The sequence below is a fragment of the Trichomycterus rosablanca genome, chromosome 13 (genome assembly GCF_030014385.1).
Source record: "Trichomycterus rosablanca isolate fTriRos1 chromosome 13, fTriRos1.hap1, whole genome shotgun sequence".
Classification (NCBI taxonomy): Eukaryota; Metazoa; Chordata; class Actinopteri; order Siluriformes; family Trichomycteridae; genus Trichomycterus; species Trichomycterus rosablanca.
Genome location: NC_086000.1, coordinates 7673062 through 7813671, shown reverse-complemented (window position 1 = coordinate 7813671; position 140610 = coordinate 7673062). Strand labels below are relative to the sequence as shown.

Sequence of the window (140610 nt, the reverse complement as noted above, 5' to 3'; positions counted from 1 at the left end):
AGTTCTTGCAACAGATACTAAACTATTTTAACTGTCAAATCTTTAAGCTCAGGAAGAATGAAATAAACTAGAATGCTATGTGATCTAAAGTAAACTGTAACCCGGGACTATTGGCCAATGATTATATATGAAATAAGGCAGTGTGGAAAAAAGATAGGAACACAGGAAATTTCTTCAAATATGCAGACATGACCAGCTTCTTTACTGGAACACAGTGAAACTTGTGGAATGTTGTATATTTTTGGCTCACTCTCTTCTTTTTCTCACATAAATGGACAGTGAAATTCCGGTTTATGGAGTCAGGAATCTCCTCACTTTCTCCATATGTCTACCTTCTCGATTGGCTATTTGCCTGAAGACTATTTTGGGAGTCTGTGCAAATTATAAATTGCTGGTACAATATGTACAGTATGTGCAGGCTGACTACACCTACCCACTATAACTTTCTATTCTTTCCTGTTGATCCATTCTTGGAAGCTTGGATAGATGTGTTTGAAGCATACACTGATCAGCCATAATATTACTCCTCACTGTCTATTTTATCAGCTCCACTTACCATATAGAAGCACTTTGTAGTTCTACAATTACTAACTGTAGTCCATCTGTTTCTCTGCATGCTTTTTTTAGCCTGCTTTCACCCTGTTCTTCAATGGTCAGGACCACCACAGGGTAGGTATTACTTAGGTGGTAGATCATTCTCTGACATGGTGGTGTGTTAGTGTGTGTTGTGCTGGTATGAGTGGATCAGACACAGCAGTGCTACTGGAGTTTTTAAATACCGTGTCCATTCACTGTCCACTCTGTTAGACACTCCTACCTAGTTGGTTCACCTAGTAGATGTAAAGTCAGAGGCTTGAGTTGGTCATCTTCTAGACCTTTATCTGTGGTCACAGAGCACTGTTGGCTGGATATTTTTGGTTGGTGGACTATTCTCAGTCCAGCAATGACAGTGAGGTGCTTAACAACTCCATCTTATCCACACATGTCTTATCCACTTATACCAGCACAACACACACTAACACACCACCACCATGTCAGTATCACTGCAGTGCTGAGAATTGATCACCACCCAAATAATACCTGCTCTGTAGTGGCTCTGTGGGGGTCCTAACCATTGAAGAACAAAACGGGCATGAAAGGGGGCTAACAAAGCATGCAGAGAAACAGATGGACTACAGTCAGTAATTGTAGAAATACAAGTGAGTGCAGAAACAAGGAGGTGGTTTTAATGTTATGACTGATCGGTGTATATTGGACAGTTAGAACAGTGTATTCAGTATTAAGTCATGAGCATAACTAAATGATCTTTAGTAAGTTTACCTACTATGGTTTAAATTTTAATATGAATATATTAATAGTAATAACGACCTTGTGTACAGTAGTGATCTCAGTCTGCACACTTTCTGTTTCCTTAGTTACACTGCTTCTGCTTTGCTTAAACAATTTCATAATGTTAAAAATAGTTGTCTGCTGAAGGATTTCCCAGAGCTGACTTCAATTACACTTGTTATTCCTAGTAAAAACACACTGTGTGATTTGTTTATCCGGCAGTTTGTCTCGTTTGAACTACAGACCAAACAAACCACTCCAAAACCACTTGAATCAAGTGCACTACTTTCATCAGGACTCTTACTTTATTAGCTGACTAACTTTGGTATGAAATCATAGTTATGGTTTTGGTTGTTTGTCTAATAATTTGTTATTTATCACCTTTCTTTTCTTTTTAAGCTTTTTAGCAATTTTACTATTAATATTATTATTATTTTACAACCCCAAATCAGAAAAAGTTGGGACAGTATGGAAAATGCAAATAAAATAAAAACTTTCATATTTCATGTTTTATCTGCTCAACCTTCATTTCATTTGTTAATATACCTTCATTCCTGTATTTCAGGCCTGCAACACATTCCAAAAAAAGGTTAGGACGGGGGCAATTTAGGGCTAGTAATGAGGTGAAAAAACTAAATAATGATGTGATTCCAAACAGGTGATTGTAATCATGGTTTGGTACAAAAGCAGCATCCAGGAAAGGCTGAGTCTTTGATGAGTCAAGATGATCAGAGGATCTCCAGTTTGTCAACAAACGTGTGAGAAAATGATTGGAATGTTTAAAAACAATGTACCTCAAAGAAAGATTGGAAGGGATTTGCATATTTCTCCCTCTACAGTGCATAATATCATTAAACGCTTCAAGGAATCAGGAGGAATTTCAGTGCAAGGCCAAGGGCGCAAGCTTAAGCTGAACACCTGTGATCTTTGATCCCTCAGACGGCACTGCATCAAGAGCCGCCACTCAACAATAGCTGATATAACCACATGGGTGAGGGATTACTTTGGCAAACCTTTGTCAAGCACTACAATACAGAGTTACATGCACAAATGCCACTTAAAACTTTACTGTGCAAAAAAATAAGCCTTATGTTAACCATGTCCAAAAGTGGCGTCAACTTCTCTGGGCTCTGAGGCATCTAGGATGTACCATCACACAGTGGAAACATGTATTGTGGTCAGATGAATCAGCATTCCAGGTCTTTTTTGGAAAAAAATAGATGCCTTGTGCTCTGCACCAAAGACGAAAAGGACCATCCAGACTGTTATCAGCAACAAGACCAAAAGCCAGGGTGTGTCATGGTATGAGGCTGTGTCAGCGCCCTTGGCAAAGGTCATTTACACTTCTGTGATGGCAGCATTAATGCAGAAAAGTACACTGAGATCTTGGAGCAATCTATGCTGCCTACAAGACGTCATCTTATCCAGGGACGTCCATGTATTTTTCAAGAAGACAATGCAAAAACTTTTTTTGGAATGTGTTTCAGACCTGAAATACAGGAATGGATGTTTATTAATAAATGAAATGAAGTTGACCAGATATAACATAAAATACATCAGATGTAAGAAACTCTGTGTTTTTATTATTTGCATTTTCCGTGCTGTCCCGACTTTTTCTGATTTAAGGTTGTACAAAAAGACTGGGATGGGGTCTCCACCAAAGGTAAAAATAGAATTTGAATAATTTACAGCTGAGGTACAGTGGACTCAGATGCCAGTAAATGTGCTTGCTGTTATGCCCAAAGTGTGCAATTTTCCTTTCATCAGACCAGAGAATATTTTCCTCATGTTGCCAAATTTTTTTTTATGTCTTTTAACATACTTTAAGTGAGCTTTCATCTGCCTTTTACTCAACAGTAGATTTCGTATTACCAATCTGCCTTAAAGGCCTGATTTATGGAGTGCTGCCGAGATGGTTGCCTGTCTAACAGGTTCTTCCATCTTTGCACAGGACTTTTGAAGCTCTTTTAGAGTGACCAATTGGTTTTTTAATCTCTTTGACCAAGGACTTTCTTGGCTGGATGCCTAAGAACAGCAAAGAAAAAAATAACAATATACAACCCCAAATTACATTCACTTTGACTTTTATTTGATTGCAGACAGGATGAACCTGAGATATTTCATGTTTTATCTGCTTAACTTCATTTCATTTATTAATAAATATCCATTCTTGCATTTCAGGCCTGCAACACATTCCAAAAAAAGTTGGGACAGTAAAGCATTTACCACTTTGTAATGTTGCCGTTCCTTTTCACCACACTTAAAAGACGTTTTGGCACCAAGGAGACCAAGTGATTTAGTGTTTCAGCTTTTATTTTGTCTCATTCTTCCTGCAAACACGTCTTAAGATGTGCAACACGGGGGGTCGTCGTTGACCCGTTTTTCATTTCAAAATTCCTCTATTGGGGACAGGTCAGGACTGCAGGCGGGCCAGTCCAGTACCCGTACCCTCTTCTTCCTCAGCCATGCCTTTGTAATATGTGCAGCATGTGGTTTTGCATTGTCTTGTTGAAAAATGCATGGACGTCCCTGGAAAAGATGATGTCTTGAAGGCAGCATATGTTGTGTACTTTTCTGCATTAATGCTGCCATCACAGAAGTGTAAATGACCTTAGACAAGGGCACTGACACCACACCATACCATGACAGACCCTGGCTTTTGGTCTTGTTGCTGATAACAGTCTGGATGGTCCTTTTCGTCTTTGGTCCAGAGCACACGGCGTCCATTTTTTCCAAAAAAGACCTGGAATGCTGATTCATCTGACCACAATTCACGTTTCCACTGTGTGATGGTCCATCCTAGATGCCTCCGAGTCCAGAGAAGTCGACGCTGCTTCTGGATATGGTTAACTCAAGACTTCTTTTTTGCACAGTAAATGTGTAAGTGGCATTTGTGCATGTAACTCTGTATTGTAGTGCTTGACAAAGGTTTGCCAAAGTAATCCCTCACCCATGTGGTTATATCAGCTATTGTTGAGCTATTGTTGAGCGATCGAAGATTACAGGCTTTCAGCTTAAGCTTGCGCCCTTGGCCTTTACGCACTGAAATTCCTCCTGATTCCTTGAATCGTTTAATGATATTATGCACTGTAGAGGGAGAAATATGTAAATCTCTTCCAATCTTTCTTTGAGGTTCATTGTTTTAAAACATTTCAATCATTTTATCACACATTTGTTGACAAACTGGAGATCCTCTGATCATCTTTACTCATCAAAGACTCAGCCGTTTCTGGATTCTGCTTTTGTACCAAACCATGATTACAATCATCTGTTGACATCACCTATTTTGAATCGCATCATTATTTAGTTTTTTCACCTCATTACTAGCCATAAATTGCCCTCCTATTTTTGGAATGTGTTGCAGGCCTGAAATGCAGGAATGGATGTTTATTAACAAATGAAATGAAGTTGAGCAACTGTCTTAAACTGTCTGCAATCAAACTGTCTGCAATCAAATAAAAGTCAAAGTAAATGTAAGGAACACTGCATTTTTATTTTATTTGCATTTTCCATACTGTCCCAACTCTTTCTGATTTGGGGTGGTAAATGTTTTATTGTTGTTTACTGATGACTGTCAATACATTCCCTAACCATTTATCTTAGTAAGGAAAAATAAGTTTATATACACTTACACCTATGGCAATCTAGAGCTGTCTACTTGTATTTTGGCCTATAGGTAGGAACTACAGTACACAAAGAAAGAAAAAAAGAAAGGAAAATAAATAGAAGATCCAGTCCTGGAACTGTGCAGCACCATCAGAACTTGCCCTGCCACTGTGCCATCTGATTCATTTGCGACTTCCCAAAATAAAAGCTGAGTTAAAGTCATGCCAGAGTTTTTGACAGACTGACAGCTTGAATAAACACAGCAGAACCAAAGCTAATGACTTATTTATTTGCAGACAGGGCTACTGTGAGTTCTTAGTTTTATTTTATTTTAGATTGAAAGACTGTAGTGGTGGAGGCCAACAGATGAATGACAAGATCAGCATTGGCAGTGATGTTGGCTCTAAAGTAAATCATGTGCCATACTCTGCTCCTTCATATAAACACTCCTCTTATTGCAGTCTTCAGTACACAGGCCACGGGCCTCTCAGCTATGAGCACATTATTGCTGTGTCAGGAAAAATAAAGAAACAGACCCGTGCTGCTTGGCTATGTTTATGTTGCTCTCTCTGGCTGACAGTTGTATCTTGTGACTTAAAGCTTTCCGGACTTTCGTTCCCATCGGGAAAAGTAATATAGCATAGTTCTGAACTTCTGATGTTCGATGCATGCACAGAACGTCATGTGCAGGCTCCTGCAGGGATCTAAGTTTTCCAGGCTTCAGTGTTGCCCTTGAGCCAAGATGAACAAAACCAGAAAAGGCAGATGAATATATTTGATTACATTACCACTGACTAAACACAGAGGCACATGCACTGACCAGTTTTTGATTTTTATTGCAATTCTTATTAATCAAAATTGAAATGGAAGGAATGGTGTTAAATATACTAAACAAATATCTCAGCAAATGAATAAAATAATTTATTGGTTTTGAGCTAATCTCACGCAAGGAAAGTGAGCCTGCAAAAGTCATTAAGCTTCAGGTCATGTAGGTTGTGCAGACATGTTTAGGAAACACATATGTGTCTGGACGTAGGGAACATTTTGTTCGAGCTTTTTCGACATTAATAATTGGCAGAACCTCCTAGTAAATAATAGCAGCAACTGATTATTCATGGTACATTAACTACAACCCCAAATCAGAAAATGTTGGGACAGTATGGAAAATGCTAATAAAATAAAAACTTACATTTACATTTAATTTGACTTTTATTTGATTGCAGACAGTTTAAACCTGAGATGATTCATGTATTGTCTGCTCAACTTCATTTAATTTGTTAATAAACCTCCATTCCTGCATTTCAGACCTGCAACACATTCCAAAAAAAAAGTTAGCACGGGGGCAATTTAGGGCTAGTAATGAGGTGAAAAAACTAAATAATGATGTGATTCCAAACAGGTGATGTCAACAGATGATTGTGATCATGGTTTGGTAAAAAGCATCCAGGAAAGGCTGAGTCTTCGATGAGCAAAGATGATCAGAGGATCTCCAGTTTGTCAACAAATGTGTGATAAAATGATTAAAATGTTAAAAAAACAATGTACCTCAAAGAAAGATTGGAAGGGATTTGCATATTTCTCCCTCTACAGTGCATAATATCATTAAACCAGTCAAGGAATCAGGAGGAATTTCAGTGCGTAAAGACCAAGGGCGCAAGCTTAAGCTGCGATCCCTCAGACGGCACTGCATCAAGAGCCGCCACTCAACAATAGCTGATATAACCACATGGGTGAGGGATTACTTTGGCAAACCTTTGTCAAGCACTACAATACAGAGTTACATGCACGAATGCCACTTAAAACTTTACTGTGCAAAAAAGAAGCCTTATGTTTACCATGTCCAAAAGCGGCGTCGACTTCTCTGGACTAAGAGGCATCTAGGATGGACCATCACACAGTGGAAACATGTATTGTGGTCAGATGAATCAGCATTCCAGGTCTTTTTTGGAAAAAATGGACGGCGTGTGCGCCGGATCAAAGACGAAAAGGACCATCCAGACCGTTATCAGTAGAGGTCCAAGAAAAATGCGGCAACGACGACCCCGTACTGTTGCACGTTACAAAGTGGTAAATGCTTTACTGTCCCAACTTTTTTTGGAATGTGTTGCAGGCCTGAAATGCAGGAATGGATGTTTATTAATAAATGAAATGAAGTTGAGCAGATAAAACATGAAATATCTCAGGTTCATCCTGTCTGCAATCAAATAAAAGCCAAAGTAAATGTAAGAAACTCTGTTTTTTTATTATTTGCATTTTTTCATGCTGTCCCAACTTTTTCTGATTTGGGGTTGTACTTTAAATGGTCTGTGGGCAAAGCCTTTCTCATTTTTAACACACTTGATAGCCAATCTCAAATAATTTGGGCATTTAAAGTAAATGTTTACCAAAGAACTATATAGTATAGTATAATGCATCAGTAAAACTGCACTACATGTACATAGGTGGAATGTACATGGAATCCTTCTTGACTTAGTACATGGCAGTAAAATTGAATTCATAGAACAACATAAGAACTGTTTGTTGGGAGCAGTATAGATTTTTCATAGATATTTCACATCTCTTATCTCACCATGTGCTGTGACAGGTATTGGACTTAATGGAACAGTGGGATAAGTTACTTTACCATGCTATGGTCTAATGAATTAATCTAGGTCTGGTGAATGTCAGGAGAACACTGCATATGGGTGTATACCCATTCAAGCAATAACGGTCTGACGCTGTTTTACGGCATGGGTTAGGCTTCTAAGTTTTAATAAAAGGAAATCTTATTGCTACAACATACAGTTCTATTCTAAACACTGTGCTTCCAGTGTTTTATTACCAGTTTGGGAAAGGTCCTTTGCAGCATGACAGTGCCTCTAATGGTGTGAAAGGATTTTACTAGCCTGCACATCTGTTTCAAAGATTTGTTTTTCTTTACAAGTTTCTCCATAGCAATATCAAGACGACATCTTTATTAAGAACATTTTAAAAGGTTGTTTACATACCATATTTGGTACATTTACAGTGTTTTTGTATGTGAATCATCAGTAACCTGCACAACAGCTAAAATGTTTTATTTCAAAACAATCTTTTCTTAAAAAAAAGCCCAATCACTTTTATGCTTTTCGAACATTCTGTTTGAAATATCTAATACGATTTAGAATTCACCGTTCCTATCCAGGACATGAGGCAGCAAACACTCCCTCCCTCCAAACTGCCCAATTGTGGACATTTGCAAACTCAATTATACAGAATACGACAGTTTTCCTACAAGCAAGAAGCAAGACTTGGCTAGCAGGAAAACAATAAAAATAAAAATAGTATTTATTAATTAATTACACCTTAACTGCTTTATCTTGTTTCATTAGTGTTACAGGAATGCACCCTGTAAAGGTCACCAATCTATCACAAGGCAACACATACTCATTTGCCGAATTACCTACACCAATTACATATAGCATTTTAGAATCAATAATTTACCTTTAGTGTGTTCCTGTAACATGGGAGGAACATGCTTAACTCCTTACAGTCAGTAACCCAAGGGGAGAATTCAACCCAGCTTCCAGGGCCAATGGTGCTGTGTGTTACCCATTTTACCAGTTGGGCCACTGGGCCGCCCTGTAAAATACATTATCTGTATTTTTCTAAGAAACTGTTTACATTGACCCTTGCTGAGTATATACTATTTGACAATAAATCTCATCCTATGTCAGCCTGCTAATTCCACTGAAGTTTGTCTAGAATCAGAAGACCATAAATCAGGGCTAATCATACACAAAAGAGTAATACCATGTAGTCCATTAAGTCATTAATGCCAAAAACAAGATCTAAATACTTTACCCTGATTTGGAAAGTTGGAAAGCTTTATAAAATATAAAAACTATAACCGGTTCCTATAACTGGTCCATTTACTTTGCAGTAAGCTACGACCTGCTTTTATTTACCTTATCTCTACAGTCACATATGTAACAAGTGCATAACTCATTGATTTTAAGTAAGCAACTGATTTTAGGTTTAACATTACATTCAGTGTTGTTTTCAAACCCTTGGTTCCATAGCACTGTGGAGATGGAGAACAGTTGGTAGGACTTGACCCGTGTGATTGTGTCAAGCATCAGAGGCATGTCTCTTTGCACGAGCAGAGCCGCAGGCAAGCAGTTACCTTCTGCTGAATCACTTAATGTCGCTGGGGGCCCCCCTGAGTTTTGTTTTGGAATAAGAGCAAAAGAGCTTCAGGAAGGAGGACTGAAACCACAAATACACTGTTTTCCTAAAGGACATGCTTAACTCCCAGAATTCTGATGGAAAACTTTTCCCCCTTTTCTGTTCATCATAACATTTCAGCAACAAGTAACATGATGCTTTGGCTACAAATGTGTTGTGTGTGATTCAGTTGCATCGGTAATCTGCATTGTTTCTCTAGAACATGAGGGACAAGATTTTAAATTTTCATCTAATAACAAATATGATATCATTACCATTACTGCGCTTTAAAATGTGTTCCAAAACGCTTATCATTTACAGTTTTTCCTTTTTTTAAACTCTTTTTTCCTTTACTTAAATGTCTGGTAATTAATTAATTCAAGTTGTCAAAAGCTTAGAGGGAAATTCTTTAGAAATTGAACATTGCAGGGCCAAAGTCATCATTCAGATTTCCAAAGAGGTGCTTGAAAGCATTTTATCAGCTACAAAAGCATAGCTAAAGATGTTAACAAGGTCTGGTTTGCAGTCTGCATAGCAATTCCTCTCAGAAGTATTTTACAGGCCCGGAACACACCATAAAAATGATTTTTTCCACTACCAACCTTAAGGATAGCACTATTGTGACATTCTACAGAATTGTACTCATTCCAGAGTTAAGCATCAGACCTCCAGATGGGACACCTGAGGAACTATCCATAATTCTGGAGAACATGTTTCCAGTAAGTCCAGTCCGGCAGGGTGATTTATACCAGGGTTCTATTTTGGACTACAATCTAAGAGACATTCTGCACTGCATTTTCAAGCTTTTCCCACTCCCAACACACTTAATGTACAACCCCAAATCAGAAAAAGTTGGGACAGTATGGAAAATGCAAATAGTAATAAAAATGCAGTTCCTTACATTTACTTCGATTTGTATTTGATTGCAGACAGGATGAACCTGAGATATTTCATGTTTTGTCTGCTAAACTTCATTTCATTTATTAATAAACATCCATTCCTGCATTTCAGGCCTGCAACACATTCCAAAAAAAGTTGGGACGGGGGCAATTTAGGGCTAGTAACGAGGTGAAAAAACTAAATAATGATGTGATTCTGAACAGCTGATGTCAACAGGTGATTGTAATCATGGTTTGGTACAAAAGCAGCATCCAGGAAAGGTTGAGTCTTTGATGAGCAAAGATGATCAGAGGATCTCCAGTTTGTCAACAAATGTGTATGAAAATGATTGAAATGTTTAAAAACAATGTACCTCAAAGAAATATTGGAAGGGATTTGAAACAGAGGAAATGTATATTGTGGTCAGATGAATCAGAATGACATTGTAGGTTTATTGGATACTTCATGCTCTTGGGCTGAACCTGGCCATGTTGGCAGATGTTTAAAATGTTCTCCACTTGTAAATGATTTTCCGGACAGTGGAATGGCTGATTTCTAATTGTTTTAAGATCTTTTTAAATCCCCTCCCAGCCTTGTATGCATCTACAACGTTCTTTCTGAAGGCCTCAGAGAGCTCTTTAGATCTCACCATGGTGATAACACTCACTTCAACAATCAAGAGCAAACCAAACTAATGTCTGAGGTTTAATAAAACTCCAAAGTCCTCTAACGATGGTCTAATCATTGCAAATGATGTGGTGCACTGGATTCAAATTTTAGACATTTTAAGTAGTAATAAATGTGGGGTTGTCCTAACCATAATCCCCCCTCCACCAAACTTTACACTTGACACAATGCAGTCAGACAAGTACCGTTCTCCTGGCAACTGCCAAACCCAGACTCGTCCATCGGATTGCCAGACAGAGAAGCGTGATTCCTCACTCCAGAGAACACGTCTGTACTGCTCTAGAGTCCAGTGGTGGCGTGCTTTACACCACCACATCCGACGCGTTGCATTGCGCTCGGTGATGTAAGGCTTGGATGCAACTGCTCGGCCATGGAAACCCATTCCATGAAGCTCTCTACGCACTGTTCTTGAGCTAATCTGAAGGCCACATGAAGTTTGGAGGTCTGTAGTGATTGACTCTGCAGAAAGTTGGCGACCTCTGCTCACTATGCGCCTCAGCATCCGCTGACCCCGCTCTGTCATTTTACGTGGCTACCACTCCGTGGCTGAGTTGCTGTCATTCTCAATCGCTTCCACTTTGTTATAATACCACTGACAGTTGACTGTGGAATATTTAGTAGTGAGGAAATTTCACGACTGGACTTGTTGCACAGGTGGCATCCTGTCACAGTACCACGCTGGAATTCACTGAGCTCCTGAGAGCGACCCATTCTTTCACAAATGTTTGTAGAAGCAGTCTGCATGCCTAGGTGCTTGGTTTTATACACCTGTGGCCATGGAAGTGATTGGAACACCTGAATTCAATGATCTGGATGGGTGAGTGAATACTACCTTTTTCACATGACTGTATGTGGACGTTCCTCTGTATAATTGAACTTAGGTGTTTCAGTGACACCCATGTTTAACAGTTACTGTTTGGAGTAAGCTCTTTTCTGCCACAGTTCACTGTCTGTTCCATAAAGACAAAGTTTGAGAAGTTTGTTGTGAAGATGACCTGACAACCCTATTTTCATTCAGCTTGTGCCTCTCTTGTGTCTTTGAAAATAAGTGATAAATGGATATTAGCAATGAATATTCATATTTCCATCCTGAAACCACATCCAGCCATACTACAAAGCATATTAATTTAAACCTTCACATTCTTTTGTGGTTTGAGTAGTTTGACTCACATAATATTTTGGATAGCAGTCTGGTTCTTAATGCAACTTCTGTTTTTGTGAAGGTTTGTCCTTCAGGCAGGTCTTGGCTCAGACTGCTGCCATTTCCATCATTCAGCTTCCATATAAAAACAGAAGCTGGATGTACGGAAATTACATTTGGATTTGTTCACTGTTTAACTATGCGGTTGTCTGTCAGAAAGTGCAAAAGATTCTAAGAAAGAAATATTATTTTTCAAAACCATATTTCAGTTATGAAAAGTAATCTTGCTGTGAAGTTTTAAAGAAGGTCAAAGCTGCTAAAAATATGCAATGTGCAGCTGGTCAAGAACTGTTTAGTAATGACTTGATCAGCTGTGCCTCTCAGGAGTGGGCTAGCCAATATGGTTCGCACCTCAGGTCACCCTAGTAATCAAATAATGTCAGCAGTCACAGGATGAGAAACATAGAACAGCAGGATTTTCAAAACTCTTGTCTTACAAATCATCAAGAAAACAAATCACCAGCTCAATATACACCGATCACCTTCTTAATATTGTGTTGGTCCCCCTTTTGCTGCCAAAACAGCCCAGCAACTGTGATGCACTGTGTATTCTGACACCTTTCTATCAGAACCAGCATTAACTTCTTCAGCAGTTTGAGCTACAGTAGCTCGTCTGTTGGATCGGACCACACGGGCCAGCCTTCGCTCCCCACGTGCATCAGTGAGCCTTGGCCGCCCATGACCCTGTCGCCGGTTTACCACTGTTCCTTCCTTGGAGCACCACTGCTGACCGGGAACACCCCACAAGAGCTGCAGTTTCGGAGATGCTCTGACCTAGTCGTCTAGCCATCACAATTTGGCCCTTGCCATACTCGCTCAAACCCTTACGCTTTCCCATTTTTCCTGCTTCTAACATCAACTTTGAGGTTTAATGTTTACTTGCTGCCTAATAAATCCCACCCACTAATTTTTTATCATAATACAGGTCTTAAAAAATATCCCAAAACTGTATCGTCCTAGACGATACAATCAAAATTATGTAACCCTTATTGCAAATAAGCTAAATTATTAGCAATCAACAATTCAAATAGCTCAACATAAGTGATATAACAAGTGATTTCAAAGTCCAACAAGGCTTGGTTTCAGTAGAAATCCTGGAAGATTCTGGAGTGGCCATCACAGTCGCCTGACTTGAACCCTGTAGATAATGTTTGGTGTAATTTGAAAAAGATGGTTTCATTAGAAGTCCTGGAAGATTCTGGAGTGGCTGTGTCACAGTCGCCTGACTTGAACCCTGCAGATAATGTTTGAAGAAGGTGGTTGCAGCACTTAAACCTTAGAATATTAGTAAACTGGGGGCCATTCCGCATGAAGAATGTGCTAAGATTCCTCAGGAACACTGCCAGAAGCTGGTGTCTGTTTATGCATCATATCTAAGCTCTATTTAACTTAGCCCTACGTAGCTCGGCCTAACTAATCTCTACTCTATTCTACATAACTGAGTTCTATTCAGCGCTAATTAAGTCTAACTTATCTCAGCTCTTCTTAACTTTACCTTACTTATCTCAGTTCTACTTAGCCTTACCTAACTCATCTAAGCTTTAAGTCAAGTCAAATTTATTTGTGAAGTGCTTTTTACAATGGACACAATCCAGGAAAGACCTAAAACCCCTGTTGAGCAATCCAAAGGCGACAGTGGCAAGAAAAAACTCCCTTAAAAATACATGAAGTAACCTTGAGAGGAACCAGACTCAGCAGGGACCCATAGGTGGCCTGGAGAATCATTTGAACTTACACAGATCATACATACACAAAATTAAACTTAACTAAAAGTTAGAACTAGCAAAAACAAATGTAAACAGTTGGAGTTCTTTATTATTCAGTCCAGTCTGTAATAAAGTCCATAGTAAGTTCTTGACATTTTTGGTGCAAAAACGCCAGGTATCCGTCACATCTAACAGGAGCAGCATTGTTGACACAGCAGTATCGACTTGCAGGCTTCAAAATCAGGTCAGAAATCAGGCGCAGCCAGAAGCCAACACGCAGCTATCCATCCATCCATCATATGGGTTAATAAAACATGATTATTTATGGTACACCAAAGGACACGTGGCTGAAACAGAAGCCTGGCAAGAGCTTTCTCTCAGTCTGTCTGGTAGGATATTTAATGGCGCCCAACTTTATCACCTAAATGTCCTTGGCAATGCTTGCTGTCCTATTGCACTCGTAATGAAACTTTTTTTTATTTTTTATAGGAAACTCTATAATAAATGCTGTAATGGCAGTTACATAATAATGATGTTTCCTGTCAGCTTTTAGTGCAGGTCCAGACACTACCACATAGGTATAAATTGTTTTAGAAGTATTTATTATGGGCATTATCTCTTTGAATAATTATTGTTTATGTGAATATTCCATGCCAATTTAGGATAAAGATTGTGTTACCCTTTGGGCAAAGCAAAACTCTGCTTACTGGATTTCCAGGACTTTAAATCTATACTGCTTCAAGCCTACCTCATGCTGAGAGACACAAACACTGTTACGTAATACACATATTATATATATATATACAGTGTATCACAAAAGTGAGTACACCCCTCACATTTCTGCAAATATTTCATTATATCTTTTCATGGGACAACACTATAGACATAAAACTTGGATATAACTTAGAGTAGTCAGTGTACAGCTTGTATAGCAGTGTAGATTTACTGTCTTCTGAAAATAACTCAACACACAGCCATTAATGTCTAAATAGCTGGCAACATAAGTGAGTACACCCCACAGTGAACATGTCCAAATTGTGCCCAAATGTGTCGTTGTCCCTCCCTGGTGTCATGTGTCAAGGTCCCAGGTGTAAATGGGGAGCAGGGCTGTTAAATTTGGTGTTTTGGGTACAATTCTCTCATACTGGCCACTGGATATTCAACATGGCACCTCATGGCAAAGAACTCTCTGAGGATGTGAGAAATAGAATTGTTGCTCTCCACAAAGATGGCCTGGGCTATAAGAAGATTGCTAACACCCTGAAACTGAGCTACAGCATGGTGGCCAAGGTCATACAGCGGTTTTCCAGGACAGGTTCCACTCGGAACAGGCTTCGCCAGGGTCGACCAAAGAAGTTGAGTCCATGTGTTCGGCGTCATATCCAGAGGTTGGCTTTAAAAAATAGACACATGAGTGCTGCCAGCATTGCTGCAGAGGTTGAAGATGTGGGAGGTCAGCCTGTCAGTGCTCAGACCATACACCGCACACTGCATCAACTCGGTCTGCATGGTCGTCATCCCAGAAGGAAGCTGACGCACAAGAAAGCCCGCAAACAGTTTGCTGAAGACAAGCAGTCCAAGAACATGGATTACTGGAATGCCCTGTGGTCTGACGAGACCAAGATAAACTTGTTTGGCTCAGATGGTGTCCAGCATGTGTGGCGGCGCCCTGGTGAGAAGTACCAAGACAACTGTATCTTGCCTACAGTCAAGCATGGTGGTGGTAGCATCATGGTCTTGGGCTGCATGAGTGTTGCTGGCACTGGGGAGCTGCAGTTCATTGAGGGAAACATGAATTCCAACATGTACTGTGACATTCTGAAACAGAGCACGATCCCCTCCCTTCGAAAACTGGGCCTCATGGCAGTTTTCCAACAGGATAACGACCCCAAACACAACCTCCATGATGACAACTGCCTTGCTGAGGAAGCTGAAGGTAAAGGTGATGGACTAAACCCAATTGAGCACCTGTGGCGCATCCTCAAGTGGAAGGTGGAGGAGTTCAAGGTGTCTAACATCCACCAGCTCCGTGATGTCATCATGGAGGAGTGGAAGAGGATTCCAGTAGCAACCTGTGCAGCTCTGGTGAATTCCATGCCCAGGAGGGTTAAGGCAGTGCTGGATAATAATGGTGGTCACACAAAATATTGACACTTTGGGCACAATTTGGACATGTTCACTGTGGGGTGTACTCACTTATGTTGCCAGCTATTTAGACATTAATGGCTGTGTGTTGAGTTATTTTCAGAAGACAGTAAATCTACACTGCTATACAAGTTGTACACTGACTACTCTAAGTTATATCCAAGTTTTATTTCTATAGTGTTGTCCCATGAAAAGATATAATAAAATATTTGCAGAAATGTGAGGGGTGTACTCACTTTTGTGATACACTGTATATGTGTGTGTGTGTGTGTGTGTGTGTGTGTGATGTATATGAGAGAGTAAAAAAGAGAGAGGATTTTATTTTTGTTAAGCATACACATTATTTTAACAGAAAGAGCATATGTTTGAATTTGAATATTTAAAATGTTAATTAGATTACACATAAGGGCATCATAAGACAGATAAATTGCAACTAAACCTTTTACATATAAACTACATGTAATTTAATTAAATGATTCATTGATCACTGGCAGAAGTTACGTTTTTCCTTTTTAAACAGGGACTTACCAAATACTAAAAAACCGTGTAGCATTCTCTGCTCCTCACCTGGCATTACACCTATACCACTTCTCCACCGATGTGGATCCGGCTCCGTTCTGGTTCGCGAACTTGATTTTAAACCGGTTCAGCGTGCTAATGTGGCACCACAGAATACTAGGTTTTTCAGTACTAAGCGTGACGTCACCTGTTAGCACGTTACAGTGTAGAAGTTTGAGTGCTTTCATATGAGAAGCTGCTAAAACGCTTTGGCGCTAAACTTTCATCTTTTAAAGTTCACCTGATTACATTTTGAGCCAGTTTGCCGCTGATATTTTCAAAGAGATGAACTGTGTGATATGACGTGGTAAAAGTGACCCGGACAGTATGAACAACGCCTAACGTGAAAAATAAAGCATAACGTGGCTAGTTGTGCTAAAACAATGACCGATGAATTTGGGCAGTACAGAGCACTTATAACCAGTGATAACAGAGAGAAATTTAGAGTTGCTATGTCGTACTTTTAGTACATTAAGCTACGTTACGCTTTTTTACATGAAGCTTTTTCGACTCTCCCGAGAAGCGAATTCAGAACCCCGAGCTTCAAAACCACCACACATGAAGTTAATATGGCTAAACACAGATACATGTGGAGCTTTTAGACTGGATTTGATGGTTATTTCACACAAATGGATGTTCGTGTCGTGGAACTTTAGTGATGTTTTTTTCACTCAGGCCGAGCGCTGAGCAAATCGGCTATTTGCGCTGAGGGTCGCAGCGAGAGCGTAGTGCAAAATGCTTCTCATATCAATGAACTAAATAAAACTGCGACCAACACGTCTACGTCTTCTTATCACCGATAGTTGAGCGATGCTTTTTGCATAAAAACCAACATCTGTAAAAACAGCACAAATGCTCACACATAACCTACACGCTCCGCCATCACATCAGTATTCTTTACTTTTAGGTTTGAAGAAACCTGAACAGAAGCAGTTCAAGAACCAGAGTTCTTTTGCTGGAAAAGTGCTACTAGAGAGACTCAGTCTCATACAGTGCGGCCAAAAAGTATTTAGTCAGCCAAGGTGCAAGTTCTCCTACTTAGAAAGATGAGAGAGGTCTGTAATTTTCATCATAGGTACACTTCAACTATGAGAGACACATTGTAGTATTTTTTAAGAATTTATTTGTAAATTATGGTGAAAAATAAGTATTTGGTCAACAACAAAAGTTCAACTTAATACTTTGTAACATAACCTTTGTTGGCAATGACAGAGGTCAAACGTTTCCTGTAAGTCTTCACCAGGTTTGCACACACTGTAGCTGGTATTTTGGCCCATTCCACCATGCAGATCTCCTCTAGAGCAGTGATGTTTTGAGCTGTCGCTGGGCAACACGGACTCCACAAATTTTCTATGGGGTTAGGGTCTGGAGACTGGCTAGGCCACTCCAGGACCTTGAAATGCTTTTTACGGAGCCACTCCTTCGTTGCCCGAGCGGTGTGTTTGGGATCATTGTCATGCTGAAAGACCCAGCCACGTTCCATCTTCAATGCTCTCACTGATGGAAGGAGGTTTTGGCTTAAAATCTCACGATACATGGCCCCGTTCATTCTTCCCTTAATACGGATCAGTCGTCCTGTCCCCTTTGCAGAAAAACAGCCCCAAAGCATGATGTTTCCACCCCCATGCTTCACAGTAGGTACGGTGTTCTTGGGTTTTTCTTCTTCCTCCAAACACGACAAGTTGAGTTTTTACCAAAAAGTTCCATTTTGGTTTCATCTGACCACATGATATTCTCCCAATCCTCTTCTGGATCATCCATATGCTCTCTGACACACTTCAGACGGGCCTGGACATGTACTGGCTTAAGCAGGGGGACACGCCTGGCACTGCAGGATTTGAGTCCCTCTCGGCGTAGTGTGTTACTGATGGTAGCCTTTGTTACTTTGGTCCCAGCTCTCTGCAGGTCATTCATCAGGTCCCTCTGTGTAGTTCTGGGATTATTGCTCACCGTTCTCATGATCATTTTGACCCCACAGGATGAGACCCCAAGGGAGATTATCAATGGTCTTGTATGTCTTCCATTTTCTTACAATTGCTCCCACAGTTGATTTATTCACACCAACCTGCTTGCCTATTGTAGATTCACTCTTCCCAGCCTGGTGCAGGTCTACAATTTTCTTCCTGGTGTCCTTCGACAGCTCTTTGGTCTTGGCCATGGTTAAGTTTTGAGTCTGACTGTTTGAGACTGTGGACAGGTGTCTTTTATACAGATAACGAGGTCAAACAGGTGCCATTAATACAGGTAATGAGTGGAGGACAGAAGAGCTTCTTAAAGAAGAAGTTACAGGTCTGTGAGAGCCAGAAATCTTGCTTGTTTGTTATTGACCAAATACTTATTTTCCACCATAATTTACAAATAAATTCTTTAAAAATCCTACAATGTGATTTCCTGGATTTTTTTTTCTCATTTTGTCTCTCATAGTTGAAGTGTACCTATGATGAAAATTACAGACCTCTCTCATCTTTCTAAGTAGGAGAACTTGCACAATCAGTGGCTGACTAAATACTTTTTGACCCCACTGTAAGTCAGCAAATTGCAAAGTTCTTGATTTTGGTTTACATGCATATTTACATTTACATTCTCTGCATTTAGCAGACGCTTTTATCCAAAGCGACTTACTGTTGTGACAGCAGGGGCGTAACTACCGGGGGGGCGGTGCACTGGGGCCCATGGCTGGGGAGGGGCCCTCCACGACATGAACTCAACCCCCACCGCACTGCCCCCCATTGGCTGCACTCGCCAGGTCGTTATTATTATATTACAATACTGTAGCGGCGATATGTGAGTGACATTCAGCTTAGCCAATCAGAATGCAGTTAGTTTTGTATATGAGACTCGCAGTATGGCCTCAGCATTGAAGTTCGGGTGCTGGAGCTAGGCAGTCTAAAGTGTTGTAACGCTCACTGAAGTCCTGACTAAATAGTTAAAGTGAACTCTACCTTGTCATGTGTCTTAATTCCCACACCTCCACCAACACACGGAGCAAAAAACCCGTAGCATCCCCGCTGGACGAGCAGCACTTGCAGCGGCTAGATGAGCTGACCCTCTATAGTAGCAAGTGGCTAATGATAGCGGTAAAGTGCACCGATAACAAAAGTAAAAACACGACAATCTTTTTGTTAAGTAAAATAACTAAAAGACAATGAAAAAATCAGTTACCTAGTTATGCCACTGTGTGACAGTATACAATCTAAGCAATTGAGGGCTAAGAACCTTGCTCAACAGTGGCAACCTGGCAGTGGTGGGGTTTGAGTGGTGTTCACCCTGTTCTGCAACCTTCTGATTACTGATCCAGTACCATAACCACTGCCAACAAACAACTGGTTGATATGCTGGGTTGATATGATTGGTTTGGCTTTTCCCTCTTGTCTTTTACTAGCGTTTGTTTGTTCTGGTTTCTGGGAAATTAACAGATGGTCATAACAGCTCTCTTGTACACTTTGCCAGCATTCCTGTGTGCAGCTGTTACTGGATGCAAGTGATGTCTAGTGGTGGCATGACAGCTTTCTTGTGTTTTTAATGGCAGGTTTATTAAGCTGGTGGATCAAAGTTGGATTGAGTGACTGGTGTGGTTCTTCTTCAGTCTAAATTTAGTTTTCCATGTTTTCAAGCAATTGCTCCAATAAATTGTTTGCCTGTCTTTTCTATTCCCGGGTCCTGTTTTGTTTGGATGTTTAAGGTTTAGATTCGTAGTCTCTTGTTTATCTATTATTTTTCTTCTTTTGTTCTGCCTTGGTTAAGTATCTGGCAACTGTGCTTAACTGTTTAACATCACAGGTTCAAGGTTACAACTGGCACCTCTGTCATTAGGCACTCAACACCCTGTAACAATCTCAAATTAAAAATCCCACTTCTGTGTACGTTTGTGTACAATTGCAAGTACATTTATTGTAGCAATTAGCTTTTTATGCTGCTTCCAGAGTATTTTAAATAGTAAACACAAATTAAGATTTATTTAACTAATTTTGTTCAAAATCCAATGCAAGCTAAGCTAATTTGCCACCAGCAAAGGCCTTTGTTAATGTTACTTTAATAAAATCATGGTAAATTTGACATGAATAAATGTTTTTTCAAATACACCGATCAGCCATAACATTAAAACCACCTCCTTGTTTCTACACTCACTGTCCATTTCATCAGCTCAACTTACCACATAGGAGCACTTTGTAGTTCTACAATTACTGACTGTAGTCCATCTGTTTCTCTACATACCTTTTTAGCCTGCTTTCACCCTGTTCTACAATGGTCAGGACCCCCATAGGACCACCACCTATATAATACCTGCTCTGTAGTGGTCCTGTGGGTGAAAGCAGGCTAAAAAAGTATTCAAAGAAACAGATGGACTACAGTCAGTAATTGTAGAACTACAAAGTGCTCCTATATAAGTAAGTGGAGCTGATTAAATGGACAGTGAGTGTAAAAACAAAGTGGTGGTTTTAAGGTATTTGCTAATCAGTGTATACAGTGCTGCTAACAAATAAGTTTGTTGCTCGTTGCCAGTTTTACAAAAGCTGCCAATAATTTTGAATGTGACTAGGTACACTACAAATATTTGGACACCTGAACATGAGCTTACTGGACATCTCATTTCAAAAACAAATTTGGGCTCATTCAGTTAAAAGAGGATTTGTATGGCTGGGCACCAATGTTGGTAAAGAAAGCATCAGTTTATGTAAGGCTGAGGTCAAGGTTCTGTGAAGGCCACTGGAGTTTCTTTAAGCCAAGCTTTTCTTCATGTTTCTATAGACCTTGATTTTGTAAACAGGGGCACAGTCACATGAAAGGGCCTTCCCTAAATCGTTGCTCATAACTGTTGTTATTTATTATTTATTATAGCTGTTAGCAATTGCTGTGGCTGAAACACATGAATTTAATAAGAAGAGGTTGTAACAGCGTTTTGTACACATAGTGTATGTACAAATAACTGAAAGTGACTAAAAGGGTTTGTACTCAAAAACAAAACACAAAATACAGGAGTACATCTGTACTGGCAGCACATTGATTCTACCTTGTGTCATACAAAAACGATTTATTCCTATATTTGTTTTTAAAGACATTACTATATATCAAGATGTCTAAGTACAATCCCTATAGCAATGTTAAGAATGATTAAATGCAGGACTACGTTGTGTTCTAGAGCAAACAAAAGCGGTAGCCTGGCTGATTTAAGCACATACACTCCAAAGCTACAACTCTTCTACTAGACATTGCCATGAATCTCCCTCTAAATCTTGTGTTCATCCCGGGGTGCTGAGAATGTTCGGCACAAGGAGAAGAAAACTGCTGATTTATAAAAGGACAACATAATGTGATATAAATGTACACCCATCTGTAACATGCCTGAACTTCCAGAACATCCAGTTGTACATGCTAAACAGCCAGTAGTTAAGTACACCACAAGGTCAAAAACACTTGCAAACTAGTGAGCTTATAGCCATGCGTAAATATTTATTTTTGGCTACTATACACCGACCAGGCAAAAGTGGTACAAGGATCATGGGCCATGGGTTCAGGGTCATGGGCGGCCAAGGCTCATTGATGCACGTGGGGAGCGAAGGCTGGCCCATGTGGTCCGATCCAACAGACGAGCTACTGTAGCTCAAATTGCTGAAGAGGTTAATGCTGGTTCTGATAGAAAGGTGTCAGAATACACAGTGCATCACAGTTTGTTGTGTATGAGGTTGCATAGCCGCAGACCAGTCAGGGTGCCCATGCTGACCCCTGTCGCAACTTACAGGAGTTAAAGGATCTGCTGCTTACATTTTGGTGCCAGATACCACAGCACACCTTTATGGGTCTAGTGGAGTCCATGCCTTGACGGGTCAGGGCTGTTTTGGCAGCAAAAGGGGGACCAATACATTATTAGGAAGGTGGTCATAATGTTATGCCTTATCTGTGTATATACCTTATTGCAAATTAAATAAGTAGTTCTACAATTACTGACTGTAGTCCATCTATTTATTTACATACTTTTTAACCTGCTTTTACTCTGTTCTTCAATGGTCAGGGCCCCCACAGGACCACCACAGAGTAGGTATTATTTGGGTGGTGGGTCATTCTCAGCACTGCAGTGCACTCCAGCAGCGCTGCTGTGTCTGATCCACTCATACCAGCACAACACACACTAACACACCAACACCATGTCAGTGTCACTGCAGTGCTGAGAATGATCCACCACCTAAATAATACCTGCTCTGTGGTGGTCCTGTGGGGGTCCTGGTTATTGAGGAACAGGGTGAAAGCAGGCTAAAAAGGTATGTAGATAAATAGATGGACTACAGTCAGTAATTGTAGAACTTCAAAGTGCTTCTATATGGTAAGTGGAGCTGATAAAATGGACAGTGTGTGTAGAAACCAGGAGGTGGTCATAATGTTATGGCTGATCAGTGTAGTTAGCTTACACATTTACAGTAGATTCAGAAAGTATTCAGACTTCTTGTGGTTTTAATTTTGAATTAATATTATTGCCATTTTACTGATCAATGCATATTTTTCAGATATTAATTAATATTAAAACCCTTTTGACTCTTTTCTGTGGTATTCCAAATTGTGAACTAAAAAAAAAAAAAAAACAAGCCATGAAGTTCAAGAAACTGTCTGTGGATCTCAGTGAGAGTGTGGAAAGGCATAGATCAGGGTAAGGATATAAAACTATGTAAGACTTTGAGTGCTCCAAACACCACAGTGACCTCAATACTTTTGAAATGGCTTGGCACAACCCTGAATCCAGCCCAATTAAGCAAAAAATCTGGGCAAAAAGGCCTCGTCATTGAGGTAAACAAGAACCCAACAGTCACTCAAAAAAAAGACTCAAAAGTCATTTGCAGAGATGCAGAGATTGGAGAAGTGTTTTAATGGACGAACCTTCTTTTCAGTCATCATTAAATCAGGACTTTATGGCAAGAGTGGCCACTGCCTAGAAAAAGGCAGATGACAGCCGATTTGAGTTTGCTGAATGCCATGTAATATATTCAACATGAGGAAATTGATTCTCTGGTCTGACAAGATAAAACATTTAAATTCTAATTGATCTCTGGGAAGAAACACTATGTCTGGCACTGCACATCATCTGGCTAATACCATACCTTCAGGTCATGTCATTGCCATACCAGGATCATTCTACGGGGGTGCTTCTCAGAATACTAGAAATAATGAATGGGTGGATAATTGTAGCCAAATAAAGGAGCATTTTGTCAACTAGGTACAGTCAAGCAGGAAAGTTTGCACACCCATTTCACCTTCTCCACGTTTTACTATGTTACAGACTTATTCTATAATAGATTGAGTTCATTTTTTTGCCTCAAACATATCTCTACACACCCTTAGCCTAATACTTGTTTGATGCACCTTTGGCAGCAATTACAGCTTCAAGGCGTCTTGGGCACACTTGTTTCTGGACATTTTTGCCCATTCCTCTTGGCATATCCTTGCAAGCTCCATCAGGGTGGATGCGGAGTGTCGTTACACAGCCATTTTCAGCTCCTTCCACAGATGTTCGACTGGATTCAGGTCTGGGCTCTGGCTGCGCCATTCAAGGACATTCACAGACTTTCTCTGAAGCCACTCCTTTGTTCTCTTGGCTGTGTGTTTCTCATGGTTTGAGAGTCCTCTAGGTGCCTTTTGGCAAACTCCAAGTGGGCTGTCATGTGCCTTTTACTAAGGAGTGGCTTCCATCTGGCCACTCTACCATAAAGCCGTGATTTGTGGAGTGCTGCCTGGATAGTTGATCTTCTGATCTTCTGGTTCTCCCATCTCCACAAGGATACACTGGAGCTCCGTCAGAGTGACCCTCGGGTTCCTGCTTACCTACCTGGCCAAGGCCCGTCCTCCCCGATCGCTCAGTTTGGCCAGGTGACCAGGTCTAGGAAGATTTTTGGTGGTTCCAAACCTCTTCCATTTATGAATGATGGTGGCCACTGTGCTCTTTGGGACCTGTAAAGCTGCAGCAATTTTTCTGTACCCTTCTCCAGATCTATGCCTTGACACAATCCTGTTTCTGAGGTCTGCAGATAATTCCTGTGACCCCATGGCTTGGAGTTTGCTCTGATATGCACTGTCAACTGTGGGACCTTACAGTATATAGGCAGGTGTTGGCAATCCCCAATCATGTCCAATCAATTGAATTTACCACAGGTGGACTCCAATTAAATTGTAGAAACATCTCAAGCAGTATCTGTGAAAACAAAATGCACCTCAGCTCACTTTTGGGTGTCATATCAAGGGGTGTGCACATAAAGGATGTTTAATAAATTAGCACACATGTCTAAAAACCTGCTTTCACTTTGTCATTGTGGACTATTTTGTGTAGAATTTTGTGACATAAAATGAACTCAATCTATTATACAGTAGAATGAGTCTGTTGTGTAATAAAATGTGGAGACGGTGAAATGGGTGTGCAGACTTTCCGGCTTGACTGTACATTTATTTCAGGTTTCCCTTATGTACGTGACATTTTCTGAAATTTTCTTCCATTGCCATTAATATAACACATTTACCCATATTGTATTTTAAATATATAACAACATTAAAAAAAAGCAAAACTTTGAAACATAATTACTGTGTTAGAGAATCAGGATCAGTATGAGCCAAATCAATAAAAAGAAAAGGAATTTGTGATTCCAGTAAATGGTTTAATGAGTATTATTCTACGATGAGTCACATGACAATGTATGATTCCAATTTAACATTTGTCAAACAGATGCTCATGACCATTTAGCATTTTAGACACATTACCTGCATTTTTAACATACCCAGTCTACAAACTGAAAGCCGTCATGTCATGGCTTACAGTCAATGCCAGCACATGCCCAGCATGCTGTTTGCTTAGTATGGAAAATATTAAAATGGCCAAAACACACACACACAAAAAAAACATTTATCAACCATGAATCATTGTTTTTTTAAGATTTAAATCATTATTTTCTTTACTCAAGATATTTCATATAATTTTCCTGGTCATGGTCATGTTCATGGTAAGTCTGCCAATCCATTGTGCCAATGCCCCCAACCTCCCGACATGGATATCCCCATCCCCATCTCCACAAGGATACACTGGAGCTCTGTCAGAGTGACCCTTGTTTCTCCATGTTCAAATGATGGTGGCCACTGTGCTCTTTGGGACCTGTAAAGCTGCAGCAATTTTTGTACCCTTCTCCAGATCTATGCCTTGACACAATCCTATTTCTGAGGTCTGCAGATAATTCCTTTGACCCCATGGCTTGCAGTTTGCTCTGATATGCACTGTCAACTGTGGGACCTTACAGTACATAGGCAGGTGTTGGCAATCTCTAATCATGTCCAATCAATTGAATTTACCACAGGTGGACTCCAATTAAATTGTAGAAACATCTCAAGCAGTATCAGTGAAAACAAAATGCAGCTCAGATCACTTTTGGGTGTCATATCAAAGCATGTGCACACTTGATTTTTTTTTAGCACAAATGTCTAAAAACCTCATTTCACTTTGTCATTGTGAGCTATTTTGTGTAGAATTTTGTGACAAAAAATGAACTCAATCTATTATAGAATGAGTCTGTAATGTAATAAAACGTGGAGAAGGTGAAATGGGGGTAGGTTTTTTTTTTTGAATGAAGAATATGCTTGGAGCTTGTTTTGTCCACTTGTATCACAAATTCTGTGTGGAATTTAATAGGCAGCTCAATGAACATGAGACCTACCACAGACTGTAGACTGAACGTTTCTTCTTCAAGCATGACCATATATGCCAACCCTTGTTTTTTCCTGTAACCATGGAAATTGTGTTGCAACATTTATTTTCATACTCTCTCACCAAATACATTTTGTATAGATTCCTTTTGCCTAACTCATCTGTCAGTGTGTCTGGTCATTTTCTCAGCAATACAGCCTTTTATTTTTTCCTCTTTTATTTACTATAAATGGCTATTGATCAAAAAGACCCCTGAGTATATCACCACACAGAACCAGTGCTAACTGAGTCAGTGCAATGAAATGCCAAATTACTGGCACTCAGTACATGTTGAGATTAACACTGTATCTGTTTACAGGTCAAGCAGGAATGTGAACAAAAGCTGAACTCCTTTGAGACTATGACACATTGACTCAGCAGCTGGGTCCTTTCAGGCTTCTAAACTCCCACAATTCCACAGAGAAATAAATACTCCCAGTTATACATGACGAAACAGTGACTTCCGCCCCTTCCTTGTATAGGCATGTGCTCAGAGCGGAAGGGAAGTTTATCTATTTGAGTGAGATTTCTAAACACTAGCCTGTTTGATCAATGTTGTGAGGTTAACACGGTCAAGTGAATGTACACTATATGGCTTGGCTAAAAGTATGTGGATGTCTGACCATAAGTTCGATGGACGTATAATTCAAAAACAATGACCACTAAAACAGGTTTACCCACCCAATATTTCCACTAGATTGTGCCAGTGGGAATGTGTGTCAGTTAGGGTGGCCACATTCATAGTCACAAAAAGGAGGACATTACACCCCAAAAGGAGGACGTCATACCAGGAACAGGGGGACATGATACTGCAACACACAAAATGAAACCATAACCCAAATAACAGTTTTTTTGACCAATTTAAGCAAGAATTCTATAACAAATTACCGTTTTACTCACCAAATGTTGTGTCTACTTGTGATATTTAAGTCTGTTCCTCGTTGCCTCCAAAAAGTTTACCATTGGCCAGGAATTTGTGGTACTAATTGACTCAAGTTGAGGTGTATGCAGAACAGAGTGAGCAGGCGAAATTCAACCACCCAATCACAGACTAGCATTTAAAGGGCGGACCTTCTGCGATTGGCCAGTGGTGGGCTAGACACGATAGGTAGCACTATAAGCAGTCAAATGAGGCTGTTAAACCAATGAAATACAAAGCATTTGTTTTGACATGTACAGTGTATCACAAAAGTGAGTACACCCCTCACATTTCTGCAAATATTTCATTATATCTTTTCATGGGACAACACTATAGACATGAAACTTGGATATAACTTAGAATAGTCAGTGTACAACTTGTATAGCGATGTAGATTTACTGTCTTCTGAAAATAACTCAACACACAGCCATTAATGTCTAAATGGCTGGCAACATAAGTGAGTACACCCCACAGTGAACATGTCCAAATTGTGCCCAAAGTGTCAATATTTTGTGTGACCACCATTATTATCCAGCACTGCCTTAACCCTCCTGGGCATGGAATTCACCAGAGCTGCACAGGTTGCTACTGGAATCCTCTTCCACTCCTCCATGATGACATCACGGAGCTGGTGGATGTTAGACACCTTGAACTCCTCCACCTTCCACTTGAGGATGCGCCACAGGTGCTCAATTGGGTTTAGTCCATCACCTTTACCTTCAGCTTCCTCAGCAAGGCAGTTGTCATCTTGGAGGTTGTGTTTGGGGTCGTTATCCTGTTGGAAAACTGCCATGAGGCCCAGTTTTCGAAGGGAGGGGATCATGCTCTGTTTCAGAATGTCACAGTACATGTTGGAATTCATGTTTCCCTCAATGAACTGCAGCTCCCCAGTGCCAGCAACACTCATGCAGCCCAAGACCATGATGCTACCACCACCATGCTTGACTGTAGGCAAGATACAGTTGTCTTGGTACTTCTCACCAGGGCGCCGCCACACATGCTGGACACCATCTGAGCCAAACAAGTTTATCTTGGTCTCGTCAGACCACAGGGCATTCCAGTAATCCATGTTCTTGGACTGCTTGTCTTCAGCAAACTGTTTGCGGGTTTTCTTGTGCATCAGCTTCCTTCTGGGATGACGACCATGCAGACCGAGTTGATGCAGTGTGCAGCGTATGGTCTAAGCACTGACAGGCTGACCTCCCACGTCTTCAACCTCTGCAGCAATGCTAACAGCACTCATGTGTCTATTTTTTAAAGCCAACCTCTGGATTTGACGCCGAACACGTAGACTCAACTTCTTTGGTCGACCCTGGCGAAGCCTGTTCCGAGTGGAACCTGTCCTGGAAAACCGCTGTATGACCTTGGCCACCATGCTGTAGCTCAGTTTCAGGGTGTTAGCAATCTTCTTATAGCCCAGGCCATCTTTGTGGAGAGCAACAATTCTATTTCTCACATCCTCAGAGAGTTCTTTGCCATGAGGTGCCATGTTGAATATCCAGTGGCCAGTATGAGAGAATTGTACCCAAAACACCAAATTTAACAGCCCTGCTCCCCATTTACACCTGGGACCTTGACACATGACACCAGGGAGGGACAACGACACATTTGGGCACAATTTGGACATGTTCACTGTGGAGTGTACTCACTTATGTTGCCAGCCATTTAGACATTAATGGCTGTGTGTTGAGTTATTTTCAGAAGACAGTAAATCTACATCGCTATACAAGCTGTACACTGACTACTCTAAGTTATATCCAAGTTTCATGTCTATAGTGTTGTCCCATGAAAAGATATAATGAAATATTTGCAGAAATGTGAGGGGTGTACTCACTTTTGTGATACACTGTACCTGAGCCAATGACAGATAATATTGATCAAAAATGTAACCAGTTTACTCCAAAAGGAGGATTTTTAAGTGTCCGTCCTAGTGTTGCATGGGCGGAGGACTGGCAGCTGAAAAACCGGACTGTCCGACCTAAAACCGGACGGCTGGCCACCCTAGTGTCAATAGAGTCAAAAGAACATTTCTTAGGCCAGGCAGTAATGTTAGTCAGGGGGTCTAGCTAACAGTAAATTTTTCCAATTCACCACAAAGGTGTTGAATATAGGTTAAGGTCAAGGCTTTTTGCAAACCACTGGAGATTTTCTACACCTACTGTAGCTCATCACTTGTCATGTTTTTAAACACTTCATTTAATGTACAGAGACACAGTCATTCTGGAATAAGGAAGGGCCTTTCTACAACCATTGCCACAAAGTTGTAAGTACTGTATATAATTACAGTGGTACCTTGACGTCCCCTAAACTTGAAATCTTTGAAACTCTACGGGACAGTCAGGGGAAAAAAAGCGGTTTTGTCACTTCTTACTGAGTTTGCTAAGGAATATGATATTCCAAGATTAAGCATCTCCATGATTAAGAAGTGTAAGTAAGTGTAATTTTTATATTGATTTTTAACTGTTTTTCAATTGTATTTCAGTGTTTTTATATTATATTTGTGTTATTTTTAGAGTATAAGTGTCAAAAACAACCCTGTTAATTTACATTAGCCTAAAATACACTGATCAGCCATAACATTAAAACCACCTCCTTGTTTCTACACTCACTGTCCATTTTATCAGCTCCACTTACCATATAGAAGCACTTTGTAGTTCTACAATTACTGACTGTAGTCCAACTGTTTCTCCACATACCTTTTTGGCCTGCTTCACCTTGTTCTTCAATGGTCAAGACCCCCACAGGACCACCACAGAGCAGGTATTATTTGGGTGGTGGATCATTCTCAGCACTGCAGCGACAATGACATGGTGGTGGTGTGTTAGTGTGTGTTGTGCTGGTATGAGTGAATCACAGCAGCGCTGCTGGAGTTTTTAAAATACCGTGTCCACTCACTGTCCACTCTAGAAACAAGGAGGTGTTTTTAATGTTATGGCAGTTTAATGGTATATGCAGTTCCACGGGACCACTGAACACATTAACAGGTTTCACATACATCCTTATGAAAAAAAAATACCTTGAAACCTAACACGTTTAAAACTTGACGCCACTCCCAGAACCAATTGACGTTTAGTTTCAAGGTACCAATGTATCTTCTTTGTATCCTCTAGCATTAACAATAGTCTTCTTTGAAACTAGAAGTACCAACTTTGCACTATGCATTTTTATGCATCATTTGTCCATCAGACTACAACACATTTTCACTGCTTTACACTATTACTGACGATACTTGGTAATGATGTGAATCTACATGTGCAGTGTGTTCTGTGTCACCGGCTGCTACACAAACCCAAACCATAGATCCACCTTCATGCTTAACAGTTGGCAAAGTATTCAAAATGCATTACACCTTGAAACTGTCACTAAAGGGCAATTTCTAATTAACATTTTTTGACCTGCCTAGCAAGACTGAAAAGACAAAACTGATGACAAACAGTAAGCCTTCCATTAGAACTAAGATCATTGTCCAGGGGCAACAGTTGGAAACCGTGCAACAATTCAAGTAGCTTAGTGCCATTATCAGTGACGAAGGTTCAAAGATGGAAATTCTGGCTAGAGCTGCACAAACTGCAACACCACTGGCCATACTGAAACCCATTTGGAGAGACAGGAACATCAGCCTCAGAACAGTTGAACCTACTAGTTCTATACTCTACAGAAGAATCCAAGCAATGGAAATGCGATGCTTCAGAAGAATCCTGGGTGTCTCTTATGAAGAGACGTATACCAATCAAAGTGATCAGAGAGACCATTTTAACAGCACTTTGGGCAATACGAAGAGCTCCTCACCACAGTGAAGAAGAGGAAACTGAGATGGTATGGCCATGTGACAAGATCTGCAGGGATCTCGAAGACTATTCTTCAAGGAATGGTGCCAGGCAAAAGGAGATGAGGCAGAGAAAGAAAGACATGGGCCGACAATATAGGTGAACGGATTTGGTAGTACGTTCATCAGTACTGCACCCCCACGACCAATCCAGTTTATGGGACCAGTGACAGCATGACCTTAAATATAAAGTAACTACATTTATTTTTATAGTTCATGGCAAAGGTCATTTACTTCTGTTCACATTTGCATCCAGCTTGTTGATTAATAGGGAACCTTTAGGTGTGGCTGTTTCCAAAAGTGACATCTGCATATAAGATTTAGTGCACGTCTTCTGTTTAAAAGGTTCTCCCATCTCCACAAGGATAGGCTGGAGCTCTGTCAGAGTGACCCTCGGGTTCCTGCTCACCTCACTAGCCAAGGCCCGTCTTCACCGATCGCTCAGTTTGGTCTGGCAGCCAGGTATAGGAAGATTTTTGGTGGTTCCAAACTATGTATATTATTATAATTTGGATATTTGATGCAGCTACATTTTTTGGAACCACTTGAACAAGAAAATGACAAGCTGTAGCACAAGGAAGAAGCACATTGCTGTGAAACTAGTCAGTAAAAGGGGAGGCTATTTGTAGATGAGTAATCAGGTGTGGGATGAGCCTCAGGTGTCAATACTTGTGAATTAATCAATGCAGTAACAAGCAAAACTGAGCATGTGTGGACTTGGAATTTGTTACAGAAGCCCCCCTTAAAGCATGACACCTGAGACGGGTGGAGAGTGTTAAATAATACAACAATTGAATGACAGTTTCTCATTTAATGCTATCTGAGGGCTCAAAGGTCACACACACTCATCAGTGTTACTTGGCGTAGTCCTAAACTGACACTTTTTTTTCGTATTCACTGAATCACAATGTTAAGAACACAAGATGATAAAATACCTACAACCTCAAATCAGAAAAAGTTGGGACAGTATGGAAAAGGAAAATAAAATAAAAACACAGAGTTTATTACATTTTCTTTGACTTTTATTTGATTGCAGACAGTTTGAACCCAAGATATTTCATGTTTTATCTGCTCAACATCGTTTCATTTATTAATAAACATCCATTCCTGCATTTCAGGCCTGCAACACATTCCAAAAAAAGTTGGGACAGGGGCTATTTAGGTCTAGTAATGAGATAAAATTATGGTTTGGTTCAAAAGCAGCATCCAGGAAAGGCTGAGCCTTTGATTAGCAAAGATGATCAGAGGATCTCCAGTTTGTCAACGAATGTGTGAGAAAATGATTGCAATGTTTAATAACTTCAAAAAAAGATTGGAAGGGATTTGCACATTTCTCCCTCTACAGTGCATAATATCATTAAACCATTCAAGGAATCAGGAGGAATTTCAGTGTGTAAAGGCCAAGGGTGCAAGCTTACGCTGAACACCCGTGATCTTTGATCCCTCAGACGGCACTGCATCAAGAACCGTCACTCAACAATAGCTGATATAATCACATGGGTGAGGGATTACTCTGGCAAACCTTTGTCAAGCACCACAATACAGAGTTACATGCACAAATGCCACTTAAAACTTTACTGTGCAAAAAAGAAGCCTTATGTTAACCATGGACAGAAGCGGCGTCGACTTCTCTGAGCTCAGAGGCATCTAGGATTGACCATCACACAGTGTAAACATTTCAGGTCTTTTTTGGAAAAAATGGACGCTGTGTGCTCCGGACCAAAGACGAAAAGGACCATCCAGACTGTTATCAGCAACAAGTCCAAAAGCAAGGGTGTGTCATGGTATGGTGCTGTGTCAGTGCCCTTGGCAAAGGTCATTTACATTTCTGTAATGGCAGCATTAATGCAGAAAAGTACACTGAGATCTTAGAGCAACATATGCTGCCTTCAAGACATCATGTTTTCCAGGGACGTCCATGCATTTTTCAACAAGACGATGCAAAACCACATGCTGCACACATTACAAAGGCATGGCTGTGGAAGAAGAGGGTACGAGTACTGGACTGGACTGAGAATTTTGAAACGAAAAATGTGACAACGACGACCCCGTACTGTTGCACATCCTAAGACGTGTTTGCAGGAAGAATGGGACAAAATAAAAGCTGAAACACTAAATCACTTGGTATCCTCGGTGCCAAACCTGGTAACATTACAAAGTGGTAAATGCTTTACTGTCCCAATTTTTTTTGGAATGTTTTTTGAAAAGTTTGCTTATGAGGTTTGACACAAGGTAGTGAGCCACAACCCATATTCGCTTGTAAAGACTGAGCTTTAGAGGATCCTCATTATCTACCAAATTATGATTCCCTTACCAACTTGTTTATTGTTGTAAAAAGACTCTAAAATACTCTAAAAGACTAAATAACAGAAGAACACATTTTCTTGTTAAGTGGCAGTCATGTCATGCTAAATGATTGATGTATGCTTCACCAGTGAATGACTGTAAAGAGTAGACAATACAGAGTGTTGAAAATGCAAATTCCACCTAATCTGCTGTGTACACAGACCTGGTAAATTAGTTTGTAATGCCTTCATGTTTAAGCACAGCTGGGATTTTTCTGGCAAGAGTAACCCTGTAATTGTCTGAGGTTTTGTATGAAAGATGTTCGAATTATTCTTAGTAACATATTAACATTTTTAAATGTTGTTTTAAGCTGTTCTTGTTTTGCCAAACCCTCCCTTATTTGCTAAATACTCGTGTGATTAAGAAACCACAACTCACACGTAATGTAAATTACACGTAATCCTAAAAGGGTCTGTCTATGCATGTTCTGTACTCTTTATTCTCTGATTCAGGACACACTTTGCTTTAACCCTAGGTTAATTGGAGACACTAAATTGCCCTATAGGTGAATGCAAGTGTGTGTCTGCCCTGCGACTGACTTAATGACACTTGGTGCTGTTAAGTATTTTGACTTAATAAATACATGAGTTGTTTTCACAGATCAGGTTCTGTATAATGGAATGTACAGTATATGTTAATATAAAGGTTTGAATCATTATGGTTTTATTTTTTTTTACATGTAACCTCATCATGTGTATCTCAATTTTGAAACTAAAAATGCGACAACGACGAACCCCGTACTGTTGCACATCTTAAGACGTGTTTGCAGGAAGAATGAGACAAAATAAAAGCTGAAACACTAAATCACTTGGTCTCCTCGGTGTAAAAACAACTTTTAAAAGGAATGGCAACATTACAAAGTGGTAAATGCTTTACTGTCCCAACTTTTTTTGGACTGTGTTGCAGGCCTGAAATGCAGGAATGGATGTTTGTTAATAAATGAAATGAAGTTGAGCAGATAAAACATGAAATCTCAGGTTCATCCTGTCTGCAATCAAATAAAAATCAAAGTAAATGTAAGAAACTCTGTGTTTTTTTATTATTTGCCTTTTCCATGCTGTCCCAACTTTTTCTGATTTGGGGTTGTAAATAAATAAAAAAACTGGATGGGTCAGACATGATCATTTTTATAGTTAATTGTTAATTTTTGCTAATAAGTAAACAGAAAAAATAGATTGGGAGAATTTTTCGCATGCCTAGAAGGTAATTAAAGCCAGATATGGTCAATCAGTGTTTGCTTTAGTGGCTTTTGTTAAAAGAATTGGGCCTGAATGACTAGCAGTCTGATCTCAACCTCCTTCCTCCTTATTTTGGCAAATTCTTCTCCCTGCAGACACAGACAGTGCTATCTCAGTTGGCAAATAAAGTTCCATACTTCATTGTTTCAGTAGACTAACATTTATGATCAACATCTGGTCCACATAAACTCTGCTTTTTGGTCCAGTACTTTGTGTGTTGTGGGAGTCTGAAGACTCTGACGTTTCCCATATAGACAGGAAGGCTTCTATGAGCCAGGCCTGATGTCCAGCATGACTTGGCTGGAGGGTAATGTGAGACAAACCTTTGCAAGCCTAGCAGAAAAGCCCATCTGTTTTCTCAGACCAGGATCTGTTTAACTCTGTCATGCTATGGCATAAGTCTGGTATGAAAGAGACAAACAGACATGGTACACATCCAAGTCAATTTCCTTCACCCAGAGTCTGGAGAATCAAGTGAGCGTGTAATGCATTTGGATCAGGTTTAGTACTGCCTTCATAAGCAAAGGAGTCAACAAAAGTTGACTCGCTCCAAATGTGTAATTTGGTAGGGATTTAAAAACAAGGTCAAGGAATGGGTTCAAAATAGCTGTCTCTGAAAAAAGATGTTTAAACAAAGTACTCACTGCTGCTTTGATCTTAATCACAAATGTACTTGGCAAATCTTGGCAGGTGAACTGCAGAAGACTTCTGGAAAATAACAATGATAGGGAACATTAAATCCATACCTCCGTCAAGGCATGTCTTGTTACGGGACATAGCCTGAGGAAGCGAATGTAACCTTTTAACCACCAATTAACCATTAAGGCTAAATCTCATCCAGCTTTTTTTTATGCTGGGAGTGTAAGAAAAAGAAAAAATGCAAACACTTACAGTCAAGCTGGAAAGTCTGCACACTCCTTTCACCTTCTCCACGTTCTATTACATTACAGACTCATTCTATAATAGATTGAGTTCTTTTTTTGCCTCAAACATCTACACAAAATCATCAATAATTACGAAGTGAAAATACTCAATTTTTGACAATTACTGACAAAAATGGTTCATGTAGGGGTTACATATCTGTACACAACCTTTAGCCTAATACTTGGTTGATGCGCCTTTGGCAGCAATTACAGCTTCAAGGCGTCTTGGGAAAGAAGCTACAAGCTTGGCACACTTGTTTCTGGACATTTTTGCCCATTCCTCCTGGCATATCCCTGCAAGCTTTGTCAGGTTGGATGGGGAGCGTCGGTACACAGCCATTTTCAGCTCATTCCACAGATGTTTCATTGGATTCAGGTCTGGCTGGGCCACTCAAGGACATTCACAGACTTTCTCTGAAGCCACTCCTTTGTTCTTTTGGCTGTGCGCTTCGATTCGTTGTCATGTTAGAAGGTAAACCTTCGCACCAGTCTGAGGTCCAGAGCCCTCTTTAGCAGGTTTTCCTCAAGGAGCTCAATGTACTTAGCTGCATTCATCTTTCCCTCTATCAGGACTAGTCGTCCCGGTCCCACTGCTGAAAAACATCCCCACATCATGATGCTGCCACCGCCATGTTATCTATACATATAGATATATTATACAGTATAATATTATATTATTGGTTGGAGCACTATTTTCCTCCCATTATAAACACTGAGGTGACTGAAATTCCAACAACACTGCTGCACCTAACTCACTCTACCAGCTAAATTTCACCTAAATTATTGTGTGTGCAATTTGTAATGGGCCATTCTTCTGGAAAAAGGGTGACATGGTAAATTAGCGAGTAATGTACGCACGTGTAAAGATGCACAGCTGGGACAATACTGACATCCTGTAATTGCTTGCGTTTTGACTGGATTTTTTGTCAAGGGTTACAAAATGTAAAGGGCAACAAATGGGATAGAGTCTGTAACTGTGAACCCACAAAGTTTAATTTTATTGTAGATGTATAAAATAATTACTGCATTTGAGAGTAATAGGATGATTATAATAAAGATATTTGGCTTATTTTACCTGAACGACCTGTAGCAAGCTGAACATGTGAATTAGTAAATGATGGTAAAGTTTAAGTGTTTTCTGTCAGCTTAAATCTAGCATATTTAGAGCTGGACTAATCTGAAAGCAGTGTACCAAATAAATCGCAGAACATTTTTAAACTGTCATGACTTGTCAGTAAAGCTCTAGGCTTAGAAAAAGGACAGAAAATAGAACTACACCCACACTTCCTTAAACTTCCTAAACTACATTTACAAATTTAACTCATTACTCATTAGATTGATTACTCTGTTATCACTGTGATCAACTGTCAGTAAGAAAGGTCAGCGATGATAGCTTAAGGGATTACCAATATCAAAGGTTGCTTAATGAAACAAAGACATTGCTGAATGATGAACAAGGAAGAATCCCTTACTATTTGTTTTGTTATATAAGCTCCATCTCTCAATAATGTTCAAATGAAGCTGAAATGTTCATATGTTTAAATATGTTCAAAAAGACAAAGGTTTTCAGGGGTGTCCTAACTTTTTCACATGACTGTAAGTTTAAAAATATTCAAGATTAAGGGCCGCTCAGGTGGCGCAGCGGTAAAAACACACACTGCAACCAGAGCTGGATCTCGAATACATCGTATCGAATCCAGCTCTGCCTTTGCCGGCTGAAGGCTGAGTGGCCACATAAACAACGATTGGCAGGTTGTTCAGCAGGTACTTGCGCTCGTCAAGTGTAGATGATAAGATGTTCGATTGCTGTGCACGTCTCGGAGGGGGCGTGGAGCAGCCTCGTCCTTCCCAATCGGGAGCAGGTAAAATGGGTAAAATAAAAAAAAATAAAAAAAAAAATATTCAAGATTAAAAATAAACAGTGGATGTAAAATTGAAATGGATATGTGCTTTGTAAATTATATTACATTATTAATATATACTTGATATATACTACAAAATTGGTTAAGTACTTGTTTCCCCTCACTATTGTCAGAGTTCTCAAACATTCGGAAACCTCAAAGGGTTTTCTGTCATCATACGCTTCCAACTACATCAAAGATTTGCCTTAGAGAAATCAGCAGCCGGGAAAGTACAACCAGAAGTGACTCCTGAAATTGCAAAGTCACACTTTTCATCTCTGTGTTTCTTCTTATTTAAAGTAACATATTTTCCGAAGGCCTGGAGCTGTTGCTTTTGGCACTTATTCTGTTCACTCCCTTTGGCATCATTGAAAACAAAGCACCATATCCAGGGTAGCATTGACCCTTGTGTTCACTGCTGCCTCAGACTGTACCAGACATTGAAGAACATTTAGGATGTTCATAAATTAGGTATTTGGCTGCACTGTTGCAGTCTAAGCTATATTTATGAGCAACAGATTTCAGCCTGAACTTAAAACAGATTGCTTTTCATTTGTATTTGTTAAGATATTGGACTAGTAATAAGAAGTCTTTGGTACTAGCCCCATCAGTTTGTCACTTTTGGGTTTGTTCACTTGCTGCCGAATATATTGTTTATTTAGGGGTTACATACAGTATATGTACACACCCTTAGGCTAATACTTGGTTGATGCACCTTTGGTAGCATTTACAGCTTCAGGGCGTCTTGGGAAAGAAGCTACGAGCTTGGCACACTTGTTTCTGGACATTTTTGCCCATTCCTCTTGGCATATCCTTGCAAGTTCTGTTAGGTTGGATGGGGAGCGTCATTTTCAGCTCCTTCCACAGATGTTCGATTGAATTCAGGTCTGGGCTCTGGCTGGGTCACTCAAGGACATTCACAGACTTTCTCCGAAGCCACTCCTTTGTTCTCTTGGCCGTGTGCTTCGGATCGTTGTCATGTTGAAAGGAAAACCTTCGTCCCAGTCTGAGGTCCAGAGCGCTCTGGAGCAGGTTTTCTTCAAGGATCTCGGTGTACTTAGCTGCATTCTTCTTTCCCTCTATCAGGACTAGTCGCCCCGGTCCCACTGCTGAAAAACATCCCCACATCATGATGCTGCCACCACCATGCTTCACTGTAGGGATTGCATTAGCCAGGTGATGAGCAGTGCCTGGTTTTCACCCAGATGTGATGCTTGGTATTCAGGTCAAAAAAGTTTAATTTTGGTTTCATCAGACCAGAGAATCTTGTTTCTCATGGTTTGAGAGTCCTCTAGGTGCCTTTTACTATGGAGTGGCTTCCGTCTGGCCACTCTACCATAAAGGCATAATTTGTGGAGCGCTGCCTGGATGGTTGATCTTCTGATAGGTTCTCCCATCTCCTCAAGGATAGCTATTAGTTTTAAACCAATAAGCATGCCCTCAGTAGAAGTTAAATTTGAGCTACAGTAGCTTAAGCCTTCGCTCCCCACGTGCATATATAAGCCTTGGCCACCCATGACCCTGTCACCGGTTTACCACTGTTCCTTCCTTGGACCACTTTTGATAGATACTGACCACTGCAGACCAGGAACACCCCACAAGAGCTGCAGTTTTGGAGATGCTCTGACCCAGTCGTCTAGCCATCACAATTTGGCCCTCGTCGAAATTGCTCAAATTCTTACACTTGTCCATTTTTCCTGCTTCTAACACATCACATTAGCTCTGAGGATAAAATGTTCACTTGCTGCCTAATATATCCCACACACTAACAGGTGCCGGAATGAAGAGATAATCAGTGTTATTCAATTCACCAGTCAGTGGTCATAATGTTATGCCTAGTCGGTGTATAAGCTAAAGTGGTATACAAAAGTATTTAATGTGGCCTCTAACTATTGTAACAGCTCATCATTTTTTTTCAGGATGGTTTCATCATGCTGTAACCCAACTTTAGGTTATACAGACTAGCATTTTGCAGCGTCACTTACCTAATCAAGATGTAATTTAGAAACATATACTTGAGGTTCTATATTTAAAGATACACATGAATACTTTCCTGCTTTTGTTTCCGGACAACCTGCAAGCAATTAATCAGTACAATCTAAAGCAGAACATTTAGTTATTTAAGTAAAATACAACACAAATGTCCCAAAAGAGAATCAGATTTTTCCTGTTCTCTTATGATCATCTAGATATTATTAATTCGAGGAGACTTAATGTGAGAAACACAATTATTTTCTTCATTGTCCAATACTGCATGTTCTTTTCCGTTTTTGAAGTTTATTGGAGATGCATATTAAACATTCGTTTTATCTATTAAACAGATGGTCTGAAAACATGAAATGAAATTAAACCTGCAAACAATAAACTAGATTGAAAAGGCATTCCCAACACAGCTGTTAATATTTCTGATCAAGTAAAGAGCCTTCATGACAGCTGCTGCTTATCACACATCGCCATCGTACACATTAATATTTAGACACAACACGTAAATCAAATGTGTGCTGTGCAAAAGGACTGCCAAAGGTTCTTCTTTAAAAATATAATTAAAAAAGATAAATAAATAAAATAAAGCCTTGATATCATACTAAATTACACTACCGCATTTTCGTTTAGATAAATAAAACAACCGTCAACGGCAAACATCTGATTATCATAAAGACGTCCTAATAGCAAAATCTGTCCCAAAATCTTTGCAGCATTGCTTTTAATGATACAAGTTAAAAAAAGGTCCAAAGAGAAACTACAATACAAGTTTCAGTAAATCTGGTTTCATTTATTATTGAAGATAAAATTATTAAACATCCTGTTATGAAACATCAGTTCTGAGAATGAGAGTTTGCTCCTAATGTGCAGTTCTGAGGAACTCAGTAGTAGTAATGTTTATAAAACTAAGAATCTTGCTGTCAACCATTTAACAAGCAACAAAATCAATTTGCACATAACATACAACATAACATAACATCCAGGGTATTTTCCTCCTTTTTACGTTTAGGCCACCTCAACTTTTTGCACTCTTTATTGTGTTGTGGGTTTGATTTTAAATGGATATATACGTAACTGTCATTTTTTCCCCCATCAATCTACAATTAATCACTTTAAAATAGTTTGAGAACTTGTAATTTTTTTAAGTACTTTAATTACAAATATATTTAGAGCCTTTGCTATGACACTCCAAAGTGTGGTCAGTGGCCTCCTGGTTGCTTTAATTGTCTTAAAGGTATGTCTACAACTCAATTGGAGTCGGTCTGTTGCAATTTAAGGCGGGTCAGCCATAGACATAAGAAGTAGGCCCAGGATCCAGTCTAGAAACCCTTTGGACAGGGCAGGATTACACCCTGTACAGGATGCCAGTCTTGTCCTTCACAAACAAAGCATCACAGTAGCAAATAATTATTATCTTCTATCTTACTGCCTTTAAACCTTGATAAGTTTTATTGGTTTTAATGGTCACTGGGCCCATTGGGTCTTTTGTTGCTTGTACCCAGTGTTTTTTTAGGACAGACTTTGGACCCATCATAACAGACCAGAGTGCTTACTGAAAACTAATGAATATTACAGTGTTGTTTAATACACTGTATTGCAGTGGTGGTTCAGTGGTTGAGGGGCTGGACTAGCAATCAGAGTTGCTGTTTAAGCCCCATCACCACCAAGTTGCCACTGTTAGGCCCCTGAGCAAGGCAATTAGGTCTAAATTGCTTGAATTGTATTCAGTTATAATTGTAAGTCACTCTGGATAATAGTGTCTGCTTAATGCCACAAATATAAATGCAAATAGAAACGACTCCAAAATGCTCAGACCTAAATATAGCAAAGAATGTTATGTATGTGCATTCCTGCATTATATAACCTATGGGCATATAATTATGAAAAAATAACATGTTTTATTAAAATTTCTTAAAAGAGATTTTTTGTCCACATGAAAAGAGACACAGTTGGGATCCATGTACAGTGCCTTGCAAAAGTATTCAGCCCCCTTGAACTTTTCAACCTTTTGCCACATTTCAGGCTTCAAACATAACGATATGAAATTGTAATTTTTTGTGAAGAATCAACAACAAGTGGGACACAATCGTGAAGTAGAACGAAATTTATTGGATATTTAAAACTTTTTTTAGAAATAAAAAACTAAAAAGTGGGGCGTGCAATATTATTCAGCCCCTTTACTTTCAGTGCAGCAAACTCACTCCAGAAGTTCAGTGAGGATCTCTGAATGATCCAAAGTTGACCTAAATGACTGATGGTGATAAATAGAATCCACCTGTGTGTAATCAAGTCTCCGTATAAATGCACCTGCTCTGTGATAGTCTCAGAGTTCTGTTTAAAGCGCAGAGTGCATCATGAAGACCAAGGAACACACCAGGCAGGTCCGAGATACTGTTGTGGAGAAGTTTAAAGCCGGATTTGGATACAAAAAGATTTCCCAAGCTTTAAACATCTCAAGGAGCACTGTGCAAGCGATCATATTGAAATGGAAGGAGTATCAGACCACTGCAAATCTACCAAGACCCGGCCGTCCCTCTAAACTTTCAGCTCAAACAAGGAGAAGACTGATCAGAGATGCAGCCAAGAGGCCCATGATCACTCTGAATGAACTGCAGAGATCTACAGCTGAGGTGGGAGAATCTGTCCATAGGATAACAATCAGTCGTACACTGCACAAATCTGGCCTTTATGGAAGAGTGGCAAGAAGAAAGCCATTTCTCAAAGATATCTATAAAAAGTCACCTGGGAGACACACCAAACATGTGGAAGAAGGTGCTCTGGTCAGATGAAACCAAAATCGAACTTTTTGGCCACAATGCAAAACGTTATGTTTGGCGTAAAAGCAACACAGCTCATCACCCTGAACACACCATCCCCACTGTCAAACATGGTGGTGGCAGCATCATGGTTTGGGCCTGCTTTTCTTCAGCAGGGACAGGGAAGATGGTTAAAATTGATGGGAAGATGGATGGAGCCAAATACAGGACCATTCTGGAAGAGAACCTGTTGCAGTCTGCAAAAGACCTGAGACTGGAATGGAGATTTATCTTCCAACAAGACAATGATCCAAAACATAAAGCAAAATCTACAATGGAATGGTTCACAAATAAACGTATCCAGGTGTTAGAATGGCCAAGTCAAAGTCCAGACCTGAATCCCATCGAGAATCTGTGGAAAGAGCTGAAAACTGCTGTTCACAAACGCTCTCCATCCAACCTCACTGAGCTCGAGCTGTTTTGCAAGGAAGAATGGGCAAAAATTTCAGTCTCTCGATGTGCAAAACTGATAGAGACATACCCCAAGCGACTTGCAGCTGTAATCGCAGCAAAAGGTGGCGCTACAAAGTATTAACGCAAGGGGGTTGAATAATATTGCACGCCCCACTTTTCAGTTTTTTATTTCTAAAAAAAGTTTAAAATATCCAATAAATTTCGTTCCACTTCACGATTGTGTCCCACTTGTTGATTCTTCACAAAAAATTACAATTTCATATCGTTATGTTTGAAGCCTGAAATGTGGCAAAAGGTTGAAAAGTTCAAGGGGGCTGAATACTTTTGCAAGGCACTGTATATCTAAAACCCATACATCTCACTCCTGCAGAGTTTTAGAAGCGTTCTCATAAAGGCACCTTTGTTCTGGTGATCTCTGAAACCCACATGGAGACAACAGTGTTATTGGAATCTAGGAATTCTACATTCTAAAAACAATATCACAGATACACAAAAGAATCTGTTCCTGAACTTGTGTGTCCATCCAGAAATAAAAACCATATGATCCTTTTTAGATAGCAAAAACTTCAGCAATCCAGCCCTTATGGACACCAGAAGCCTGTGGCTGTGCCCACCAAATTCCATTACTTCCTGTGATGGGTGACGAGTTAATCCAGCAGACTATTTTCTCTGCACATGATGTACCGAACTCTGAACCTTCACTATAAATTTTAAACACATGGCCTTTCCATGATTCGCCGTTCCAGTTCATGATTCAACATAGTTTTATAAATCCTAAATCAGCAAATAGGCGTGTAAGTGAATGCAGCAGCAGATATGTCTGTTTGTGTGTGAACCCTGTCTAATCAGTCATAAGCTCACAGTGGCATACACTACAAACAGCATCATTCAGCACAACACACACTAACACACCACCACCATGTCAGTGTCACTGCAGTGCTTAGAATGATCCACCACCCAATTAATACCTGCTCTGTGGTGGTCCTGGGAGAGTCCTGACCTTTGAAGAACAGCATAAAAGGGGGCTAACAAAGCATGCAGAGAAACAGATGGACTACAGTCAGTAATTGTGGAACTACAAAGTGCTTCTATATGGTAAGTGGAGCTGATAAAATGGACAGTGTTAATGTTGGCTGATCGGTGTATATTTTCAGCAATATTTCATTCTTGTTTTTTGGCTTTAAATGGGCCGCTACTCTACAGTGGCTTCTGTCTATTCCAAAATGTTTTCACTCTATCATTAAGTGTAGACTGATGGGCACAAATGTAAATTATATCCATTTAGTGGACAGTAGTAACCTAATGGGTAAGGCTTTGGGCTTTCAACTGAAAGTTTGAGAGTTTGAATCCCAGCTCTGCCATGCAGCCATTGTTGAGCCCTTGAGCACGGCCCTTAACCCTCTCTGCTCCAGCGGCGCCGTACAATGACCCTGCGCTCTGACCCCAGCTTCCAAACAAGCTGGAATATGCAAAGAAATAAGTACTACACACGTGTATATGTAAATATGACAAATAAAGGCATTCTATTATATCCTATTTAAAATAAAATTCACAACAAAAACTCAAGAGGTCTGAATACTTTCTGAATTCACTGTATACAAGTCAATTAGTATTCAGTAAACAGCACGTAAGCATATTACATCACATTTTCAAGGCACATTTACTTTTGTACAATCTGAATATGTCGACAGCCTCTCATTTTTCAAATCAAGATGCATACAAACTGTGATTCTGCACATGAACCGGTGAAAGTGAGAACTTTAGCCAGGCCACAGTCTGCACCATTTGTTTCACAAACAGATCTCCAAATAAAATACAGATGAGGTGCAAATTAAACAAAAAACACTTCAGATGTCTTTATGTGGTGTTGGGCCACCAGTACAGACTTCACTGTCTCTTGGCAAGTCTCTAGAACTGTACTGGAGGAATGAAATATCATTCTTCCAAACCAATAACAATTTCACTTCATTACAATGCAAAGTTATTCTGAGTAATCACTTGAATATGATGTAACGTTAGCCTGATGATTTTATTGCAGCTCAGTAGCAATTTGAATGTGTCGCTTTTGGTTCTGAATAATGTGTATCGTTCACACATACCTTAAAATCTGGACAAACATCTGGCTGGAGATTGAAGGTTTTAAGTCAAAGCAATGACTTTTAATGTCTGCTGCTTTAAATAGACATCTTGTTAAAATACTGCCCTCTAGTTGCAAAATTAATAATTATAATAATAATAATAAATAATAATATAGTAATAATCATAATAATAGTAATAATAATAACAATAAAAATGATAAAATTAATAACAACAATATTTAAAAAATAATAATGATAATAATAATAACAATAATATTAATAACAATAATAATAATAATAACAATAAAAATGATAATAATAAATAATAATAATAATAATGATAAATAAACAATGATGAAATAATAACAGTAATAATAATAATTATTATAATATAATTAATAATAACAGTAATTATAATAATGACAATAATAATATAAGAATATTAATGATAATAATAATTATGATAATAATAATAATAATAACAATAACAATAACAATGACACACACACACCCGGCCATCCACGTGATGTAAAAGAAAACCTGATTCATCAGACCAGGCCACCTTCTTCCATTGCTCCGTGGTCCAGTTCTGGTTTGCGGCTATGCAGCCCCATACACGACAAACTGTGATGCACTGTGTATTCTGACACCTTTCTATCAGAACCAGCATTAACTTATTCAGCAATTTGAGCTACAGTAGCTCATCTGTTGGATCGGACCACACGGGCCAGCCTTCGCTTGAACTACTTTGATAGATACTGACCACTGTAAGAATCACTCTTTTCTGTTTTTACTTGCATTTTACTCACCATCCTTTCATCTTCAACTTCTAGTACAGTCCACGTTTTGGACAACATGAACCATCAGATGTTGGCCAGGTCTTCTTTTCCAACATCAGTGACAAATACTGAATGATTGAATGGGCACAATATCAGACATACTTTAAAATCTTGTGGAAAGCCTTTCCAAAAATTGGAAGCTATTATTTCCACAAAAGCCTGGGATTGGGGTCCTGCCCATGGTTTTGTAATGAGGTGTCTAAGAAGCAAATAGTTAGGTGTACACATACTTTTGGCCGTCTAGTGTACAATGAATTCCATGTCTGCCACATGCCATTTGGTAAGGGCTTTTTAACAGTTTTTCCAGCATTTAAAAATTCTAAAAACACAGTAGGGTTGCTGTTTTTTTAAAGGCCACATGCTGCATGGCAATGGCTGGTGGCAATCCTGCTCTAAAACTGTGGCAACATGGTTAAAAAACATGCATACCAGCTGCAGCACAAACGGAACTACAACCCCAAATCCCAAATAATAAAAAAAACACACAGTTTCTTACATTTACTTTGACTTTTATTTGATTACAGACAGGATGAACCTGAGATATTTCATGTTTTATCTGCTCAACTTCATTTCATTTATTAATAAACATCCATTCCTGTATTTCAGACCTGCAACACATTCCAAAAAAGGTTGGGACAGTAAAGCATTTACCACTTTGTAATGTTGCCATTCCTTTTCACCACACTTAAAAGACGTTTTGGTACCAAGGAGACCAAGTGATTTAGTGTTTCAGCTTTTATTTTGTCTCATTCTTCCTGCAAACACGTCTTAAGATTTGCAACAGTACGGGGTCGTCGTTGTCACATTTTTCGTTTCAAAATTCTCCACACATTCTCTATTGGGGACAGGTCAGGACTGCAGGCAGGCCAGTCCAGTACCCGTACCCTCTTCTTCCTGCTTCTGGACATGGTTAACATAAGGCTTCCTTTTTGCACAGTAAAGTTGTAAGTGGCATTTGTGCATGTAACTCTGTATTGTAGTGCTTCACAAAGGTTTGCCAAAGTAATCCCTCACCCATGTGGTTATATCAGCTATTGTTGAGTGACGGTTCTTGATGCAGTGCCGTCTGAGGGATTGAAGATCACGGGCGTTCAGCTTAAGTTTGCGCCCTTGGCCTTTACACACTGAAATTCCTCCCAGTTCCTTGAATTGTTTAATGATATTATGCACTGTAGAGGGAGAAATATGCTTTGTTAATAATAATTTGTTTATATTTAACAATCAGTGTCCTTTTGTCTGTTAAATAAAGGTTCAAGTGGATTGACAAATGACAGATGAAAGTTTTTATTTCATTTTTAGTGTCCCAACTTGTTTGGAAATGGGGTTTATACCACAGACCACCTGGCCTTCACCAAGCTGGTTTGGAGAGAAGTTGGAAAAGACACCGTAAAGCACGCTTCAACTTTCATCATATGCTACAGGGAAAAATACTACCCAGTGCTTGTGTTTGGCTGAGGAAACTAGGGAGAGTCAAAATAACCCAAATAACTTGAGGATCCACCGCAGTGCGTCTGAGTGCTGAGCCACAGCATACGCTCTTGACATTTGTTTTGACTGCCTGAAACTTTGGCCTACACTTATAGCACCAGTAATTTGTCATACTGCACTTACAGACTGTGTTGAGTTTATCTGCAGCCTTCAGACAGATACACTTTTTTCTTGATTTTGATAAGCAGTTAACACCACACTAGGAAAAACAAGAACATGGTTCTGTGTTATCAAATGTTGCTTCATTCTTTAATTTAATGCCCAATCTTTTCTCCCTCACATACTGTTTGGGTGAAATTTAAACTACTGTGATATTAGACATCACAGGTCTAATATAAATCATATAAGGTCAATCCTTTTTTTCTAATAGAAATAAGGTCAATAGCTTTTTTGATAATCTGAATGCACTGTAATGTAAAATCTCTATACAGAATTTTAACCATGTTGCCATTACCATACAAGGATACACCGATCGGGCATAACATTATGAACACCTTCCTAATATTGTATTGGTCCCCCTTTTGCTGCCAAAACAGCCCTGACCCGTCGAGGCATGGACTCCACTAGACCCCTAAAGGTGTGTTCTGGTATCTGGCACCAAGATGTCAGCAGAAGATCCTTTAACTCCTGTTGTGAGGTTGGACCTCCATGGATCAGACTTGTTTGTCCAGCACATCCCACAGATGCTCGATTGGATTGAGATCTGGGGAATCTGGAGGCCAAGTCAACACCTCAAACTCGTTGTTGTGCTCCTCAAATCATTCCTGAACCATTTTTGCTTTGTGGCATGGCGCATTATCCTGCTAATAGAGGCCACAGCCATCAGGGAACACCTTCTTCCATTGCTGCATGGTCCAGTTCCGATGCTCACGTGCCCATTGTTGATGCTTTCAACGGTGGACTGGGTGCAACTGTGATGCACTGTGTATTGACACCTTTCTATCAGAACCAGCATTCATTTCTTTAGCAATTTGAGCTACAGTAGCTCGTCTGTTGGATCGGACCATACGGGCCACCCCTCACTCCCCACTTGCATCAATGAGCCTTGGCCGCCCATGACCCTGTCGCCGGTTTACCACTGTTCCTTCCTTGGACCACTTTTGATAGATACTGACCACTGCAGACTGGGAACACCCCACAAGAGCTGCAGTTTTGGAGATGCTCTGACCAGTCGTCTAGCCATCACAATTTGGCCCTTGTTAAACTCACTCAAATCTTTACGCTTGCCCATTTTTCCTGCTTCTAACACATCAAGTTTGAGGATAAAATGTTCACTTGCTGCCTAATATATCCCACCCACTAACAGGTGCCGTGATGAAGAGATAATCAGTGTAATTCACTTCACCTGTCAGTGGTCATAATGTTATTCATCTTATTCTTGATCTTTCTCGTCTTCAGTGTCCTTTCACAAGTTCTGTCATAAGTTCTGTTCTTTAGTGTCGTCATGTGGGTGCCTCATCACATGATGAAAGTAACCTAACTTACGGGGCTTGATGTGGTATACTTGCTTCCAGCCACATGGGCTCATGAGTACATGAAACCATTGTGACTTAACAGAGTCTATCACTGCATCAAGAAATGCAATCTGAAACCTAACTGTTACACAAACAGAAAGATCCTAGGCAGTAGACAGCAAGGCAGCTCACTAGGTTATCGAATAGACCCACTGTATTACACAATGGCATTTTATAATTCACATTCCCAACATCAAACCCAACACCAAAACAAAACCCACCAACCATTTACTCATTTCTTCCTCTTCAGTATTACTTACTTTAACCTGTTCACGGTTGCAAAGGACCTGTTACGGATACATGGGGCAAAAGGCAGAAATATATCCTGGGCATGGTGTCAGTTTACTCACATACAGCTCACTCTTGCTGACTCATACACACTTCCCCACACCCGGGGGCAGTTCAGAGTAGCCAGTCCATCAACCTGCATTTGTGAGAGGGAGTTGAGGGGTGAAATGAGGGGTGAAAGGAAACTGGAGTAGCTGGTGGAACACAACACACTGATAAAACTACTAAAAGTGCACAAAAACATATATATATATATTGTATGCGAGCAAATAAAAACAATACATTTTGTCTTGGTAAAAATTTTTTTTGTTTTTTGTAAGACAAGGTTTTGCCATGCTCAAAGCACAAAGTTTGACATTTTATGTTCTCCACAAAGCCAGTCCTTCACCCGGTGTAGACCACAGAAGATGCATTAGATCAGCAAATATGTCTAAGAGCCATCCTACAAACATAAAAGGGTGCAAAGGGCAAGAATGTGGCAGCACAGAAGTTTTCCAAGTTAAGCTCTTATTACAACAACAACAATGTAGGGCGGAGGGTCTTAACCTCTTCTGAGCAAAAGACCTTTGAGAATCTGGTGAAAGCAATGGACCCCCTCTTATTTGTTACAAGAGGTGATATAAGGTTAATCATGGGTAGTAGAGAACAGGAAAAATACAGCACATTAAACTCAGATTTTATGTTTTTAATTAACATTTTTATGTGACCTTCACGGACCCCCAATGAGTCCATGGACCCTAGGTAAGGATCCCCTGATGTAGGCAGCAGATGCAGGGAACACACTAGGGAAGCACATCTGTATGCTTTCACAATAAAACAACCCAAGAAAATACAGACCCAATGACAAATCATGCCAACTACAGTCTTTTCATTCCAGTACAATACATTTTAAATTACATTATTATGTTTTATCACTGCTTTATCCTGGTCAGGGTGCCAGAGAATCACCGTAAATATCACTGTAAACTGATGTGCAATAACTTTACAAGTCGTGCAATAGTACTGTTATTATAGTGGATAAGACACAGCAATGCTGATTGAGTTTTTAAACACCTCACTGTTACTGCTGGACTGAGAATAGTCCACCAACCAAGAATATATCCAGCCAACAGCGCCCCGTGGGCAGCGTCCTGTGACCACTGATGAAGGTCTAGAAGATGACCAACTCAAACAGCAGCAATAGATGAGCGATCGTCTCTGACTTCACATCTACAAGGTGAACCAACTAGACCTTAAGAGACCCTACTAGACCTTACCTGCATAAAGCTCTGACCTCAACCCAATCATTTTAAAGAATCTGTGGTTGCTAAATGAAGGTGAAACCATGCTGTTATGCTCCGAAATCTAGTTAAAAGTGATCCTAAATATTTAGTGGGTGCAAAGACAAAACAAATCTGTAATATTGCATTTAATGAACCTAAGTGTCCAAACTATTACTGAGCATACATCGTTTCAGTTCTTAAAGAAATGTCAATAATATCAAGAGGCAGCCGTCTGCTAGAGTGATTAACCGTTCATACCTGCCAAAGTATAGAAAAGACACAGGAAGCACGATTTATTTTCACCAACTCAACTAGACCAGAGACGTTTTTTTTTTTTGCATCTTAAGCACATTAATTAAAAATAAATACAGCGACACTGTTCCTCAGCCAGACCCTTCAGCACTTTCAGAAAAATGGAATCTGAAAGCTGACACTGACCACAAATGTGTCTAAATGTGTTACATAAGCTGTTTTTTAGACCTGGCCCCCCACCAAAATCCTAAAATCTCGTGATTTACCTGCAATTTACATTTGGAGTCTTTCAGTGAGATCAGAGATAATTAGGGAGAAGAGATCAGTTACGTTATAACGGCTGACGTTTGCGTCAATGGGCAATGTTTTTTGTGCAAACGAAGCATAATCATACACACTAAAACACATGCTGTAACCACAGCTGGGATCTCGAAAACATCGTATCGAATCTCAGCTCTGCCTGCCGGCTGGGCTGAGCAGCCACGTGAACAACGATTGGCCTGTTGGGTTGGACTAAGCCGGATGGGGTCTCTCTCTCATGACTGGTGCAATTTGATGGCACCTGCACAGAGATGAGAAAAGAGTGCTCTCAGAGTGTGTCTCTCCGTACACAGTGCTAAGCTGCACTGCACTGCACTGCACTCGTCAAAGTGTAGGTGATAAGATGCATACGGCATGCTGCCCACGTGTGGCGTGGGTTAGCTTCGTTCTCCTCAATCAGAGCAGGGATCAGCATTGGTGGAGAGGAAGCACGACGCAATCGGGCAATCGGACGCACTAAAAAGGGAGAAAAAGGGGAGAAAATGCATAAATAAAATATAAAAGAAAAATTTTAAGGTTTTTCTGTTTTTTTTTTTCTTTTGTAGGTTTGCATGTGAGTTTATGAGGATTACTTGAGGATTACTTGTATTTTCACTCTTCGGTATATATGTCATGTATCTGCAGAAGTATTTGTTTTGTTTTACATTGTGAAATGAAGAGAAGAAAATCAATAAAGTATAAATCTTAAAAATAACAAAAAGGACTGTGCTGCTTGCGAGTTAAAAAGGCAGCTTTATTGAGATTCAGTAGCAGGTAAAATTATGCAACATTTTAGCTTCCAGTAACATTATCAAAATGTAGATTTAAATTGCACACAGAACAATTTCCTTTGTTGACATCTGGATATGTTTATAATGAGAAATACAAAGCCAAATTTTATTTAAGAATAAAAAATAAAATAATATGTATATTTCAATTTGCATAAATGATTAATATTTTTGATTGGAAATATTAAAAATGACTGTGATTAAGCAGTGTTTAATTTCCTAATAAGAAGTAAACAATGTAATCCTGGCAAGATATGCTTTTTAAAACAGATCCCTGAATACACACCAGATCTTCATAAAGCATTCACTTCTTCACCCAGCTAAAATGTAGCTCAGCAGTATGAAACAATAAAATAATTCTTGAGTAAAAGTGAGTTTGGTCGGTTTCCCTTAATTTCCAGAGACTGATGAGTCTTCAGAGCCAGGCCTCTGCCCCATGAACTTCCTTTATCAGTGTGAAGCTGTCAATGACTTTTCCAGACTGAGGACAGAAAAATTACTTTAGTCAGATGGCTTTTTTGGAAGTCGTTAACCTCACATGTATTATATACAATGGAACAAGTAAGATACTAAGATCCCAAACAAGAGTCTGATTTACTGAAATTTTGCATGTGTACAAACTTGTTCATGCCAGTAAAAAATTTGCAAGATGATTTATGAACAAACTTAACTTACAGTGATTGTGTCTTTTAAACGAACAAATAAACTCTTTCACATGATTCAAATTTAACCCAATCCACAACAGACAAAAAGAGTCATTTAGCATCAGCTGTGTGTGTGCTTAAGTGTGCCAAAATCATGTTAAAATGAATGTCATAAGAGGTCAGGTACTAATCTTGTGCCGTGAAAGCATACACTGATCAGCCATAACATTAAAACCACCTCCTTGTTTCTACACTCACTGTCCATTTTATCAGCTCCACTTACCATATAGAAGCACTTTGCAATTCTACAATTACTAACTGTAGTCCATCTGTTTCTCTGCATGCTTTGTTAGCCCCCTTTCATGCTGTTCTTTAATGGTCAGGACCCCCACAGGACCACTACAGGTTCTTTCGGTGCATATTTGGTCTTCCTCTCTTCATCCTCCATCTGTTTTTTTTTTAACATATCGAGGAAGCCTCTCTCATCTGTTAACACTGTCATGCTAATGCTACCTGGCTAGCTTGTGAGCTGTATCTAATCTGCACAACACTCCATAGCACTTGTAGCAATATTATATAATATGATATTATATGATTATAACAGATTACAGCTGTTGTATTAACTGTGCTGTGGTATGGCGGTATTTGAAAAATCCATACGGTATGGAATGTACCATTACACTGCCCAGCACTACTGTCATATATGCTGCCAAAAATTTGCAAACTGGATCAAAGTTCAACTCTGTGAGTGCATCGTCAAGCTTTAAAAAACGAGTAGTGCAGCTGCCAGGTAAGCGCCACTGCCTCACACCATAGGGAAACAATGGAACAGCCAAAGCAAAGATGGTTTTGCGGTGTATTATAAGAATGCTGCATAAATCTTAAAGTGTCCAGCTTGATGACAAATCTGCAGCAATTTAAATAACAGAAAATTATTTAAGCAGCTTTAACCTCCTACCTAATTATCTGCAAAGAGCAAGGCTTAGTGCACCAAATTACTGAATTAAAACTGAGCAGATAAAATGCATCCCTTTTTTATTTATTTTTTTTGTGTTCTGAGTGAAATTACTAAATGTGCAATCTATTAAACTGCTTGAAAAAATATTCTGTTTGTTTGGGATCTTAATAAATCAGGTCCTTAAATTACATGCCTTGGTAAAAAAAAAATATAGAGAACATAGTGGCTTTTGTTTCCAGTAAAGTACAAAGATTCTTTAACAATGAATAGTGGGTGATGATTCACATTTTCCATTATGTTTCCACAGTAGTTAAATTAAACAATAAAAAGTATTTTTTTGACTGTATATAAAATGCAACATTTGTGCTCAGTTACTGACTCAGGTAGTAGGACATTTATGTATACAGTAGACTGTTATGAACGGTTTACCATACGAACATTTCAGGTTACAAACGATCTTTTTCAACTTAACGTACGAACCGTCTCTCTCTTTCTCTCTCTCTCTCTCTCTCTCTCTCTCTCTCTCTCTCTCTCTCTCTATATATATATATATATATATATATATATATATATATATATATATATATATATATATATACAGTACAGGCCAAAAGTTTGGACACACCTTCTCATTCCTGTGGTTTCTCTTAATTTTTTTTAAATTTTCTACATTGTATATTAATACTAAAGACATCCAAACTATGAAGGAACACATATGGAATTATGTAGTAAACAAAAAAGTGTTAAACAAACCAGAATATGTTTTATATTTTAGATTCTTCAAAGTAGCCATCTTTTGCTTTAATGACAGATTTGCACACTCTTTGAAATTTTCTCAACCAGCTTTATTAGGTTTCCACCTGGAATGGTTTTCAATGAATGTTTGTGCCTTGTCGAGTGAATTTTTGGAATTTGTTGCTTTTTTAATGTGTTTGAGACCATCAGTTGGGTTGTGCAGAGGTAGAGTTGGTAAAATATAAAACATATTCTGGTTTGTTTAACACTTTTTGGTTCACTACATAATTCTTCATAGTTTGGATGTCTTCAGTATTAATCTACAATGTAGAAAATAAAAATAATCAAGAAAAAACATTGAAGAGAAGGTGTGTCCAAACTTTTGGCTGGTGTGTCCAAACTTTTGGCCTGTACTGTATATATACTGTATATATATATATATACACATACAGACATACACTGCCTGGCCAAAAAAAGGGGACATTGAGTAAGAGAGAAGAAGGGAGTTATTTTTTCGTGAAATTACACCTACGAAGCACAACGCTATTTAAATAAATAAGGAAATAATAGAGAAATATGAGAGTTATTGTTGTTTGGTACAGCACACGTACTGTACTGAAATGTGATGTGTGTTTATGTACAGTACAGTACTACTGTGTATTGTTGTTTATTATTATTTATTACAGTAATGTCTATTCTATAATTTAAGATTAAGGGAAAATATACTTGTATTTATAACAAAAAAGACCTTTTAAGACATTAGAAAGGTTAGGTAAGGGGGTGGTTTGGGAGGTCTGGCACGGATTAATTCTAATATACATGATTTCTTATGGGAAAAATAGGTTTAACTAACGAACATTTTGACTCAAGGACAGCCCTTCGGAACCAATTAAATTCGTAAGTCAAGGGTCTACTGTACAGACAAAAAAAAGGACTTTCATACCTGGTCGTCAGACACCTGTTCCAGGAACATGTGTGTGGAGTTGATAAGGTGCAAACGTGTGTAGCCGTAATCGGCACTGCGGAAGGCACTCCAGTCTCGAGGTTTGGGGATGAAGCCGTCATGCTTTTCTCTACATCCCTGAAAAAGCCAAAGCATTTCCATTACTCCTGGTAGTCCTCTTAATAGATTTTTATATTTGACAGTTTCATTCTACTTGCCTCACAGGCTTGCCTGAGCAGATTTTATAACTGGAAAAATCTCTATTCTCTATTTATTATTAGTTATTCCACTATTCATTTACACTGATCAGTCATAACATTAAAACCACCTCCTTGTTTCTACACTCACTGTCCATTTTATCAGCTCTACTTACCATATAAAAGCACTTTGTAGTTCTACAATTACTGACTGTAGTCCATCTGTTTCTCTACATACTTTTTAGCCTGCCTTCACCCTGTTCTTTAATGGTCAGGACCCCCACAGGACCACCACAGAGCAGGTATTATTTGGGTGGTGGATCATTCTCAGCACTGCAGTGACACTGTCATGGTGGGGGTGTGTTAGTGTGTGTTGTGCTGGTATGAGTGGATCAGACACAGCAGCGCAGTGTCCACTCACTGTCCACTCTATTAGACACTCCTACCTAGTTGGTCCACCTTGTAGATGTAAAGTCAGAGACAATCGCTCATCTATTGCTGCTTTTTGAGTCGGTCATCTTCTAGACCTTCATTAGTGGTCACTAATGCCCACGGGGCGCTGTTGGCTGGATATATTTTTGGTTGGTGGACTATTCAGCATGGACTATTTGGTTGGTGTCCAGCAGTGACAGTGAGGTGTTTAAAAACTCCATCAGTGCTGCTGTGTCTTATCCACTCATACCTGCACAACACACACTAACACAATGCTGTGAATGATCCACCACCCAAATAATACCTGCTTTGTAGTGGTCCTGGGAGAGTCCTGACCCTTGAAGAACAGCATCAAAGGGGGGTAAACAAAGCATGCAGAGAAACATACTTACTATATGGTAAGTGGAGCTGATAAAATGGACAATGTGTGTAGAAACAAGGAGGTGGTTTTAATGTTTTGGCTGATGGGTGTATTTATTTGTGAACATGCAATAATGGCTAAAATGTATGTTCATAATCTGGAAAGTAACTTATATAACTGAACATAAATGTATAAGATTCGCTTCAGTCACACTACATGAACAAAAGTATCAGGACACACCTCTTACTCATTGAATTCAGGTGGTTCATTCAGTCCCATTGCCACAGGTAAAATCAAGCACCTAGCAATGAAGTCTGCCTTTAAATGTAAAACACATGTGGAAGAATGGGTTGTTCCAAAGAGCTCATCAAATTCCAGTGTGGTACAGCAATAAGACGCCACTGTTGCAACAAGTCAGTTCATTAAATATCTTCCCTCCTAGATGTTCCATGATCAATTGTGAGTAGTATTAATAAAAAGTGGAAGCGCCACAAGTTTAAGAGCCAAGGCAACTTAGCCACAAAGCCACAGAGACCATGTGAAGTTGAGCGGGGTAGCTGAGTGCTGACACTCATAGTGCATTAAAGTCACCAACGCTCTGCTGACTCAGTAACTGCAGAGTTTCAAACCTCCTCTGGCATTAACATCAGCACAATAACTGTGTACCAAAAGCTTAATGGGTGTTCATGACTGTTGTAGCCTAGAGGTTAAGGTACAGGACTAGTAATCGAAAGATCACTGGTTCAAGCCCCACCTTGAGCAAGGCCCTTTACCCTCAATTGCTTAGACTGTATACTGTCACAGTACTGTAAGTCACTTTGGATAAATGCTAAAAATGTAAATGACTGAGCAGCTGCATGCAAGGCTTACATCACTAAGAACAATTCCAAGCGTCAGATGGAGTGGTGTAAAGCACGTCGCTAATGAACTCTGGAGCAGTGGAAAAGTGTTCTGTGGAGTGATGAATCACAAATTTTTATCTGACAGTCTGATGGATGAGTCTGGATTTGGGCAATGCCAGAAAAACAGACAGTGCAGTTACCAGACTGACTGCACTGTGCCAACTGTAAGGTTTGGTGGACTAGGGATAATTGTATGGGGTTGTTTTTTCAGAGGTTGGTCTAGGCACCTTAGTCCCAGAAGATGGAAGCTGTTATACGTAGAAGTGAAGGGGGGACCAAGTTTATATAAAAGCCTATGGATTTAGAATAGGATGTCATAAAAGCTACTGTAGGTGTAATATGTTGGTATCCCAGGCATTTTACTGATTTCTTTTAATTTTCATGGTCAGCTGTGGATCCAGTTTCACTGGAAGTCACTGGGTTAGCATACTTTACAGTGGGCTAGCATAATTAACAGCTGCATCTATATTAGATAGGGTGGCCAGCCATCCGGCTTTAGGTCGGACAGTCCGGTTTTTCAGCTGCCAGTTCTCCGCCCATGCAACTCTAGGACGGACACTTAAAAATCATCCTTTTGGAATGAACTGGTTAAAAAACAAATGCTCGCACACCACTGGCCAATCGCAGATGGTCCGCCTTCTAAATGCTAGTCTGTGATTGGGTGGTTGAATTTCACCCGCTCGCTCTGTTCTGCATACACCTCTACTTGAGTCAATTAGTAAACTTTTGAAGGCAGTGAGGAACAGACTTAAATATCAAAAGTTCACACAACATGGTGAGTAAAACAGTAATTTGTTATAGAATTCTTGCTTAAATTGGTCAAAAACTCTGTTATATGGGTTATGGTTTCATTCTGTGTTTTGCAGTATCATGTCCCCCTGTTCCTGGTATGACGTCCTCCTTTTGGGATGTAATGTTCTCCTTTTCGTGACTATGAATGTGGCCACCCTATTATTAGACCAAAGAGAGTAATACTCATTCAGATGTAATAATATTTTCACATTGCCAAGTGCAGTTTGAATCATTAACAATCATACGTACAGCTGAGCCTGTAATGATATGTACAGGTGCCTTGGGGTTCACATATGGCTTCTCCACACTCCCATTAAATACCTGTAACAAACAAAAAAAAAACTTCGTCAAAGTTAGAAAATGAAAACATAAACAATTCATGGTAAAATATGCTGACCTTGTAATTATACACAGGCCAAAGTCTCTCATAGGTATGTTCATGTGCCCAAAGCTCCAGATCCACTCCTGTAACCACACATATCATTATTCCCTAATCAGATTGACTAATAAAAAACAAACAAAACAATAATAAACTGTTAATCTGTAAACTTACAATTGCAAAGTACAGTATGTTATCTGCAATAACACACTTATTGGTCACTTTATTAGGTTTCCCTATATATGTCTGCACATTATGGGTAAATCATTACTGACTGTAGCCCATCTGTTGCCTTGTGTACCTGCTTTGTAGAAAGGGAATCGGACTGAACAGATGTTATCCAGGTGGTGGACCATTTCATGAAACTACGCAATGCAATGACATACCCCGGACATCAAGGGTCCTCCGCCATCCCCCACAGACATAGCCAATTATGTATGTATGTAGACGTCTGAAAGGCACCGCTGGAGTTCTGAAACCAGGCTCTAGGCAGTAGCTGCCCAGTGTAATATACTGTTGTGGCTGATAAGCTACATTTTAATATTAAATACCGCATGATGTGTTTCAAATTGCTTGGACCACTGAGCAATGGAAGAAGGTGGCCTGGTCTGATGAATCATGTTTTTTTTTACATCACGTGGATGGCCGGGTGCGTGTGCACCACTTGCCTGGGGAACACACGGCACCAGGATGCACTATGGGAAGAAGGCAAGCCGGCGGAGGCAGAGTGATGCTTTGGGCAATGTTCTGCTGGGAAACCTTGGGTCCTGCCATCCATGTGGATGTTACTTTGACAAGTACCACCTACCTAAGCATTGTTGCAGACCATGTACACCCTTTTATGGAAATGCCTTGGCCTTCAAATTTTAAATTCCCCAGATCTCAATCCAGTCGGGCATCTGTGGGATGTGCTGGACAAACAAGTCCGATTCATGGAGGCCCCACCTCACAACTTACAGAAGTTAAAGGATCTGCTGATAAAATCTTGGTGCCAGATACCACAGCACACCTTCAGGAGTCTAGTGAAGTCCATGCCTCGATGGGTCAGGGCTGTTTTGGCAGCAGAAGAGTAACCATCGGTGTATTTTGCTAGCGATAGCCCACCACCGTTCACATCCGGGTTTGAACCTTAGCAATGCTATCGGCCAGCTGGGCGTCTACACAGGCATTATCAGCTGTGTCTGAGGGATGGCCGAAGCCCTACATTAAGTGGTGTTCTGTCCAGGTTATTCCTGCCTTAAGCCCAATATTTCCTGAAACCGGACCTCCGCAAACCCGACCTGGATAAAGCATAACAACTGATAAAAACAGATTCATGTCTTTCAATGTTGTTATGGCTAAATACGCTACAAGAGAAGTCTCTGCTTGCATAGAGGCTTCATTTAAATCTAAATAAACACTAGATGAAATCTAGTGCAGGCCTCTAAGAGTAGAGCTTAGACACCGCATACTGTAGCCAAATATAAGGGAGCTATTAGGTAACTGTTCTAGGGATTTAGTTGTAACATTCCACTCCGAACCAGAGGGTTAATTCAGATATCTAATATCATGTCATGGAACCTTAAAGTCTTCTTTAAAGAAAGAACATCTGACATCTAGTTGGCTGAAAAGACTTTCCAAACCTTTTTTTAAGAACGACTTGGCTCTTATTTCAGTGCTGTGGACTGTTTTTCATTATTATTATTATTATTGTTATTATTACATAACAGCAAGCAGTCTGCGGGGACAGCAGTATCTGGCATCATACCATGCTGATAGAACAGGTCCTCCAGGCCAGGGGCTGTCGGCATTGTGTCATTGCGTCCTCGTCGTACCTAAAAAAAAAAAAGAAATCATAATTGTTCAAGATTGCTGACAGCTGTCAAGAGCTTCTGCTAATGATTTGGGGAGAGTTACATGATGTGCTTGACTAAACTTAATGGAAGCCAGTTAAGGAGAAGAACAGTAATTACAATGTACTGCATGTATGTTCCCATAGGTGTGTACCATCAGCTCAGTCCAGGAACGAATTGTACATTTTAGAGGCCAATAAACTTGAATTAATGAATGAACCCAGTGCAAATCTTTATGATGCATTTCCCTTTCGAAAAACAGGAAAGCCTCCTGAGATACCCTCATGTTCATTCATTTTCCCGGGAGCCCAATACACACCAGTTTAGAATTCCATCAGACAAAACTACCGAGACATCGTATAAACTACTATTTTTTATTTTAAAAGGCACAACCAGGTTGGAGCACAGCAGTAAGGATAACAAACATGGATTCATGATGTAATTACACCAGTGTGGGCATTCAGGCAAATTTTGTGTTCTCATAGACCAAGCTCCTACCCTGTAATTCTGTCAACCACTGTGTTGTAAAATACAGTGGACGAAAGAGAGACTGAACTGAATGCTACCCGCAGCCTGATTATAAGAACGCTGGGTACATGAAACTACCACCATGGCAATCAGGACCTGCATCATGCAGAAAAACGTAACAGCCTGGTTTACTGATGCGTACAGTAGAGTAAATATTTTTCATTTATAGGTATATTTTGGCAGAAAAAAACACTTGCCTTTTTGCAGGATAATACATAAGTGACACAAGTCGACTTAAGTCCAAGAAGTCATTCAACAGCTGAGTATTTGGTTATATATAGAGTAATTGACAGCATTTATTTATTAGGATTTTAACATCATGTTTTACACACTTTGGTTACTGTACATTCATGACAGGAACGGTAGTTACACAAGATCAGTTTACAAGTTTTATATCAAACACAGTCATGGACAATTTTGTATCTCTAATTCACCTCACTTGCACGTCTTTGGACTGTGGGAGAAAACCGGAGCTCCCGGAGGGAACCCACACAGACATGGGGAGAACATGCACACTAGGGCTGCCACTAACAATTATTTTTCTATCGATTGATCTATAGACTATTTTATCGATTAGTTGATTAATCTAAACAATCAATTTTAGAATCTCATTTAAACAAGAAGGTCCTGGGTTCGATCCCCAGGTGGGGTGGTCCGGGTCCTTTCTGTGCAGAGTTTGCATGTTCTCCCAGTGTCTGCGTGGGTTTCCTCCGGGAGCTCCGGTTTCCTCCCACAGTCCAAAAACATGCAGTCAGGTTAATTGGAGACACTGAATTGCCCTATAGGTGAATGGGTGTGTGTGTCTGCCCTGCGATGGACTGGCGTCCCGTCCAGGGTGTTACTGTGTGCCTTGCGCCCATAGAAAAGCTGAGATAGGCTCCAGCACTGGCAATCCTTTTTGTATTTTTCATTTCATATTTATGTTTAACTGCTGTTTTACCCTGAGGTCCGATTTTCACAAATTCACTGAGCGTGATGCATTAACACACCCCAGACAGAACACCAATCCAAACCCTACTTTCCCAGACAAAGTCAATCATGTCTGTATGTAAACGCCCGACTGGACTCATGTCTGTATGCAGACATCTGAAAGGCCTATAGCACTATAAAGGAATTTGAACCCTGGATCACACCAGTAACGTGCTGGTATAATTTACTGCTGAGCCACCCGAGCACCAGGTGGAGGCTTCACAAGTAGAAAAGTATCCAGATGTAACTACATACTTCCTATTTTTATTTTAAAACTTTATTGACATTCACAAATTATCAGGCGTTCAAGTAGCACAGCTGTAAAACACGCCGGCACACACACCACAGCTGACATCTCAGACTCGTGAGTTTGAATCTCAGCATTGCTACCGGCAGGCTGGACGCCTACATGAACAATGATTGACGGAGAGGATTCCCCATAACATATGCAATTACAGTCCCTGCTGGCTGATCAATGGCGAGGACTGAAGCGAGGAATGATGGAGATCAGTGCATGTCTCTTTGTGCTCGAGACTGAGCAGGTTAAAAGATGTAATCGGCTACTGCACACTGTGTCGGAGGGGGCACGTGTTAGTCACGGGTCTCCTTGGTCAGGAGTAAAGATCAACAGCAGTAGAGAGAAAACTAAATGCAATCGGGTAATTGGACTTGACTAGATTGGGAGGAAAAAATATAAATAATAATAAAATAGTCTTTTGGCCTAGGGTACCAAGTTACATACAGATACATACTGTACATTTAAGCTGACCTGGCCTTATAAATATTTTCTTCTAAGCTCTAAGTGGCATTACTTTATTGCTGCCTATAATAACCAGTTATGATGAAAAACATTGCTTCTTTTTATTCTTAATAAAATAAGTGTATGTGTTTGTCTTACTTAATCTTTGTGCTATAGCTGAGCTATTAAATGGTTGTGTGCTTTGTTTAAACATTAGCAGGAAAACCAACAGATTCAATCTATTGGACATCATTACATGTACTGATATGTAGACTAATCATTTAAGTTTCACATTAAGCACTCTTCTACCCATTAATCCCAGTCAAAGACGTGACATACATAGCTCTCAAACTTGGTGCAGTCATCGTGATCGTCGTTGGAGCAGTACATGGGTCTGTGTGCCATGGTGATTATCCAAGGTCTTGCTGCCCTGTTCTCTGGTTTATTTGCTATCTGGTGAAAACAGAGTTGGAGCTGTCAAAAATGAAATGCATGACATTTATGTAGAAATTAATACTAGACAGCTGGGAATAATGTGATGCATAACTTGGCCACACTATCGGCCACAAAAACATTTTTTACCCTTGTCAGATTTATTCTTACCACCACCATGTCAGTGTCACTGCAGTGATGAGAATGATCCACCACCTAAAAAATACCTACTCTGAGGGGGGTCCTGACCATTAAAGAACAGGGTGAAAGCAGGCCAAAACAGCATGTAAAAAAATAAATGGACTACAGTCAGTAATTGTAGAACTACAAAGTGCTTCTACACTGCCTGGCCAAAAAAAAGGTCACCACCCGGATTTAACTAAGCAAATAGGTAAGAGCCTCCCATTGGATAATTACTGCATGGGTGATTATGTTTCAGCTGGCAACAAGTTATTTAACCCTAACTGATGCAGTGAGTAGCTTCTCATTTGTTAAACAACCATGTCGAAAGACACATCCTGTGGTCGTGGAAAAGATGTTCATCTGTTTCAGAAGGGTCAAATTATTGGCATGCATCAAGCAGAGAAAACATCTAAGAAGATTGCTGAAAGTACTAAAATCGGGTTAAGAACTGTCCAACACAAGTGGAAGGACAGTGGGGAAACATCATCTTTGAGGAAGCAATGTGGTCGGAAAAAAATCTTGAATGATCGTGATCGGCGATCACTTAAACGTTTGGTGAAATCAAATGGTAGAAAAACTCCAGTAGAACTCAGGGATATGTTTAATAGTGAAAGTAAGAGCATTTCCACACGCACAATGTGAAGGAAACTCAAGGGATTGGGACTAAACAGCTGTGTAGCCTTAAGAAAACCACTTGTCAGTGAGGCTAACCGGCAAAAACGGCTTCAATTTGCTAGGGAGCATAAAGATTGGACTCTGGAGCAATGGCAGAAGGTCATGTAGTCTGATGAGTCCTGATTTACCCTGTTCCAGAGTGATGGGCTCATCAGGGTAAGAAGAGAGGCGGCTGAAGTGATGCACCCATCATGCCTAGTGCCTACCGTACAAGCCTGTGGGGGCAGTGCTATGATCTGGGGTTGCTGCAGTTGGTCAGGTCTAGGTTCAGCAACGTTATGTGCCCAAAGAATGAGGTCAGCTGACTACCTGAATATACTGAACCACCAGGTTATTCCATCAATGGATTTTTTCTTCCCTGATGGCACGGCCATATTCCAAGATGACAATTCCAGGATTAATCGGGCTCAAATTGTGAAAGAGTGGTTCAGGGAGCATGAGACATTATTTTCACACATGGATTGGCCACCACAGAGTCCAGATCTGAACCCCATTGATAATCTTTGGGATGTGCTGGAGAAGACTTTGCACAGTGGTTTAAATCCAGATATTGGGGAAAAATTAATGCAACTCTGGACAGAAATAAATGTTGTGACATTGCAGAAGCTTGTGGAAACGATGCCACAGCGAATGCATGCCGTAATCAAAGCTAAAGGCGGTCCAACCAAATATTAGAGTGTGTGACCTTTTTTTTGGCCAGGCAGTGTATGTGTGTCAAACATGCAAAAATAGAAGAAAAATAGAAGGGGAAATTTTTTTTTTTTTTACAGCACTAAGTCACCCAGGTCCACAGTATATATTTTATTTAATCATTAAATAAATAAAAACACTCATAAATTGAGCACATACCTCCAGATCCTTCTTTAACCACTCATACTGTTTAAAGAGGAGATCTAAGCCATACTCGACATAGAAGTAGACCTCAGTAGAGAATGAGATGATGTGCGCTGACCCAATGTTCCAGCTGCAGGCACAGACAGAGACATATACAAACGTGACTATTTTCTAAATTCAAAAAAGATCTTAAAAACAAACATGATAGTGGTAGCCATCTTCTTTTTTTCACCCATTATTATCCCACTGAGGATCTTTTGGAACACAGCTGGAAATGTCTGCTTCTGTGTCATTAAAGCTAAACCTCAGCAATCTTTCCATTCTCACAGAAGCAAGACTATAAAGCCTTGGGCACCCAAAATGTTCAAATTAAAAAGTTCAGTAGACGAGTACATGATGTGCTTCATGTAACTAAACTAGGCAGGTAGGTCATGGAAAATAGGGATGTTTAGACTACTCAATTGTTACATTTTTAATGAAAAACATGGGTTTCTCACTATGTATTGTCACTGTGGTGACAAAAAAACATGTAATAATGTTTCTGGATTGGAAACATCAACATGCTCGCTGTATCTGTAAAGTCCGCCTAACCCTAGATTTTATTTGATCAGAACCATCTGAAGTTTCCATAATTAAGCTGAAGCCAAACAAAAGAAAAACTGAAAGATAAACGGCAACAAGAGAAAGGTACAAATAGTACTGATACTACAGCATCACAACCTCCAACAGATAAACAAATACAGCCTGTAACCATTCATCTGTTCATCAGAAATAATACCCGATATCTCTTTCTGACACAAAACCTCCCTCAATCGTATTTGCTGTCCTGTGTTCGCCAGCATGATAAATACAACCCCAAATCAGAAAAGGTTAGGACAGTATGAAAAATGCAAATGAAATAAAAATGCAGTGTTCCTTACATTTACTTTGACATTTATTTGATTGCAGACAGTTTGAACCCAAGATATTTCATGTTTTATCTGCTCAACTTCATTTCACTTGTTAATATAGCTCCATTCCTGCATATCAGGCCTGCAACACATTCCAAAAAAAGTTGGAACGGGGGCAATTTAGGGCTAGAAATGAGGTGAAAAAAGTAAATACTGATGTGATTCCAAACAGGTGATGTCAACAGGTGATTGTAATCATGGTTTGGTACAAAAGCAGAATCCAGGAACGGCTGAGTCTTTGATGAGCAAAGATGATCAGAGGATCTCCAGTTTATCAGCAAATGTGTGAGAAATGTTTAAAACAATGTACCTCAAAGAAAGATTGGAAGGGATTTGCATATTTCTCCCTCTACAGTGCATAATATCATTAAACCATTCAAGGAATCAGGAGGAATTTCAGTGCGTAAAGGCCAAGAGCGCAAGCTTAAGCTGAACACCCGTGATCTTCGATCCCTCAGATGGCACTGCATCAAGAACCGTCATTCAACAATAGCTGATATAATCACATGGGTGAGGGATTACTTTGGCAAACCTTTGTCAAGCACTACAATACAGAGTTACATGCACAAATGCCACTTACAACTTTACAGTGCAAAAAAAAAAAACCTTATGTTATCCATGTCCAGAAGCGGCGTCGACTTCTCTGGGCTCGGAGGTATCTAGGATGGACCATCACACAGTGAAAACGTGTATTGTGGTCAGATGAATCAGCATTCCAGGTGTTTTTTTGGAAAAAAAAATGGACGAAAAAGACAAAAAGAACCATCCAGACTGTTATCAGGAACAAGTCCAAAAGCCAGGGTCTGTCATGGTATGGGGGTGTGTCAGTGCCCTCGGCAAAAGTCATTTACACTTCTGTGATGGCAGCATTAATGCAGAAAAGTACATTGAGGTCTCAGAGCAACATGTGCTGCCTTCAAGACGTCATCTTTTCCAGGGTCATCCATGCATTTTTCAACAAGACGATGCAAAACCACATGCTGCACACATTACAAAGGCATGGCTGCGGAAGAAGAAGGTACGGGTACTGGACTGGCCTGCCTGCAGTCCTGACCTGTCCCCAATAGAGAATGTGTGGAGAATTTTGAAACAAAATATGCGACAACGACCCCCCGTACTGTTGCACATCTTAAGACGTGTTTGCAGGAAGAATGAGACAAAATTAAAGCTGAAACACTAAATCACTTGGTCTCCTCTGTGCCAAAACATCTTTTAAGTGTGGTGAAAAGGAATGGCAACTTTACAAAGTGGTAAATGCTTTACTGTCCCAACTTTTTTTGGAATGTGTTGCAGGCCTGAAATGCAGGAATGGATATTTATTAATAAATGAAATGAAGTTGAGCAGACAACATGAAATATCTCAGGTTCATCCTGTCTGCAATCAAATAAAAGTCAAAGTAAATGTAAGAAACTCTGTGTTTTTTATTATTTGCTTTTTCCATGCTTTCCAACTTTTTTTGATTTGGGGTTGTACATTCTGATTTAAAAAAAGTAAGAACTTACATTAAGTATTAATATCTCTTTATTCAGTAGTAGCCAGAGTGTAAATGTAAAATGTAACTTCCTTCCTTTCCTTCAAATCCCTAATCCTACGGTGGCAACCATACCAGACTGTTGTATGTGATGGATGGTATCTTAGAGGCTTACGCTTTCTCTAACCAAAAACAAATGTCAGCAGGCCTGTAGTCCAGCACTGGATCATATTACTGTTTCACAGACGTCTTTCCCTCTGCTCTTCACACCAAGAAGAGAGGGCTACAGTATTAACCATAACATTGAAACCGCCTCCTTGTTTCTACACTCACTGTCCATTTAATCAGCTCCACTTACCATATAGAAGCACTTTGTTGTTCTACAATTACTGACTGTAGTCCATCTGTTTCTCTGCATGCTTTGTTAGCCCCCTTTCATGCTGTTCTTCAGTGGTCAGGACTCTCCCAGGACCACTACAGAGCAGGTATTATTTGGGTGGTGGATCATTCTCAGCACTGCAGTGACACTGACATGGTGGTGGTGTGTTAGTGTGTGTTGTGCTGGTATGAGTGGATTAGACACTGAGAATAGTCCACCAACCAAAAATATCCAGCCAACAGCACCTTGTGGGCAGCGTCCTGTGACCACTGATGACGGTCTAGAAGATGACCAACTCAAACAGCAGCAAGAGATGAGCGATCGTCTCTGACTTTACATCTACAATCTAAAAGGTGCACCATCTAGGTAGGAGTGTCTAATAGAGTGGACAGTGAGTGGACACTTTATTTAAAAACTCCAGCAGCGCTGCTGTGTCTGATCCACTCATACCAGCACAACACACACTAACACACCACCACCATGTCAGTGTCACTGCAGTGTTGAGAATGATCCACCACACAAATAATACCTACTCTGTGGTGGTCCTGTGGGGGTCCTGACCATTGAAGAACAGGGTGAAAGCAGGCTAAAAAAGTATCTAGAGAAATGATGGACTACAGTCAGTATTTGTAGAACATCAAAGTATTTCTATATGGTAAGTGGAGCTGATAAAATGGACAGTGAGTGTAGAAACAAGATCTGATCGATGTATTGTGTCCATTTTTTCTGCAAATCAGTTAGGACTTGATGCTTATCCTTTAGAACTTAACAAAGAGAAAGTAGATCATGGATACTCACCTGTACCACAGGCTCTCAGTCTGGCCTGGCATACTGAAGCGATTCCTGTAGTGTGAGAAGTTGCTGGAAAAAATGAATAAAACAAATGACAAATGTAATTATTTATCTAAGCAGTAAAAATAATGAAAATAAAAAAGTTCCAGTGTCTGATTTTTCAATCAGACAGCGGTATGTACCTGGACTAAACAAACACATGCCAATCATGACATATTGCAGTTGGACACGTTATACCAAAAACAACATCCAAGGAATGCTATTAATAGCAAAGACACTACATTCTTTTCCCAAAATGTCATTGTGGTCATAAACACAATTTTACCTTCGGAAGATGTGTGTGAGAGAGGCTCAGAGATACAGTATGTGCAAGTCATAAAAAAATACTTAGTACAAAGCCAAGGAGCCCATAATTGAATTCAGGAATTCATGGTTTAAAACGACGAGAGTAACCACAGTAACTACCTAAGAACAGAGTCACTGGTCAAAGGTAGATGACAAGAACGATACCTTAGAATTTTCTTAGAATTTGTGAACATGCTTCTAAAGATCATAATTTGTATTTTTTATTTTTTTATTATTTTTTTTCCTGGTTTTCGTCCCAATCTAGTTGTATCCAGTTACCCAGTTGCGTTACACTTCCTCTCTACTCCAGAGATGGGGACTCGAGTCTGAGTCGCATGTAAGTTGCACATACAGCGACTTCAGACTCGACTCGGGTCAAATGACTCGCAAAAAATGACTTATATATACATATACTGTATATATGAAAGGGCACATGAAATAGTAAAATAGTAATAATGACAAACAGTTGGTACATTATAAAAAAGCTATTGTATTTAAAAGGAAGGATGTAAACTTTGGAATTTTATTGTTATTTTAAATATACACATTATTTTAATATCTGTGACAATCTCAACAGTAAAATCTAAACTTAATGTAAACTTAATAAACCTAATGTATTGTCATTAATTATTTACTTAAAAAGTACTTACTGGTGTACTTACTGGTATTTTTATTTTGTTTTAGGGCTAAGCAAATACTTTGACTTAATTCTAGGCTTTCAAAACTGCAAAAGTGAATATGGTGGTACTGACTGTAATCATACTGTGAGTCAAATATTACAAGACACCAACCAAAGCGAGGGTTGTATGGTTTCAATCAAATCCCAGCAGGCTTGGCAGGTCTGAAGGAAATTAAAATTATGCCAGCAGATCATTATCAGGAAGACTTCAAAAACAAAACACTTGAAGATGTTATTTCAGGCTGTTTAAATACATAAAAACGCTATTGCAGCTCAGAGGTAAAAACTACAGGATTTTTAAATTAGTAGTTGACTGCTTAATTAATGCAGTTACTATATATGGTATTATAATTGAGGTAATAGATGTAGAGTCTATCAATCACATATATGCATGTACTAGTCAAAACTATCAGTCTCTACTCATACAAAACACTGTACCAAATTTTGAGGTGTTGCAAAATGAAAACTAACTAAAAACAAACTAAAAATATTTAATTTGTTACAACCCCAAATCAGAAAAAGTTGGGACAGTGTGGAAAATGCACATGAAATAAAAATACAGTGTTCCTTACATTTACTTTGACTTGTATTTGATTGCAGACAGACAGTTTGAAGCCAAAATATTTAATGTTTTATCTGCTCATTTCCTGCATTTCAGACCTGCAACACATTCCAAAAAAGTTGGGACAGGGGCAATTTAGGGCTAGTAATGAGGTGAAAAAACTAAACAATGATGTGATTCCAAACAGGTGATTGTAATCATGGTTTGGTACAAAAGCAGAATCCAGGAAAGGCTGAGTCTTTAATGAGCAAAGATGATCAGAGGATCTCCAGTTTGACAACAAATGTGTGAGAAAATTATTAAAATGTTTAAAACAATGTACCTCAAAGAAAGATCAGAAGGGATTTGCATATTTCTCCCTCTACAGTGCATAATATCATTAAACAATTCAAGGAATTGGGAGGAATTAAAGGCCAAGGGTGCAGGCTTAAACTCAACGCCTGTGATCTTCGATCCCTCAGACAGCACTGCATCAAGAACCGTCACTCAACAATAGCTGATATAACCACATGGGTGAGGGATTACTCTGACAAACCTTTGTCAAGCTCTACAATACAGAGTTACATGCTCAAATGCCACTTACAACTTTACTGTGCAAAAAAAGAAGCCTTATGTTAACCATGTCCAGAAGCGGCGTCAACTTCTCTGGGCTCGAAGTCATCTGGGATGGACCATCACACAGTGGAAACGTGTATTGTGGTCAGATGAATCAGCATTCCAGGTCTTTTTTTGGAAAAAATGGACGCCGTGTGCTCTGGACCAAAGACGAAAAGGACCATCCAGACTGTTATCAGCAACAAGTCCAAAAGCCAGGATGTGTCATGGTATGGGGTGTGTCAGTGCCCTTGGTAAAGGTCATTTACACTTCTGTGATAGCAGCATTAATGCAGAAAAGTACATTGAGATCTTAGAGCAACATATGCTGCCTTCAAGACGTCATCTTTTCCAGGGACGTGCATGTATTTTTCAACAAGACGATGCAAAACCACATGCTGCACACATTACAAAGGCATGGCTGCGGAAGAAGAGGGTACGGGTACTGGACTGACCTGCCTGCCGTCCTGACCTGTCCACAATAGAGAATTTTAAAAGGAATAATGCGACAACGACAACCCCCCGTACTGTTGCACATCTTAAGACGTGTTTGCAGGAAGAATGGAACAAAATAAAAGCTGAAACACTAAATCACTTGGTCTCCTCCGTGCTAAAGCATCTTTTAAGTGTGGTGAAATGAAATGGCAACATTAGAAAGTGGTAAATGCTTTACTGTCCCAACTTTTTTTGGAATGTATTGCAGGCCTGAAATGCAGGAATTGATGTTTGTTAATAAATGAAATGAAATGAAAAGTTGAGCAGATAAAACATGAAATATATCATGTACATACAATACAAACACTGTAACTGATCTGCACCACACATGCATGTGCACATGGCATGAACGCTGCTTGTTTTTCTTCAATATACTGTCGAAGAAACGTATCATTGGTACTGAAGGAACTACGTTAACGATACTTGGCAGCAGTGGTGTATACAGACACTCCACAATTCTCACAAAGTTCCTGTATGATTCTGACTAAACGTTAATGTTTTCTTTCATTGCTATTGAGCATCCGGCTTATTTTTTCCCAGTAAGTTGTTTTTCTTGCAATTACCTCACAGGCATTCTCAACACCAATGCTGTTATCTTGCTTTAATGTTGATTTATTATGTGTTTGCACAGAGATTCAAACATTCTTAATCATCAACAGATGATTATAAAACATACTTTGGCACACTACTAATGGCAAAAAACTGTTGTGGTATAAACAAATATTACAAAAATTCTAGACGGGTCATCCAAATCCTGTTAGCCATCATTTTTTATTGTTGGCAAAAAGAGTAGAAAGAAGGTTTACTTTAGTGTGTTTACATCAAGGAAAAAGTTTGTTAATTCCAGTCATTAAACTTAAAATGACTCATGTTTGAAATCGAAAGCAAAGCAGATCCTTCCAAATACGTTTCCACAGTGGAAACAGGAACCCAGTGTGCTTGCGTTCCAGACAGTACCAGTGGTTTACGAAGGGTGAGAGTTTATACCATTCATACGTTTATGGAACGTGCAATTGAGCTCTGCCAAAAATCTTTTTAATAACAGTCCAACTGGGAGCTGAATGTAAGGAGTGCAATTCGAGTTGAGAATGGAAAATATAGAACAGTGGGGCAGATCTAACACCGAGATTATAGACTGTATAGCAGAGATCACCACACAGCAGACTGTTAACCCAACATGTTCTCCATAGATGAATCAAATAAACAGAGGATCATTTCTTTTGATTTTGCCATCAGATTGCAGTTAGATCGATGAATAAATTTAAATAAATAAATAAATGAAATAAAACATTAAGTATTTAGTCAGTGCAACAATGTCCAATATTTACATTTACATTTTCAGCATTTAGCAGACGCTTTTATCCAAAGCGACTTACAATTATGACTGAAATTTTTTTTTTGAGCAATTGAGGGTTAAGGGCCTTGCTCAGGGGCCCAACAGTGGCAACTTGGCTATGGCCTTCTGATTACTGGTCCAGTACCTTTTGTCATATACACTGATCAGTCATAATGTTAAAACCACCTCGTTTCAGCTCCACTTACCATATAGAAGCACATTGTAGTTCTACAATTACTGACTGTAGTCCATCTGTTTGTCTGCATGCTTTGTTAGCCCCCTGTCATGCTGTTCTTCAATGGTCAGGACTCTCCCAGGACCACTACAGAGCAGGTATTATTTAGGTGGTGGATCATTCTCAGCACTGCAGTGACACTGACATGGTGGTGGTGTGTTAGTGTGTTTTGTGCTGGTATGAGTGGATCAGACACAGCAGCGCTGCTGGAGATTTTAAATACCATTAGACACTCCTACCTAGTTGGTTCACCTTGTAGATGTAAAGTCAAAGACGATTGCTCATCTATTGCTGCTGTTTGAGTCGGTCATCTTCTTCATCAGTGGTCACAGGACGCTGCCTATGGGGCACTGTTGGCTGGATATATTTTTGGTTGGTGGACTATTCTCCGTCCAGCAGTAACAGTGAGGTGTTTAAAAACTCAATCAGCATTGCTGTGTCTTATCCACTCATACCAGCACAACACACACTAACACACCACCACTATGTCAGTGTCACTGCAGTGCTGAGAATGATCCACCACCCAAATAATACCTGCTCTGTAGTGGTCCTGGGAGAGTCCTGACCATTGAAGAACAGCATGAAAGGGGGCTAACAAAGCATTAAAGACTGCACACCCTTTCACCTTCTCCACGTTTTACTACATTACAGACTCATTTAATAATAGATTGAGTTCATTTTTTTAATTCTACACAAAACCTAATTTTAATTCTACACAAAATAGCCCACAATGACAGAGTAAAAGCAGATTTTTAGACATTTTTAGAAATTTGTGCATTTATTATGTAAAATATCATATGTACACAAGTGTGCACACCCTTTGATATGACACCCAAAAGTGAGCTGAGCTACATTTAGTTTTCACTGATACTGCTTGAGATGTTTCTACAATTTAATTGGAGTCCACCTGTGGTAAATTCAATTGATTGGACATGACTGGGGATTGCCAACACCTGCCTATATAAGGTTCCACAGTTGACAGTGTATATCAGAGCAAACTCCAAGCCATGGGGTCACAGGAATTATCTGCAGACCTCAGAAACAGGATTGTGTCAAGGCATAGATCTGGAGAAGGGTACAGAAAAATTGTTGCAGCTTTACAGGTCCCAAAGAGCACAGTGGCCGCCATCATTCATAAATGGAAGAGGTTTGGAACCACCAAAAATCTTCCTAGACCTGGTCACCTGGCCAAACTGAGCGATCGAGGAGGACGGGCCTTGGCCAGAGAGGTGAAAAGGAACCTGAGGGTCACTCTAACAGAGTTCCAGTGTATCCTTGTAGAGTTGGAAGAACCTACTGTATCAGAAGATCAACCATCCAGGCATTACTCCACAAATCATGCCTTTATGGTAAAATGGCCAGAAGGAAGCCACTCCTTAGTAAAAGGCACATGACAGGCTGTTTGGAGTTTGCCTAAAGGCACCTAGAGGACTCTCAAATCATGAGAAACAAGATTCTCTGGTCTGATGAAACCAAAATTGAATTTTTTGGCCTGAATACCAAGCGTCACATCTGGAGGAAACCAGGCACCGCTCATCACCTGGCTAATGCCGTTCCTACAGTGAAGTATGGCGATGGCAGCATCATGATGTGGGGATGTTTTTCAGCAGCAGGACCGGGGCGACTAGTCCTGATAGAGGGAAAGATGAATGCAACTAAGTACACTGAGATCCTTGAAGAAAACCTGCTTCAGAGCGCTCTGGACCTCAGACTGGGGCGAAGGTTTACCTTCCAACATGACAACGATCCAAAGCACACGGCCAAGAGAACAAAGGAGTTGCTTCTGAGAAAGTCAGACCTGAATCAGCCAGACCTGAATCCAATCAAACATCTGTGGAAGGAGCTGAAAATGACTGTGTAGCGACGCCCCCCATCCAACCTGACGGAGCTTGCAGGGATATGCCAGGAGGAATGGGCAAAAATGTCCAGAAACAAGTGTGCCAAGCTCATAGCTTCTTTCCCAAGACGCCTTGAAGCTGTAATTGCCACCAAAGGCGCATCAACCAAGTATTAGGCTAAAGGTTGTGTACAGATATGTAACCCCTACATAAACCATTTATGTTAGTAAAATAATATTGCATATTTTCTAAACCCTGTGTGTAGATGTTTGAGGCAAAAAAGAATTCAATCTACTATAGAATGAGTCTGTAACATAATAAAACGTTAAGAAGGTGAAAGGGGTGTGCAGACTTTATTGTATGACTGTATGATTAGGTCATGCTATGCAGCATCCAACACGCAAGAGGTCTAGCTGTTTAAAATGAATGGGCATCCTTTAATCTTAGCTCTCTTGGGTCGCATCACAGCTTTTGTTGAGACTTGTAATCTGCACTGGACTGATTTTTATTCCTGCACATGCCTATTTTCCCATGCGTGAATTGTATTTATTTCATGTTCTGAGAACAGTGCAGTCTCGTCCCAGTCCCACATTCCAAACACAGGGCGGACGAATAATAAAAATTATTAATTAGCCCTCTGGGCAAGTAAATGTTTTAATGTGCACAATTTCTTATAGTTTGGTTGGCCCAAATGACTATGAGTGATTACAAACTTCCCGCTAATGTAATTTAACTGAAGGCAAAACGTATGCTTTTTGACCGATCTGTTCGACTCTAGCTGTTCACAGAACAAAATGGGGATGGTAAATTGTGTATCATGTGCTTACACAGCAATGATTAACAATACACTATGTACTATACACTGCTGAGCCAAAACTACTCTGACCATCTGCTTAATATGCTGTCAAAACAGCTCTGACCTGGAATGGACATGGACCTCCAGGAGATTTCTGAAGATGTCCCGTGGTATCTGGTGTGAGGACGTTACTCATATCACTCATACCACACACAAAAACAAAAAACACAAAGGATAGGTGGTGTCTTATCCCATGTTTATGGGTAACCTAGACCCTGATTCTAAGGAGCTATTAAGCTGGTTTTAACAATAGCTTCTCTTTTCCTAAAAATAATAATAATAATAATACTTACTAAGCCCATTCATGATTACCAGGGCAGGTCATATAAGGCACGTAGGCAGCAATGGATTCAATCTGTCTCATAAACTCATCCCCAATCTTGCCATTGTCCTGAAACACATAATATAAATGTGACCCTTCAACCAAAACAATAAATACATTCATTATTCTTTCTAATTGGAACCAACCTATGTTAATAAACAATTGCTGCCTGCTATATTACACCGATCAGCCATAACATTAAAACCACCTCCTTTTTCTACACTCACTGTCCATTTTATTACCATATAGAAGCACTTTGTAGTTCTACAATTACTGACTGTAGTCCATCTGTTTCTCTGCATGCTTTGTTAGCCCCCTTTCATGCTGTTCTTCAATGGTCAGGACAGTATTATTTGGGTGGTGGATCATTCTCAGCACCGCACTGACACTGACATGGTGATGGTGTGTTAGTGTGTGTTGTCCTGGTATGAGTGGATCAGACACAGCAGCGCTGTTGGAGTTTTTAAACACCTCACTGTTACTGCTGGACTGAGAATAGTCCACCAACCAAAAATATCCAGCCAACAGCGCCACGTGGGCAGCGTCCTGTGACCACTGATGACGGTCTAGAAGATGATCAACTCAAACAGCAGTTCACAGAATAAAATGGGGACCGTAAATTGTGTATAATGTGGTTACATGGCAATGATTAACAATACACTATGTACTATACACTGCTGAGCCAAAAGTATTCAGACCATCTGCTTAATATGCTGTCAAAACAGCTGTGGCCTGTAATGGACATGGATCTTCACGAGATTTCTGAAGATGTATCTTGTATGAGGACATTACTCATACCACATATAAAAAAAACATAAAGTAAGTAGGTGGTGTCCTATCCAAGGTTTATGGGTAACCCTGGTTCTTTCATGCTGTTCTTCAATGGTCAGGACCACTACAGAGTTGGGTGGTGGATCATTTTCAGCACTGCAGTGACACTGACATGGTGGTTGTGTGTTAGTGTAGCAATAGATGAGCGATCGTCTCTGACTTTACACCTACAAGGTGGACCAACACAGCAGCGCTGCTGTGTCTGATCCACTCACACCACCATGTCAGTGTCACTGCAGTGCTGAGAATGATCCACCACCTAAATAATACCTGCTCTGTGGTGATCCTGTGGAGCTGAACAGGGTGAAAGCAGGCTAAGAAAGTATGCAGAGAAACAGATGGACTACAGTCAGTAATTGTAGAACTACAAAATGTTCCTATATGGTACATTTGATAAAATGGACAGTGTGTGTAGAAACAAGGAGGTGGTTTTAATGTTATGGCTGATCAGTGTAAGTAATGACAGTTTAAGCTACACATCTGGTACATGCACATTGTCATGAGGGTAAGTAAAGGCCAAACTCTCAGCCTAACTAAGAAACCTCAATATTGACTGAAAGCTAAGTTAAATGTTGCCAACAGAAAAGGCTTAAAATAGGCCTGTCATTAAAAGCTAAATAAATTTTCCAGGCAAGTGACTCAGATGCTCTATCATTACAACACAAATAATAGGGAAAATCTTAATAAAAACCAAATCCTTTTGACAAATATAATGGAAGCAATTTGACAAATATAATGGAAGCAATTTTGAGATTTAAGCGGTATAAACTGTGCCTGTGCCGGTTGCCGTCTCTCTGAAGATTCCTCTGACAGCTCCTGTTCTGTTTTCCCAGGATATGAGGACAGTGCTGGAACAGATTTGTTCACAGAACTGATTGTACTGTAAAGTTCAGACCCGTTCTCATCAGACGATTGTTGTGTGCCGGCAATGACATTCCGTTCAGGCTAAAGGAGCATTATTAGCCAGTAATTAACAGTCAGTGAGTTGTCATAAGTACAGATGGGAAAAGTTTAAAACAGAGATAGTGAAATTCCGATCGTATTGTTCCTGCAATGGAATACAATTTGTGACATTTATTTACCTGCCAAGCACGTCACGATCATACTGTCATCACATTCTTAACAAACCATTCTTGAAAGAGTACAATGGAAAATACTGATGCTTGGTAAATGTAGAGATTCTGAGCTTTGCTTCATAGTGATGGTCTAGTCTTAAACACATTTTATGGTACATGTGGGACAAATAAAAAAACACCACAAGAAAAATGATCTAACCTTAAAAGTTACTACATCACCATTACAAACACAGCTGCATATGTGTTGTATAAGGTTGACTGTTGATTGAAATTACAAACCCCATTTCCAAAAATGTATTTATCACAGTAGCATGATGATATCCCATGCAAGCCCGTGACCATCTGAGAGCTCAAAGGTAACACACACATTTAACCATGATTGTAAGACCTCAATTAATTGCAAACGTTCACTAAGAAATTTTCTTTTTTTTTGGAATGATTGACAATTCTCTTCCAAAGTGGTGAGTCACGACCTATTCTCACTTGCAATGACTGAGTCTTGGGTGAATCCTTCATTTATGCCCAACCATCATACCCTCACCTGTTACCAATTCATCTGCTTATTGTGTAATATTTTAAAACTGTGTATACAGTGAACGGAACTCCATTTAACGGATTTCGGATTTAACAGACAAAATCTGGAAAGCCAAATGTCCGGTCTGATTGTTTAAAAGTCCTGCGAGAAGCGAACCAAGACCAGTAGTTCAGTAATTGTCTACTAGCTGGCACACGTCTCTTTGTTTACAAGAGATATAGGCTTCATTCTGTCAGGAGGCTCACTTTGTTCTCGCCTTTTTCTCTGTGTTTTATGCTTAATTTATTCACCAGCACTGCTCCAGTAGCCACCAGCAGTGCTTCAGACTCAGAATAATAGATACTATAGAACACATGTCAAACTCAAGGCCTGCGGGCCAAATCCAGCCCGCCACGTCATTTTATGTGGCCCGCGAGAGCTAAAAATGTTATGAAGAGAGAGGTCGGACCCAAAGATGCAGAGTAAAAGGTTTCTTTTTATTTAACAATAAATAATAAAATACCGTCAAAACAAAAGGGGAAAAGGAGAACAGAAAACAAATCGGGGAATCCCGATCGAGCCTCCGACGTCACTGGCAACTGAAAAAGAGAAAGAAAACACAAAGGAACAAATTGGCGGACGCGAGGCGCGAACCCGGGTCGCTCACTCGCGGACCAACCGCCTATCCAACAGCGCTACGGCGCGGCTGAAAGCACAACAGCTCCTTAGGGTTATAAGGAGTATAAAGAGAAGGGGATCTCAGGATATTAATCCGTGAGCAACACAAAGCCCCATAAAAGCGGGCTTTTTAGAGAAACCAGACCGGCACTGTCACCAGCACGGGATTGCTGGGAGGAAGCCGATTTGAAAAAGGGATAAAGAAGAGAGACGTGGATTCGAACCGGGGTTGCTCCACTGCCAGTGCTGAGCTTACACCACTCAGCCAAACCGGCGCCAATGAACCCGGGAATCTGACAGCGCCTTAACAAGACTGCGGTCGTATTAGCATTAGCCCGCTGCTAACCATGCAAGCGGGGGAAGTAGCGAAATCAAAACAAACCGCAGCGCGAGGGCTGCACGGAATCGCACCAGCTTTTCTTATTAAAGAGATCTAAGCCCTAAAAATACCTCGGCCTTACGACCTACACACCCAACCACTATACAGTGCCTGGGGAACCGAACTAACCCTATGAAAGAAAAGGGCTGATGCGATGCAGCCATGGACAAAAAAGAGAACAAAAGGTGCGACACCTGCAGTGTGGCGACACCCCCTTAAATAGGAGGCTCGCACCTGCAGGTCGTTCGCCCTAATCAGCTGGCCTCCTATTTGAGGCCACGCTGCCCTTTGTTCTGTAACGCCTGCGAGGCTGGGAACTGGTGGTCTGTTCACCAGACCTCGCAGGCACCCTAACAGGACCCCCCCCTCTAGGGACAGCTCCCGAGGTCCCAAGACCCGCGGACCGGTTCCTTCGGTACTCACGGATCAGTTCAGGGTCCAGGATGCGTCGAGCCGGTACCCATGAACGTTCCTCGGGGCCGTAACCTTCCCAATCCACCAGGTATTGGGTGCTACCCTGCACTTTCCTGCTATCCAGGAGGCGGCGAACCGTAAATGCAGGGGCACCCTGGATGATACGAGGGGCGGGAGGTTGTGGGGGGGGTAAAGCTCCCCCGCCCACGAATGGGCGGAGTTGGGAGACATGGAAGGTTGGATGCGCCTTCATCCTGGGAGGCAGCTCCAACCTATATGTCACCGGGTTTATCCGTCTAACTACCTTGAACGGACCAATGTACCTCGGTGCCAGCTTGTGAGTGGTACCTTTGACGGGGAGATCCCTCGTCGATAAGAGGACACGTTGGCCTGGTCGGAAAGTTAGAGCCGGCTGCCGCCTACGGTCAGCATTGCGCTTCATGGAGCGCTGAGAGGCCAAAAGGGCCTGTCTTGCTTTCCTCCAGGTGGCGCGGCAGCGACGGATGTGTTGCTGCACAGTCGGCACCGCAACCTCTTGTTCCTGCTCAGGAAACAGCGGAGGGGGATAGCCGAACTGTGCCTCAAATGGTGACATACCCAATGCGGCATGGTGCAGGGTATTGTGGGCAAATTCAGCCCACATCAACTTATCCGCCCAAGTGGCTGGATTTCCTGCAGTGAGGCACCGAAGCATCTTGCCCAGATCCTGAATTACCCGTTCCGATTGCCCGTTGGACTCGGGGTGATATCCCGAGGATAAGCTGGCCGTCGCGCCAAGAAGTTGGCAAAAGGCTCGCCAGCACTGGCTAATGAACTGCGGACCCCGATCCGACACAATGTCAGACGGGACCCCATGTGCTCTCACCACATGTTGCAGAACCGCCTGTGCGGTGGCCATGGCGGACGGGAGCTTGGGCATCGGAACGAAAAGGCAAGATTTAGTGAACCGGTCAACAATCACCAGTACCACCGTGAATCCCCTGGATTTAGGCAACCCCGTGACAAAATCCAGTGCCAGGTGGGACCACGGTCTTGAAGGTACTGGCAACGGGTGGAGAAGTCCACGAGGACGCTCTCTTGTGCTTTTGTTAGTTGCACAGACAGCGCAGGCACGGACAAATTCCTTGACCTGACTCTCCATCCCCGGCCACCAAAACCTTCGGCGCAACAACACCAGGGTCTTAGAAACTCCTGGGTGAGCCGCAAATGAGGACGCGTGAGCCCATTCAAACACCTGACGACGGACTGTTGATGGTACAAACAGCCGGTCAGGTGGACCTCCACCTGGGTCGGGCTCAACCGCTTGAGCGTCCCGAACTGTCTTAAATATGCCCCACGTTACCGGGGCAGCAATTTGGCTCTGGGGGATGATAGGATCAGGCTCAGTCTCAGGTCTGGTCGGTTCCCACTGCCTGGACAAGGCATCAGGTTTGACGTTTTTCGACCCTGGTCTATAAGACAGGGTGAAACGAAACCGACCAAAAAAAAGTGACCACCGAGCCTGACGGGAATTCATCCGCTTCGCCTGTTGGATAAACGACAAATTCTTGTGGTCTGTCCAAACAAGGAAGGGATGTTTTGCCCCCTCGAGCCAATGTCGCCACTCATCAAGCGCCAGCTTGATGGCCAAAAGCTCCTTATCTCCTACCGGGTAGTTACGCTCGGCAGGAGTTAGACGGTGCGAAAAGAAAGCACATGGGTGGAGCTTCTTTTCCGGACCCACTCTCTGGGACAATACCGCCCCAACCCCGACATCAGAGGCGTCCACTTCCACTATGAAAGCTTCCTCTGGATCGGGCAACTGCAATACAGGAGCAGTTGTTAAGAGAGCCTTAAGCCTATTGAAGGCTTGTTGGGCCTGCACCGTCCATTTAAACGGACCCTTACCCGTAAGGGCCGTCAAAGGAGCGGCGACCGAACTGAAGTTCCGAATGAACCGCCTGAAAAAGTTTGCAAAACCCAGAAATCTTTGCACTAGGCGTACGGAACAAGGAGTTGGCCAGTCCTCCACAGACTTGGTTTTAGCCGGATCCATTCGGAGGGCACCCTGTGAGATTATAAACCCCAAAAAAGAAACTGATGGGGTATGGAAAACGGACTTCTCCAGCTTGACGAACAAATGATGGTCGAGCAAAAGCTGAAGAACCCGACGGACGTGCCTCACGTGTTCTTCGATGGACCGGCTAAAAATTAAGATATCGTCTAAGTAGACATAGACGTATCGGTCAAGGGCTTCCCGCAAAGCCTCATTGATAAAGCGTTGGAAAACCGCGGGGGCATTCATTAACCCAAAGGGCATCACTAGATACTCATAGTGTCCCGTGGGCGTAATGAACGCAGTCTTCCATTCATCCCCTCGCCGGATACGGATCAAGTTATACGCGCTGCGCAAATCGAGCTTCGTAAAAATTGAAGCTCGCTGAAGGGCTTCAAAAGCCGTGGCCATCAGCGGCAGCGGATAACGATCCTTAACCGTTATTGCGTTCAGACCTCGATAATCGATACAGGGGCGCAAGGTTCCATCCTTCTTACCCACAAAGAAGAATCCTGCCCCAGCTGGGGAGGACGATGGTCGGATGAACCCCTGATCGAGTGCCTCCTTGACATACTCCTCCATGGCGATCCTCTCCGGTCCCGACAGGGAGAAGAGGCGCCCCCTAGGAGGAGAAGTGCCAGGAAGCAAGTTGATCGCACAATCAAAAGGTCTGTGTGGGGGCAAGTCTCGCGCCCGGGACTTGCTAAACACCTCTTGTAGGTCATGGTACACGGGGGGTACCCGGGCCAAATCAGGGGTCATCGCATCGAGCGATGGTGGCGCCGATGACATGCTTGCTGGCAGCAGGCATGCATCTTGGCACCGAGTTCCCCAGGCAAAGATTGACCCGGTTTGCCAGTCAATTTGGGGATTGTGTCTCTTCAACCACGAGTGCCCCAGTACCACTTGGAGTTGTGGAACTTGGGTCACTAAAAATGTGATCCGCTCCTCATGACTCCCCAAACGCATCGTGAGAGGAGACGTTTGATGCGTGATTGGACTTCCGGCCACCGCCCGGTCGTCCACGGCGTGAACCGTTATGGGGACTCGTAATGGTTGAAGGTCAATCCCCAACCCGTGTACCAAATGGCGATCGATGAAATTTTCCACCGCACCGGAATCGACACAGACTTGGAGGTCAGTGTTCCCAGATTCCCAGCGCAACGACGCGCATAGGAAGAGACCCTGCTCAGGGATGGTGGAACGGCTCGCCCTCGACTCCCTGCCACGAGAGCGGCCTACTCGTTTAACCGAGATCGGGCCCTCAAGGCGGAGTCGGATGGTCGTGGGGCGACCCCCCGAGTCGATCCCAGCTGCATGGGCTCTGGGTCCTGATCTCCCGACACGGGCCGGGGCTGGCCTTGGGGCCAACAATAGGGTGGGTGAGACCCTCGCTCCCGGGTTCGTTGTCGGAGTCGGGTGTCGATAGAGGTGGCTAGGAGATAGAAGGCCTTGAGAGAAGTGGGAAGTTCTCGAGTAGCCAGCTCATCTTTAATTCTCTCTCCTAGACCACGGTGGAAAATGGCCACTAATGCCCCCTCGTCCCAACCGCACTCAGCCGCCAGCGTGCGAAACTCGATGACGTAATCGGCGACTGAGCGCCCCCCTTGGGACAGCTCGAGCAAGCGTGGGCCCGCTTCCCTCCCCCCTGTGGGATGAAAGAAAGTGTCCCTCAGAGCCTCCTTAAAAGAAGACTCCGAAGAACACTCTGAGGCGTTCTGCTCCCACAGGGCGGTAGCCCATTCCAAAGCCTTGCCGGTAAGCAAAGATATAATAAATGCCACCTTGGAACGCTCCGAAGGGAAGCGGGAGGGCTGTAGCTCGAACGTGAGGGAGCATTGTAGGAGGAAGCCTCGACATTTCTTCGCCTCCCCTGAAAAACGCTCGGGGGGCGGAATGGAGGTTTCGACTCCTACAGGAGGCGCTGGAGGGACGGAAGGGTGACTGGGGTTACTCGAACCGACTGCCGGAGTCGGCAACAGCTGGGCGATTTCAATCACTCGCTGTGTCAGCTCCGACAGCGCCAGCTCGTGTCTCCCCAGTGCGACCCCCTGGTGACGAAGGACGTCAGCCACGGGAGGAAACTCTGCTGGGTCCATCTATGGTCGCACCTTTCTGTTATGAAGAGAGAGGTCGGACCCAAAGATGCAGAGTAAAAGGTTTCTTTTTATTTAACAATAAATAATAAAATACCGTCAAAACAAAAGGGGAAAAGGAGAACAGAAAACAAATCGGGGAATCCCGATCGAGCCTCCGACGTCACTGGCAACTGAAAAAGAGAAAGAAAACACAAAGGAACAAATTGGCGGACGCGAGGCGCGAACCCGGGTCGCTCACTCGCGGACCAACCGCCTATCCAACAGCGCTACGGCGCGGCTGAAAGCACAACAGCTCCTTAGGGTTATAAGGAGTATAAAGAGAAGGGGATCTCAGGATATTAATCCGTGAGCAACACAAAGCCCCATAAAAGCGGGCTTTTTAGAGAAACCAGACCGGCACTGTCACCAGCACGGGATTGCTGGGAGGAAGCCGATTTGAAAAAGGGATAAAGAAGAGAGACGTGGATTCGAACCGGGGTTGCTCCACTGCCAGTGCTGAGCTTACACCACTCAGCCAAACCGGCGCCAATGAACCCGGGAATCTGACAGCGCCTTAACAAGACTGCGGTCGTATTAGCATTAGCCCGCTGCTAACCATGCAAGCGGGGGAAGTAGCGAAATCAAAACAAACCGCAGCGCGAGGGCTGCACGGAATCGCACCAGCTTTTCTTATTAAAGAGATCTAAGCCCTAAAAATACCTCGGCCTTACGACCTACACACCCAACCACTATACAGTGCCTGGGGAACCGAACTAACCCTATGAAAGAAAAGGGCTGATGCGATGCAGCCATGGACAAAAAAGAGAACAAAAGGTGCGACACCTGCAGTGTGGCGACACCCCCTTAAATAGGAGGCTCGCACCTGCAGGTCGTTCGCCCTAATCAGCTGGCCTCCTATTTGAGGCCACGCTGCCCTTTGTTCTGTAACGCCTGCGAGGCTGGGAACTGGTGGTCTGTTCACCAGACCTCGCAGGCACCCTAACAAAAAAGATGTATGATTGTCTTAAAATACACTGTACAATCGTACATAAACTGCATCTCCCACAATGCATGCCAATTTTGTGACCCGCAAAGTGACCGCATCTCGCCGCTAGATGGCAGTGTTTCCACATCAGTGTTTAACTGAGGCGGTTTTCCAAAAAATATTTACAAATAATACCAAAATGTACAAGAAGAAAAAAATTTAAGCATAAGGAAGGTAATTTAATAAAAGAAGGGAACTAAATACAAGTTTGTGTTTCAAGAAGAAAAACCGGTACGTCTCTTGTGTTATGAGGCCGTGTCTGTGGTAAAGAAGTACAATATAAATGTAGATATACAGTACATTATAAATATACGAATACATTTGGCATTCTGACACACAAACTCAGAATTTAGCCTGCAAGAAAAATAAATTGTCCAAGACTTAAAAGGCAGACTGCAATTACAGCAGGATACGTTACAATCGGCCCTTTGAGGGCCACCATGATGAGTTTGACACCCCTGCTATAGAATAATAGAGTCCCCACTATACGATCACAGCAAAAAAAAAAAAAAAACCATCCTCTCCACCACACAAGGCAAATGGAATTTCTCCTCAGTAGTACAGTACACCAATTTTAATGTTTATTGACAGGTTTCACATTACAATAAAACTAATCAGTGAAAACACTGAAAATCTTTTCTTTCTACTTTTGTTGGTTATATAAAGGTTCAAAAGAATTAACAAATCACAGATTTTTTTTACTTGATTTTTTTTTTACTTTACTTTTTACAAAATGTCCCAACTTTTTAGGAAATGGGGTTTGTACATTTTTTGCAATAATATAAATATTTATACAGCAATGAGACATGGGATTAAGCAATGAGACTAGGGATTAAAGCTACAAGCTTTTGAGAAGTTAAATATAAATGTGGTCAAATATAGAAATACAATGATGGAAACACATATGCAATATGCAGTAACTATAGCAAGTACAATTAATGTACAGTTTATTAAAAATAATTAAAAATTTGTATGCAGAACTTTACCTCATGCATGTCATAAGCAAAGTCTCCTACAAAGCAAGCAGACAAGAGCAGAGATTACAACTTCTGCTTAAAACATTCTTCATGCTATAGCTGTTCTATTTTCCACTTCATTTAAATAATTAATAGTGATAAATCTATGCATGTCGGTCCGTGCACCTTTGTTCATTCGTTTTTCACTTCAAATCACAAAGTTGAAAAACAAGAAAACGGGCCGTTTTTTAATTTTCCGAAATCAACATTTTCTATCAGTTCAACCGGAAATAAACGCGCTAATGTGTATATATCTTATATAGAGAGTGTAAATCAAGCACAAGTGTTGAAAAAATTATAAAAATGTGACGTCGCGTCCCCTGTTGTTCTGACTTTCGTGTTTGTGTATTTGACGTGCATATATTTGCTCTATCTGCAAAAAAATCAAACATTATTTCAACAACAGATTTCCGTGCTGGACGTTGTACACCACTGTGGTCATGTTACTTTTATACTTGATGATCACCTGAAGTCCGGTATGTAATTAAAAGTTGGACTTATATAGCACCTTTCACAATACCCAAGGACGCTTTACAAAATAGAAAAATACATCAAGATACAATAATAGAGACAGATACATGAGAAACACATAAATACATAAACAATAGGACTCAACAGGATACAACACACTTAAGAAACTCATAATTTAAATAAACTAATGAGGCTTATGAAACAGTAGAGAAATGTTGGGTAAACAGATGAGTTTTAAGTAAGGATTTGAATTCTGTAAAAGAAGAAGTAGAGCGCAGGGAAAGAGGAAGAGAGTTCCAAAGTAGAGGAGCAGAGACAGAAAAGGATCTTCCACCCATGGTAGAGAGCCTGAAGCTGGGGACAATCAGGAGACCAGCATCAGCAGACCGTAAAGAGCGTGAAGGAGTGTATCGATGTATCAGATTACGTAAGTATGTTGGATCGAGACCATGAAGTGCTTTGAAAGTAAGAATGAGGACTTTGTATTGAATGCGTTTGGAGATGGGTAACCAGTGAAGTAGGGCAAGGACAGGTGTAATGTGATCCGTTTTTTTGGAGCGAGTGAGCATCCTGGCAGCAGAGTTTTGAACACATTGAAGAAGGTGGATAGATTTAGCAGGGAGACCATAGAGCAGAGAGTTACAATAATTGAGTCTGGATGAGATAAACGCATGAACGAGAGTTTCAGCAGCCACAGAGGAAAGAAAAAGACGTGGACGAGCAATGTTTCGCAGGTGAAAGAAAGTAGACTTAGAGATAGATCTTATTTGGGGAAGAAAGGACAATAAAGGATCAAACAATACACCAGGGTTACACACAGTAAGGGATGGGGAGATAGAAACACCAGCAATAGAAAGAGAAGAGGGGGGAAGAGAGGAAACCACAGATTTGGTTTTATCTTGTGGGGATTATATTATAGTATTTCTTGTTCTCGGCCAATAAACATCCAAAAACTTATAACATTGCACGAACTAACTCTGCAGTAAATAAGGAGCAAACAACAATAAAATATTTTTCAAAAGGTTATTTGGTTAATTTTTAGTTAAAGCTGTTTCTTAAATTCGAGGTTCATCTGCAATAATAAACTAAGGGAGCATCTAAAAAGTGCATGAAGAAGAACGCTGAATAAAATGCATTAAATGTTGTAATGGTTACACAGTTATGCCTGTATTACAGAATTGAGTTCTATACGGTAAAAAAAAAAATATTAATGTAAATATTGTGATGATGGTGAGACGTTAGTAAAAAACATTATTTTCCTTAGAATCACCCTTTTATTTAAGAAAAATAGTTCTTGTGTGAATTACAAGGGCAGGGAAAAAGGCATAAGGCAGAACTATACACTGATCAGCCATAACATTAAAACCACCTCCTTGTTTCTACACTTACTGTCCATTTTATCAGCTCCACTTACCATATAGAAGCACTTTGTTATTCTACAATTACTGACTGTAATCCATCTGTTTCTCTACATACTTGTTTTAGCCTGCGTTCACCCTGTTCTTCAATGGTCAGGACCCCCACAGGACCACCACAGAGCAGGTATTATTTAGGTGGTGGATGATTCTCAGCACTGCAGTGACACTGACATGGTGGTGGTGTGTTAGTGAGTGTTGTGCTGGTGTGAGTGGATAAGTAACAGCAGTGCTGATGGAGTTTTTAAATACCGTGTCCACTCACTGTCCACTCTATTAGACACTCCTACCTAGTTGGTCCACCTTGTAGATGAAATGATCCACCACACAAATAATACCTACTTTGTGGTGGTCCTGTGGGAGTCCTGACCATTGAAGAACAGCATGAAAGGGGGCTAACAAAGCATGCAGAGAAACAGAGTGACTACAGTTAGTAATTGTAGAATTGTAAAATTGTGGAGCTGATAAAATGGACAGTGAGTGTAGAAACAAGGAGGTGGAGGTGGACTGACCAGTGTATGTCAATTTAGTTTTATTCACAGCTTACCATGGTTTACAGCAGGGGTTTTCAACATTTTTAGGCATGCGTCCCCCTTCGTGTGCCGAGCACGACTTGCACCCCCCCCCCTCACACCACGCCCCCCTCCCCTTGGTGGAACAACACACTTATCCCCTGGATAAGGCACGGCTCGAGCACGGATGCCAAGCACGGCTTTTGCCACGCACCCCTCCCCTTAGTGGACCACGGCTCAATCGCGGATGCCTGCTGCGTCCTTCGCCAGTCTCGTGCGCCACCGGTTCATAATAGTAATCTCGTAGTGGTTGTGGTTGACCCGCATATGAACTCGCCTCGTGCAGGTGGAAAAAAAGGCAGTCGATACTGCACGTGTCAGAGGGGGCGTGAGTCAGTTGTGAAGCTCCTCAGTCAGCAGTGGAGGGTTGTATCAGTAGAGCTGAAGCGTTACGCAATCAGGCTTGATATGTGACATCAGCTGATCAAAAGTCCGTCTGCACCGATAGCACCACTGAGATTCAAAGCCTGGATCTCAGGGGTTGTGAGCTAGCCTGTTTTACTGGGATGCCACCCTAGCACTCTTAGACAGCACGACTGAAATATAAGCCTACAATAGTTTCGTTTTTAAATATGACTAAATATTGTTTTCCAAATTCCAAAACATTGACTTGGAATATTTATGCAATATTATGCAGGGAACACATGTTAATATAAACACATTAACGTAGAATTGAACAACTATTTGCTAACAGCTTAATTCATTCTATCCAGATTGGCCTTTCCAGCACAAAAATTGTGTAAGAAACCAATTAAATTGTTTGTTTTACCAATGTGCAGAATGACATCATACATCCCGGCCTGAGTCTCCTTCTGCAGTCTGGACAGTGACTGAGGGTTCTCGTTGCCCATGTCACCGAACAGAGCAAATCTGGGGCTGAAGCTTGTACTCTCGTTTAGAGCGGTGAAAAAGAAAATATCACTCCAGCCTGCTTCACTGCCACAGTGATAGACTGTAAACCACAAACACACACACACACACACACACACACACACACAATGTTCCAATTAGACAGATATACAGTAGAAGACAAAAAGTCCACTAGTATATACACCACTGAAGTCGTGTCGTCAGTTTGTAGTCCACGCCATGTTGTTATGCCCATATTTGGTAACCCGGGTCTAAGAGAAATTTTGAATGGGAAAAATTAATGGAGATTTCGTAAATTGTCTCTCCCGCATCCTGTAGTCATAAAAAATGTTCCAAAGCTGTTACGTTTTGTTTTATGGAGATTCTTCTGTCTATTATCACTGAATTGATGTCACTAAACTGGAAGCCTCTTAATTTTTTCTTTTTTTCTTCTTTTATAAGCCTCTTAAATAACCGCACGAAGCAGCGTGATTCACCAATGTAACAGTGCAGTGATATTCACAAGTTTTAGTTCATATTTTTAGTAGCTAGCTACATTAAAGTAGAAAGCAAGGATGGTTGGGTGTTACGCCTTTGGTTGCACTCAACAAAAGAGGGCTGCTCATTCCGTCAATTCGATTGGTGTAGTTCAGTGACATCTAATTAATGCGCAGTAGCATTAGCTTTCGTGTAGCATTATTAGTATTATGACCCTTTAACAACCTCGTAATTCAGAGGATCCAGTGATGTTCAGGAGAAAAATGTACATAGGACAAAACATATAGGGTTCTGAATATGTTTATTTAGCACAGGATGCGTTAGAGTCGATTTTTTGAAAACCCCATTCATTTTTCCCATAGGAAATCGGGCTTAGACCCGGGTCTCCAAATATGGGCATAACGAGGACTACAGAATGACGCACGACTTCAGTGGTCTATTTGCAGTTTAATAAAGCAATAAGCCATGAGAGACTTATTGCTTTTATAAAATGGCGGTCAACATAAAATGTAATAAAATACAACAATGTTCAATTTATAAATGTTTTTATTTACAAAAACACTTACAAAAAGCATTCCTCCGCAACATCAGGTAGTCCGTTAACAGTGTTGCTAGGCAACATGAAGGCGAACATAACATTCGCAATAAACATTCCTCCACAAACACTATTACACTATTTCTTGGACGAAACACTCGCTTAATGATTAGGATTACTGTTTATATTAATCTGGACATTTCCATGTATAGTACATGACTTTAAATAGTGTTCAACCAAGTTTGTACTTTTTCTTTTCAGTGGCGTATTAATATGGAATGATGTGAGGTGGTCATAGGTGTGCGTATATCGGGGATTTTACACGGCTCAGCCAATCAGATTTAGGGACCGGAACTATCTGTTTTATAATTTGAAGTTTTATCCAATGTTGTAATGACAGCATGCAATCAATCAATAATCCCTCCTCTAAATGGCTGGTATTTTTGTGAATCCATGATGCCATTCACAAGGTCGATATTGTCAGTTCTTGACCCACTTGCGAAACTCTGCAGATCTACTCAAATTCCTTTAATAATAATATTCCTGTTGACCATTCATGTGTTTCTTGGTCAAGAGGGGCATGCATTGTGGAATCTGGCCATAAAGTCACTGCTTGTTAACTGATATACATAATAAATTTGTCTCAGACTTCATCAAATCATTCTTTGAAAGTAACATGTTGCTTTTTTTCTTTTTGTTTACTGGCACAAGAGACTGCTGGGGCCTCTGAATGAAATTTTGTGTTTTTCCTGGGTTTGCTGCTGCACCATAAAGTTGCAATCAGAAATATTCAACCCCCTCATCTCAAAAGACATTATAGTGATGTGGATGAAAGATAATGACAAAATGACAAAAAAACTCATTAAACAAAAAAATATATAACAGAAGTTAATTTAACTATGAAGTTCAAATGAAAAATTTACATCTTTTAGCAGATGTACCGGCTTTTGTCTTTTCCCCTCTGTACTTTCACTGTGAGTTTGTTACCGTGGGTCATACCCAGCTGGGGGTTTTTCTTAGTTGTCCTGACTAAGTTGCTAAGGGCCCTTGATTAAATTTTGGACTTTCTTCCATGGCCAGGCAGGTTTAAACCTCCTTATAATGCTCCCAATGGTGTCTCTTGGAAGATTTTTTTATTTGGAAATCTTATTATACCGAAAGGCCCTTTGGGTGTGATGAAATAATCTCCTCTCTCAGCTTTTGGAGAAGCTCCTTTGTCTTTCCCATGATTGCAACTGACCTTGAATACCTTCATAGGTGGGGTTTATATATGCATCTTAGCTAAAGCAAATAAAGGAATATTACAGAGTTAATTATGTTTTAACTTTAGGTCATAAAAATTGTCAGAAAGCTTTGAGAACAACAATATTATATAGGGGTTGAATAATTGAGACATGGCTATCTTAACAAAATATACGGTTACACACAAATACTTCCTTATGCATTTTCTGTGTTAAATTTATCTATCACTCAACTCATAAACAAGTCATCCAAAGCACAATCTTGCTCTTTGAAAAAACTGTAATTGATAAATCCTTAAAATCTCAGGGGGGTGAATATTTCTGATTGCAACTGTAAGTGTTTTCAGGAATGTTTAAGGTGTTGGAAATCTTATACACATTGCCCTTTTGGTGCACTGAAATGACGTATTTTCTTATATTTTGTGACAGCTCCTTAGTTTTTACCATGGTTGCTAAACACTTGAGTCTTTGGGTGATGTTTATAACACACCACAGCTAAAGCAAATTAACAGTTGTTATTGAGTTTCTCACAGTGTAATCATGCTGTAACCCAACTTTAGGTCACTCACAGGTAGACTAGCAGTCAGTTTATTCAGCAATATTACGTAGAGGTTGAAAAATTGTGACATGGCAGTATTAACAACATATCCTGCTACTCTAAAATACTTAATCAGTCATTTTCTCTTTACATTTGCTAAATCGTTCTGATAAGGACTCTATTTTAGGCAAAATCCAACATCTATTAGTTCTATCATTTAGTGTTGTGACTATTACAGGCTTCCTTACACTAGGCATTAATTTTTCAATGGCTATTTAGATGGTTGCACTGATAAAGAAATACAACTGCATAACAACTAATTGTGAAATAACTGAATTACCACTAATGATGCTGTTTAACTTTGCATAAATAATAACATGCATAATTACACAGGATAACATTTCTCGAACATCAGTCTAGCACACCAGTGTGGTCGGTGTTATGCTTACCATATGCAGATCCTGGCCTCAGTTCTGACACCAAGACTCTGTGAACGTACATTTTCCGCTTCGTTGAGCCTCCATCAATAAACAGAGTTGAGTTTCCCTTTGCAGTGTGACTGAAGAGCTTCCCACCAAACAGACTGTACTCCACAACACTCTCTGTTTTGTTCAAAGTTGTCCAAGTGATCACCATTGATCCTTTAAGGCCTGTGAAGAAAGAGAAGAGACTATATTAGCCTCAATGCAGATGTGCTATGCTGCATGGTTAAACAATGTACTATGATCACAAGTTACAAACAGAGCCGTTTTTATCACAGAAGTTAATGTGTCTTCTTTAAGGCCGTAACACTGAGTGTTTTAGGTGTATTTGCACACCTGAGCTACTCAAACAATTCAAACATTCACAGCCATGAGCTGAGCAGAGTTATATACAAGCAAAAGCTATTTACTCTACTTACACCGATCAGCCATAACATAAAAACCACCTCCTTATTTCTACACTCACTGTCCATTTTATCAGCTCCACTTACCATATAGAAGCACTTTGTAGTTCTACAATTACTGACTGTAGTCCATCTATTTCTCTACATACTTTTTAAGCCTGCTTTCACCCTGTTCTTTAATGGTCAGGACCCCCACAGGACCCCCACAGAGCAGGTATTATTTAGGTGGTGGATGATTCTTAGCACTGCAGTGACACTGACATGGTGGTGGTGTGTTAGTGTGTGTTGTCCTGGTATGAGTGGATCAGACACAGCAGCACTGTTGGAGTTTTTAAATACAGTGTCCACTCACTGTCCACTCTATTAGACACTCCTACCTAGTTGGTCCACCTTGTAGATGTAAAGTCAGAGACGATCGCTCATCTATTGCTGCTGTTTGAGACCTTCATCGGTGGTCACAGGACGCTGACCATGGGTCGCTGTTGGCTGGACATTTTGGTTGGTGGACTATTCTCAGTCCAGCAGGGACAGTGAGGTGTTTAAAAACTCCATCAGCATTGCTGTGTCTGATCCACTCATACCAGCACAACACACACTAACACACCACCACCATGTCAGTGTCACTGCAGCGCTGAGAATGATCCACCACCCAAATAATACCTGCTCTGTGGTGGTCCTGTGGTCCTGACCATTGCATGAAACAGCATGAAAGGGGGCTAACAAAGCATGCAGAGAAATATATGGACTACAGTCAGTAATTGCAGAAATACAAAGTGCTCCTATATGGTAAGTGGTGCTGATAAAATGGACAATGCGTGTAGAAACAAGGAGGTGGTTTAAATGTTATGGCTGATCAGTGTATATAAGTGTGAGATGTAGCAGAAAAAAAGATTAAAATTGAGCCAGCCAGCAGATCGTCAACTTAATAGCCACACTCTAAAAATAACTAAAAATAAACTTTACTTTGTTGTACACAGGTATCACTAAATGCAATCTGAGCAATTGAGGGTTAAGGGCCTTGCTCAGATGGCCGACGGTGGCCTTCTGATTACTAGTCCAGTACCATAGCCACTGACCTACCACACATTCAAGGATTAAATCATTTGACATTTGACCATGTATACGTAGATTAATTATGTTCTGCTCATTTACAAACGATTGCCATGCAAAAATCAACATTCTGTGCTGAATCAGATAACAAGAAAGTGCTGTGATGGAAAGACTCAGATGGTTTTGAGAAAAGTCCAGTATAATATGCTGCTTATTTGATCATTTGTCAAGAAAGATAAAAAGCAGCAGCAGACGGTCTATTAATTGAATTGCTATGCAGGGTGGAAACCTATTCAAATTCGCTAATGAGAACAACTAAGGCTAAATATGCACAAGCACTGTCCTAGGACATGGAACATTCAAACATTTTGTTCTTATTCATTAATGCAAAAATAACTGATCAATGCTGGTCAAAAGATGTCTGTAAGCAGGTCACTACACATCTGGTTTGCACTCAATATTTTTTTTTGCTTTTCTTTGAAAAGGAGAAAAATAGAAGCAATCTGTCTGAATTTAAATACATTTTTAGCTTATTTGTTACTAAAATGCAATATATGGCTAAAATATGTGGACACCTGACAATGAGCTTGTTGGATGTTTAATACCAAAACCAAAAATACACTATATTGCCAAATGTATTCACTCACCCAGGTGTTCCAAACATTTCCATGGCCACAGGTGTATAAAACCAAGCACCTAGGCATGCAGACTGCTTCTACAAACAATAGTGAAAGAATGGGTCGCTCTCAGGAGCTCAGTGAATTCCAGCGTGGTACTGTGACAGGATGCCACCTGTGCAACAAGTCCAGTCGTGAAATTTCCTCGCTATTAAATATTCCACAGTCGACTGTCGGTGGTATTATAACAAAGTGGAAGTGATTGGGAACGACAGCAACACAGCCACGGAGTGGTAGGCCACGTAAAGTGACAGAGCGGGGTCACATAGTGAGCAGAGGTCGCCAACTTTCTGCAAAGTCAATCGCTACAGACCTCCAAACTTCATGTGGCCTTCAGATTAGCTCAAGAACAGTGTGTAGAGAGCTTCATGGAATGGGTTTCCATGGCTGAGCAGCTGCATCCAAGCCTTACATCACCAAGCGCAATGGTGTAAAGCTCGCCACCACTGGACTCTAGAGCAATGGAGACGTGTTCTCTGGAGTGACGAATCACGCTTCTCCGTATGGCAATCCGATGGATGAGTTTGGGTTTCACGGTTGCCAGGAGAACGGTACTTGTCTGACTGCATTGTGCCAAGTGTAAAGTTTAATGGAGGGGGGATTATGGTGTGGGGTTGTTTTTCAGGAGTTGGGCTCGGCCCCTTAGTTCCAGTGAAAGGAACTCTTAATGCTTCAGCATACCAAGAGATTTTGGACAATTTCATGCCCCCAATTTTGTGGGAACAGTTTGGGGATGGCCCCTTCCTGTTCCAACATGACTGCGCACCAGTGCACAAAGCAAGGTCCATAAAGAGATGGATGAGTGAGTTTGGTGTGGAAGAACTTGACTGGCCTGCACAGAGTCCTGACCTCAACCTGATAGAACATCTTTGGGGTGAATTAGAGTGGAGACTGCAAGCCAGGCCTTCTCATCCAAAATCAGTGTCTGACGTCACAAATGCGCTTCTGAAAGAATGGTCAAAAATTCCCATAAACACACTCCTAAACCTTGTGGAAAGCCTTCCCAGAAGAGTTGAAGCTGTTATAGCTGCAAAGGGTGGGCCAACATCATATTAAACCCTATGGATTAAGAATGAGACGTCTCTCAAGTTCATATGCGTGTAAAGGCAGACGAGCGAATACTTTTGGCAATATAGTGTATATGGGTGTTAATATAGAATTTGAAAAGAATCTGTTTTGTGGAGTCTACCTTACTGGATATACTAGGGTGTCCACAAATTGTGAGTATTTTAGAAGCAGTCATATTAATTTTTGATAATTTTTATAGAGCAATCTGCATTCATTCTAATCCACATGCTAATCCAATGTATTTATTGCTTTTACTTTCTAATGAATGTCCCAGATGCTTAAACCCCTACATTAGAACAAGCTTGATGAAGCTGCCACGGATTTCCTTTCAGATCTCCTCATAATGTATATGATGGTGCCATCTAGTGACTGATCAGTTAATCGGTAGCTTTTGCAAGCTGGTAACTGTTAGGCTCTGTGGCGTCAGGGGAATATACCATCTCTCCCTGACGCCACGGGCCTTACAGAGCAGAAACGAGCTGCTCGTTTAATACCTGGCCAGCTCGTTAGGGCGAACGCGCTGCAGCTGCGCCTCCCCTTATTTAAGGGGATGACGCTAAGCTGCAGGCGTCGCACCTTCTGTTTTTTCCTGGTTGTTTGCTTTTCTTTTCTTTCAGTTCGTTTGGCACTGCGGTGCCCTTTTATGTTCATTTATTTTCTTTTGGCTGCTCCGCACCAGCCACTTTCCTTTGCCTAGGGCTAGCCGGTTCCCCAGGCGCTGTATAGCCTCTGGGTGGGTACGTCGTAAGGCGGAGGTAAGGTAGGGTTAGATTTTTATTTTTGGTGCGACTTCGTGCAGCCCACGCGCTGCGGTTTTGTTTTCGGTTTTTGCGTTTGCCGGCAAGTACCGGTATACGTCACCGTTACCACCGCACGCCTATGTAAGCGCTGTCGGACCTCTGGGGTGTTCACCCAGCGTTGGGCTCGCGAGGAAGAGCCGCGCTATAGCGGGTCTAACCCCGGATTCAGTCCGCGCGCTTCTATTATTTTTCGGGGCGTTTCGGAGTGGCGCGGCCACCTCCCAGCGCGGATTGCTGGTGACAGCGCCGCCGCCATGCCTCCGGGCGCTTCCCACTTAAAGCGGCCACTTCCCGGCCATGTTGGCCGGTGACAGCGCCGCTGGCATTCCTTTTCATGCGCCCAGAGGGACGCGACCCCTTCCCAGCGCGGATCGCTGGTGACAGCGTCGCTTTTCCCCTCTGGGGCGTTCTTTTAATACGGCCACTTCCCAGCCATTCTGGCTGGTGATAGCGCCGTAACGCTCATTCCTTAGAGCTTACAAATAACTCGCGCCCGGTAAACGGCACGGCGTTCTCCAGCAGTTTTGGCTGGCGGCCGAGCCATTTGAGTTATCTATTGCCGGTTTCACCCTCCCTCTCCGTCCATTCACCGCGAGGAGTTTCCACCAGGCGAACCCGCTCTTCACCTCAATAGCGCTGGGAGCAATTTTGCCATCAGCACCGCTGTGGCAGGTCGCTTAAGCTCCCGGCCGAGAGGCAAGAGTCCCGGGTTCGCGCCTCGCGGTCCCCGTTCCTTTTTATGTATGCCCACGACATCATTGGCTGCCTTCGGGATCCCCCGAAGTCTTTTTGTTCCCTTTATTCTTTGTTTTATTGTATATTATGTTTATTATTTGTTAAATAATATCCTTTTTCGTTAAATCCTCTGCATCCTTGGGTCCTTCGTTCCCACCGCATAACAGTAACGATGAAAAAGTTATTTTTCTAGGAATGGAGGCTGTTTTAGCTGCAAAAGGGGGCCAACTCTAATTTAATGCCCAAGATAATGGAACAGAATGCCCAACAAGCACGATTAGGCATCCCAATATTTTTGGCCATATAGTGTATATAAAAAAAGGTCACCACCTGGATTTAACTAAGCAAATAGGTAAGAGCCTCCCATCGGATAATTACTGCATGGGTGATTGTTTCAGCTGGCAACAAGTTATTTAACCCTAACTGATGCAGTAAGTAGCTTCTCATTTGTTAAACAACCATGTCGAAAGACACATCCTGTGGTAGTGGAAAAGATGTTCATCTGTTTCAAAAGGGTCAAATTACTGGCATGCATCAAGCAGAGAAAACATCTAAGGAGATTGCTGAAACTACTAAAATCGGGTTAAGAACTGTCCAACGCATTATTATAAAGTGGAAGGACGGTGGGGAAACATCTTCTTCCAGGAAGGAATGTGGTCGGAAACAAATCTTGAATGATCGTGATCGGCAATCACTTAAACTTTAATAGTGAAAGTAAGAGAAGTGGTTCAAATTTCCCATCATCAATACAAGATCTTGGGGGAAAATTAATGCAACTCTGGACAGAAATAAATGTTGTGACATTGCAGAAGCTTGTGGAAACGATGCCACAGCGAATGCGTGCCGTAATCAAAGCTAAAGGCGGTCCAACCAAATATTAGAGTGTGTGACCTTTTTTTTTGGCCAGGCAGTGCATTTTCCAGGTCTAATCTCCAGTCAGCTATAATAATTGATTTTTAGAAAAAAGGCTGTGACAGGTGGGTTGCACCTCACCACTGAGGGGCCCGCTCCGGAAACAGGCTGTCACACCATCTCTGGAACAGCTTGCTTGTCCAGGGCAGTTTCTTTTACATTTACATTTTCGGCATTTAGCGGACGCTTTTATCCAAAGCGACTTACAGTATACAGTCTAAGCAATTCAGTGTTAAGGGCCTTGCTCAAGGGCCCAACAGTGGCAACCTGGCAGTTTCTTTGTAACACAGAAAAAAACATGCCTGCAGAAAAACGTACTGGACCAAGTCCGTCAAGAGAAAAGCACATTTCTTAACAGAGGACCTGACAAATATGTGAAGGAGAAACCGTAATAAATACAAACATCTCCATCTGGAGCGAATTAACGTTTAGCAATGCACTGGTGATGGCAATCACCTGCGCCTCCATGCCCCATCCACCAGCCATAAGATGAATTACTTTTCATACTATAGTATGATTACATTTAGTGTTTCAATGCACACTAACAATCCAGTCAGATTTAGATTCCCTGGTCTTCGAAAATGGTCGCAAATGGCAATGGGGTGTGGCTGTTCAAGAATCAAGTGTGCTGTTTAATCAAGTTGGAGGAGCAAAATTTGCATAGGACCACCATCGTCAGTCTATCGAGCCTACAATGGTTAAATAACATGTCACCATGCAGTGTGAAACTTTTACTCACATCCACTGGTTTTTCAGGTTGGGCTAAATAAGGAAAGTGGGATACAGTTAGAACTGAGTCTGTTTGTTTGTATATTAGGATTTTAACGTCATGTTTTACACTTTGGTTACATTCATGACAGGAACGGTAGTTACTCATTACACAAGATTCATCAGTTCACATGGTTATATCAAACACAGGCCTGGACAAATTTTGTATCTCCAATTCACCTCACTTGCATGTCTTTGGACTGTGGGAGAAAACCGGAGCACCTCGAGGAAACCCACGCAGACACAGGGAGAACATGCAAATTCCACACAGAAAGGACCCGGACGCTCACCCTGGGGATCGAACACAGGACCTTCTTGCTGTAAGGCGACAGTGCTACCCACTTAGCCACCGTGCCGCCCATAAGAACTGATTCTATGTAATATGGAACAGCAAAGCAGAAAATCTGTAAAGTTTAGTGTGTTCACAATAAAAGAATGAAATGATCTCATTAATCATATTTAAGTAAACACACAGCCTCAGATTGGCATCTTACCATGCAGAGTTGGGAACAGAGAGCACAAAAGCTTGATGTGGTGACTATAGTCTGTTTACTGTGTGTATGACTACTTATTTAACAAAGGACAACAGTACACATCTGGATACAACCAAAAGTCATAATGTTTCACAACATTTAGTACATTTCAAATAGTAAACATTGTACTGCTGGCATTGCTACTGCTTTTTCAACAGCAAATTAAAACAAACCAAATTTCTTTAACTTATGTATCTGTCCACAGATCCTGACTGGATACTGAGAGTAGACCTTGGGAAACAGCTCAAATTCCCTGCTAACATTGTGCACACCAGTCTCCGGCCAGACCTGATCATTTTTTCAGATACCACAAAACAAGTGATCATGAGCCGCTCAGGTGGCGCAGCGGTAAAAACACACGATGCAACCAGAGCTGGATTCTGAGTACCTCGTATCGAATCCAGCTCTGCCTCACCGGTTCGAGGCTGAGCGGCTGTATGAGCAACGATTGGCCGGTCGCTCAGTTGGGGGGTGGGACAAAGAACCGGATGTGGGTCTCTCTCTGTCAGGATGTGATTACGACCTCTGCCGGCTGATTAGAGGCGCCTGCACAGAGATGAGGAAGAGTGCCCTTAGGGTGTGTCTCTCCGCATGCAACGCAAGGTGGCGCCAAACTCATCAATGTGCGGGTGGCAAAAATGCATCCGGCTGCTGCCCATGTTTCGGAGGGGATATGGGTTAGCTTCGATCTCCTCGGTCAGGGCAGGGTTCGGCATAGACAGAGAGGACAACAAATGTGCTAAAGGGGGAGAAAAAGGGAAAAAACAAAAAAACCAAGTGATCATGTGGGAGCTCACTGTGCCATGGGACAAGAACATGGAGGAAGCTCATGAGAGAAAGCTGGCCAAGTATCAGGAGCTAGTAGAGCAGTGCAGGAGCCAAGGCTGACTGGCTCTTTGCAAGCCAATTGAAGTGGGCTGTCGGGGGTTTGCTGGAGCAGCGAAGTTGAGGGGCATACGTTCCATCACAGAAGCCGCAGCGAAAGCCACACACACAGTGGCTCTGGATAAAGTGGGCAAGCTCGTGGACCGCTGCTGCTGGGGTGCAATCCGGGATTTCATCAACCCCGGATGGGTCACCTGGGCGAGGGGGTCTGATGTTGAAAGAACCAAAACCCTGTGTGACCCCAGGAACATCACTGATGATGCATACCAGCGCCATTATAATATAACCCTAGTAAAGGACACCTGATTGTTTCAGTAAATTGTATGTAAACACACCCATTGTTAACTCACAAATAATATCCTCTCATACTACAGCATTTTGCACTTTACTAAAACCTTCAAATCTCTTACTTCTAAACGAAATGCATTCAGAGTCTTACCTGGATAGGATATGTGCACCTGCTCAGGCTGAAAGAAAATAGGTGGCACACATGACGCCAAAGGCATCAGGCCAAAAAGAAGCCAAAGATGAAGAGAAGCCATTGTCTTGGTTTATTGTCCTTCTTCTGCCTCATTCATCTAAACAACAGAATAAAAAAGACACAGACAGAGAGTTTTTTTGCATGATTTTGTTACACAGTAACCACAATCTCATGACCTGCTGTGTAAGCTCATCCTGATGTCACTTGACCACAGTCCTAACAGATTTTTTACTACTGTATGAGCTTGTAACAGATGGAAAACAAAGAGAAATGTCATTTTTAGTTACTAGTCAGGCTGAGTAACACTAGTCAATCTTAACAGTAAGCCATTTAATAATTTGGAACAATCATGGCAGCAAAAAAGTGCTGATATTTTGTTTTAGAAATAAGAAGAGCACCAATTGCTCTTTCTGCATTTCCAGTTAGGTTTGGTTTTACTGTTACAGTCCCCAGATTAGTTTAGTTTATACTGTTGAAGAGCACTGCCAAGAATTGTATTGGTCACAAGGTACATTCTGTTCATAAAAAATACATTATCAGCAGATTTATATCTTATTATTTAGGTCAATAATTCACTAAACACAAAAGTTGTTTTCTTTTTATTTGGCTTTCTAAAATTCCAAACACTAACTCGAAATAAATTATATGTATAATTGGTGTAAAATAATATCCAAAAAGAAATACCAAACAAATAAAAATGAACAAAACTATGCATGTCACTGTAATTGTATTGTCTATAAATAATTATTACATATCTTTACAAAACATGGGCCTCAAAAGACATCTGAATATGGCCATCTCTTCTGCCGACCCCTGGTGCCATGTTTATTAGGATTTTAATGTCATGTTTTACACTTTGGTTACATTCATGACAGGAACGGCAGTTACTCGTTACACAAGATTCATCAGTTCACAAGTTTAATATCAAACAGTCATGGACAATTTAGTATCTCCAATTCACCTCACTTGCATGTCTTTGGACTGTGGGAGGAAACCGGAGCACCCGGAGGAAACCCACGCAGACACGGGGAGAACATGCAAACTCCACACAGAAAGGACCCGGACCGCCCCACCTGGGGACCGAACCCAGGACCTTCTTCCTGTGAGACGAGTACCACCCACTGAGCCAACTGGTGCCATGACCGTGAAGAAAACAGGACTTATTAACCCAAATGGCCTACTTCCATTGCTCAAACATTCAGTTTCAAAGTCTACAAGCCTAATTTACGTGATGGATCAATGGTAGACAGGAGATAGCACTCCATATACATACGTTTTGCATGCACTGTGTTTGGACACATTCACCTAATAGTCAGTATTATCTGCAATCTGAGCCACAGTACCCCCTTTGATGGTACATACCAGACTCCAAATCCTTTATGAGTCTTGGTCACCCAACAACCTGTAAACAAGGCGGTTTGTGGCCCACTGTCAGAGGGCAGCCTTTGCTATTTTAGAGATGCTTCAACCCAGTCATCTAGCTACCATTTGGGTCTTATCAAATTTACTCAGGTCTTCATGCTAATCATATCGGCTGCATTCAACACGTGTACTATAACCACCATCAGCCCAAAAATCAATGCATCTCTGACTGTGACATTCACAACTGTTGAGAAATAGGCATTGTAGCCCTAATGGATCAGCTCATCGGTGTATTACAGAACAAAAGACAAGCTACAGTCAGTAGTTGTTTAGCAGAAAGCGACAAGCATAGAACCACAACTTTCAAAATATTCTTTGGGTGGTGGAACATCGTTAGCACAACAATATCACAGACATGGTAGAAAATGTGATTCTAGTTTGAGTAGGTCAGAGCTATGGTGGTTCGAGTTAGTGTTCAGGTAGCTGCTAGAAGCTTGATATGGTATTTGAGGAAAGCTAAAGTATCGCTATGTGGTTGCTATGGAATCCCAAATGGTTTCTTGAGTGTTACTAGGCACTCGCTATATTGGTTACAATTAGGGTGGCCAGCCGTCCGGCTTTAGGTCGGACAGTCCGGTTTTTCAGCTGCCAGTCCTCCGCCCATGCAACGCTAGGACGGACAATTAAAAATCCTCCTTTTGGAGTGAACTGGTCACATTTTTGATCAATATTATCTGTCATTGGCTCAGGTACATGTCAAAACAAATGCTCGCCCACCACTGGCCAATCGTAGAAGGTCCGCCCTCTAAATGGCAGTCTGTGATTGGGTGGTTGAATTTCGCCCGCTCGCTCTGTTCTGCATACACCTCTACTTGAGTCAATTAGTAAACTTTCGGAGGCAGCGAGGAACAGACTTAAATATCAAAAGTAGACACAACATGGTGAGTAAAACAGTAATTTGTTATAGAATTCTTGCTTAAATTGGTAAAAAAAACTCTGTTATATGGGTTATGGTTTCATTCTGTGTTTTGCAGTATCATGTCCCCCTGTTCCTGGTATGACGTCCTCCTTTTGGGGTGTAATGTCCTCCTTTTAGTGACTATGAATGTGGCTACCCTAGTTACAATGATGTTGCCAGCTGGTTGCTATGGTATCCCAGATGGTTGGGATGTGTTTGCTAGATGGTTGTTATGATATTCCAGACAGTGAACAGGATGTTGTCAGTGTACTTGTATCATATTGACATAAAAAAGGGGGCACTAGCTTTTTACACCTGATTCCTTCGGGTGTAATTACAAAGACTGAGCCTTTGGTGAATCCTCCGTTTATACCCAATTATGATCCACCAACGGTAACCATGTTGACTTAGGTAGGAAAAAATGCTTAAATATTGCATTATTACACATTTCATGTTTTAAATGTGTTACCAGCAACACCATCATCAAATTCACTAACGACACCACCGTAGTGGGGCTTATCTCTGGAGACGATGAGACTGCCTACTGGGAAGAAGTGGAGCAGTTGTCGTTGTGGTGTAAGGACAATAGTTTGCAACTGAATACGGCAAAGACAAAGGAACTGGTCATTGATTTTAGGAAGGTGAGGAACATCATTCAACCCATAACCATCAATGGGGACTGTGTAGAAAGGGTCACATATTTTCGCTTCTTGGGTATTCACATCGAGGAGGACCTAACCTGGGGTGTGAACATCACAGAACTAATAAAGAAGGCACAGCAGAGACTCTACTTTCTGAGGACACTCAGAAGAAATAACATCGATCAGAGACTGCTGGTGTCCTTCTATCGTTCAACCATAGAGAGCGTCCTCACTCACGGCCTCTGTGTGTGGTTCTCCAGTAGCACTGCAGCACACAAAAAAGAACTACAGAGGATCGTGAGGTCTGCAGAGAAAATCTTCAGGTGCTCTCTACCCACCCTGGAGGACCTACACAGGTCATGTTGCCTTCAGAGAGCTCACAAAATTGTAATGGACAAGTCTCACCCCAGCCACGATTATTACCGAGTTATTATCGTCAGGCAGACGGTATAGGACTATCAGGACAAGGACAAACCGGCTCAGAAATAGCTTTTATCCCACTGCAGTACGAACCTTGAATACCTCTATTTAAGGTGTTTTCAAACACATGGGACTGTGCAATTTCAGGTTATATCGTTTTACAAATAGGGCAATGTGCAATTTCCACCAACTAACAGAAGTGCTATTTGTGTGTTATTGTTATTGTTGTTATTATAAATGACAACAGGTTTGTGTTCTATTGTATTGCTGTCTTTGTAAATTCTGTAAATGTTAGTAATTTTTGTAAATTCTAGGTTTTTTAATTTATCGTTTATTGTTCATAACACTAGAGAGTATTGCACCTTAATTTCGTTATACATGGTATAATGACAATAAAGATATTCTGATCTGGGTTACTCAGTTTTTATAAAACATAAAAGGGATGAGTGACCTGACTCAAACTGGGTATTTAATCATAGTTACTAACAGGGAATTGATATGCCACAGAATTGGTCAAACAATGAGGTTCTGATTTGTCGCTCTGTAGAACTGTGTCCCAGAACTCTGCATGCTTATCCAAATTCGTCGCTTACGTCGCTTACCTGGGGAACACATGGCACCAAGCCGGCGGAGGCAGTGAGATGCTTGGGGCAATGTTCCGCTGGGAAACCTTGGGTCCTGCCATCCATGTGGATGTTACTTTGACACGTACCACCTACCTAAGCATTGTTGCAGATCATGTACACCCTATTATGAAAACAGTATTCTCTGATAGCTGTGGCCTCTTTCAGCAGGATAATACACCCTGCCACAAAGCAAAAATGGTTCAGGAATGGTTTGAACAGCACAACGAGTTTGAGATGTTGACTTGGCCTCCAAATTCCCCCGATCTCAATCCAATCGAGCATCTGTGGGATGTGCTGGACAAACAAGTCTGATCCATGGAGGCCCCACCTCACAACTTACAGGAGTTAAAGGATCTGCTGCTAACATCTTGGTGCCAGATACAACAGCACACCTTCAGGGTTTTAGTGGAGTCCATGCCTCGACGGGTCAGGGCTGTTTTGGCAGCAAAATGGGGACCAACACAATATTAGGAAGGTGGTCAAAATGTTATTCCTGATCGGTGTAAATGTTATAAAGTATAATATAGTATATCACTACTTACTTGAAGCCCCTCTGCTTTAAATTCTTACCCACTGCGAGCCCCCATCTGCCTCATGCTGCCCTCTTGCCCCCAGTTTTCTTTTTTGAAAACCAAAATATGGTCACCCTATTTAAATAAAGAAGATGACAGTTTTCATTAATGTTTATTCGCTTTATTGACTTACAGAAAATTCAATAATACTGACCGTACACAACGCTTTATTATTCTTGAAGTGATTACGCAATAATAATAATACGAGATAATATGCCAAATGTATGAATTAATATAAAATAATAAAATAAAATTCGGGTTGACTGTAAATTAAAATACACGAATTTAAAAAATAAATCCAACGTCAACACTGGGTTGAATTAGCAACTTTATTAATTGGCGACACCGTCTAAACAGGAAACAAAATGCACAAGCCAGCTAACCACCTATCATAGAAAACCACCTGAGTAAACATTAGCTACATGGCTAAAATCAATAACAACATAGCAGCGCCGACACTTGTAACTTCTGCGACTGATAAAACAGTAAAATGCACACCTCTTATATATGTGTGTATCTGTATCAGATTCTAAACTAACACAGCTTTCAGCCAAGCGAGTTCATGTGTTTCTGGTTGTGTTTTCGTTTTAAGTGAAACTGCTATCACGCCTCTAGCTGTGCTTCTGCTTCTTCTTCTTTAATTGCGGTTGGCAACTAACTTTTTTTTGTGCATTACCGCAACCATCTGGACTGGAGTATGAACCAGTAGTTTGTGAGTCTACTGTATATTCTTATACTCTTATAGTCTGTTCACTGTGACGGCGTGTTAGGGCCACTTTAAAGAAAAATATTTTTTTGTTTCGATTTTGAGAATAAAGTCATATAAGTTTTCATTTCGAGATTAAAGTCAAAATATTATGAGAATAAAGTCGAAATATTATGAGATTAAAGTCGAAATAATTACGAGATTAAAGTCTAAATAATACAAGATTAAAGTCAAAATATAACAAGATTAAAGTTGAAATAATAACAAGATTAAAGTCGAAATAATTATGAGATTACAGTCAAAATAATACAAGATTAAAGTCAAAATATTATGAGATTAAAGTCAAAATAATTACCAGATTAAAGTCAAAATATTATGAGATTAAAGTCGAAATAATTACAAGATTCATGTCAAAATATTACAAGATTAAAGTCAAAATAATTACCAGATTAAAGTCGAAATACTATGAGATTAAAGTCAAAATAATTACAAGATTAAAGTCAAAATAATTACCAGATTAAAGTCAAAATAATTACAAGATTAAAGTCAAAATAATTACAAGATTAAAGTCAAAATATTTTGAGAATAAAGTCAAAATATTACGAGATAAAAGTTAAAATAATTACAAGATTAAAGTTGAAATAATTACCAGAATAAAGTCAAAATATTATGAGAATAAAGTCAAAATATTACGAGATTAAAGTCAAAAAAATTACGAGATTAAAGTCAAAATATTACGAGATTAAAGTCACAATAATTATCAGATTAAGGTCAAAATAATTACCAGATTGAAGTCAAAATAATTACAAGATTAAAGTCAAAATATTTTGAGAATAAAGTCAAAATATTACGAGATAAAAGTTAAAATAATTACAAGATTAAAGTTGAAATAATTACCAGAATAAAGTCAAAATATTATGAGAATAAAGTAAAAATATTACGAGATTAAAGTCAAAAAAATTACGAGATTAAAGTCAAAATATTACGAGATTAAAGTCACAATAATTACGAGATTAAAGTCGAAATATTATGGCCATAGCAACCTCCTCGTGTTAACATGTACATTTTCAGCATTTAGCAGACACTTTTATCCAAAGCGACTTACACAATGAGCTGAACACGATGAGAAATTGAGGGTTAAGGGTTTTGCTCAGGTGCCCAACAGTGGCAACTTGGTGGTGGCAGGGCTTGAACCGGCAGCCTTCTGTTTACTAGTCCAGTACCTTAACCACTGAGCTATCACTGCCCAAAGTTAAAATGTAAAAACATATTTTGACTTTGTTCTCATAATATTTTGACTTTAATCTAAGAAATTAAAACTTAAAAATATTTTTACAGTGGCCCTAATACGCCGTCGTATTAATATATTTGCTAAATTAAAAGAATATCTAAAATCATTTGGAATGAATGCACAAATGCTCTGTTACAGTGTGAGGAAGGACCCACGGTCCTGGGCTGGGTTTCATCTCCTTTTATACTCGAGGATGATCACGTTGCGTTGACGTCATCACGTAGACGTCTGTCAGCCGAGCTGTCAAAACTCAACTTGCATTCATTAAGTCAGCAAAAAAAACTTTCTCCGTTTCAGTACTGGCGAAGTGTTATTTATAATAATATTAATATATATATATAATTTGCTGAACATGTTTATTAAATATTATAGAGTTTTAATATTGACGATTTTATGGGGTTTGTGCGCTCGAGGTGAAGAGCAGCGGTGGATGGTGGAGGGGCGCGCGCTTGTGCCCGGCTTGAGAGCAGATCAGTGGATTCTCTCTGCCCGAGTTCTGCTGGGTGGAGATCAGCATGTCGGATTTATCAGGTTTTACCCTACTAACACAGTACAATGTTCTGCATTACTCTGCTTACATTATCTACAGTAATTTGGCATTTAATCAGATCACATGTGCAGCGCCGGACTGTGTCATATCATGCGCGCTGGGCAAAACTATAGCTGCATATCACTAGTAATTACCTAAAACATAGAAAAACACAATTAATCAGTCATGCCATGTCTTTACACAATACTGTATCAAACAACCTGTATCATACTGTACAAAACATACATTAAACAGTTCAATAAAATGAAATAACGTAGCCTAGAAGTTCCCTTATGTGGACTTGGCAGTGGCAGTGCAGTCTATTTTGGTGGTCCTGTAATACTGTATGTTCAGCCTGCAATTCAAAAGCAGTAAAGTTTAAAAGCAGCTGTCAACTAAACTGACACCAATATTGCAGACCAGAGCTCAGAATTAGAAATCCAACATGTTATATCCAACAAGGTTGTCATAACATTGCCTGCTACAATCAGTAATGCATAGACTTATAGCAGTGACGGCTAGATTGGGATGTCTGTTATTTGGATAGTGGACCATCCTTTGCACCACACTGACCCTGTTATTTTACTGTCATAGTAGTTTGTGGCATAAATATGTTTCTGAGGTTTTTTTAAACACAACAGTGTCACCGCTGGGTTAAGAATACTGCACCACACCAGAGCTGGGATTTCCAATACATCGTATCAAATCTCAGCTCTGCCATCCGGCTGGGCTGGGCGGCTATATGAACGTTTGGCTGTTGTTCATCCAGGTAGGGAGCCGGATAGGGACTTCATAACTGATGCAATTATGACCTCTGCTGGCTGGTTGATGGTGTCTGCACAGAGTAGAGGAATAATGCTGAGCAGGTGTAGCTCTCCGTGCATGAGGCTGATCGGCATATGAACTCGCCTCGTGCAGGTGAAAAGATGCAGTCGGCTATCTTCACGTCCCGGAGGGGGCGTGTGTCAGTTCGCTCTCCTCAATCGGGGAGGGGTTAGCACCAGTAGAGCGGAAGCATAGCACAAATGGGTAAAAATTGGATGCTTTAAAAATCAAGAGAAAAAATAGAATACTGCACCAATTTAAATATCCAGTTAGCATTTTTCTGAATCGGATGAATGGCATTGTGCATTGAAAAAAATCAATGGTCCCACAAGCTGTGCCATCAAGTCACCATGGGTGCAATTAATAAAGTGCCCAGTAAATCTACACAGTGTTAAATACTGTGTAGTATTTATACCTGTGCCACACAATCTTATGATGCTGAAAATGGTCAACCATCTAAAAATATATCAGAGATGGTCTTAGGAGGGTCCCATTTCACTGATTATTTTTAACAATGCTTTGTTCTACTAGGCTTGATGGAAGTTTCACAGTGAATGATGTGCCATCCGGATCATATGTGGTCCACATCGTCCATCCAACTTACAGATTCGAGCCTGTCAGAGTTGATATTAACGCTGTAGGCAAAATGCGGTATGATCACGATATCACAAAATTAATTAACATAATAAAAGCATTTTGTTATTTTGCCAAAATTGGTAGTGCTGTCTTAAAACATGAATGTAACATATGTCATATACACTGCCTGGCCATAAAAAAGGTCACACACTCTAATATTTCGTTGGATCGCCTTTAGCTTTGATTACGGCACGCATTCGCTGTGGCATCGTTTCCACAAGCTTCTGCAATGTCACAACATTTATTTCTGTCCAGAGTTGCATTAATTTTTCCCCAAGATCTTGTATTGATGATGGGAGATTTGGACCACTGCGCAAAGTGGGGTTCAGGTCTGGAAAATGATGTCTCATGCTCCCTGAACCACTCTTTCACAATTTGAGCCTGATGAATCCTGGCATTGTTATCTTGGAATATGCCCGTGCCATCAGGGAAGAAAAAATCCATTGATGGAATAACCTGGTCATTCAATATATTCAGGTAGTCAGCTGACCTCATTTTTTGGGCACATAATGTTGCTGAACCTAGACCTGACCGACTGCAGCAACCCCAGATCATAGCACTGCCCCCACAGGCTTGTACGGTAGGCACTAGGCATGATGGGTGCATCACTTCAGCCGCCTCTCTTCTTGCCCTGATGCGCCCATCACTCTGGAACAGGGTAAATCTGGACCCATCAGACCACATGACCTTCTTCCATTGCTCCAGAGTCCAATCTTTATGCTCCCTAGCAAATTGAAGCTGTTTTTGTCGGTTAGCCTCACTGACAAGCGGTTTTCTTAAGGCTACACAGCTGTTTAGTCCCAATCCCTTGAGTTTCCTTTGCATTGTGCGTGTGGAAATGCTCTTACTTTCACTATTAAACATATCCCTGCACTGTAAAAAATGTCAAGTCTCTTTAACTTAAAAATTCTTAGTGACCCGTTGCATCTAATTTTTTTAGTTGGCCTAACTTAAGTTATCTAAAATGCATAATTTAAGTTGTGTCAATGAAATTCATTAAATACATCTTGTTGGTCCAACAATATATTTTCAATTCAGTCAACTACATTTGTTTTGTCCAGTTAATTAATAATTAGTATCAACGTACATGTAAAATATACTGAATAAGTGAACACTGCATAGCAAATGTAAATTCTTAACAAATACATTTTATTTGCATGTATCGTATAAACAATACTTTTTTTTAAACATTCAGCATTCACAAGCATTGAAACAATTAATTGAAACAATTAATTGAAACAATTTATATTAGAAAATGTAAGTAGAGCCTACATGTAGTTTTTAAGGTGCAAGGGCAACTACAAATTACAAGTCAACTTAGCACCTAAATGCAATTGCTAATTTTTAAGGTGGAATAAAAACCAGTTTCGATGGTTTGGTGTCTTGAAGGCATTAGTGTAGTGGGGCAGGTTGTCCATTGCTACATCTTCTTCAATTACAACTGCAACATTGACTGCACTGGACAGTGATCTTGATTAAACAGCACTCTCCTTCACCACTTCAAGAATCCACGTTTTCATGTTCTTTGTGGTCCTGTAATACTTCTGTATACTCTGGAACACATAATAATATCAGAGCCCCATTTATGTGTAAGAAATTGCATATTAACACAAGCACTGACATGCTAATAAAATGACTGCGGTCAAATCAGCCCCCACGTTGTTTCGAAGGATGTGCATATGCTAAACATTACGGTAATAGCGCCTGGTAAAACTGATAAAAAAAAGTCACCTGAACATGACTACATCAGTTATAAATATAGAAATATATCAGTTAAAATATATATAAATGTATCAGTTAAAATATATGAATATATCAGTTAAAATACAGAAATATATCAGTTAAAAATATATTAATGTATCAGTTAAAAAATATATACATAAATGAACCCATTTCTTCCTGCAAACTGTATTAAAGATACAATTTCAAGCTTTGAAAAAAAGAATTGGTAATAACCTAAAAGCAATTCTGATGTGTCATTTCTAAATAAAGGCCTTTATATTGTCAAATTTCCATTATTTTCAATATACAGTTATTAAAAGAAATTCTCTAGTTTTCACAGAACAATTCCACTTCATAATGATAGTACACTATCTGTAGATGTCACTCAGTTAATATCAAGCAATTCTGATGTCATGTGTCACAAATAAAAGCCTTTATTTAAAAATGACACATCAGAATTGCTTGATATTAACTGAGTGACATCTACAGATGGTGTACTATCATTATGAAGTGGAATTGTTTTGTGGAAAGTAGAGAATTCTTTTTAATAACAGTCTAGAGTTAAAATAATGGAAATTTGACAATATAAAGGCCTTTATTTAAAACTGATACATCAGAATTGCTTGATATTAACTGAGTGACATCTACAGATGGTGTACTATCATTATGAAGTGGAAATGTTCTGTGGAAACTAGAGAATTCTTTTTAATAACAGTCTAGAGTTAACATAATAGAAATGTGGCATTATAAAGGCCTTTATTTAAAAATGATACATCAGAATTGCTTGATATTAACTGAGTGATATCTACAGATGGTGTACTATTATTACAAAGTGAAATTGTTGTGTGGAAAGTTGATTTATTTTAATAACAATACAAATTAAAGAGCTAAGATTAAATTTTAGTTGACTTTAAATTTAAAGTAAAATCACAATGTCAGGTTATTAGCAAACCTTTTTTTTCAAAGCTTGAAATTGTATCCCAAATACAATTAACTGATATATTTACATATTTTTTAACTGATACATTAATATATTTTTAACTGATATATTTATATATTTTTAACTTATATATTTATATAATTTTAACTGATATATTAATATATTTTTAACTGGTATATTTATATATATTTTTAGATGATATTTTCATATTTTTAACTGATATATATATATATACAGTATATTTATATTTGTAACCGATATATTTTTATATTTATAACTGATATATTTTTATATTTTTAACTGATATATTTATATATTTTTAACTGATATATTTATAACTGATGAAGTCATGTTCAGGTTGTCAGTGACTTTTTTTATCAGTTTTACCAGACGCTATTACCGTAATGTTTAGTATACGCACATCCTTAGAAACAACGTGGGGGCTGATTTGACTGAGCATTTCGAAGTGGAGGCTGGCTTGACTGCAGTATAAAATGGTACTTCAGTACGTCAGTCAGCATGTAAAAATCAAATTAAAGTAAGAAAGGTTTGCTTAGATTCCCCAGAGATTAACAACGCTTACTCAAATTAAATGAATTAATTAATGCTTCTTACTTACATAATTTTTGAATTTCTCCACTCGTTTCAACAACTAAAAATATCTATACACCACGGTTTGTTAACAACGTTTATAAAAGCGAAGTCACTGTTTCATACACGTATGTGGATGCAGAAGCATCTGACAGCAGCATCCAGTTGCTTTAACGTTATTTACAATGCAGTAACTCAACAGGCTTCCAAAATATTCTAGTAAAATGCAGAGTAACGGTCCAAGAGTTGGTTCGCTAACAGTGTAAGAGTCGGTTCCTTAATAGACACGGCTAGTGGTGGAAAGATTCAGTAACTCTATCACTAGTTTGATACAGTGTTTTATCACAGCTTAACATACTCTATCTATAGTTATTTAATATTCAGACCAAAGTAAAAGAGGTAGTGGTGGCATGTGGAGTTACGTTTAAAAACATATTAAAATGATGGAAACGTCCTCTGTGCAGCTTTCAGTTCAGTTTCAGTTCGTGAATAAGATGTAATGATGTTAAGATACTTACTGTTTGTTTGAAATCTCCTCGTTAATATAAAACGGTTGTTTGAAAGTCCTCTTCTCTCCATAAAAACTGGCGTGAAGACATCCCTCTGGAGCGCATGCGCAGAAGTTTCCTCATTCCCACTGTTGCTCACCCAAATCAGTTTTTTTTTCATTGGACTTGAAATGTTGAGTGAAAACAGTCGTACTCGTTTACTGAACCTAACATTTTAAGTTGAAGAGTAAAACTACTACAGCTAACGGCACAACACATTTTTTGTTTTTGGACCAACTATTTCCATAATTCATGTTGTGCCAACATTTATTTTTACATTCTCAGAACAAGGATTTTTTACAGTGTGAGTTCTACTGTAGTATTACTACGATTTGATTTCACCAAACGTTTAAGTGATCGCCGATCACGATCATTCAAGATTTTTTTCCGACCACATTCCTTCCTCGAAGATGATGTTTCCCCACCGTCCTTCCACTTTTCAATAATGCGTTGGACAGTTCTTAACCCGATTTTAGTACTTTCAGCAAACTCCTAGTCCTTAGATGTTTTCTCTGCTTGATGCATGCCAATAATTTGACCCTTCTGAAACAGATGAACATCTTTTCCACGACCACAGGATGTGTCTTTGTGTTGTTTAACAAATGAGAAGCTACTCACTGCATCATTTAGGGTTAAATAACTTGTTGCCAGCTGAAACATAATCACCCATGCAGTAATTATCCAATGGGAGGCTCTTACCTAATTGCTTAGTTAAATTCGGGTGGTGACCTTTTTTTGGCCAGGCAGTGTATGATGTATTGTAGTATAAACTTTATGTTTAGTTTTTTTTTATGATTTTTGCCAACAATTAAATGTACAGCTACATTATTATTTAAAAATAATCTTTTCTGCTAACATTTTTTACATGCACTGATTAGCCATAACATTAAAACCATCTGCCTAATACTGTGTAGGTCCCAAAATAGCGCATACCCATCAAGACATGGAGGTATCTGGCACCAAGACGTTAACAGCATGGTCTTTAAGTTGCTAGGTGAAGCCTCCATGGATCAAACATGTTTGTCCAGCACATCCCACAGAGGCTTGACTGGATTATGATCTGGGGAATTCTAAGGCCAAGTCAATTACTTAAACATGAATCTGTCAGTGATTCATCGGTTGTCTTTACATGGTACTAACCACTGCATGCGGAAAACACCCTACAAGAGCTGCTGTTTTGTCATCACAATTTGGCACTTGTCTAAGGATCTAAGTTGCTTAGATTTTAATGCTTGCCCATTTTTTCTACTTCCAACACATTAACTTTAAGAACTGACTGTTCACTTACAACCCGTCAGTGGTTTTATTGTTGTGGCCGATTGATGTATTATAGACAGTTGCATAAAAATGAAGGTTTTGTGCAATATCATCTGCTAATTAAATTATCTTATACATAGTTATAATATTATGCTTTTACTTCCCTTCAGTGCTCGCAGAGTCAATTACATTAAGCCATCTGAGGTAGAGCAATTGCCTTACCCTCTTCAGATAAGATGTTTTGGATACCATTCCTACTTTATAGAACGAGACATGTGGACCTGGTCTGATTTCATCATGAATCCCATGGTAAGCTTGTTGTTATTGAATGGTTTTTTTTTAAAGCCGGTAGTAATGTATAATATAAGGAAAGCCTTTACTTATATTTACATGCTGGAATATGCATTTACACCGATTAGGCATAACATTATGACCACCTCCTTGTTTCTACACTCACTGGCCTTTTTATCAGCCCCACTTACCATATAGAAGCACTTTGTAGTTCTACAATGCTTTCACCCTGTTCTTCAATGGTAAAGCCCCCACAGGACCACTACAGAGCAGGTATTATTAAGGTGGTGGATCATTCTCAGCACTGCAGTGACACTGACATGGTGGTGGTGTGTTAGTGTGTTTTGTGCTCGCATGAGTGGATAAGACACAGCAGCGCTGATGGAGTTTTTAAACACCTTACTGTCACTGTTGGACTGAGAATAGTCCACCAACCAAAAATATCCAGCCAACAGCGCTTCGTGGGCAGCGTCCTGTGACCACTGATTAAGGTCTAGAAAATGACCAACTCAAACCGCAGCAATAGATGAGCGATCATCTCTGACTTTACATCTACAAGGTGGACCAGCTAGGTAGGAGTGTCTAATAGAGTGGACATGGTATTTAAAAACTCCAGCAGCAATGCTGTGTCTGATCCACTCATACCAGCACAACACTCACAAACACACCACCACCATGTCATTGTCACTGCAGTGCTGAGAATGATCCACCACCTAAATAATACCTACACTGTGGTGGTCCTGTGGGGGTCCTGACCATTGAAGAACAGGGTGAAAGCAGGCTAAAAAGACATGTAGAGAAACAGATGAACTACAGTCAGTAATTGTAGAACTGCAGTGTTCTTCTATATGGTAAATGGAGCTGATAAAATGGACAGTCTTTCTGACCAAGGTCCTTTTTGACCAGATGCCCAATTGTGGAAAGCTTCTTCCATTCAAGATTTTTGAGGCCACTGTGGGAATATTTAAAGCTTTTGATACTGTTTTAAATTACTGCCCTAATTTATGCCTTGGCCCATTTGATTGAATAATCTACAGACAATGCATTGTAAATTAAGGAGTGTGGGTCTCTCTAGGGGGATTTTTGTTGCCACTGTCACCCTCGGCTAGCTTAACAGGATTATGTAAAGTTGCTTTGAGACAATGTGTATTGTTAAAAGCGCTATACAAAAAAATTTGACTTGACTTGACTTGACTAAATTGTGGGCCCTTATAGACTCAGATGTGTGACTTTCAAAACCGTCCAAATGATTCAAATGATTGAATTATAATTATGTATTAACGTACAACAGATGAACTCCAATTGAGGTTTAGGACACATCTCAAGGATGATTAAAGCAAACAGTAAGCACCTGACCACAATTTGAAGTGCCCAGCCAGGAGTCAATAGAAAATAGGAAATTTCAGTCTGTGACTTATAATACAACCCCAAATCAGGAAAAGTTGGGACAGTATGGAAAATGCAAATAAAATAAAATACAGTGTTCCTTACATTTACTTTGACTTTGACAGTTTGAACCTGAGATATTTCATGTTTTGTCCATTCCATTTAAGGAATCCAAGCATGCAAGCTTAAGCTGAACGCCTGTGATCTTCCATCCCTCTGCACTGCTTTAAGAACCACCACTCAACAATAGCTATTATAACCACATGGGTGAGGGATTACTTTGGCAAACCTTTGTCAAGCACTACAGTACAGAGTTATATGCACAAATGCCACTTAAAACTTTACTGTGCAAAAAGGGAGCCTTATGTTAACCATGTCCAGAAGCAGCGTCGACTTCTCTGTGCTTCTCTGTGCGGCATCCAGGATGGACCATCACACAATGGAAACGTGTATTGTGGTCAGATGAATCAGCATTCCAGGTCTTTTTTGGAAAAAATGGACACTGTGTGCTCCGGACCAAAGACGAAAAGGACCATCCAGACTGTTGTCAGCAACAAGTCCAAAAGCCAGGGTCTGTCATGGTATGGGGCTGTGACAGTGCCCTTGGTAAAGGTCATTTACACTTCTGTGATGGCAGCATTACTGCAGAAAAGTACACTGAGATCTTAGAGCAACATATGCTGTCATCTTTTCCAGGGACATCCATGCATTTTTCAACAAGACGATGCAAAACCACATGCTGCACACATTACAAAGGCATGGCTGTGGAAGAAGAGGGTACGGGTACTGGACTGGCCTGTCTGCAGTCCTGACCTGTCCCCAATAGAGAATGTGTGGAGTATTTTATAACGAAAAATCTTAAGACATGTTTGAAGGAAGAATGGGACAAAATAAAAGCTGAAACACTGAATCACTTGGTCTCCTCGGTGCCAAAACGTCTTTTAAGTGTGGTGAAAAGGAATGGCAACATTACACAGTGGTAAATGCTTTACTGTCCCAAGTTTTTTTGGAATGTGTTGCAGGCCTGAAATACAGGAATGGAGGTTTATTAATAAATGAAATGAAGTTGAGCAGATAAAACATGAAATATCTCAGGTTCATCCTGTCTGCAATCAAATAAAAGTCCATCAAGTAAATGGAAGGAACACATTTTTATTTTATTTGCATTTTCCATACTGTCCCAACTTTTTCTGATTTGGGGTTGTATTTTTGAGTCTTATCTTTGATAACATTCACTTTTCTCTCCTTAGGTTTTGATGATGGTGTTTCCTGTTATAATAATTCTTCTTCTGCCAAAGCTTATTAACATGAATGACCCAGGAATGAGAAGGGTATGTGAGTCCACGTACAATCAATGCCATTTAGTTCTCTTTCTAATTCTTTTTTAGAACCAAGAACTTAAGTTCTTCTTAAATACAGCTTTTAATTAAAGTACATTTATTCAAGTACATTTATCCTTTGTTAAGAAGGATTGTTTTTAACAATCTAGTGTGCCTCAATTATTGGCGCTCCTTTGCCTTTGTCAATAAAACAGCTGTTTTATAACATATGATTAGAGAAATACAAAACAGGGAATTTAAGATCATTCATCAGCCGTTCAGGTGGCGCAGCGGTAAAGTACGCTAGCGCACCAGAGTTGGGGTTCTGAATGCATTGCATCGAATCTCGACTCTACCTCTCCGACTGGGTTGGGCGGCAGCATGAACAACGATTGACTGTTGTTCAGGGTTAGAGGGTAGAGAGTCGGATCGTATGTCCTCATAACTGGTACAACTGCGGCTCCTGCTGGCTGAATGATGGCACCTGCACAGGGCTGAGGAATAATGCTGATGGTGGTGTGACCCTCCGTACACAGCGTCCATTAGTGTATGAACTCGACTCGTGCAGGTGAAAAATGCAGTCTGTACTGATTGCGTACCGGAGGGGGCGCAAGTCAGTTGAGAGGCGTCCTCAGTCAGCGGTGAAGGGTCGAACCAGTATAGAGGACGCATTCAGGGTAATTGGACACGACTAGAATAGGGGAGAAAAAATTGGGGGATAAAAGTGGGGAAAAATAGATTATATATATATACAGTGTATCACAAAAGTGAGTACACCCCTCACATTTCTGCAAATATTTCATTATATCTTTTCATGGGACAACACTATGGAAATGAAACTTGGATATAACTTAGAGTAGTCAGTGTACAACTTGTATAGCAGTGTAGATTTACTGTCTTCTGAAAATAACTCAACACACAGCCATTAATGTCTAAATAGCTGGCAACATAAGTGAGTACACCCCACAGTGAACATGTCCAAATTGTGCCCAAATGTGTCGTTGTCCCTCCCTGGTGTCATGTGTCAAGGTCCCAGGTGTAAATGGGGAGCAGGGCTGTTAAATTTGGTGTTTTGGGTACAATTCTCTCATACTGGCCACTGGATATTCAACATGGCACCTCATGGCAAAGAACTCTCTGAGGATGTGAGAAATAGAATTGTTGCTCTCCACAAAGATGGCCTGGGCTATAAGAAGATTGCTAACACCCTGAAACTGAGCTACAGCATGGTGGCCAAGGTCATACAGCGGTTTTCCAGGACAGGTTCCACTCGGAACAGGCTTCGCCAGGGTCGACCAAAGAAGTTGAGTCCACGTGTTCGGCGTCATATCCAGAGGTTGGCTTTAAAAAATAGACACATGAGTGCTGCCAGCATTGCTGCAGAGGTTGAAGACGTGGGAGGTCAGCCTGTCAGTGCTCAGACCATACGCCGCACACTGCATCAACTCGGTCTGCATGGTCGTCATCCCAGAAGGAAGCTGACGCACAAGAAAGCCCGCAAACAGTTTGCTGAAGACAAGCAGTCCAAGAACATGGATTACTGGAATGCCCTGTGGTCTGACGAGACCAAGATAAACTTGTTTGGCTCAGATGGTGTCCAGCATGTGTGGCGGCGCCCTGGTGAGAAGTACCAAGACAACTGTATCTTGCCTACAGTCAAGCATGGTGGTGGTAGCATCATGGTCTTGGGCTGCATGAGTGTTGCTGGCACTGGGGAGCTGCAGTTCATTGAGGGAAACATGAATTCCAACATGTACTGTGACATTCTGAAACAGAGCATGATCCCCTCCCTTCGAAAACTGGCCTCATGGCAGTTTTCCAACAGGATAACGACCCCAAACACAACCTCCAAGATGACAACTGCCTTGCTGAGGAAGCTGAAGGTAAAGGTGATGGACTAAACCCAATTGAGCACCTGTGGCGCATCCTCAAGTGGAAGGTGGAGGAGTTCAAGGTGTCTAACATCCACCAGCTCCGTGATGTCATCATGGAGGAGTGGAAGAGGATTCCAGTAGCGACCTGTGCAGCTCTGGTGAATTCCATGCCCAGGAGGGTTAAGGCAGTGCTGGATAATAATGGTGGTCACACAAAATATTGACACTTTGGGCACAATTTGGACATGTTCACTGTGGGGTGTACTCACTTATGTTGCCAGCTATTTAGACATTAATGGCTGTGTGTTGAGTTATTTTCAGAAGACAGTAAATCTACACTGCTATACAAGTTGTACACTGACTACTCTAAGTTATATCCAAGTTTTATGTCTATAGTGTTGTCCCATGAAAAGATATAATAAAATATTTGCAGAAATGTGAGGGGTGTACTCACTTTTGTGATACACTGTATATAAAAAGATCATTGATCTATACAGACTCTTTTCAGATTGTTGTCCAGGGTACTGGCCCTCTCATGTGGCTCTTCTCTTTAGCTTATCCCAACATGTTTTCAATGGAGTTTAGATCAGGGGTCTGAGCTGGCCATGGTTAAAGCTCAACGGATCAGCCAGAACATTAAAACCACCTCCTTGTTTCTACACACACTGTCCATGTTATCAGCTCCACTTATCATATAGAAGCACTTTGAAATTCTACAATTACTGACTGTAGTCCATCGGTTTCTCTACATACTTTTTTAGCCTGCATTCACCCTGTTCTTCAATGGTCAGGCACTGCAGTGACAATGACATGATGGTGGTGTGTGATGAGTGGATCACACACAGCAGCGCTGCTGGAGTTTTTTAAACACCATGTCCACTCAATGTCCACTCTATTAGACACTGCTACCTAGTTGGTCCAGCTTGTAAAGTCAGAGATGATCGCTCATCTGTTGCTGCTGTTTGAGTTGGTCATCTTCTAGACCTTCATCAGTGGTCAGGGGAAGTTGCCCACAGGGCGCTGTTGGCTGGATGTTTTTGGTTGGTGGACTATTCTCAGTCCAGCAGTGACAGTGAGGTGTTTTAAAAACTCCACCATCGCTGCTGTGTCTGATCCACTCATACCAGCACAACACACACTAACACATCACCACCATGTCATTGTCACTGCAGTGCTGAGAATGATCCACCACCTAAATAATACCTGCTCTGTAGTAGTCCTGTGGGGGTCTTGACCATTGAAGAACAGAATGAAAGGGGGCTAACAAAGCATGCAGAGAAACAGATGGACTACAGTCAGTAATTGTAGAACTACAAAGTGCTTCTATATAGTAAGTGGAGCTGATAAAATGGACAGTGAGTGTAGAAACAAGGAGGTGGTTTTAATGTTATATAGAAGTATATAATTTTTATTGTTATTCCATAAGCTATATGGCCAAAAGTAATTGGACACCTGACCTCGAGGTTGTCAGACATCCCATTAAAAAAAACAAATGGTATTAAAATAAAGAGACTTCCATGTGATCTTTTCAGCTATGACAACAGCCACTCCTCTTGGAAGGCTTCTCACAAGACTTTGAAGTATGCATGTGGGAATTTGTGTTCATTTAGTTAAAGAAGACGCCGCTCAGGTGGTGCAGCGGTAAAAAGACACGCTGCAACCGGAGCTGGATTCTGAGTACATCGTATCGAATCCAGCTCTTCCTTACTGGTTTGAGGCTGAATGGCTATATGAGCAACGATTGGCCGGTTGGCCAGTTGGGGGGCAGGACAAAGAACCGGATGTGGGTCTCTCTCTGTCAGAATGCGATTACGACCCCTGCCGGCTAATTAGAGGCGCCTGCACAGAGATGAGGAAGAGTGCCCTTAGGGTGTGTCTCTCCGCATGCAACGCTAGGTGGCGCCCATGTTTCGGAGGGGATATGGGTTAGCTTTGATCTCCTCGGTCATTTATCACGCCTGTTAGTAATTGTTGTGAGTGAAACACATAAGTTAAAAGGTTTAAAGGGGTGTCTCAATACTTTTGTCTGTATAGTGTATGTTTTGATAGTCACCTATACTGTCCTACCTCATTCACTTTGTTTTATTTGCAAATTTAGGAAATGGAACAATCGATGAACATGCTCAATCCCAGCCCAGAACTTCCAGACGTCTCTGAGATCATGACAAAGTTTTTTGCTCAGCCTACAAGTCGTAGTAAATCAACCACTGGAGCTCATAAAGGTCACAGGGGAGGCAGCGGTGAGCGGTCTTCAAAGAGAAGATCACACTCTTCAGTTCCGAAAGACACATAACGTTTGCATCCTGATTTCACAGATTTATGCCTTTGCTGAAAGAAGTGACCAGTTATTTTTAATAACTCGGTCAATCTTCAATGTCTAAAATTTAAAGTCTGTTACAATGATCAGTTCTATAAATGTATTTCATTTGAGCTCTTATTTGTACACCTTTTAAATGTATAACATTAAAACCACCTCCTTGTTTTTTACACTCACTGTCCATTTTATCAGCTCCACTTACCATATAAAAGCACTTTGTACTTGTTTACATACTTGTTTAACCTGCATTCACCCAGTTCTTCAATGGTCAGGACCCCCACAGGACCACTACAGAGCAGGTATTATTTGGGTGGTGGATCATTCTTAGCACTGCAGTGACACTGACATGGTGGTGGTGTGTTAGTGTGTGTTGTGCTGGTGTGAGTGGATCAGACACAGCAATGCTGATGGAGTTTTTAAACACCTCACTGTCACTGCTGGACTGAGAATAGTCCACCAACCAAAAATATATCCACCCAACAGCGCCCCGTGGGCAGCGTCCTGTGACCACTGATGAAAGGTCTAGAAGATGACCAACTCAAACAGCAGCAATAGATAAGTGATCGTCTCTGACTTTACACCTACAAGGTGAACCAACTAGGTAGGAGTGTCTAATAGAGTGGACAGTGAGTGGACACGGTATATAAAAGCTCCATCAGTGCTGCTGTGTCTGATCCACTCATACCAGCACAACACACACTAATACACCCCCACCATGTCAGTGTCACTGCACTGCTGAAAATGATCCACCACCCAAATAATACCTGCTCTGTGGTGGTCCTGATCATTGAAGAACAGGGTGAAAGCAGGCTATAAAAGTATGTAGAGAAACAGATGGACTACAGTCAGTAATTGTAGAACAACAAAGTGCTTCTATATGGTAAGTGGAGCTGATAAAATGGACAGTGAGTGTAGAAACAAGGAGGTGGTCATAATGTTTTATATATATATATATATATATATATGCATGATAGTGTGTTTTTCTCCCTGACTGCTTTTATTTATATTGGTCTTATATTATTTTGTTACATTTGTTTTAAAATCATGTTAATATTTTGTTAAACTTTTAAAGTCAATATATTTAAAAAAATATTTAATGATTATAAGCTCGCCTTAAACTTAAGGTTTAAAATAAAGAGAAGTACTGCCCTGTGTACTGCCTTGTCAGTTGCTGAATCACAGAAATTTTAGCCTGGTTGGTCCGGATATAAAAAGCAACAGCCTGGCTGACCGATTTGGAAGTTGTAAGAATAAAGGCTAAAAATAGAAAATAGCACTCGTAAATGTGAGGGGGTCTGTCAGTGTCTGTAACATTTGAGTCACACTAATACAAGTTGTCGAGGCACATGCATTTTTGCCACCCACACATTGATGAGTGTGGCGCCACCTAGCATTGCATGTGGAGAGACACACCCTAAGGGCACTCTTCCTCATCTATTTGCAGGCGCATCTAATCAGCCGGCAGAGGTCGTAATCGCATTCTGACAGAGAGAGACCCACATCCGGTTCTTTGTCCCGCCCCCCAACTGAGCAACCGGCCAATCGTTGCTCATACAGCCACTCAGCCTCAAACTGGTAAGACAGAGCTGGATTCGATACGATGTACTCAGAATCCAGCTCAGGTTGCAGCGTGTGTTTTTACCGCTACGCCACCTGAGCGGCATAAGGGTACAAATTTCTTGATGAAGGGTGTTGAGTTTCAAAGATTTTGAGTTTGAGTCTCATAAAATTGGCAACCCTTTTATGAACCAATTGTGCTGACATCTTTTTATATATATATATATATATATATATTGTTTATGCATTTTCTCCCCTTTTTCTCCCAACTTTTTGTGCATCCAATTGCCCGATTGTGTCATGCTTCCTCTCCACTAATACTGACCCCCGCTCAGATATGAGGAGAACGAAGCTAACCCACGCCCCCTCTGACACATGCATTTTGTCACCTACAATAGACGAGATCAGCTGCGGACCAGCTCTGTGTACGGAGAGACACACCCTGATCGACACACTCCTTCCCCGCCCCTGTGCAGGCACCATCAACCAGCCAGCAGAGGTCGTATTTGCATCAGTTATGATAGAGTCCCTATCCGGCTAATACCCCACCCCTATATGAATGACATGCCAATCATGTGTTCATGTGGCCGCTCAGCCCGGCCGAGATCCCAGCTCTTGGTGTGCTAGTGTGTGTTTTTACCGCTGCGCCACCTGAGCGGCGTGTGCTGACGTCTTTAAGAAAATCTCCACTTTCAAATAACCTTTTGCTTTAGTAACCATCCTCCTCACACTGTTGATTTCCAGCAGGCAGATTCATTAAAGCTTCCATGGATGCCTAAGGGGAAAAAAAGTTTTAATTTAAAGTTGCCAATAATTGTGACACATTGCCTTGTTTAAGCTGTTGTCTATCTTATATTCTGAATGTGAGATTAAACTAGTTAACCAATATGATGTTACTTTTATGACCTTTTTACCTTTATATATTGATATCAAGTCTGGTCCTGTCCCAAATGATAGAGATAAGGGGCCTTAACGTGAGGATAAGGCTGAAGTCCATTGCTGATAGGCACGGCCTGTATGTCCTGTAGAAATGACAGTATGAGTGTGGACTCTGTTTTTCAGCCTGGCAACTTTCATTCTGTATTAGTCATTCAGATCTAAGTGTGAATATTATATTTGTCCAAGTCTGGGGCGCACATACTGCAACACAGAGTGAAGCACACGGTGAAGGTAAGTACACTTCTAAATGTTGCAGATTTAATGACAGCCGAGTGTGCTCAATTTAATACTTTTGTATTCATATACACAGCACTGTTTACAGAGTAATTCTTGACGGAATTCCTTGACTTGAAAGTACAATTACAAATAAGGTAAAATGTAATTGCTGCATGGAATATAACACTGTCGTAAACTGATTTTATTAAAGGATGAAGCTTTTGGAGCAGAAGCTGTTGGCCACAATCCTCCTTTCAATGGTGGTTATGACTGAACAGCGGGAAGCTAAAAACATCCACCTGCTTTCTCCAGAGGAGCATAAATTCATCTTAAACCTGGGACATAGTGGTAAAGTCTAGAGTCTTTTATTTGTTATATGTTGAGTATTTAATATTTGTGTGTAACTAAAATCTAAACATACATATAAATCCAACATTCAGCCAAAGATTTGTGATCTGCAAAAAAAGGGAGACCCCAGTTTGTATGATTAGAGAATCACCCTGACAATCACCTGCACCTCATAAGAGTTCATTTACTTCAGGTGGAGGTTTGACTATGAATCATGGTTTCTCCCTCTCACACTTGCCAGCTTCTCTGTTGGTAAACCTGCTGTTTCTTTAAAACCGTAATACTGGGCTGTTTTATCATCTCAACTTACCATATAGAAGCACTTTGTAGTTCTACAATTACTGACTGTAGTCCATCTTTTTTTCTGCATGCTTTGTTACCCCCCTTTCATGCTGTTCTTTAATGGTCAGGACCCCCACAGAGCAGGTATTATTTAGGTGGTGGATCATTCTCAGCACTGCAGTGACACTGACATGGTGGTGGTGTGTTAGTGTGTGTTGTGCTGGTATGAGTGGATCAGACACAGCAGCGCTGCTGGAGTTTTTAAACACCTCACTGTCTCTGCTGGACTGAGAATAGTCCACCAACCACAAATATCCAACCAACAGCGCTTTGTGGGCAGCGTCCTGTGACCACTGATGAAGGTCTAGAAGATGACCAACTCAAACAGCAGCAGTAGCTAAGTGATCGTCTCTGACTTTACGTCTACAAGGTCGACCAACTAGGTAGGAGTGTCTAATAGAGCGGACAGTGAGTGGACATGGTATTTAAAAACTCCATCAGTGCTGCTGTGTCTGATCCACTCATACCAGCACAACACACACTAACACACCACCACCATGTCATTGTCACTGCAGTGCTGAGAATCAGAACTACAAAGTGCTACTATATGGTAAGTGGAGCTGATAAAATGGACAGTGAATGTAGAAACAAAGAGGTCTTTCTGGGAACTCGCAGGTGTTGTGGCATCTTGGGCCATGACTGAATCTGGGAGAACAGATTGTCCCAGTGGTGACATGACGTGCCTTTTCTGGAGCGGACCAGAATGTGATTGGGGTGCCGCTTGTGCATTATTCGGAGGGTTCTCTATCTTTCCTTTTTCCAAGAACTGAGTTGTCGCAGATTGCCTAACTAGCCTGTCATATTGTGACAGTCAGTTCTCTGTTCTGTGATATCCATGTTCTATCCAGTTTTACTGCAGGTTTGGATGTTTTGTGTCTTTCATTTGTTACTTTATTTCTTATGTAATATTATATGTCTTGTGAATCATCTTTTATTTAGGTTGTTGGACTTACAGCATTATTTGTTTTGACTGGATTTATGGCACCACACCTAGTTTAAACAATACTGACTTCTGACATAAGAGCAGAGGTCAGAGTTCTTACAGAATGATCAGTCTCTTGTGAGGTCTTTGTTTGTGGTCTGAAAAATACAGATAAGACCAGCACAGAGGTTGACCTGCTGTTATCTATAGACGAGATCTCTGCATCACTTTTTCTTTTTGATCACTTTTAATGCAGATATGCAATATGTCAGGCTCTGTTTGCATGTATTCTTTAAGGTCAGTCTTCTCATCATTATAATTCATGATGAGAACAGACACAAAGATAAGAACACTCAGTAATGTTTTACTGAAAGTTGTTGTTTATATGGCTACATGAAGCCTACGTGCACTCTTAATTCATAAACTTACCATTTATTCCAGCTTATTTCTAAAGCAGTGTGTTTGCTTTAGTAGATTTTATACAACCCCAAATCAGAAAAAATTGGGACCAGTGGTGGCTGCTGGTCTTTCAAAGAGGGGAAGCTCATTGTCGGCTTACATCATAAAATTTGTCAATTTATTTACACATAAATTCTGCCCTCTGTTCCTTTTACAAGAAAATGGCCTGAAATGGGTTGCAGTTTGTCTTTCGACTTCACTCGCAAAATCCGCGATGGGACTGAAGCTCCTAGTGATTAAGTGACTAATGAAGTGTATTGCTTTGGCAATACGAATGTCCCTATTTGTCATGCCAATAAAGCTTCTTTTGAGTTTGAGTTTGAGAAGTGACGGTGTAGCGCTCAAACGAGCTGTCAATCAAAACGGGATTCAGCCTTTCCACTGATCCTCCAATCATCTTGCAGAAGTTCAGCGTCCATGAACGAGATGAACGTGTTCTAACGTAGTCAATGAAATGTTAACACAACTGTACATATTTCACCATTTAATTTTGGACATTTTAGGGGAAGCTGAGCTTCCCTTGCAGTCTTAGAGAAATCGCCACTGGTTGGGACAATATGGAAAAAGCAAATAATATAAAAACACAGAGTTTCTTACATTTGCTTTGACTTTTATTTGATTGCAGACAGGATGAACCTGAGATATTTCATGTTTTATCTGCTCAACTTCAATTTCATTTATTAATTAACATCCATTCCTGCATTTCAGGCCTGCAACACATTCCAAAAAAAGTTGGGACAGTAAAGCATTTACCACTTTGTAATGTTGTCGTTCCTTTTCACCACACTTAAAAGACATTTTGGCACCGAGGATACCAAGCGATTTAGTGCATTCTTCCTGCAAACACATCAGTACGGGGTCGTTTTTCATTACAAAATTATCCATTGAGAACAGGTCAGGACTGCAGGCAGGTCAGTCCAGTACCCGTACCCTCTTCTTCCTCAGCCATGCCTTTGTAATGTGTGCAGCATGTGGTTTTGCATTGTGTTGTTGAAAAATGCATGAACATCCCTGGAAAAGATGACGTCTTGAAGGCAGCATATGTTGCTCTAAGATCTCAATGTATTTTTCTGTGTTAATGCTGCCATCACAGAAGTGTAAATGACCTTTGCTAAGGGCACTGACACACCCCATACCATGACACACCCTGGCTTTTAGACTTGATGCTGATAACAGTCTGGATGGTCCTTTTCATCTTTAATCCAGAGCACACGGCGTCCATTTTTTCCAAAAAAGACCTGGAATGCTGATTCATCTGACCACAATACACATTTCCACTATGTGATGGTCCATCCTAGATGCCTCAGAACCCAGAGAAGTCGATGCCGCTTCTGGACATGGTTAACATAAGGCTTCTTTTTTGCACAGTGAAGTTTTAAGTGCCATTTGTGCATGTAACTCTGTATTGTAGTGCTTGACAAATGTTTGCCAAAGTAATCCCTCACCCATGTGGTTATATCAGCTATTGTTGAGAGGTGGTTCTTGATGCAGTGCCATCTTTGCTCATCAAAGACTCAGCCTTTCCTGGATGCTGCTTTTGTACCAAACCATGATTACAATCACCTGTTAACATCACCTGTTGGAAATCATATCATTATTTAGTTTTTTCACCCAACTTAGTCCCAACTTGTGTTGGAATGTGGTGCAGGCCTGAAATGCAGGAATGGATGTACTGTATATTAATATATGAAATTAAGTTGAGCAGACAAAACATGAAATATCTCAGGTTCATCCTGTCTGCAATCAAATAAAGCCTTCTTTAAACTGTTGCTGCAAGTTGGAACCACATAATTTCCCTTTAAGTAATTGATTTATTACACCTGTTAGCAATTGTTGTGGTTAAAACACATGAATTCAAAACTTTGGGGTGTCCCTATACCTCTGTCCACATAATGTATGTGTACACGTGACCATTAACTTGTTGGACATTCAGTTCCACATCATGGGCATTATGTTGAAGTGGCCCTATTCCCCTTGTGGCTTTAACAGCCTTCACACTTTTTGGAAGTGTTTTCACAGGATTTTGGAGTGTGTCATTTCAGTCAAGGTAACATTTGTGGGGGTAGGCACTCATGTTGAGCATAAAGGTCTGGCTCACAATCAGTGTTCTGAATCATCCCAAGTGCTTAACAGGACTAAGCAGGTTTCCTCCACACAAAACTGGTCTTTTTGGCCCTTAATTTGTGTAATACAGTTCAGCGGCAAGACGGCAATAACAAGAAAACTCAATGAGAGCCTGGACTTACCAAAATAAAAGGGTTGCTAAACCTTTCAAAACAGGTATTTAGGTGAGGGAGAACTCCAGTGGCTGGATGAAATCATAGCATGACTACATGGTTCATTTATACCACTTGTGTATTGAAGCAAGCAATACACAGCCAGTGCTTTATATTATATACACCCATCAGCCATAACATTAAAACCACCTCTTTGTTTCTACACTCACTGTCCATTTTATCAGCTCCACTTGCCATGTAGAAGCACTTTGTAGTTCTACAATTACTGACTGTACTGATCTGTTTCTCTGCATGCTTTGTTAGCCCCCTTTCATGCTGTTCTTCAATGGTCAGGACTCTCACAGGACCACCACAGAGCAGGTATTATTTAAGTGGTGGATCATTCTCAGCACTGCAGTGACACTGACATGGTGGTGGTGTGTTAGTGTGTGTCGTGCTGGTATGAATTGATAAGACACAACAATGCTGATGGAGTTTTTAAACACCTCACTGTCACTGCTGGACTGAGAATAGTCCACCAACCAAAAATATCCAGACAATAGCGCCCAGTGGGCAGCGTTCTGTGACCACTGATGAAGGCCTAGAAGATGACCAACTCAAACAGCAGCAATAGATGAGCCATCGTCTCTGACTTTACATCTACAAGGTGGACCAACTAGGTAGGAGTGTCTAATAGAGTGGACAGTGAGCGCTGCTGTGTCTGATCCACTTATACCAGCACAACACACACTAACACACCACCACCATGTCATTGTCAATGCAGTGCTGAGAATGATCCACCACCTAAATAATACCTGCTCTGGGGTGGTCCTGGCCGTTGAAAAAAGCATGCAGAGAAACAGATGGACTACAGTCAGTAATTGTAGAACTACAAAATGCTTCTATATGGTCAGTAGAGCTGATAAAATGAACAGAGTGTAGAAACAAGGCGGTGGTTTTAATGTTATGGCTGATCAGTGTATGTCAGTTCACCTTAATTTGTCTACTATTGTTATTTACTTTTGCTAGCTAGCACAATAATCATCTAGTCAGCTACTAGAAACTAAATGCAAACACTTACATAGTACTTCTGCTTCAAATTGTTTTTCTTATCTTACCAGAGCTCCCCAGAGACTGCTATGAGCTATGGGAAAGTTCAGGAGGCCAGGCTAGAGATGGCATCTACTTAATAAAGCCTGGAGACTCACCCATCGCCACCTATTGTGCCATGCAAGAAGGTGGCTGGACTGTCATCCAACACATCACAGTCAACAGCAGTGTAGACTTTGACCGCACCTGGAAGGAATACAAGCTAGGTTTCGGAACTCTTACCGGCAACCACTGGCTGGGCAATGAATACATCCACCAGCTCACTCAAGGACCAGGCCGATACAAGCTCAGAATCAAGCTGGTGGACAAGGATGCTCTGACCAAAACTGGTGAATATGACCCAGTGTTGATTGAAGGAGAAGAGGCACAGTACAGGCTTCGATTGGGGTTGTATCATGGCACAGCCGTAGATGCTCTTACTCTGGATCCGGAGAACTACCTGCATGACAACCAGAGGTTCACCACCAAGGATCGTGATAATGATAACTACTACCAGAATTGTGCCAAGCTGGAGTTCCAGGGCGTCGCAGGAGGGGGATGGTGGTACGATGCATGTGCTGGCGCCAACCTGAACCGCCGCAACGTCATCTACTGGCAGAAGGACTGCAACAAGGAGCACCTGTGTAAATATGCTTGGATGATGGTAAAGCCTTCAGATACGGTCAAAGTGCTACGGGCAGAGTGCCAACGAGATGAACTTTGATCTTATTAAATGGTAATACATGAGATTGTAGAACAGCTACAGTTCTGGAAAATCAAATTTGCTCTTAAACATTAATGAATCAGATAGTGGAGATATCAAGTATGTGAGATTCTGTTATAAAGATTAATTAAATTATTGTATTAAGAGTTACACTCCTTTGCAAATTAGAGATGCAAACATGTCACATACTGTCATAGATTCCAATAACAAACAAAAAGCACAAAAGGTACATAAAAATGTACAGTTTATTTTGATTTGGGTCTCTGTGGATCTGGCACCACCCAGAAAGACTAAGCAGAGGTGTAAATACATTCAGGAAAGAGTGCTAATCTATAGCAGGGCAACACAATCTCACACATTCATTTACTCATACATTTAGAGTGGCATTTTAAAATTACCTTTGCCAAGGGCACTGACACAGCCCCATACCATGACAGACCCTGGCTTTTGGACTTGTTGCTGATAACGGTCTGGATGGTCCTGTTTGTCTTTGGTCCGGAGCGCATGGCTTCCCAAAAAATACCTGGAATGCTGATTCATCTGACCACAATACACGTTTCCACTGTGTGATGGTCCATCCTAGATGCCTCCGAGCCCAGAGAAGTTGACGCCGCTTCTGGACATGGTTAACATGAGGCTTCTTTTTTGCGCAGTAAAGTTTTAAGTGGCATTTGTGCATGTAACTCTGTATTGTAGAGCTTGACAAAGGTTTGCCAAAGTAATCCCTCACCCATGTGGTTATATCAGCTATTGTTGAGTGACGGTTCTTGATGCAGTGCCGTCTGAGAGATCGAAGATCACGGGCGTTCAGCTTAAGCTTGCGCTTTTGGCCTTTACACACTGAAATTCCTCCCGATTCCTTGAATCGTTTCATGATATTATACACTGTAGAGGGAGAAATATGCAAATCCCTTCCAATCTTTCTTTAAGATATACTGACATGTATACTGTCACAGATTTCAATAACAAACAAAAAGCACAAAAGGTACATAAAAATGTACAGTTTATTTTGATTTGGGTCTCTGTGGATCTGGTACCACTCAGAAAGACTGTAGGTGTAAATACATTCAGGAAAGAGTGCTAATCTATAGCAGGGCAACACAATCTCACACATTCATTTACTCATATATTTAAAGTGGCTAATTACCTTTCACAGAGACAAGAATCAAACCAAGATCCTGAGGTCCTACATTGCTGCGTGGTACCCACAGTTGTCAGCTGCACCACTGTGCCACCCATTTGTTAATTTATTAAATTGTTGGTTTGTCCGTCATTAAACAATATGTCATGAAACTTCTTCTTCTTTACTGCCCAGTTTATCACAATTGAGCATGGTGAGAATCTAAATACTGAGACGCTACTCAGATACAGCTGATTATCATTTGTAAAGATACGTTTACATAAGTAACAATTGAGTTTCAAAAGAGATGCATTTTGGCACATTTCTAATACAAAACATCATATTTAGTCTTTGATGTCACATACATTTTTGTCCAGTTTTATTATTTTTATTTAAAATACTGTAATAAATAAATGACATGTATTACATTAATCCATAATACCTCAGTTATATAAATAAATCTTAATGCTTTATAATACAACCCCAAATCAGAAACGGCATGGAAAATTCAAATAATATAAAAACACAGAGTTTCTTACATTTACTTTGACTTTTATTTGATTGCAGACAGGATGAACCTGAGATATTTCATGTTTTATCTGCTCAACTTCATTTCATTTATTAATAAACATCCATTCCTGCATTTCAGGCCTGCAACACATTCCAAAAACAGTTGGGACAGTAAAGCATTTACCACTTTGTAATGCTGCCATTCCTTTTCACCACACTTAAAAGACGTTTTGGCACAGAGGAGACCAAGTGATTTAGTGTTTCAGCTTTTATTTTGTCTCATTCTTCCTGCAAACACGTCTTAAGATGTGCAACAGTACGGGGTTGCCATGTCAACATTCTATACATATTCTTTATTGGGAACAGGTCAGGACTGCAGGCAGGTCAGTCCAGTACCCGTACCCTCTTCTCCCGCAGCCATGCCTTTGTAATGTGTGCAGCATGTGGTTTTGCATTGTCGTTTGCAAAACGTGCATTAATGCTGCCATCACAGAAGTGTAAATGACCTTTGCCAAGGGCACTGACACACCCCCATACCATGACAGACCCTGGCTTTTGGACTTGTTGCTGATAACAGTCTGGATGGTCCTTTTCGTCTTTCCGGAGCACATGGTGTCCATTTTTTTTTCCAAAAAAGACCTAGAATGCTGATTCATCTGACCACAATACACGTTTCCACTGTGTGATGGTCCATCCTAGATGCCTCCGTGCCCAGAGAAGTCGATGCCACTTTTCGACATGGTTAACATAAGGCTTATTTTTTGCACAGTAAATGTGTAAGTGGCATTTGTGCATGTAACTCTGTATTGTAGCGCTTGACAAAGGTTTGCCAAAGTAATCACTTGTCCATGTGGTTATATCAGCTATTGTTGAGTGGCGGTTCTTGATGCAGTGTCGTCTGAGGGATCGAAGATCACGGGCGTTCAATTTAAGCTTGCGCCCTTGGCCTTTACACACTGAAAATCCTCCCGATTCCTTGAATAGTTTATTGATATTATGCACTGTAGAGGGAGAAATATGCATTTGTTGACAAACTGGAGATCCTCTGATCATCTTTGCTCATCAGACTCAGCCTTTCCTGGATGCTGCTTTTGTACCAAACCATGATTACAATCACCTGTTAACATCACCTGTTTGGAGTCACATGATTATTTCGTTTTTTCACCTCATTACTAGCCCTAAATTGCCCCCGCCCCAACTTTTTTTGGAATGTGTTGCAGGCCTGAAATGCAGGAATGGAGGTATATTAACAAATGAAATGAAGTTGAGCATGATAAGACATGAAATATCTCAAGTTCAAACTGTCTGCAATAAAATAAAAGTCAAAGTAAATGTAAGGAACACTGCATTTTTATTTTATTTGCATTTTTCATATTGTCCCAACTTTTTCTCATTTGGGGTTTTAAATATTCAAGTATATATAACATTGTTTAAGATAAATAGATACTTTGTTTGTCCTGAGGGAAATTATTGGCCTCCAGTAGTTGGACAAAGAGAAGAAGAAAAAAAAAGAACTAATACAAATAAAGTATAATAAAGTATGATGTAGCAAATGTACAACGTGCATTTATACAATATACAGTATGCAAGAAATATGTGCAATGTTTTTAATGGGTCATAAATACTGTACATAATTTAAAACAATTTTAGTGGAAGAACTTAAGTGGCATGAACAGAGCCCTGACCTTATTCCTGTTGAAAAGTTTGGAATCAACTGAAATGTCAATTATCTTTATTATCTTACATCAGAGCTTTACTTTCCATGTTATTGGCCATGGTTTAAAAAAAGAATGTCCAGCAACTACTTACACAGGTGTCTATATACATTTGGCCATGTAGTGTACATGTCCATAACTAGTGTACAGGATGTAAACGTTTGACCTCACCTGTGCCTCACATAAAGCAATAAACAAGTAATTTGTGCCAAAAACTAGTTTATTAATGTACTAATGTACTGTTTGGCGTGTAATGTAGGAAACCCATAATCCAGGTAAACATTATCACTGAAAAAAACACTGATCAGCCATAACATTAAAACCACCTCCTTGTTTCTACACTCACTGTCCATTTTATCAGCTCCACTTACCATATACGAGCACTTTGTAGTTCTACAATTACTGACTGTAGTCCATCTGTTTCTCTGCATGCTTTGTTAGCCCTCTTTCATGCTGTTCTTCAATGGTCAGGACTCTCCCAGGACCACTACAGAGCAGGTATTATTTAGGTGGTGGATCATTCTCAGCACTGTAGTGACACTGGCATGGTGGTGGTGTGTTAGTGTGTGTCGTGCTGGTATGAGTTTTTAAACACCTCACTGTCACTGCTGGACTGAGAATAGTCCACCAACCAAAAACATCCAGCCAACAGCGCCTCGTAGGTGGCGTCCTGTGACCACTGATGAAGGTCTAGAAAATGAGCGATCGTCTCTGACTTTACATCTACAAGGTGGACCAACTAGGTAGGAGTGTCTAATACAGTGGACAGTAAGTGGACACAATATTTAAAAACTCCAGCAGTGCTGCTGTCTCTGATCCACTCATACCAGCACAACACACACTAACACATCACCACCATGTCAGTGTCACTGCAGTGCTGAGAATGATCCACCACCTAAATAATACCTGCTCTGTAGTGGTCCCGTGGGTGTCCTGACCATTAAAGAACAGCATGAAAGGGGGCTAACAAAGCATGCAGAGAAAGAGATGGACTACAGTCAGTAATTGTAGAACTACAAAGTGCTTCTATATGGTAAGTGGAGCTGATAGAATGTCGTAACATTTTAATTTAATCTGAGTGTAACAGACATTTACAGCTTCATTCTTTTGCTCAGATGTGCTCATGTTTCGTTTAGTTTTGTCCATACCAGTGAGTCTTCTCCTCAACCCTCTTTTTCCACTGGCATAATAGAAGCATACGGAATGTCTTTTGAAAGGTTTTGTTACAGAGGGCATAGCACATTGGGTTGACTGTGCTGTTGACATAGCACAACCAGTAGCCCAGGTGCCAGAGGGATAGGGGTATACAATCCGAACAGAAGGTAGAGATAAGCACCATGATATTGTAAGGTGTCCATGTGAGGATAAAAGCCAGCAGTATAGCACTGAGAGTCTGTGCTGCCTTCTTTTCTTTGATCAAGACCATTCTTTTGCGCTTGGTGATCTGGCTCTTTAACGTTGAGTCACTGGGCTTGGAGGATAAGGCTGTGGAAGGAATACTTATAGACTCAGCCAAGGAAAATGAGAAGCTTTCTGCTTTGGAGTCCCCATTCTTGGTTTCTGGAGAGTTGCTTCCCTTCTCAGCAAGTTTGAACCTGTATGAGACACACTTTTTACTCTTTTGTGAGTGACCCTTGACTGGCGATGGAAAGAAATTGTCTTTGTCATGACCTGTCATCTGTTCACCATTATCGGGCATCGCTGTGTTGCTCGTCCCACATGCATGGTTTCTGAAGACGAGCAGGATCCCAGAAGACATAGTACGCTCCTCTTCTTCAGATGATGCATACTTATTGAAGGTGGAAAGTTGGTCAGATTTGGACCACTCAGAAGTGCTGTGGCTTGAAGATGACCAGGACTCTTGATTCTGCTCTCTGGAAGTGGTGCTAAAGCAGGATCTAATGATGGTCGTCTGAGGCTGAGTTTTATTGTCGGAGTCTATAGAATAAGTGACTCCTTGAAGCTCTGCCAGGTCTTTGCTGCGTTTTTCTGTCTCTTTGTATATCCGACAGTACAAGATGGTCATGACGGAAACGGGGATGTAAAATGCTGCAATTGCTGTTCCGAAAGTTATCACCGGCTCTGAAAAGAACTGGATTTGACACTGCCTTTCGGGTACTGTTCTTTTGCCCACAAAATACTGCCAGCACAGAATTGGTGGTGCCCACAGGATAAAAGACACAAGCCAAGCTAGGCCAATCATAATACCAGCACGTTTTGGTGTTCTCTTGGCTCTATAGGTCAGAGGTCTTGTGATGGAGAAGTAGCGATCAAAGCTAATAACTAGCAAGTTCATTACTGAGGCATTGCTGGCTACATAGTCCAAAGCCAACCAAAGGTCACATGCTAGATTACCTAACGACCAGTAGCCCATTAGTATGTAGGAAGTGTATAAGTTCATGGAAAATACACCAATAATTAAATCAGCAAAAGCCAGACTTAGTAGGTAGTAGTTATTAACAGTCTTAAGTTGACTGTTGACTGTGAAGGACAGCATTACAAGAACATTCCCAATTATTGTGATGAGACTCACTATGGCCGACACAGTTGCTATAGTGATGACCTCCCACAGGCTATGTGTGACAAGGTGGACATCTGATGCATTGACACTGGTGTTAAAGTTGTTCACTTGACCTTTATCCATGGTTCTTGTCAGCAGCAGCCGCATATGGAAGGTGGTTCAGATGCTCAGGGCTTCATTTTGGCCTGAGTAGTATAAAGACGACCTTAAAAAAGAAACAAAAATTGAAATAAAATCAGATTGGATACATTTTAGGGACACATTTGTGTTTGGCAATGCTGACCAGTCCTTAAAAACAGTATAATAGACCAAACATACACGTTAGGATTATAAACCGACAACAACAAGAACAATAGAGTTTAAAGTTCAGTAAAAAAAAATACTTCAAATTAATTATCATTTATTCATTCATTCTTTCTGACTAATAGCTTCTGACTAAGCATTTTCTCCAATTTTTCTCCCAAATTAGCATACTCAATTTGTCTTCCGCTGCTGGGGGATCCCTGATTGCAGTCGAGGTGGGTATATTGCAGCCCATAGTGGAACCTTTTTTCACCCATGCATTCTGCACAGGTGCCTCTCTATCTGCTAATCAGGGTCCTTACACAGCTTTTGAAGACCCCACCCAGATAGTCCGGTCATGCCTCCCTGCAGGCACTGCCAATTATGCCCGCTAGATGGCGCCCAGCCGACCGGTGGCAACTCCAAGTTTCGAAATGAGGAGTTAAGAATCCCGACACTGGTGTGCTAGCAGAATATCCCGCTGCGCCGCCTGGGGTCACGGTCAGTGCATCCTGGACAGGCCACCAATCCTTCTTCAGCCCCGCAAACTTACTTACATCTAGAGCCTCTTTAGAATCAGCAGGGCATACAAAAAGCAGGTAAATTTTTATATTATTGTGCTGGGGTGCTGAACCCACTCCACACTCCCCCTGGGTAAGTATAATTCACCAAGAGACCTCACGAGACACGGGAATTCCTAGCCTTCCTAGAAGGAGAACTTTTTTCAAGGAGGGCCATATTTGATAATGTGAAAGTGCCCGACGGCCAACAGTCCCTGATGACATTATTTGAAACAATAAATAATGCATATAAATACGCTGTTATTTAAGCAGACATCCCTAGTCTCCCGGAAGTTCCGGTAGTCTCCCGCATATACATAGCGGCTCCCTGATGCCCGCAAGTCAGATAAAATCACCCGGAATCTAGAACAAGTGGCCAAGAATGCACGCACGCAGGCGACACAGACTTTTTTCCCTGATCGCGTATTAAATCCGTTATCTGATATACAATCTAGCGCACTGTGTAGGGAACATAAATCAATTGTCTAATATACTGTCTAGTGCACTATGTAGGGAACATAAATCTATTATCTTTCACACTATCTAGTACACTATGTAGTACACATTAATGTGTTTGTGACGCGAACAGTTAGCTTAGTAGCTCAGTTAGCAGCTCCTAAAAGTTCTGTTATCACCCATATCCTTTGGTGTGTGCGAGAGGTTTTTTAGCTTTTTTTTTTTTTTTTTTTTTAGGCTTGGGGGGTAGGACTCGAGGTCGATACGATGTATTCGAAATCCCAGCTCTGGTGCGCTAGCGTGCGTTTTTACCGCTGCGCCACCTGAGCGGCCCTTTAGGTTTTTTTATATTATATTCACAGGCGCTTAGGTGGCCCATTACTACTGCCCAGTAGGGCTATTGGCCTTTCAGATGTCCACATAAAGACATAATTGGCTAGATCTGAGGGGGGATGGCTGAGGCCCCATAGTGAATTGACCTCTCTGGGGTGTTTTACTGCATTGCACAGCCCTGACCAAGGTAAAATGATGGTAAAAACAAGAAAATGAAATGAAATGATGTTCATTATCTGTGTAGCATAATTAAAATGACTTATCCTTATAACAAAAGATGAAAGTGCATAAATGACTGTATGCACCGTTCTGTAACTAATCCTAATTCCAGTTAGAGTGTCTTCAGTGAGGCATAAATACTATGGCCTTAATTTGGAACGTAATGGAGTGGAATTAGATCCGATCTGTCCAACTCAAGCAGAAATTACATGTTTTGACAAAGGCTACATTCCAGTCTTGGTAATGCATGTGCAAATATGTGAATCATAAGATGGTTTATACGGAAGCATATTGCTGCCACACAGATAAAAAAAAGCCGTCAGTATGTCGTTATAACGAGAAGTTATACAAATTGGCCTTCAGTCTGCTAGGGTGGGAAATGACAGGATTAAACAGAGAGGTGGGGCTGTGAGGGGAGCCTGGTTGCTTAGGGCGTACCATCTCTCCCTGATGCCACAGGCCTTACAGAGCAGAAACGAGCTGTGCCTTTTATTACCTGGCCAGCTCGTTAGGGCGAAGTGGCTACACCTGTGCCTTCCCTTATTTAAGGGATAGGTGCAGAGCTGTAGCCGTCGCACCTTCTGCTCTTGTTGGCTGTTTCTTTTTTCTTTCTTTGAGTTTGTTTGACACTGCGGTGTCCTTTTATGTTTATTGTTTTTTTTTATCTTTAGGTTGTGCCGCCGCAATGTGCCGCCGCCGCCGTGCCGCTGCCGCCGGGCCACCGCTAGTGGGCGCCACCACGCCGCCGCCGCCGCCAAGCTGCCGCCATAGTGCCGCAGCTGTCGTGCCGCCGCCGCCGCCTGGTTGCCGCTCTCAGGTCGCCGTCGGGCCGCTGCCGCCGAGCCGTCGAGCCGCCGTGCCGCCGCCACCTAGAGACCCCATGACTGCGCCCAGAGGAACGTGACCCCCTCCCAGCTACCGCTGGTGACAGCGTCACGTTCCGCCCTCTGGAGCGCAGGAGCAAATGGCCACTTCCCAGCCACCCTGGCTGGTGACAGCGCCTTTGCCATTAACTTTTGAAACCCGCAAATCGATCACACCCGGTAGCTGGCATGGCTCTAGCCAGCATTAGTTGCTGGAAAGCGCCATGCCACGCAGCTATTGTCGGTGTTACCCCCCCTTCTTCGGCCAACAGCGCGAGGGTTCCATCTCGCGAACCCACTCTTTGCTTCAATAGTGCCGGGAGCGAGTCTGCCACTAGCGCCGCTGTGGCAGGCTGTTAAAGCTCCCGGTCGGGAGGCAAGAGTCCTGGGTTCGCGCTTCCCCTTTTCTTTTGTATGCTTTTTTTGGTTCCTTTTCAGCCCCCGACGTCCGGCTGCCTTCGGGATTCCCCGAAGTGTTTTTTGTTATTGTTATTCCTTTTATTTTATGTATATTATGTTTATGATTTTGTAAATAAAACCCTTTTTTAGTTAAACCTCCGCATCCGTGGGTCCTTCCTCCCCACATCATAACAACTGGTGCTTGAAATCTGGGATCCTAAGGCATCAACACTACCTGCTCTAGCAGTGTGCCAACCTATTAGGCAATATTCATCCTCATGAGTGACACTGGGTGTAAAATGAAACAACCCTGGACAGGGCACCAACTAATTACATCTATCACTTGCTGTAACAAGACCACTGGACACCTTCTCTTAACTGACAGTCACCTGCACCTCATTGAGCGTTGATTAATTTCAGGTGAGTGTTTCTCTCTATAATGGTTTCTAGCTCACAGAGTTCACGGTTCCTCTGTTGACAACCTGCTTTTTCCTGAAACCAGTCTGGTTTTCTGCTGCCACTAAAAGCCAGCACACTTTTATCTTTTTTTGATGGGAACTCAGCTGGAGTTGTGGCACTTGTCTCGAGGAAACCCCCTTGGATGATATACCAAACTTCAGACAGACAGTAAAAGGAGGCATGGATCAAAACCAACTTCTTTGGTACCTATGCTACCTGCTGTGTTATAGTGCCATCTCACACTTTTATATTGTCATTAAATCACTTTAAGGATCAGGATCACACCTGCCTGGAAACACTAGGTGCAAAAATGGAATACACAATGGATGGGATGCCAATCCACTGCAGTCCATCACTTACTAACATATCCCTCAGTTATTTACATGTAGGGACAATTTAGAGCAGTCAGTCCATCCACTGTGAAATCTTTGGATGTTAGAAGAAATTTACATTTATGTTTTCGGCATTTAGCAGACACTCTTATCCAGAGAGACTTACAGAAGTGCTTCTATAGTGGATATTATCTTACTCTAGTTTTTTTTTGCAAGAAATTAGTAAGTAAGTGCATGTCAGCTTAAGTCAGGGGTGGGCAAACTTTTTGGCTCAAGGGCCACACTGGGTTTAAAAAATTGACAGATGGGTCGGGTGGGTGCAGGGGTTTGGAACTAATTTATTTTTGTGATAAAAGGATGAATTTTTGAATATAAATGAAACGCCAGACTCATCCCATTATGTGCACGTTTACACATGTGTGAATGTGATTTTTGTATGTATTTTTTATTATTTTTATCTTTGTTTCTATTTGGTGTATCACCATCTAAACAAAACCAATTCCGCATTTAAAGCAGAACTTTTGACATAAGTGGTTAGATCACGCCGGCGACAAATGAGTATCTGTGTGTAGGCCAGATAGACTCGGCTTTAGCAATGATCGGTAGTGTTTGGTGTGCGCCATCTAGTGGAATCAATTGAAACACAGGGTACTGCAAGAAAAAAATGTATGCGATTTTAGGACAATTTTGTAAATACTCAGCGGGCCGTAGTTTGCCCACCACTGGCTTAAGTGCTTAGTTAAGAGGTGGGTTTTTATTCATCTTTTAAAGACAGCGAGAGACTCAGATGTTCAGACAGACAGGAGAAGCTCGTTTCACCACTTGGGTGCAAGTACAGAGAAGAGCCTTGATGCTGGTCTTCACAGGGTTCTGGGTGGAGGATCAAGTCGAGCGAGACTAGTGGCTCTAAGATTGCGTGGTACAGAGCGGGGTTTGATTAGACCTCAAAGGTAGTTTGGGGCTGGTCCATTTTTGGCTTTGTGGGGTGGTGTGGCAGTGTTTAGGTTGGTTAAAAAAACAAGCCGAGCAGCTGCATTTTGGATGAGTTGCAGGGGTTTAATAGTGGACATAGGAGCACCTGCCAGGAGGGAGTTGCAGTTGTCCAACCGTGAGTTTACAAGTGACTGGACAAGAATCTGAGTGGCTTCTATAGAGAGAAATGACCGAATCTTCTTGATGTTGTAGAGGAGGAACAGGCACGTTGTCATGTTGGCTACATGAGGAGAGAAGGTCAGCTGGTTATCCAGGACAACACCAAGGCTTCCTACATTATCAGACGGTCTGATCTGGGATTTATCAAGAGAAGTGACTAGGTCCTGGGTTGGAGATTGATCTCCAGAAATGAGTAACGGCTCTGTCTTGCTGGGATTAAATTTTAGACGATGAGCTGACATCCCTTGTGAGATATCTCTCAGACATGCAGACATCTACCTTGTACAAACATTTATTGGACATTTAATGAGGTAAATGCACTTTGTAAGTAAAAACTGACCAGATAAAGTTTTGGTGATGGGCAATTATCAGCAATGGAATGACATGGTAGTAGCATGGTAATAACATGGTAGTGTGTGTTTTGTTGTGCTGGTATAAGTGAGTCAGGTGCAGCAATGTAGTTGGGATTTTTTAATACCTCAGTGTCAATGCTGAATAAAGAATAGTGCTTAAGCT

At 40.9% G+C, this 140610-nt stretch overlaps 4 protein-coding genes across 5 annotated transcripts; 2 read left to right on the top strand and 2 right to left on the bottom strand.

The window, feature by feature from the left end:
* Window positions 1-51131: 51131 nt before the first annotated feature.
* acp7 (acid phosphatase 7, tartrate resistant (putative)) lies at window positions 51132-104740 on the bottom strand. Its single transcript, XM_063007248.1, has 15 exons — window positions 104628-104740; window positions 104100-104204; window positions 99509-99647; window positions 91205-91405; window positions 87864-88046; window positions 84607-84632; window positions 74542-74639; window positions 67315-67377; window positions 63731-63845; window positions 61931-62044; window positions 59271-59337; window positions 57542-57609; window positions 57394-57465; window positions 54461-54598; window positions 51132-51661 (listed from the first exon to the last, which is right to left on the bottom strand). The coding sequence occupies exons 3-15, from the start codon at window positions 99609-99611 to the stop codon at window positions 51596-51598; spliced, it is 1314 nt and encodes a 437-aa protein (XP_062863318.1). The 5' UTR covers window positions 99612-99647; window positions 104100-104204; window positions 104628-104740; the 3' UTR covers window positions 51132-51595.
* Window positions 104741-106461: 1721 nt separating this feature from the next.
* Window positions 106462-120531, top strand: LOC134325495 (ER membrane protein complex subunit 7-like). 2 transcript variants are annotated; one of them, XM_063007711.1, is made up of 5 exons: window positions 106462-106657; window positions 108012-108131; window positions 113345-113483; window positions 116102-116182; window positions 120143-120531. In XM_063007711.1, the coding sequence occupies exons 1-5, from the start codon at window positions 106479-106481 to the stop codon at window positions 120335-120337; spliced, it is 714 nt and encodes a 237-aa protein (XP_062863781.1). In that variant the 5' UTR covers window positions 106462-106478; the 3' UTR covers window positions 120338-120531. The 2 variants fall into 2 exon arrangements, with proteins under 2 accessions (XP_062863781.1, XP_062863782.1); XM_063007712.1 differs by lacking the exon at window positions 106462-106657 and having other exon boundaries at window positions 107906-108131.
* A 2462-nt stretch (window positions 120532-122993) lies between these two features.
* Window positions 122994-130466, top strand: zgc:194887 (uncharacterized protein LOC571819 homolog). Its single transcript, XM_063007528.1, has 3 exons — window positions 122994-123088; window positions 123285-123421; window positions 128482-130466. The coding sequence occupies exons 2-3, from the start codon at window positions 123286-123288 to the stop codon at window positions 129171-129173; spliced, it is 828 nt and encodes a 275-aa protein (XP_062863598.1). The 5' UTR covers window positions 122994-123088; window position 123285; the 3' UTR covers window positions 129174-130466.
* A 3184-nt stretch (window positions 130467-133650) lies between these two features.
* On the bottom strand, window positions 133651-135162 carry chrm5a (cholinergic receptor, muscarinic 5a). The gene has a single exon (XM_063007591.1). It carries the CDS (start codon window positions 135160-135162, stop codon window positions 133651-133653), a length of 1512 nt encoding a protein of 503 aa, XP_062863661.1.
* Between the last annotated feature and the right edge of the window lie 5448 nt (window positions 135163-140610).

Bases quoted from the DNA above. Each gene is read 5' to 3' on its own strand.
- acp7 (XM_063007248.1), bottom strand. From the start codon at position 99,611: ATGGCTTCTCTTCATCTTTGGCTTCTTTTTGGCCTGATGCCTTTGGCG. The intron at 63,846-67,314 runs GTGAGTATCCAT...CTGTGCCTGCAG, and splicing joins ACTGAGAGCCTGTGGTACAG to CTGGAACATTGGGTCAGCGC. The intron at 57,610-59,270 runs GTATGATGCCAG...GTGTGGTTACAG, and splicing joins GGACCTGTTCTATCAGCATG to GAGTGGATCTGGAGCTTTGG.
- LOC134325495 (XM_063007711.1), top strand. From the start codon at position 106,479: ATGTTTATTAAATATTATAGAGTTTTAATATTGACGATTTTATGGGGT. The intron at 106,658-108,011 runs GTTTTACCCTAC...TTGTTCTACTAG, and splicing joins CAGCATGTCGGATTTATCAG to GCTTGATGGAAGTTTCACAG. The intron at 113,484-116,101 runs GTAAGCTTGTTG...TTCTCTCCTTAG, and splicing joins ATTTCATCATGAATCCCATG to GTTTTGATGATGGTGTTTCC.
- zgc:194887 (XM_063007528.1), top strand. From the start codon at position 123,286: ATGAAGCTTTTGGAGCAGAAGCTGTTGGCCACAATCCTCCTTTCAATG. The intron at 123,422-128,481 runs GTAAAGTCTAGA...TTATCTTACCAG, and splicing joins CTTAAACCTGGGACATAGTG to AGCTCCCCAGAGACTGCTAT.
- chrm5a (XM_063007591.1), bottom strand. From the start codon at position 135,162: ATGGATAAAGGTCAAGTGAACAACTTTAACACCAGTGTCAATGCATCA.